The sequence below is a fragment of the Sander vitreus genome, chromosome 20 (genome assembly GCF_031162955.1).
Source record: "Sander vitreus isolate 19-12246 chromosome 20, sanVit1, whole genome shotgun sequence".
Classification (NCBI taxonomy): Eukaryota; Metazoa; Chordata; class Actinopteri; order Perciformes; family Percidae; genus Sander; species Sander vitreus.
Window position 1 is genome coordinate 14,848,640 of NC_135874.1, and position 106,755 is coordinate 14,955,394.

Sequence of the window (106,755 nt, forward strand, 5' to 3'; positions counted from 1 at the left end):
CCAGAGCGCTACTCCAGAGCTCAGGGCTCCTTCATTCCTAAAGCAAGTGCTGCCATTAACCATGAACTATAGACCACCTTTTATTGTTGCACTTGTACATTTGACTTCTCCTCTTTTTTTTTTTACTCATGCACTTTGCAATCTGGTGGAGGTTGCTGAGGTAGTTAAACAACTCCACAGTGGCAAAGCCCCAGGAATTGATGAGATCCGTCCAGAAATGCTTAAAGCTCTGGGTGTGGAGGGGTTGTCTTGGTTGACACGCCTCTTCAACATTGCGTGGAAGTCTGGGACGGTGCCTAAGGAGTGGCAGACCGGGGTGGTGGTTCCCCTTTTTAAAAAGGGGGACCAGAGGGTGTGTGCCAATTACAGGGGTATCACACTTCTCAGCCTCCCCGGTAAAGTCTACTCCAAGGTGCTGGAAAGGAGGGTTCGGTCGATAGTCGAATCTCAGGTTGAAGAGGAACAATGCGGATTCCGTCCTGGTCGTGGAACAACGGACCAGATCTTTACTCTCGCAAGGATCCTGGAGGGAGCCTGGGAGTATGCCCAACCAGTCTACATGTGTTTTGTGGATCTGGAGAAGGCGTATGACCGGGTGCCCCGGGAGATACTGTGGGAGGTGCTGCGGGAGTACAGGGTGAGGGGGTCCCTTCTCAGGGCCATCCAATCTCTGTACGACCAAAGCGAGAGCTGTGTCCGGGTTCTCGGCAGTAAGTCGGACTCGTTTCAGGTGAGAGTTGGCCTCCGCCAGAGCTGCAGCTTGTCACCAATCCTGTTTGTAGTATTTATGGACAGGATATCGAGGCGTAGTCGGGGTGGAGAGGGGTCGCAGTTCGGTGGGCTGGGGATCTCATCGCTGCTTTTTGCAGATGATGTGGTCCTGATTGGCATCATCGGCCTGTGACCTTCAGCACTCACTGGATCGGTTCGCAGCCGAGTGTGAAGCGGCTGGGATGAGGATCAGCACCTCTAAATCGGAGGCCATGGTTCTCAGCAGGAAACCGATGGAGTGCCTTCTCCAGGTAGGGAATGAGTCCTTACCCCAAGTGAAGGAGTTCAAGTACCTTGGGTCTTGTTCGCGAGTGAGGGGACAATGGAGCGGGAGATTGGTCGGAGAATCGGCACAGCAGGTGCGGTATTACATTCAATTTATCGCACCGTTGTGACGAAAAGAGAGCTGAGCCAGAAGGCAAAGCTCTCAATCTACCGGTCAGTTTTTGTTCCTACCCTCACCTATGGTCATGAAGGCTGGGTCATGACCGAAAGAACAAGATCCAGGGTACAAGCGGCCGAAATGGGTTTCCTCAGGAGGGTAGCTGGCGTCTCCCTTAGAAATAGGGTGAGAAGCTCAGTTATCCGTGAGGAGCTCGGAGTAGAGCCGCTGCTCCTTTGCGTCGAAAGGAGCCAGTTGAGGTGGTTCGGGCATCTGGTAAGGATGCCCCCTGGGCGCCTCCCTAGGGAGGTGTTCCAGGCACGTCCAGCTGGGAGGAGGCCTCGGGGGAGACCCAGGACTAGGTGGAGGGATTATATCTCTAACCTGGCCTGGGAACGCCTCGGGATCCCCCAGTCGGAGCTGGTTAATGTGGCCCGGGAAAGGGAAGTTTGGGGTCCCCTGCTGGAGCTGCTACCCCCGCGACCCGACCCCGGATAAGCGGATGAAGATGGATGGATGGACTTTGCAATCTTGATGTTAGTTTTTTCTTTGTTGTTTATAGTGTTTTTGTTGTTGACGTGAGTATAGGATGCTTCTCCCATGTTTTTCTTGTTTTGCTTTTTATACTGCACACGAATCTCCCTCCGGGGACAATACAGATTTATTAAATTGAAGAAACGGAAAACTACTCATGATGAAGTTTGGGTGACTCGAGCTAATGCTCTGTTAGATAGTGAAATTAAAAGAACGAAGTAGCACACAAGCAGCATGCTGACACCAGGATTTGTTTTAGGTCATTTCTGATCAAAGGAAGCTTATTTAAGTGAAAAATGAAAGTGGCTTCCAATGGCGTAACGATTTAATAATATGCCTCGTATTTCCTTCCTTTATCCCCAGAGGGATTCTTGTGGCTGTTTGCCATATAAGCCATCTCAAAACTTTTTTTCATCCTGTTCATCAACCACAACCCCCCCCCCCCCTTCCCACCAAACACAGACAGACGCACAATCACTTAAAATGTACAAAGGGCATATCTGTTTGGCTGTCAAGCAGATTTGGGATTTTAATTAAATTTAGAGGAAATTTGGGCCATGAGCCAAGGAAGTGATTACTCCGGGGTGGAGGTTATGATCCAGGTACAGGTGTGACTTTGCTGTTTTTTTATGAACTACAGTGACTAATATAATAAAAGGCATCACTACGTGTATTTTGATGCAGTACATCCAGACAATGTAAACATTTTTTGTTATTCAAATGGGACAATTAGAGGTTTTTGTAGTCTTGGTAAATGGTGTATTTATTTTTTTAAGATTTCATATGGTTCAAAGTTTTGTTTATTAGTTGGTTTTGAAAATGTAATAGTCTGTTATATAATCATGTTTTTGTGTGTAACAATGGGAATATTTGGTCCAAATACTATTTCAAATTTGTCAAAATATGAAAAAAAGGAATAGACAAGTAGAATATACAGAAAGCATTTTTAGCAGCTTTAGATTACACTTTTCATCCTTTCTTCCCTCTTCAAACATTTGTTATGTGTGTAAAACTTTGAAAAGAAGACAAAATCCGACTTTTATGAACCATTAACCACTGTGATTTTCTTCAAAACTTTTTGTACAGTAGTGTTTAGTAAACCCCCCACATCTTTGAATATTTACCTAAACAAATACAAAGTTACAAGCTACACTACCGTCTTTCTGTCTTTCAGTTACCTCCTGTGATTTTGAGTCACTGTGCCACTGGACTTTATCAAATCACAGTGACCAAAGGGACTGGTCAGTGGTGTCACCACAGCAACCAGAAAGCGCTCAGGCAGCGATGATGCCCGTGGCTGATCACTCAGTGGGAAGCTCTGATGGTAAGAGTGCAGAGACTCTCTGGGAAGAAACTAAATTGGTGCTTCAGGATACTGCTCATGTCTTTTTCTTCTGTGAAACATATTCAGAGGATCTTCGAACTTACTTAAGCTCTTTTGAATCAGTGCATCTCTCTGACATTTATTTTGATTTTGTACTTGATACTGTATATCCTTATGGCTCGTCTGAGATTTGTACTAATGTCAAAGCATTTGTTAAATGATTTACAGGAGTGACAGTATTATGAGGCTGGTATAAAACTGTCATGGATGGAATTTCAATTTCTACTCTGTTTTATCACTCTAGGGCACTTCCTTCTCCTAAGCTTCTTCCCTGCCGCTGAGGCCTCTGGGAGATGCGAGTACCACCTAACCAGCCCAGTCTTACCAGGAAATGAGAGGCACTGCATCTTGCAGGTGGCTCTGTTTGAGTCTGGTCCAGCGGTGGGGAACCTCACGCTCCTTATCAAGCCAGTCCACTCAAGTTCAGCTGTTCACTCTGAGGTTCTCAACCACAGGAGACGTGATGACCGCAGGTACTCATACACCCTCGGAACAGGCTCTCCATGCCTCCGCGAGTGCCGTATGTGCAGAATAGATATTTATTATTTAGCATACCATGTCAATTTAATTAGTGTCACAAAGCAAAACCATCCATCTTTATTGATTGAAGTGCTTGTCAAGTTGAGGTCCAGCCTATGAAATAAAGAAAAGGAGCTTAGATTCACTCCAATGAATGGTGAAACAGGCATTCAGACAGGGCAAGGGCACAGAAACTAATATAGTTTACCCCTGTAGTTCTAAAGGTAAATCAAGAAAATGTTTTTTAGCTGTCATGTGGGACAAACTGTAGAATTGTGGCCATGTGGGCACAGCAGTCCCCTGTGTATTGTTTGGAAATGGGGACAGGTATTTCCTATTGATCTAATGCTGAAGTATAGCTCTCTTTAGAGCAGCTAAAAGCATTCATGTGTCCAGATGCAGACCCTGGAAATGAATTTATATATAATTGGTTAGGACAGAAGAGGGATGGATGGGCATATGCAATAAGTTTGTACATTGGCTTTGTTACTGTCTGTGCAGTAATGGACCAAGCAATTCCATTATGAGACACACACACACACACACACACACACACACGCACACACACACACACACACAGTGGTTTCATTTATTTCATTTAGTCAGCCCACTATTCATCACATGACACTCATCTAACCTGTAGATGTAACTTCTAGACACACTCCATTTAAAGCACAGTTCCCAGTGCCATGTTTAACCTGTACTGACTGTTTTCAGAAATAAGCAACTGTCCAAATTGAACCTTTTACCTGCAAAACAGAGGCTTACTGGCCTTTGAAATGGCCCCTAGATTGTACTCATTATCCTCATTTTATTGTATGTTCACAACAGTGAACCATTACTACTCAACTAAATTTACAGTTTCTTTAAAGCTGGGACGGCATGGGCGTATCTTTAGAAATGGACTCTGAGACTAGGATTTGTAATGTGTGAAGTAAAGCTCTATTGAATGGTGGCAATATTGTGCTGTAAAAAGTAATAGTGTTTTATGAGAAAGGAAATATATTGAACAAGTTTGCTAGGCCTTCATAGTGAAAAATAAGAGTTCTTTAAACAAAGTGCTTGTTTACAATAAAATGCCACACAAACAAACTTTGGCCTGAAAGGTGTGTTTTTGTAATTTGTTTCAAAGGATGTAAAGGAAACGCCATGGCAATGCTTAGTTGTCCAAACTTCTAGAAGCAGATGTTAAATGTTCTCCTTTTTAAGATCTAAACATTGACAATTATTTCAATATTGGTTGTTTCTGCTAAGGCATGCTTCACCAAAATATCATGATGTAACATAATTATTGTGATAAACATCATGTTTGGAAAGCTGCAACTGATCTTCGTAACCTGTTTTTTTTTAATGCAATATCTTGAAATGTGTCCATACAAGCCAATAACACATAACGGAAGTAGTGAATTCCTACAGCTGATTTTAAAAGACATTTCTCTGTCATTGGTTGATGCAGGGGTGAGTGGGAGGTTCTGGAGACTGTGATTGGTCAGGTGGACGAGCCCTTTCAGGTGATCCTGCTCTACACTTCCTGTTTGGGAGAAGATGGAGCCACGGTGGCTCTGGACTCTCTGGAGCTCATAGACTGTGCATCAGGTGAGTTCATCATGTTCTATAGAGCTGTGACTTATTGATTGCTCAAACCAAACACTATAGCAGTTGTTTCCTCTGATAAGCACCTTTGACTAAACGGAGAAAGCAGAGGGAGCCAGCTGTACAGTTTGTTTAAACTGGAAACCTGTTGACGTTTCACAGTGACACCAACTATTTTTATTTTTTTTCCACGACGGCTGAAAAGAGAGATACTGAAAAGGGTTCTCTTTGCAGATTAGTTAATTATTAAGATTTCAGTACACAAGATTTTTAATACCTAAATTGAAACAAAGAATTACAGTGACATATAATAGACATTGTGTTTTCCTTTCCTTTTTATAATTACTAGGGCTGTCAATCGATTAAAAAATGTAATCTAATTAATTACATACTCTGTGATTAATTAATCGGAATTAATCGCATACATAATTAACGGTGCCTGAACCGATACTTTTTAAGAAAGTAAAAAAAGAAAAGAAAAAAAGGGTACTAAACAACAGTTGGTGACATTAAAGAACGGCTTGTTTATTGCTAAGGCCATATGGTCAAAATTAAATGATTTAATAATAATGTATAATAATAACAATAACTTATTTAACTAGTAAATTGCTGTTGAACGACAAAAACAACCACCAGATGGGAAAAGGACCTTTACAATAACTTCAAATGCACCACGAGGCTGTAGTTTACCAGTTTCATTGAACGCACCGTCTGTGTTGTTTCTTCGATGGCAGCTGCAGATTGTTACATACCGGAGTTGAATCCTCTACAGTAAAACACAGTCAAACTTTACACCGTTTAGCGTTAGCTGTCAGCATTTTAACCGTGTTTAATCCAAGTGGGTACGCTTCTCCTCGGACCTCGAACCTCCTATGGCGCGATTTTGATGCTAATAAGCCATCACCTCCCGTTAGCATTCCATTGACTGCCATTCATTTTGGCGCCACTTTGACAGCGAATAACTTTACATCTGAAGTGTTTAAAGACTTTATTTGTCCATTGTTTATTTCTAAAGAAACACAACAACGTATAAAAGGCTCCATTACCTTGTACCTCACGTTATGGCTCCGTAGCATGCGTTTTTGTACAAATAGGCTAACGATTGTGTCATAACCACGCGACTTACTGTCGCATAGTAGAGGAATTACCGTATAGTACAGGAGAAGCGCACAGGCAGTTTTGTCTCACATTAGCTGTTTAAGTTGAATTACTAATGTTAACTAGCATTTTAGTTAGCAATAATTAGCCTGTGTCCATGTTATCTCCTTACATATACCTATGCTCTCCGTCTCTGCAAGATTGGGAATGATTGAGATTTCTCTTGGCACAGCTACCAGAAGACTTCCAACTTTCAGACAGGTTGCTCACGTCACATTTACGTCATCTCTCTCAGTTGGAGGCAGCGCAGTAATGCTCGGCGCTCACCGGAAAAGTGCTTCTAATATACTTCACTGGTCTCACGTTGCTCACGGCACATTTACGTCATCTCTCTCAGTTGGAGGCTGCGCGGTAACGCTCAGCCATCATCAGATTTCGGTAGCCAGGGTTGGCAGGAAGAAGATTTTATGTAAATGTTCCAATTAATGATCCAGGCAGCACATTCTCGTCTTCCTCCTTCATTTTACAGTCGGTGGCTAGAACGGCTCTGGGTCAAACGTCAATATGGAATGGATTAATCTGCCTTATTTTTTTTAACGCGTTATTTTTTCTCAGATTAATTAATCGAAATTAATGCGTTATTTTGACAGCCCTAATAATTACAAATAATTCAATGAAAACCTCACATTAAATGACAATTATTTATGCATTTCAATGTTTCATACTCCAAGTCCTGCGATTAGGCAGCTATAGAAGTAGGCTTATTCGACTTCTAGCAGAGTCAAATGTGGTGGACTATTTCTTGGCTGAGAGCGATTGCCAGGCAAGCAGCAGGGACTCCAGGAACCTCTTGTTCCCGGGCCAAGAGAGAGTCAAGCACATAACCCCCTGTAAAACAAATTGTCATTTTTTTACACCGTGTTAATTATTGAGCTGAAGAGGTAATCAGATTTTATTACCTTTGGACAGAGCCAGGCTAGCTGTCTAGTCTTTGTGCTAAGCTAAGATAAGCTAACTGGCTGCTGGCTGTAGCTCATATTTAATGGACAGATATGTACTATATCTACTGTAACACTCGACAAAAAAGTGAACTAAGTGTATTTAACAAGACTGTTACATTCGCAACTTCAGGGTTAAATGACTTCTAAATGTTGCATTATATTAGACTTAGTTCTCCATGATGTAGAGGATGTGTAGTCTTGGTATAATATTTGTGTGGTTGCTGTGATGCAGAACACTAGGTCATCGGGCTGGATGCGGCTTGTGGGGAATCTTTTCACTGTGAAAACTCAGGAGGCTGTATTGACCAGAGCCAAGTGTGCAACTTCCACATCGACTTCTCAGTTGTAACTGAGATGGGTCTGGGAAAGGTTCATTCACAGTTCATTTCCAAAGGGGTGTCACCAACAGATGCCGCTCAAATGCCTCTGGGCGCAATTGGATAGTCCTTCAACGACGACGTAGCATCAACAGCGGCATCAACAGGTTGCTGCGCTTCGGTGGCCGTCATGTTGAATGTAAACAAAAAGCTGCTTGCCGTCGCTGCGCTATCGTCATCGTGTAAAGCCCGCCTCAACGGTTGTGATTGGTGCCTCGATTTGGAAAAATTGGAAAATTGGCTTGAATGGGCTCTTGGCCAGACTGACTTGCATAGCAAATCTCAAATTTGCCGGACGTTCGTCAGGGTTTTCCCAGGCTAGGTTTCCCCTTGTATGATGATGAATCTGCACTGGAGCTGGGTCATATGGAGAAAATCAAATATCACAATATTTTCGACCAAATACCTTGTATCGATATTGTGGCAATATTACTAAGTGACTAAGTGGGTTAAAGTTATAGTGCATAGTTTGTCTCCCCCATGAGGAATTCTAAGTAATGACAACAACACTGTTGGCGCATCTACATGATACAGCCTTCCGCCCCCACCCTTCCTCCACGCAGTTGCTAGTATGCAAGGAGGACACGGAGGATTAAAAAAACATGATGGACTCTTTAGAAGAGGTAATTATCTTCACTCGAGCTTCTGCACGGGAAAGTTACTGGACGACACAATATTCAGAACATAGCCATACTGAGAAATGCAAAGAGTTGTGTGGAGCTTATAGTCTTAGTTAGCTTTGTAGCAACTCATTTGGCATGAATGTGACGGACGTTCATTAATATCAAAAAGTTATGCACTAAAGCTTTAAGGAAAATAATAGAACAGCTAGAACAGTTTGGTGAATACAGGAAATCACTTTACAGTAATGTAGCCTTTAAAACCAGGAAAAGACAACACTTCATATCGTAATATCATAATAATGATACTAAGATATCTAAAAACTTAAGACGATATCTAGCCTCATATATCAATATAATATCGATATATTGCCCAGCCCTAATCTGCACCATTTGACTGATTCTGAGAGTGGGAGTGTGAAAAAATGAAAAGCAACAGATGTGCCTGTGTGAGTGCCTTAGTTTTTGTGATTGTGGGTGGAGAGTTAAAGGGATACTTCACCGATTTAGCATTAAGCTTTGTCTCAGTAGAAACACGGTAGTATTTTTGAATGCCTGTGCTTCCCTCCCTCATGTCCCTCTGAGACCAGAGATCAAAAAAATCTTCCAATGACGTAAAACGACGATTTTTGTGTCATCGGAAGATTTTTGCCCAGAAGCAAAGGACTACAGCCAGTACTAGGAGCTACTTCCGCATAGCCCATAGGGGGTTGGACTCCGGCATTCTCCGAAATTTCATGAACCAAAACGACTGTCAGCCATCTTGAATCCTCGCGTAGCTTAGTGGCTTCTCAGCATCAAAACTTTATATAGATAGATTCATTCCAACTACCGCACACGTGTACCACCAGGATACATTGGTACAGATCAGAGAATATGCAGGACACTTTATTACAGATGGAATACTCGACACAGCTTCGCCCACCTGCTATGGAGACCAGCGGTGCTGCTCGAAGCCTCTGGCCGGTGAAGGGACATCATCAGCGGGGAACGTTGAACGAGTTTGCCTGTGGAAAACTAACGCTAGTCGGCCACCTGTTCCATCAATCCTGCTTGCAAGTGTCCGCTCATTAGACAACAAACTGGACTACATTCAACTTCAATGAAACGCCCAACGCGAGTTCAGAGACTGCTGTGTTTTTTGTTGTTGTGGAAACATCCAGCTACCAGGCCGGCTGCTCTACGCCGGGTAAGACTAGCTAGTGGAGGTGGGCTGTGTTAACACGGACTGCCTGGTGCAGAAATTGGGGTGCTTGTATCCAACTAACTGCTAACTGCTGGTGGAGTTTGTGACTGTTAAATGCCGACCATTCTACATCCCACGCAAATTTTTATACTCTGTGATACAGCACACCAAGCGCTAATGCTAGTAGCTGAACTTTACGGAGCATATCATGTGTGTGCACTAAATGTAGCCTGTTTCGTATGTCGTTTTTATATAATGTCGTTTTCATATATTTTAATTGTGTAACCAGTTGAGCCACGGTGAAAACGTTTCGTGTATATGGTTGAAATGACAATAAAACACACTAAAGTTGAGTTGACTGTCTCACTGTCTGTCTGTAAACGGTAGGCGTGGCTTGGGAGTAGACGCTAAAGCAGCAAAGCAAGTGCATTGTGGGATTTGGTGTCTTTCATCCACATGAGCCAAAAAAACACATTTTCTGGCTTTTTCTCGGCCTAGAAGGCACTAATTTCTAAAAAAACTTTCACATTTCTACTACATAAGTGACCCAATTTAAAGATATATTTATCTTTCCAACGGTGAAATATCCCTTTAAGTGAGGACAGCATACAGATCAGTGTCCTAAAGCAGAATATGAGTCTACTGGCAGGCTATAATGTATTTGCATTATCTGTATTAAACTTTAAATCCATAATAAATTGTTAATTCTTTGACCGGAGGTACTAGATTATTTCTAACATTATATTGAAAATGCAGGGAGTAACTATTATAAGGACATTTGAAGTGCAAAGCCTGAGTGCAGCTCCTGTCCTCAGAAAACTTACAATATGGTTTTATTACCTGGAAATTCTATTGATATGTTTAGCTTTTTTAAGTTATCATCTTGAAATCATGCCTTAAAAATGTCTGAACATAAAATATTATGAAATGTTAATATAATACACCCATTGTGAATGTATTAGTGTTTTGAAATCCCATATTTGAAAAATGTGCTGCAGAAGTGTTTTCAGAGAGTAAATTAATACCTTTAATTTCCTCCGACTTCACAGTCTGAAACATAACAAACTTCCTTTATATCTTTGAAAACATCAGTCATTCCGCACAAAGAAACACTTTACCACACTGAGAATCAAAAGGCCTCACTTTAGTCACTAATTAAATCTGTCTTCTATACAGTGTCGGGCAAGTTACTTAAAAAAAATTTATTACATTATAGATTACTAGTTACTGTCAACTGAAAGTAATTAGTTATATTACAATATTATTGTCTCTGAATTGTAATGCCTTACACTACTTTTGCATTACTTTTGAGTTACTTTTACCAAAATAACCGCGGAAGTATGACTTGGCATTCTAAAATGTTAAAATTGAGTTTACTGCAGCTCATTATATATCCAGTCGAGAACAATATGGTATAGCATAATGACTGTGTAAGCCCCTAAGGCTACTAACAACTTAATATAATAGACACAGTGAAGGCTCATGGCACAATACAAAAAGTAGCAATCACTGTCAGAATTACAAAAGCAGGCAAAGAATCAAAAGCCTAGGCCTATGCATATGAATCACAATAGAGCTAGAGCCCACTATTATGTAACCTATAGTCTAATGATGATAAGATAAACAATCTCTTATTCTTTTTCTTTTTTTATTATTTTATTCTCTTTTAATTCAAGTTCACGGCATAAAGCTGGCACGCATTGGATGACATAGCTTATGCTTTATAAAGAATCAAAAAGTGCTCTTGGAGATTAGGCTTCCTGGAAATATGACTCCGTAATTTCAGTCCAACTTCACAAAAAATTAACATGTAGGTTAAACAAAGCCTATAATTTATTTAAAAAATAAATAAAACACAGGCTAAACAGAGGAATCCTGCTATTTGCCAAACATTAGCTAAAACATAGGCTACCAAATAGAGGCTGGTAAAATTCAGATCACTTATAACTAGACATGTAGCTTATGGCTCTGTAGGGCTGGCCATATTTTTTCAAGAATAAAGTATAAACAGGAAACCTGTTACTCCAGACAGAGGTAGCTGCAGCCAAACTAGGCTGGTAAAATGAATAGAACTATGAAGACACTTATGGCCTAGACCTATATGGCCTACTTATGGTTGTGTGTTTGGGGGCTAGCCTATTCGACTATACCCAGTTGACCGGGAAAAATCTGTTGAAGCACATCAGGAGAAGGCTCTAAAAGCGTCCATCACCAAGACGGTTGCATTTTGGGCTGAGCACAAGACTCCCGAGACTGAAAAGTCTTTCTACTGGTGCACTGGATGGTGTTGGGGCGGGGGTTTTTTTATTGTTGGAAACTAGTGCAGACTTTCCATCACAGGGGCAGAGCTTAAATAAGACATTACCTCTGTTTCCACTGACATGGGCGCATCAGCCATGGCATTGGGCAGTGCATCAAAGGGAAAAAAAGTCCTCCTCGCTGGAGGCAACAGCAGCAGGTTGAGGGACAGCAGGTTGTTAGGGAGGGGCACTCCCTCGTGAGGAGGAACTTGATGTGGTCTCTTCTGGCTTCTTCTTTTGCCCAGCATAGCTTGAACTTGGGTAGTGAGGCGGCAGCCAGTAGTGCATCGTTGGAGTCAATTGTTGCTGCAAATCGAGTTTTAATTGCTCCCATATATATATGCACACTAACCTCTATCTGCATCAATCCAGTGCACAGTCAGCCCCATGAAAATTTTGTTATTTGCACTCCACATGTCTGCTGTTTTTGATACATACTGCTGAGCTTCGATAACTTTCTTCAGCTCCTTTTCCATGAGATCATATGCCTTGTTCAACTCTTTGACGAATGTCTTTCTGTCGCACAGTACATGCTGGAAAATTAAGAAGATAGCTAGATATTAAATTAATGCTGTGCTTAATGGGTTAAATAATATTTGAATACAGGTAAATACATTAACAAGCTTTCTGAGAGCCGGCAATTCTACTGTTGATAGAGGCAGCATGTCTTCAACAATATACTCTGCCACGAGTCTCTTCACCTCTCGGGGTTCAAGCAGCATGGCAGGGCGAGAGAAATTTAATTTCTGTTGCTTTTTCTTCCCAGCTCTCATCCTTGGCATTCTTTCTCTTCTCTATGCCTGCAGCTCTCTGTTAGCTTAGAGTTAGTGTGGCACCGGTCCAGGTGTTTCTTCAAGTTACTTGTGCTAATTCTCGACGAAGAGAGTTCCCTCGGTGTCGCACATAGATTGCACTTGACTATAATGTTCTCTGAAAATAATGGGAGAATGTCCATCTTGCAAATGTAGAATCTTAAGGTTACGACCGTAACCCTGGTTCTCTGATAGCTTGAGTGAGGTATCTCACATATGGGTACGCCTCCCCACGTATCCCTCAGAAGCACTTTCTCACTACGCCAGCCATGATTGGCTGGCCACATCTGACGCGAGACGCGGGGGTGGTCCTCTATATAATCCACAGCCCGTGTGTCTTACCGTCATTCAAGGTAGCAACCTCTTCTCGCTCCACGCAAGAAGGGTGGTCCGGTGAGATACCTCACTCATGCTATAGGTCAGTCCCAACACACACCTCGTCCCATAGCGTACGGTCCATGGTGCCGAACATCTCATCCTGGAGCTCAGCCTGGTACGCCATCAACATGGATGACGCGTTAAGGGCTTGCACTCCGAGGGCCACAGACTTGTATGCCTTGTCGGTCATGGACGACTGGAACCCATCTGTCTTCGACGGGAAGCTAGGAGCAGACGGTGCCATGAGAGCTTTCTGGCTGGGGTGGAGGTAGTGAGCAACCAATGGCTCCACAGGCGGCAGCTTGGATAGCCCCGACTCATCCATGGCTACGCAGTCCAGCGTAGCTCCCCCTGAACCGGGCTCTTTGACGAAAAGGGCTTCGGCCAGGTGCGGGTAGCTTCCTCTAGGCACTCGGGGAAAAGGGGGAGCAGTTGCCTCTCCGCACTCTTCACCTTGGGCAGGCGCTTGCCTTTGTACCGGCAACCGGTCTTCTCAGGCGGAGCTCTGTGCCATGCAATTCCCAGGTTTTCGGCAGCACGTTTGCACACCTCGTGAAGACTCGTGCCAATAGCCGGGGAACCCCCATCGCCGCCTCTCGCATCATCGGTGCTTAGGCTATATGGGGTCTCGGACATCGCTGCCCCGGAGGCCGGTAGGAACGGATCATCTTCGGCGTCGTACGAGAGGATGTTGTCCGACCCATCGAGGGAATCCAGCTCGGCGTCGAGAGTGTCCGCGCACAGCTGTACTCGAGCAGCGGAGCCACTTCATCCATCTGCTCAGCCCAGTCAGCACTCGTGGTAGCCGGGGCTTCTTGGTTTTGACCGTCTGGTGTGGTGAGCTCTGCCAGCATGGGGTCCTCGTCAGTCAAACTAGCAAGGCGAGCAAGCCAACGACGTAGACTTTTCGTGGGCAGGCGAGTGCAGTGAGCACAAGAGCCCGTCAGGGCCAGCGCTTCTTGGGCATGTTTCAGCCCCAGACAGTCGTTGCAGCAGGGGTGAGTGTCCCTCGCGGAGATATTATTCCCACACGAGCACACCCGCGCTAGCTTGGCTTCCTTCGTGGTGGGAGAGGAAGCCATTTATTCTAGCTTAACACCAAATGCAGTTTGGAAACTGGCCAATATCATGTTGCTCTATTATAGCTTTTCAGCTAGGTAATATAGCTTTGCAGCTAGGTGTGTTAGCTTTGCAGCCAGGGATGTGCTATGGCTAATGTTTGGGTAAACTAGCCAATAGCGTAGAAGCTAGTTCAGCGAGCTCTAGTTTGGGGACTAGCAAGCTTGGCTGAGGGTAACCACTGTTTGGGGACAGGCCGGTTATGACAGTTGTTTGGAGACAAGCCTATCTGTCGAATACCACTGAATAGGGACCAGCGCCCGGGGAGCGAGTTGTGTGCTCGGCTCTATGGACAGTTAGCATAGACCCTGGCAGCATCAACGATGTTCGCTCCTGAGCGAGAAGAGGTAATAAATGACGGTGAGACGCACGGGCTGTGGATTATATAGAGGACCGCCCCTTGTGCATCTCGCGTCAGATGTGGCCAGCCAATCATGGTTGGCGTAGTGAGAAAGTGCTTCTGAGGGATACGCGGGGAGGCGTACCCATATGTGAGTTACCGAACGAATGCTTGAAAGAGAACCGTCTGTGATATCTGTCATTTCAACTATAGAAGTAAGTCCAGCAACAGGAAAAACCACACTCGTTTCTCGGAGTTGGTGAATTCTTAAAAAACAACACTTTATTTTGGGTTAAAATGTGTTGTAATGCGCGTTACTGAGATTGTAACGAGTATAATATTACCAAAAATGTATTAGTAATGCATTATATTACTGCGTTACAGCAAAAAGGAATACATTACTGTAATTGCGTTACTTTTGTAACGCGTTACTCCCAACACTGCTTATATACATGTACATTGTGTGATTTAAGGAATAGTTCATTTTGGGAAATGTGCTAATTCACTTTCTTTATGAGAATGAGCAAAGAAAATCCGTCTGTGTGTTAAGAACAGAGCTTGAGTCAGCTAAGCTAGCTTAGCATAAAACAGCTAGCAGCGGGAAATAGATTGGTACTTAATACAAAATAATGCTTAGAACACCTTAGAAAAAACTCACTATTTATCGTGTTACATTTTGTACACAAACAGAAATGCAAATACTACAACTTTTGTTTTACAAATGGAGTTTTGTTTAATTTTACTTTGATGGTGGCTAATTTATTTCCCAGCTTTTTTTCTGCTGGATGCAAAGAGATGGAATAGTTATTGTCTCTCAGTATATCATCTCATGTAACTCTAAGACGCCAAACAAGCCTATTTTCTAGCCTGGGAGAGGTCAGGACACTCTAACCTGCAGATACAGGATAACATCATAGAGTACAGATAGACAGACTAATGCACATGAAAATATGGCACCTCTTGAAGTATATTATTTGTGCTTTGCTGATTTCTCCAAAATGAAATTCTTGCTTTGGGAAAAGAAGAATCAGGGGGAAAGTATGGACTTTTTAGAAGCTGTGATCTCTTTTTTTTTTTTTTTCTGTAATATAATAATCTTACTTCTCCCCAGATGCTCTTCCATTTGGCTCTCACTGTTCGTTTGAGCAGGATGCATGTGGGTGGTCCGTGTCCAACCAGCACTTGGCCTGGAGAAGAGTCGCTGGAGACAAACTTCTGGAGAAAGAAGACATACAGGGTGTCACTCTGCAGAGTACACCAGGTATGTGTGTGTGTGCGTGTGTGCGTGCGTGCGTGCGTGCGTGCGTGAGCGAGCGAGCGAAATGGGCATATTAACAACACATGCTGATTTTATTTCTATCCGTCTAGTGAATCTTGTCCTATTCTGATGATTTGCTAAGGTGTGGAGAGTTGGAAGCTAAAAACTAAAAAATGGCTTGTCACTACATGTTACTTTGCTTAGTGTCAAAACTCATTGTTTTGTTTCAAACAGGCTTTTAATTAGGGGTGGGGGGAAATAATCGATACAGCATAGTATCACGATATTTTCCGTGGCCAAGTACTGATCTCTTATTGTGTGTGTGTTGGTCAGTTTGTCTGCTTGACAATCCCATTTTGCAGCAATACAATTGAAGTGAGATGAACAAACAGAGACATGTATCTTTTTAGAAAAAACAGATGTTGACAAAGTTTCCTTTTGGGGACATAATTTGGAACAATTTGAAGTTGGAAAAAAGGTAATAAATAATGCAATATTGCAATATGTTTAAAATCGTTTTTTACTATTATATTGTGACATAAGTGTTGTGATGATATCGTATCGTGAGGCCCACCCCTACTTTTAATGTATTGTTCTTTCTACAGTAGACCCATATAGGAATGCCTTGTTAGATTACTACCATATGAAGTTAAATGACCATGAAGAGTTCATACAGTATGGATTGTTTAAATCCAGCTGTAGAATATATCCATGCTAACAGGGCTCAAATAGCTTTATATTTAACTCAGTGTTACAACAATCTTTTGAGTTTTTATTTTATAGGCTGCTGGTTTGCGATTAGCAATAAACATGTTTAAAATGTATGACATGATATGATACAACAAAAACTTTTTAAACTATTACTGTATTAGCAGTTATTTATTATGTATTATTAACAGTTAGTTTCATGAGCTGGTTAGCGTTCTGCTGTGTGACATTAATTGTGCACCCCCAGGGCACTTTCTGTTCCTGCAGGTCAGAGAGAGTAATTCCCTTCGAGAGGCGTCCATTCAGAGCTCCTCTTTCCCTCCCCCCGTCTCTACTGCTGTCTGCCAGGTCAGTTATTTAGACAGATACAATAGTTTAATAATTTTTTGATATATTTTTGTTCCCTTCTCCTTGTGAGGCTGTTATTAGGCAACAAAAGATTTTGTCAACATGCTAACTCCTTGCTGAAATTGTCTCTGTTTTTCTGTAAAGATGCGTTTCTCTTTGTACCTGTATGGGGACTTTAATGGTTCATTGCTGGTGGCTATAGAGGAGAATGGGTCCGCTACCACACCACTGGTCTGGGAGAGAAATGATCAGTGGACAGATGACTGGGAAGATGTTGCCCTGCAGCTGACTGGCCTTAATCATGGGTGCGTAAAATGAAAATGAAAGGGTTGAGGAGCAGAAGATTATGTAACACTGACATGCTACAAAAAAAGAACAGTCATGGTCTCTTGTGTAGCATAACATAGGTTACTTCTATCATTCAACTATACCAGCCTCTTTTTCCTCACCTCTTCTTCCTTGTCATTGAAAACCCATATTTCACATCATGTTTTGTTATATTTAGATTAACTTTATTTTTGATCTCAAAACAAAATGAGTACTTTAGATTGACTATAAGTGAGGAACATTGCTGCTGTCATCGCAAGAATTTGTAATCATTTTGAAGATTTGACTTATTCTTCACTAGAAGCTGTTGTGCATGGGTTGGGATTTCATTTCTGTTGCCTTTAACATAAAGACAAAAACTGTAATTTTCAAAATAAACAAATGACATGTGCTTGCTCCAGGTTCCACATTAAGGTGACAGCTGTGTGGGGAAAAGGCTCCAATGCTGATGTTGCTCTCGATGACATTGCAATTGGAGCAGCCTGCTTTGACACAGGTAAGCTGTTGCTAACATGCCATTCAAAAATGCTACGGACCATAATAAAAACGGCACCATGTAATTATGGTTCAGCATATTTGTGGCAATAATTATGTAAAACCAAGTTATAGTAGTACATATAGTAAGTTATGTTTAGTTTAAGTCACAAGTCTCCTTCACCAGGGGGAGTAAACATATAAGTTACTGGTCACACTAGTTTCTCTTTCACAAAGGGAGTCTATGTAACATTTAAATAAAGAAATGTTCCTGTATTTCCCTTGCTGCACAAATGGAAGATTGAATTCATTAAACAAAATGTAGATTTGGCTGCTAAAGATATACTTGGTGTATATATTTGACCAGTGGTTACTGTTATTTAAAGTTGGTTGTTTTAGTTTGGTTGGTTTGTTTTCTAGATATTTCTGTTGATTAGCCCTGTGTCACTGTCTTATTCTAGATGTAGTTTTTGTTAGACTCATGCCAATAAAGCATATTAAATTGAATGTAGATGTAAAACATAACTTTGTTTGGCTTATGGCTATAAGGCTAACAATGCCCAATAAGGCTATATGTCTTATAAATGTTACCCTATGTCTCTCTTTATTATTAGAAACTTTATGAAATCAAACTGTTACTGTCCTCAGTTATTAGTTTGATGCCTTGTTTCAATGATTGTTTTTGACATGAGGGTAGCCAACATGTAATGCTTTGCTGCAAATGCAGCACTGCAATATGGCAAGAAAACACAGATGTATGCATTGGGTTAAAGGGATACACTTTTGGAGAACTACATTAAGTGAAACCATGGAAATAGACAAAATGCACAGTGTCTGTATGCTACATAGTGGATGAAGAGGACTGAGAAAGTGAAAAATATATTCATGATGTTTTCCTGCTCAGGAATGAGTCTCAGGAAATGTGTCCATGTTCTTCCAATATACCCGTCCCTGAATTTTTTTTATTTCCCTTGATCCGTATTGCTTTGTGTCTGAATATAATTTATGCTTCAGTGATATGCGGATGTTTAACTGTGACTCATTGTCTCTCTCCCCACCTTTCACTAATTTGGCTTCCTTCCTCTCCCCAGATCTGAACTCTCTCCTGCCAATGGCGGACTTAGAGGATTTCTTAAGCCCCCTTCCAGAGCCTTCATTCTCGGGTACCGTTATACCATGGGAATTTTCAAAGCCTACCTCTTCTACTATGTCATTTTTAATCCATTCTGCATGCAGAGTTTACATACCAGGTGGTAGATTGTACACACGCAATTTCTCTTGTTGCGTAAAGCTTTAGTATACCATATAAGCTGACCAGAAACTTTTACTGCGTTCAGCGCTTATGTACCAGATGGTGAATGCAATTTCCAGGGACTCTTTTAGATGTGCTGTATGTGTGTTTCTCTTCTCCAATGTCCAACTGTTTATCTTAGTCTTACATATTTCTTTGCATTTTTTCTCGTGTTTTTGTTATTATATATTTTTCCATTTACTGACTGACTGACCCACCAACCCATGTCAGTGTTTTTCTCTTTTTTGTCTCCCATTTTTCTAGAGGTTTCTTTGATGACATGGTGGTTTAACTCATGCGGTGCCAGTGGCCCCCGCGGCCCGACCCAGGCCCAGTGTGACAGTACCTACAGGAACAAAAATGTCAGCGTCACTGTGGGGAGGGAAGACCCCTTGAAAGGAGTCCAAATGTGGAGGGTACCTGCTACAAACAGATATCTGTAAGTGATGGAAGGGGATGTCTTTAATGCTCATCTCAGCTTTAAGGTGGAAATCAACAGGCTGGTCCTTTATTTGTTCAACTGAATGTCTGGTGATATTCTATATTTTTCTTATTGTCAAATCCCATGAGAAGACAAAAACTCACAGTGAATCCTACTAACAAATACTGTATTGCCTCTGTAGTCAAAGCCTGATATAGCTTATTACTCTGCCATTGACCTTTATTTTTTTCCAAAAACTATTAAAAACACACAAATGAGCCACAAAGCTGCACTGGGTGACATGTTCTTTTATTACGGTGAAGTCGATCCACATATGCTGGCCTGATGACGTAAATACTCACTAATGCAGCTGAAAAGTCCTCAGGAAATGCACTGTGTACTTCTGTCAGAGTAACCTTTTGCTAAAAACTGCAGTGTCCAGGTGGCATAGGACGGTGTTTGTGACTGGTTAAAAAAAAAAGATTTATCCATTAACAACTAATGAGCTTGAATGTGTGAGCCACAGACAGGGCAGGGAAGTCAGAAAATATTTTATATAGGTGTGTGTGTGTGTGTGTGTTATAATGGACTAATGCATTGCCAGTTTTGGTCTTTTCATAGCGTTTTTTGAAAATAACAAAAATATAGCCAGTCTTATCCTGTAAGAGCAGTGATTCCCATGATGCACAATGTCCAAGTTCCACTGTTTTTACATTTTTCTGAATGTCATCCATACTTCATTTCTATGAGCTTAGTCATAGAAAAGACAGGCTGGGCTTGGCGACCATTTAGTGGTGTGTCTGCGTGCTTGGGATTTAAATTGTTCTGGCCATGCTCAGTGTAACTGATTGTTGTCCTGCTAGATCATACTTCAGGCAATTTGATTGTCTTTGCATAGACAGTCATGGGAACTCATTATCACGCTTGCAACATGAAATGAGGCAACAGAAAAGTGGCAGGATTAATCGTACAGGATATACAAGGTGTTGAATTACTTTGGCTAGATTAAACACATCTGTACTTTATGCCAATATCAACACAGAGTGTCTGTTTGTAATAGGACATCTTTATAAAACAGCAGGTGACTGTGTCTCCTTATGTGTGTGTTATAACAGACATCTATTGCTGGATTGCAACCTATCCATCTACTGTGTAATATACTGTGGAGACTGAGCCAGAAAGCAATTTCCTTCAGTCACAGTATTTAAACCCCTTGTGGTGCAATGATCTCCCTCAGGATCTCTGCTTATGGGGCTGCAGGAGGGAAAGGAGCCAAAAACCACAACAAACGCAACCACGGGGTCTTCATATCTGCCATATTTCCTCTGGAGAAAGGAGATTTACTTTACATCTTGGTGGGCCACCAGGGAGAGGATGCTTGCCCGGGGGTGAGTAGGACGATTCGAGGACCAGCTGGAAGGATTCGTTGAAGTGTGTGCTGTTTCACTGGGATATCTTTTGCCAGGGAGAGGAGAGACAAGAAAGTGACCTAGATCAAAAGAAACTTGCCTGCTGGATTGTGAAGACTGCTTCTTTCTCTAAAACTCAAATCTCTCTCTTCCCCTGCGGTGTAGAGAAATCCCCACACCCAGAGGATCTGCCTGGGAGAGTCGTCGGTGATTGAAGACAACCTCAGAGGAGAGGCTGGTGCGGAGTGGGCTGGGGGAGGAGGCGGAGGAGGGGGAGCCACCTACGTCTTTAAGGTGGCAGAAGATGCTTGTGTTGTTTCAGTAGTGTGTGTCCTTTATGTGGGTTTGTTTGATACCTTGTGCGGCTTAAGACATCGACTTGACATTGAGACATTGTACATGCTGATAGGCATACAAAATGTCTGTAAGCATATTGAAACAATTCACTATAGTCCCACACTCTAATCCACAGGTTTAAATATAGATCGGACCTGCACTTAAAGTTTGAAAGCTATTGTATTATAGAATTGGCACTAGAAAAATGTTCACTTGTCCCTTCTATTATGATCTTCCATCCGTAATAAACTGGGAGTTTCCCATGTTCAATTTGCTTTCCTGCTGAGACTGATGCTTTGTCAAAACCCCCTTTAGATTTGCAGTGAAATGTTGAGATGTCGAGCATGTACATAGTTGAAATTGCTTCAAATTTACGTTGAATCTGTCTTGACAGATGGAGGGAGGTGAGCTGGTTCCCTTGTTGATTGCGGCTGGCGGAGGAGGAAATGCGTACCTGGAGGACCCAGAGTCCAGTTTGGACCAGATACCACTGGAGCAGTATGAAAACAGCACCATAGCTGCCAGTACTAATGGTCAAACTGGTGCTGCAGGTATTATATTATAGGTCATACTATTACAAGTGCGGATCTACTGTTTATCTGTAGTGGTAGGCAGTCACTTTCAGTTCTATTATCAGGTTTTGAGATATCTGACTTGAGATTAGTCCCTCCACCAAAATACATCACAGCATTGAAAAAAAAAAATCTCTTTCCAGAATCATAATGATCCACAGTCCTCATTCCTTGAATCAATGCAGTTTCAGTGAAAAACTTTGACAGTAAAGGCTGTAAGTAATTTAGAGTAACGAGAACACAGGGCTTTTGTAGAGAAAAAGGTGTATTACAAAGGTGACGAGAAATTTGTCTATTCAGAATATTTTTTTTTTTTTTCATTTGTAAACTCCCCGAAATCATTGCAACTTGATCAAAGTTCCCAGGTTGAGCGCAGCAGTTTTATGTAAAAGCTGGAGATGAAAGTAGAATGACAGAATGGTTGAAAATTATTATAGTTACAAAACGAGAACACTTCTCAACTGGTTCAACTTTTTTTACTGACACATTATGGTATATGGACAACACAAAAGAAAGAACACAATTAAACATTACACAGTATATGCAGTATCAGTTACATATAAAATATCATTCCTGATGACACTAAGGTTTGGCTGCAGACTCGGGTATATATATACTTTATGATCACAAGAGAGGTTAAGTGTCCTAGTTAAGAATGTGCTCCTGTTTTTCTCATGTTCTAAAGTGCTATGAGCCAACATGTTCATTTCTCTAAAAGGTAGCGTTAAAACCTGTTTTTCGAGATGTGTTGGTTGAAGGCCACGAGAGGATTTGTTTTGTTCTGTATACACACACACTTGAAGCAGCACACGTTGGCATGCATGCATGCTCTCACGCTGCAGGGTGTGTTTGGCCTGTGGATAATGGGGATCTGTCTGGATCGCCTTTTTTAGTTTCCTGACATGCTGAATGAATACATTTATGACAGGGAGGTCTCTCTTTGCTCCTGGAAATGCCTGCTGGAACGTTGTCAGTAAATCCCTTCTGACCAACAGAGTCTCAACATAAACCATCTATCAGCTCAGAAACCTCTGTAGGTTTGTTTAGATAAAGATCTGAGTGTCAGGGGAAATATGTAGCTCTTAGTAGTGTGTCGTGTGTGAGCTGTGTGGTGAACTGTTTCTGGCAACCTTGAAACAAAATGTGATATGGCTGAGGAACTGCTGCTGGACGTGATTTTCTGCTCATCAGCGTAGATTAGAGGCCATGATCAGCTGTTGGTTGGACCTGTCGACTCGTTACATTATTATTTATTGCTGAAGGGTCTCTGTCTCCATCACTGCACTGTGGCAAAAGTTAAATTCCCACTATAAGGGGCCGTTCGGTATTTATGGAATGGACCACCGGAGGAAAATAGGGGAGGGTCATGTCTTTTTATTCTTTGTTGAGGGGAGGGTCATCCAATTTTTTTTTAGTCTACGGGGAAGGGTCACTCAACTTTTGTATTCATGAGTAGAGCAAAATTTCAAAGTGGCTTGTTTGGTGCATATTTATCCATGTAGCTCCATGTAGCTCTCTCAGTCTCGGCCCCTATCGCTAGCAGATGGATCCCTTCCTATTTAGTCAGCCAGACCTGTAGCTTTATATACCGTGGGATTACCCAAACTGAATAAATCCCACGCGCACATATAAACACAAAACTGCTTTGCTAGCCCAATCATGTTGTAACTAAGACATCTGCTGAAAAAATAATTGTATTCATTAGCATGATTGCCATACTGCTTAGTTCAAAAACATCCAAAACACCGTACGAAAACATAGCTGACCAGATGCAAGCTTTTATTTTGAAAAGTCAAAACTTGGGCGCAGACAGCACCAGCCGGCAGCCGGGAGGGCATGAGACGGGAGGTATATCCTTTCGGTCCCGGTGATTATTTGTAAGTTATTTGTGAAAATCTGCAAACGACAGCCTTTTCAAGGCATTTGAGAAGGAAGAAGTGGTAACATGCAAGCTCCCAAATTGACGCTCATCTGAGAAATGGAGTTTTGGATAATGTTCAGCTTCAGCAAGCTTACCTATGCTAAAATATACAATGACTGAGGAAGCCTAGTGATGAGTCCATAGCAACCAGTGTTGAATTACCCAGTGTGCTTTGTTGAATGGTTTCAATGTTTTATTGTTTTATTTCATGTGAATATTAGTTCACTAGATGAGTAACTTAGTATTTGAAGTAATGCAGTAATGCATGAAGTGCATTTAGTTTCCATGCTTATTGTGTTTCCACAACAATGTTAGTGAGTAAATCTACTGAAATGGCCACCACACCATAACAGAGGATTGTGATGCGTCAGATGAGAATGCAGAGGTTTAGTCACATATGTCATGGCTGTAGAAAAACAATGGGAAACTGTACATCTTTGCTAAGTGCAAACCAGTACAATAAGTTGTTGGGGAGGGTCATCCCTTTTCTCCCAATCATTTTGGAGGGTCATCCAAAATTTAATGCTGGGGAAGGGAGGATCAGGTCTATTTTGACTAAAGGTCCCAAAACTCCTCCGGTGGCCCCTTCATTAAATAATGAACAGTCCCTAAATAAATATAAAAAAGTGTGGCTGTCAGTGACATCCGTGTGGATGGCTGTAAAATGATAAACAAAAGGCAAAAGTAACAAAGACCTGTGTTCTAGTGTATATTTGGGAGACTGAATGACTCACCTCACTATTGATCCTCTCATGTCTGCCCACCAGCTGCCTGTGAACAAAAACAAAGAAACACAACAACACTAAAAAAATTGGTGGACATAACAAGCTCTGTGCTGACTGTCTCCTCTTGTTTCTATGCTGTTTATCTCTAATGCTTCACTGAAATCCCCAGCGGGTCTTCCCACAAACTTAGTCTCAAAGACTGAGCTCATTCCTTGGAAAATCTTCCCTTCTTAAGGCTTATAGTCCCTAACTCACAGAGCAGACTCAAATAACAGGGGAATTCAATGAGATAGAGTAGTCTGACTTGGGGGTCCAGCTAGCTCTCTCTCATTGAATTTCCCTGCTGTTATTTGCTCAGTCAGATCAAGGACCGCCAGTAACAGCTGACTAGAGCCAACGCAGCCTGCCATGTTACAGAAGAGGCTGGCGAGGGTGAACCACTGTGGCTGGTCCACGGGAGGAGCACAAGTCTATAAAAAAAAAAACAGGTATCTTGGCTTGTGTTGGCAAATTTATAGGAGTGTGCTAGCTCTACTTTACCAGCCAGCTAGTTGCTCAAGTAAAAGTCAAGAATAAGAATGTGTAAAAAAACAAACAAAAAAAAACAGCCTATATACAGTATACTCTACAAGAAGGAAGGATATGGTTTATGAACGGAGTCAAATCATTTGGCGACCTCTATGAAAAGAACATACTTAAATCTTGCGAACAGCTAAAAAGTGCCTTTAACTTCCCTGGAACACACTTTTTTAAATACCTGCAGATCAGACACTTTATTAGTTCACAGAAGAATGAGCACTTAACGTCTTCTGCCTCTCACCCAATTGACATCATCTTAAAAGACATCCAAAACCTAAGGGGCTTTGTGTCCCTAACCTACGGTAGAATGTTGGATCTTTTTGGCAAATAATGTGTTAAAATCCCGGGTCACATGGGAACAGGATCTGGATCACACCTTTAGGGGGTAGTGACTGAGAGGCAATATGTGCAGAAGCCCAAAACTTCTCCTACAACAACCGCCATAAGCTCTTACAGCTTAATCTTATCCATCGTATTTATTACACACCAGAAAGACTTCATAGAATGAACAGTGCTATCTCAGAAACCTGCCCTAGGTGCAAGACAGACACAGGCAACCTGATGCACATGTTTTGGAGCTGTACAAAACTAACACACTATTGGGGCTCCATTTTGGATATACTTAAAAAGGTCATAGGAGTCGAAATTCCTCATTCGCCAAGACTTGTTTTGTGGAGGAAAAATATACGCTTCATCAAACTAGCCTTGATTGCTGGAAACAAGTGCATTGCTATCATGTGGAAAAGCGAACCTCCCCCTGCTGTCTCCTTATGGTTGAATGGCCTCAGAAAAAAATATGTTTAATCTCAAAAAGAAACCTCATCTATTTATAAATTGCTGGAAGGACTTTAGGCAGTACCTTAATAATGCGCTCCAGCCTGCTGGGCAGCCTATTCCATTGGTGTTACAATAGGCAAGGAAGTAACTCACTTCACTCTGCTACTTTTGGTGCCTTAGCTCCCTGACTTTGCTGTGCTCGACTGGAATTCCTAGGGTTTTTCTTTTTTTTTTTTTTCTCTTGCCTGGTATCAGCATTATCATTGTTACTAGTAATACTACTGTCATTATTTATAATTATTACTATTTGTTTGGGTGTTGAGTTATAACTGCAATTACCATTACTGCTCTCTTTATTTCCTTTCCTGAGCAATGCAGGGTTGGGTTTTGGGGGTTAAAATATGTTAAAATGACATGGTCTTTTGTTACACCCTTGTGTATAAAAATGTCAAAGAAATTGTAAAAAAAAATTAAATAAATAACTTTATGACAGATCTGCATTACAAACTAGCATGGAGTTTGAAAGACTACCAGGAAGGGTCTAACAAAAGACACTATCCATTTGTTTAATGGGAAGCGTATTTGGTGCTTGACCCACACTAGACACTAAAAGTTGGCATATTTTGGCCTCTGCTGCATCGGTTTTGACCTTTTTTAAAAAAAAATTTCTGTTTGACAGTCCCTCAACTGTATGAAAATGCAATGCAATGCCTTACTCTGTCTAACATTGCAACATTTTTTATCCTTTCTCTTTAGCTGTAATCATAGTAACCCCCCCCCCCCTCCCCTCTTTCAAAATATGTATGATATAGTAGTATGGTATAAAAAATGTATGATATGTAATATGGATGATAAAATACTGTTTAATGTGCTTGTTTCGTGTTTGTGTCCCTGAAGGTGGAGGTGGAGGCTGGAACGAAAGTCCCAGTCTTCACGTGAGGGCGGGAAAGTCTCTGGTGGAGGGTGGTGAAGGGGGGTCCTCGTGTCCCCTGGCCCTGTCCAAGCTCAGCTGGTCCACCTTTGGGGGATTTGGAGGTGGAGGTGGGGCCTGCACAGCTGGAGGTGGCGGAGGAGGTTACAGAGGTAAGAGTATTGTTTTAGCTACCATGGAACGACATTGCTTTACCATTTGTAACCCCTGCACTAAAAATCCAAATTACTGTCATGTTCATTCATCTGTCTTGCTCCCTCTTGTCATTTCATCCCAGACATGCTATTAAACTCTTTAAAGGCGAATATTTATCATTTGTGTGGCATAACTGTAAAAAAGAGACAAACGAGACGGTTGATTTGTGCTTCAGTCTGAAGCATAATTTATGCCTGTCTAGTTGCTCTCGACAGTGGACTCCAACGGTATCACTGTCACATTCATGTACAATTTTGAAATGTTGTGAGTAATATCGAGGACCACCACGCAGTGCGATTTGATAATGTGTTGCCATGGTAACATACATAGTAGTCTATATCCACAACGTTCCACTTCAGGGATTGCTCCGTTGCCGCTGGAAATTCCGCTGGATATCTCTCTTTTTGTCCGGATTTCCATTACCTTCCGCTTTCTTTGTGATGGAATTTTAAACTCTGGTGGATTTGTGAGGACTATGGTTAACTGCTCCTCAGATCTCTGCAGGGTAAATCCAGACAGCTAGACTATCTGTCCAATCTGAGTTTTCTGTTGCACGACTAAAACAACTTTTGAACGTACACGTTCCACCAGAACAAGTTCCTTCCCGAGGTTATTTTGCAGAGGCACTGTGGCTCCACTCAGCACTTAGCACCGCCCAAAGCGATTGTGATTGGGTTAAAGAAATACCAATAAACTTGAGCACCTTTTTCTCCCATCACGGAATGCTGTTTGGACTAGCCAGACCCTCCCCTGCACCGCTGTGGAGGAAGGTCTGGCAAATCGAGACTACATACATAATAACTATACATTTTCTGTTTGTTAATTTTTATGCTTTTGTCCTTAAGTGACAGAACAGCTTGTGTGAACCAACAGAATGAAGAAGGTTATATGGTAATATCTAAATAATCTCCCAATCTTTTGGCTTTCTGTCACCGAGGTAAAATTGAAGGTTCCTGTGCATCATGGTATTTTATTTTGTCATGAGAAAAATGACAAGCATAAATTAATTTGGTCAAAATGGTTTGACATTATTTTTAAATACTGACTGATAGGTGAGTACACAAATTACCTTTTGTGACAGGAGGTGACGCTGCGCCGACAGATGAGATCACAGCCGACGGTCACAATGGAATCTCATTCATTCATCCGATGGGAGAGATTTTCCTTCAGCCTCTGGCAGGTATGACTGACATCATATGATAATGTTATGAAGAATGTGACGCTGATAAATCTGATAATGACTCTGTCAGATTAGAGTAGTGAAAAAAGAGGTGGCATAAAGAGAGTAAAGGAGAGAAAAGAGAGTTAATGCCATTCCCTGATGAAGACTGTGAGCTGCTGTCAAAAGCTCTGGAAAAGGTGAGTAAGTGTACATTGAGTGACTATATTATTTTGTCAAACTAGATATAAATAATGAAGGATGGAGTAATTGTAGAGTAAAATAGAGCAGAGAGCACAAATGCCATCCGCTGAAAAAGGCTGTGACATGCAGTTGAACTAGAATAGAGTGGAGTAAACAGTAATAGAATGGAAAAACCATCTACAGATTAAGATTGGTGAAATCTCTGGAAAAAAGCTAGTAAGTGTACATTGAGTTAAGAGTGTTTTGTCAACATTGAGTAGAATAGAATATACTGTAGTAGAAGAGAACAGAGAGCTAACGTGTGTGTGTGTGTGTGTGTGTGTGTGTGTGTGCGTGCGCGCGCGTGCGTGCGTGCGTGCGTGCGTGAGAGAGTCGGCACTCAGGCCGACAGACTCGCACATGTGCCTGGATATACTGTATGTTGTGGTGTTTTTTTGTGAGACTACCATCTGATTCTCATTATTTAGCGGGAGGAAGAGGAAGGCAGTTGACTAATTTACAGCCTCATGCAGCTTGTTGCCTTCGGCCCCGACACACAGCCCTCAATTCTCATGTGAAAGATGCTGTTGTTTCTGCTACTTGTGCTACTAGTGATGCTTTCAAACAAAGTGGCAGCCTCTGAAGTGTTCAAACATGAAACGCATCCAAAGCAAGATCTTAACAAAGAGATTCCCTTCAATGGTTATTATTGCATTTCTTCAGTGTTCCTGTAATTTAGTTATATTGTCTTATCTTTAAAGGGACAGTTCACCTCAAAATCAAAAATACATCTTTTTCCTCTTACCTGTAGTGTTATTTATCAATCTAGATTGTTTTGGTGTGAATTGCCCAGTGTTGGAATTCGGTAGAAAGATAATAGTTCCTACATGAAACTGCTCACAAAGTAACTGAGTCATGATTTCTCAAAAGAGTCATTGCTGTTGAGTTTCTCAAATGTATTTGAGAAGCCGAGTGCCATCTAGTTCCATTATATTGGAGAGAAGGCAGACATTACTACGGGTGATATCTCCAACACTGGGCAACTTAATCTAGATTGGTAAATAGCACTACAGGTAAGAGGGAAAATATGTATTTTTGATTTTGTGGTAAACAGTTAAGTGAAGGATGAGTTTAATATGACACATTTTCCTTATATTAATAATTTGAAACAAGAAACCATAGAGCACTGTTTAGGTCACAGATTAGAGTTTTTTAATAATGATAAATAAAGATATTGTTTTTTTTACTATCAACATTATATTATAACACTGAAGTCCATCTCTTCTTAATTTTTTGACTTCCACACCCTGTCTGTGGCTCTCAGCCCCAATCCCATTTGATTCTGCTGAAAACGTGTATATATAAAATACTTCAATTTTTTATAAAAGGCTAACTAATATTCTTAAACGCCTGGGCACTGTAGTTTTTAGTGAACGTTGCCCAAAACAGCAGTATTTTCAGCCACGGATTCGGTGCTCTAGAAAGTTTTTACGGCAATGGGATGATGTTTTTGTAATTGACTCAAAATAAACTACAGCGCCCATGTTCACTGTGATGATGTAACATGTCACCCAGTGCAGCTGTGTTGCTCATTGGTGTGTTTTTAAATTTTCAATTAAGCTCTGTGACACCGAGGAATAAGCTATAAAGCATCTGGTTTTGGCTGCACCGACAATACTTTCAATTCATTGCTGGGTTTGATATTTTCATGAGATTTGCTGAAAAAAGAAACGTATAGCATATCACCTGATCTTGTTGTTGGAGTATCCTGCAAACGTAATGATTTCCTTCTCTCACAAATTGTTTGTGTCTGGTGTTTGTGTTTCCTTGCATCCATGTGTTTATGTGCGTGTACATTGTTCCTTGTAGCCATGGAGAGTCACGGCGAGTGTGAGATCAAGGTGCAGCTGAACTGCAGCCACTGTCAAACGCAGAGCTGCAAACGAGATGAAGATACTCCCCTCATCCTCTGTCTCTGCGACGACGATGAAGTCCTAGCCAGCGACAACGTCACATGTGTCGGCACCATAGGTACGTAATTACCCCCAACAAACACTACCTGTCCTCTTGGATAATAGCCACAATGTGTTAACAGCTGCTTTTAATGTCAAACAATAAAGCCCTCAAAATTCTTTCCAATCTGAACACATAAAGCATCTAAACAAAATCACTTTTTGAAGTTTGTTAACCAAGCCTCTTCTCCCCTCTCTCCCAGCAGCTCTTCAAGGCCCGGCTCTGCACAGCCAGATGTCAACATCTTTGATCCTGGCAGTCGTGGTCTCCACCATCGCGAGCGGTATCGCACTGATCTGCACTGGCGTCATCCTCAGTAAGAGACTCCTCCAGTTCTGTGTGCAATCTGTGCCATCCGCCTTTCACCGGCTGTGAGCACAGCTGGATATAAAGATGTATTCAGGTGTTGCTGACAGAAACAGGAACACCTTTTGAAAATAGTTGGTTTAAATGCCCTCCTCTGGCTGTGCACCAGATGATTAAAAGAGCTGTGGGAAAGATAGGCCTCTGAATTAAATGTTGCTGACACAATATGAAGTGAGCACATATGGACACTTTTATTACAAGCACTTATTTCAGGTGACTCTCCTTTTGCTTTCTGTGTGTAAATATGACTTTTTTTGTGTGCCAAAGAGTGTGAAACAAGATTATACTGCAGATGAGAAGTGAGATAATGCAAGTGATATGTTGTATTTATTGCTTACAGTACGATTGCTTTCAAGGAAGCCGGAAAGAGTAGAGATGTACTGTAGCATCTGTATAACTTTATTTTGAAAATACATCATTAGCTATAAAAAGGACAAGCAGAACGGTTTGACATTTAAATAGGAAGTTCTCCTCAGCTGGAGATGTGTACTGATGAGTGAGATCAGACAGCAGTAAATGTCAGGCGTTAAGCGTCAGTGGCTGAAAAAAACAACTGAAGAAACAATAATGATTATAAGACATGAAGATTACATAACAATATGGGACAATAGAGAATTGTGATAGAAGATAAGCTGTTATCTTATCCCTGGGGCATTAGGATATAGCAAAAAGACTAGAGCTGTGATTACAAAGATCACTGATGAAGAGTATTTGGTTTTGAATGAAGAGATGACAAGATTTGTTTGATTTTTGATTTGTTTGGTTTTTGTAATCTGGGACAATCTGACAGTCAGACATAATGTAAAATGCTTTACTGTTGATTCTTGCACAAATCAACTGCTTAAAATAGGAATAATTAGGGAATTAACAATTAACCAGTTTTCACTTTACTACTCAGTGGCAATAACACTCTAGGAAAGAGAAAGAAAGACAACTGAGGAATTAAAAGATGACCACAGTCTAATATGTAAGATGAATTATGATTATAACATCACCTAATGCTACTAATATTGCATTAGTATTTATCTTGGTCTCAAAAGCTGCTATGCAATGTATACTGTTTAATGTTGACTTGTATACTAAATCTAGCTTGATTAACCGACAGACACTTTATATATATATATATATATATATATATATATATATATATATATATATATATATATATATATGTATATATATATATATATACACAGTTTGTATGCAGTTGTAACAACAACATATGCAGTCATTCTGCAATAATATAGGACAGTGAGGGATTATACAGCTTTTACACTTTTTTTGGCACCTTTGTCACCTTTTTGACAACCATCTGCTGCAGATAATTAGGAAGGGAATCCTGACATTTCAGTCGACCCACTAATCCTCCACCAAGGGCTGTTTAAGATGTTTGAATACAGCAGATTCTCCCTCTCTCTCGTCCTCTCGATAACCTCACTGAAAGTGCTGAATATTAAGTAAAGCTCAACAGTGGAAGAGTCTTTCTTTTCCACATTCAGTTTTGGTGTTAGGGCCTCTGGAGAACTCAGCACAGCACTGACTTCCTTTAAAATATCAATCACATTTTCTGTTCTCTGGGCTTGTACGTGGGCTGACGAGACAACTAGGCATGGCAAAAGCAGTTTGGGGTTTTGACTGAACTAATACATGCAATAAACCTCCTGTAAGAAAAGTGATGAATAAAAATAAATCTGATGAATTACAGGAGCAATATGGAGATTTTTTTCCCCACTGACAGTGAGACCTGAGCAAGGTAATTTCAGTTTTTCAACCCAAAACAAACCAACCCAAAAGCAAAAGTTCTTGACAACTTTGGGGCAACGACAGGACAGACATTTTGTATTAATATAGAGGAAGATTAGTAATGATTCGAGTGAGAGCCGTTCTGGTGAACTGAATTCTAACACCACTGTAGGAGCATAATTTCCCCTGTACACAGGAAATCCTGATTTTCTTAATCTTATTGACTCTTTTAATCTCAAGCAGTCTGTCACTAGCCCAACACATGAAAAAGGACATACTTTGGACCTTGTGCTGTCATATGGTTTAGGTGTTGCCATTAGTGAAATATGCGACACATTATTTCAGATCATCTGCCCGTCTTATTTACTGTGGTTGTCCCCAGCTTGGACGTTTCTACTGTTGCTCCCGCACGCTGTGTGTGTGCAATTAACCCTTTAACTGCCTCACAGTTTTCTGCTGCTTTTAAAGGCTCAGTGTTGTACAATCTCGAAGATTGTAATCTTAATGTTGAGGAACTCACCAACCTCTTTGACTGTACTTGTACTGAGATATTGGACTCTGTTGCTCCACTGAGGAAGAAACACAGTAAAGCACTTTCAGAACCGTGGCTGAATGATACTATACGCTCTCTCAGACGTGCCTGCAGAAAAGCTGAGAGAAAGTGGAAAAAGGATAAACTCCAAGTGTCATTTGAAATTTGACAGGACACATTACATAAATACCAGGGAGCAGTTAAATCTGCTAAAACACATTTTTTATCTCACCTGGTTGGCTAGTAACACCCAGAGGCCTCAAGTTCTTTTTAAAGTGTTTAACTCTATTATCAACCATTGTGAAACTGACTGTGCTGTGCCATCCACATTGTTGTGTGAAAACTTCCTGAAACACTTCATTGATAGAATTTCTGGTCTGAGTTTTTCATCCACTGCTTTTACCAGTGACCCCTCTGTTCCTCCTTTATGCCCAGCTGTCTTCCAGCAGTTTCAGCCAGTTTCATTCCACCTTCTCTCTGACATAGTTAAGCAGCTTCGTCTTGCAAACTGCCTGCTGGACAGTATCCCTGCACGCTCAAAGATGTTTTTAACACTGTTGGGTTGATTATTTTATCCTTGGTTAATACATCTCTCAGCTCAGGATGTGTTCCAGCTGTTTTTAAACATGCTGTTGTGCAACCACTTTAAAAAAAGAAGAATCTGGATCCTTCAGTTTTCTCTAATTTTAGACCTATTTCCAAACCTTTGTGAGTTGGGTTGTTTTTAATCAACTTCAATCATTTTTAGGTGATTTTAGTATTTATGAAAAGTTCCCGTCTGGTTTTAAGCCCCGCCACAGTCCTGAAACTGCCCTTCTAAGAGTTTTTAACAACCTTCTCTTAGCGGTTGACTCAGGAAACTCTGCTGTTTTAGTGTTTTTAGATTTGACTGCTGCCTTTGACACTGTCAACCACTCTATCCTTTTATCCCGACTCAAACAAAGTGTTGGCATTACGGGCATAGCCCTCAAATGGTTTGAATCTTACTTGACAGATAGGAGTTTAGCTGTCCAACTTGGTAATTGCTCTTTATCTGCTGCCCCTATTTCTTGTGGGGTCCCCCAAGGTTCCATTTTGGGACCCATGCTCTTTTCTCTGTACATGCTGCCCTTGGGGTCCATTTAAAAAAAAACAGTGATAAGGACACACTTCAGCCTTTGCTTAACTGCTTGAGAGATCTCAAAATATGGTTGGATCAGAATTTTCTCTGTCTCAATGACAATAAGACTGAAATTGTTGTGTTTGATCGTGCTGAACATTTTAGTGCCTGTGTAGTTGCTCTTGGTACTTTAGGTTCCCATATTCGTCCTTTTTCCAAGAATCTGGGTGTGATTTTTGACAGTGCTTTTAAATTTGACAAACGGATTAGTTCTGTTATTAAAACCAGTTTCTTCCAGCTGAGACTTTTGGCTAAGGTCAAGTCCTACCTGCTACGCAAAGACTTCGAAAGAGTCATACATGCATTTATAACTGATAGGTTGAATATTAAGTCTGCATGCTTTCAAAGAAATCTTATACAATAAATTACATAGGGTTATTATGTGTGTGAACCTCACGTGCCAACTGATGACTGACTGTTGATGTGAGGGCCCCGTGTGGTGATATTTATGGGAAACATCTGGGTATGACACCATGACAGGATCGGAGGCCATGAGAACTAATATTCTCCAGGTGTAATTATTATGTTTCGTGTGAAGGAGAGCTGAATAACAACATATGTCATCATCACCTGTGACCGTTGGAGGGGGCCTACACGACAGTTGTTATGATTATGTGATTGACAACTGGTTCTCCAGATGTGAGGCCAAACAGTATAAAGGAGTATGTTCACTTAGTGTTCAGTGAGAAACTGATCTGTGCATGCATCCCACTCGAGTGTGTATGTTTGAATAAAGCTGAATCTAATCTGAAGACATCTAAATCGGTCATCTGTGAAGTCTCCTCACTCCATTTCCAGATATCAATTACGTCTCGATTAGTCTACTGTAACTCTTTGTATGTTGGATTGGATCAGTCATCCCTTCGTCGGTTACAGTTAGTCCAGAATGCAGCAGCTCGAATTTTAACCGGGACTAAAAAGCGTGACCACATTACACCAGTTTTGGTTACGCTCCACTGGCTTCCTGTTTGTTTCAGGATTGATTTTAAAATTGTATTGCTTGTTTTTAAGATTTTAAATGGGTTGTCGCCTTCTTATTTATTGGAGCTTTTACATGTCCACACACCTGTCAAAGCACTGAGGTCTTCCAATCAGATGCTCCTCGATGTGCCCAGATCCAGGTTAAAAAATAAAGGTGACCGAGCCTTTGCAGTGGCTGCTACAAACCTCTGGAATAGTTTACCTATTCATATAAGAACAGCTCGGACCGTTGAAACATTCACGTCCTTGCTTAAGACCCAGTACTATTCGTTGGCTTTCAATTCAAGTTGAGCTTTGACACCTTGTCCTTTTTTTCTACTGTTGGTTATTTTGTATTGTGTATTGTTTGTGTATATTATCATTTTGGGTTTTTTGAGTTTGTTAAGCACTTTGGTCAACTATGGTTGTTTTTAAACATGCTATATAAATACAGTTGAACTTAACTGAACTGCAATCTGACACAGGTTATAATGTATCCCTGTCCAAAATTCCTTGACCTTATCACAAGACCATAGGACATGAAGTAATTGGCCGTCCTCTGTTTGTTGTGTCTTTCAAACCAAGTCAAAACAATCTGGAGTGCTTCCTACAGAAGTGATGCATAATCTCTAACTGAATGAGGTGCACCCTTACATCACGTGACATAGTTTTAATATTCCTACAAATTCTGTCCCACTCCTTATCATACAGTGTAATAATCAGATCCCTTTCCCATGTCTTCTTGAGGGCTGACCAGGCTCCATCCCCCAGGTTCTGATGATCATCTTTAATCATCAGTATGTTCTTTGCTCTAGCTAACACTTTTGTATTGTGTAGCAAAATTAAATCTGCAGCCTCTAGAAAGAGATTGAACAACTTTTTTGAAATTGGGTAGATTAGCTCCACATCACTTGATAAAAATTATTTCTAGTGGCAGACCCTCAGATGATATGTACTAGTATTATATGCTAATGTAAATGTGTGAAATTCACATTGGAAGCAATGTTGAGAATATGTGATAAATTGGTTCTTCCTGCTGATGTAGACAAGTTAAAACATTAATAGGGGAGCACCATCCTTTCAGGATATTTAAGGAAATGGGCATCAATGTTTATATGGCACACAAAATGGGAAATACATTAAAGTGGACGTAGGGTTACGATCAAAGTTTATTTATAGAGCACTATTCCGACACAAGGCAATTCAAACTGCCTGCCACCAAATATTATCAGATAAATGGCATTTTCAAAAAAATTTAAATAAATTCACAACGTTCTGAACAGAAAATACAGAAAACAAATGAAAATAGTATGTGAATATGAGTATTAGTATGTGAAACAAAAATACAACAAAGTTTGGGTTAGCTGTAGTTCTACATATAGTAAATGCACTCAGTGTAATCAGATGGATATTAATTGCAGATAAGATGGTTGTTTTGCTAATTACTATCTGTCATGAACAAACAGCTCTCTAGTGTAACACCATGATATCGTACTTCTAAATTTAGCAGACAGAGTGCAAACTGAGCTGACCTCTTTGCACAGAAACCTTTTTATGAAAAATTTTGCAATTTAGTCTGACTTCCTCACTAACTGCACTGTATGTAATTGTGTGAGTCTGCAAGTGACTAAGTCAAATACTAAAACAAAAGCATGACATTTGTGCACTTACTTGTTGCTTTCCGTTGCAAAAAGCACACCAACACACACCCTTTAGGTTAACAGTGTCTCTTCACCTGAGCTCTCCCCCATGCAGGGAGGTAGTCTGTTCCCTGGGCGCCCCATCTGCTCCTCCTCCTTCTCCCCATTCTCCTCCTCAACCCACCCCTCATCACAACCCCCCTGAGTCCCTAGCATCTGCACCGGGCGATGGCTCGACGGCACCTCTTACCTGCACGCAACGCCCCCTCCCTGGCAGACTACCAATCTGCATCAGGGATGTGGGCTGCCTCCACCGCGGGTGAGTCCAAACTCACTGGCACAGACAGTCTAGGAGCAGTGACCAAGGAGAGGACATCCTGCAAAACATTGTGTTTTTGTGTGGAAGGATTCATCTTCTTAAAGGGGAACATCGATTTCCCCACATCAAAGTGGCTGTCTGTGAACCAACTTTTTTCCCACTGGCCCTAAGAATGTTGTTATTACATTGATAAGTATCGACTACTGAGATGCGGCTTGACCCCTCCTTGTGTTACTGCTCCTACATTTAGCAGACAGTCAGGAAGTTGCTACTACAACTTAGGTGCAAGTGTGGGGTCCAGTTAGGGTTGTGATTTTTTTTTTTTTTTTTTTTAACTCTTAGACTTTTAGAAGTAAAAGACGCTTCTCTTGTCTCTGTCTTTAGTGTGGTACCGCAGGAAGAACGACCTGTACGCAGTGAGGGGGCGTCTGCAGAGTCCAGAGTACAAGCTGAGCAAGATCCGCTCCTCCACCATCATGACTGACTACAACCCCAACTACTGCTTTGCAGGGAAGGCCGCCTCACTCAACGAACTGAAGGAAGTACCACGCAAGAACATAACACTTCTCAGGTACAGCACACCTAGACACAATGTCAAAATGTCAGTTTGAGGTTCTGCCCATACTTACAGTACACAGATTGTCTTTTTACTGATGCTTTCATGTCAGTTGTTGTATTTTCCACCTGTTTTTTTTCAGGGCTCTTGGCCATGGTGCATTTGGTGAAGTCTATGAAGGACAAGTTCTGGGGATTAGCAGTGATAACGGGCCCATGCAGGTGGCCATAAAGGTCAGACACAAGTTTCACCTAAATGTCAGAAGATAACGCCACACGAGGAGTTATGCTCATTACATTTAATCAATTTAACAACATCCCACCGGGGTGCTCCTACCTCTTTGATCTAAAGGTCATATGTGCATGAAGAATTTGAAAAGACAAGTTTTATGTAATGTGTTTATTTAGAAATTTAAGAATTATTTTGCTTTACTGACTCCATAATATGATATATGATATGGTTTGTTGTGTAAAAAATCTGTACAATGACTAGAAAAGAATAGATGTTTATGCCATTTGCACAAGTACAACACATGTACAAGTACATTGGAATTGAGCATTTAATGCAAAAATGAAATCACATACTGCTAAATCGTCATGACTGCACAGAATGATTGTTGACTGTAAAAAAGAAGTCAGTCAATGCCCTCAGATCACTTGGCTTAAAAACTACACAATGTTAAAAAATGACAAAAGCTGAGTGAGCTCGACATGGGTTTTCTTTTTAATAGTCTGCTGATTAGGTCTGATATCTTTCCTCTTGACAATGGCGCACACACTCAAACTGTTTCTCCGATTCTTTCTGCTCTACAGACTCTTCCAGAAATCTGCTCCGAACAGGATGAAATGGATTTCCTGATGGAGGCCCTGATTATGAGGTGCACTATACTGCGGTTCAGACATTGATTCACCCAATGCATCTTTTAGCACACACGTGTGAAGCAGCAGTGTGCTCACATCATCAGACAGCTACTGGCTTCTGAGTTAGAGGAGATAACAGCTGGAGCCAGATATGAAACTCTTCTCACTAGCAATCAAACCGCTACTATAATGTAGCACAGATGTTGACCTCTTTTTTAATTAGCTGGTTGTTTCAGCTTAATTATGTGAGAGGCCGTTTAGTCAAGGTCAAGGACAGTCGTGTCTGTGTGTCTATTTTTAAAATTTTAGTAAAATAACTATAATACTGCTAACTTATTAGTTTATAACCTGTGTGCTGTTAATTAGTAAGTATCAGTAATTAATCTCCTTCCCAAACATCTGTTGTGCATTTTTGCTTTATTATTGGTCCAAAAGTTTAGATTGTGGAAAAAGATAGCACCCTGACAGCTGAGATACTGATGAAACCTGTCAGCAAAAAATCCCTTCATCAAAAAGTCCCTTTTTGAGCTATTGGAGAGAATATTTCAAACTTAGCATGTACCAAATCAGGATTTTCAATTTTTTTACTCAAAACTTGATCTATCTATCTGACAAGTCTGTGCCTGTGCATTCTAACATTTTCACTTATGTACTTGTTAAAGCATGAATTGGTTTTGGAGTTGCTTAAGAGTTGTGTCATTAATAAAACCCCATACATTTTAAGGAGTTTAGGGTCGCATTTGACAATAGTGTCTCTTAAGTAGGTGCCGAAGATTTGTTACTTTTATTGTTTATTTATTGTAACATTTTAGAGGATCCCCAGACATTTAGACTACATTAACTACATTCAGCGTAGCATTTTGAAACATACAAAAACAGAAGAAATAAGCAGAACACTATTAAAAATGTTCAATATCCAGTTATGCCCCAGCTAATGACACAACAGTTTCCAGGTGTGCAGCAGTCAGAAATAAGTAAGAATAAGAGTTTTTTTTGCTGCAATTAGAGTTTTTAAAAAGTGCCTTTAGCACAGTCTTGAAATGTACTGTACTAAGGAATGCAATTGTAATTGCAATTGCATGTTGTTCTATGGTTATTGCAGGACAAAACTCTCAAACATCTTTTGATCAAACATCTTCTCCCATCTACATTGTCATGTATTTTTCTTTCTCCTGCTCAGTTGTATCAAGCATGCCTATACATAAACACGCAGCACATTTAATACGATTAACACACACATGCAGGCCTGCTGTGCTAACCCAAGTTTTGTTCATGGTTTGTCCTTGCAGCAAATTCAGCCACGACAACATTGTGCGCTGCATCGGTGTTAGTCTGAACATCCTGCCACGTTTCATCCTGCTAGAGCTGATGACCGGAGGAGACATGAAGAGCTTCCTGAGACAGAACAGGCCACGAGCTGTAAGTCTGCACTGCACTTTTGTGTGTGGGTGTGTGGGTGTGGTACATTAAACTGAATTGTGCTGTATCCAGGGCCAGACCTCTTCTCTCACCATGCGAGAGCTGCTGCAGATGGCCCGAGACATCGCCTTCGGCTGTCACTACCTGGAGGAGAACCACTTCATACACAGGTTCAGATCCACACCCAGTTATTACTGCTAAGAGCTCCGTTTAAAAAAACACCAAAATTAGATGTTTTAGGCTGTAACAATGCCCCTTCTACTGCCAGTGTTGGGAAGGATACTTTCAAAACGTATTCCGTTACAGAATATAGAATACATGCCCAAAAATGTAATTTGTAACGTGTTCCGTTACGTTACTCAATCTGAGTAACGTATTCTGAATACTTGGATTACTTCCACATTGAATTGCATTTTATAATAATATTTTATTTATCACATACAGCTTACTAAACAGGCCTGTTCTGGTATGTTCTTCTCTTTCAACTAGCTGAAAGTGTATCTGAACAAGCAGATAGATTTTTGTATTTGTAGTCCTGAACTGCATACTACAAAAATCTAACCGCAGTCTAAGCTACCACAAGCTAATTTTGGCTAACGTTAGCTAGCATGTTAAACAGAGCTAGTCAGTCTTTCAACAGCTCTGGGGATAGTAAATTACCACGTAGGAGAATGTAAAGTCGCACGTCAACTATAAAATAGCAAGGTGACCAGTAAAAGTACAGCAAACAACTAACCTTGGCTAATTAAAAAAAAAAAAAACATACTTTAAGATGCTTCTTCAGGTTGGAGGTGGAGTAATTTGGACGCTGAAAGGAGGTTGGTTGCTGGCAAGCAGAGGTTGCACTGCACTGTTATATTTTGTTCTCCCTGTTCTTTCTTTAATGTGAAATGCTGTTTGAATTTCCAAGATAGAAACGCATTCCTGCCCTGGCTCTGCCCTGTTGTGCCAGTTCCGACTCCATTGTGACTGATCAGGCAAATAGCTCATTTTTTCGTTTTCATATTGGGGCTTCTGGGAAATGCATGGAGTTGCCTTAATTTATTCAGAGAGTGAATAAACTCGTGAAACAGAGAAATATCGTCATGTAATCCATTGATTTCAACAATGTAACTGTATTCTAAATACCAACTATTTAAATTGTAACTGTAACGGAATACAGTTACTCATAATTTGTATTCTGAATATACGTAACGCCAGTACATGTATTCCGTTACTCCCCAACACTGTCTACTGCAACAAAAACACTTGAATGAGTATAATGGCATTAGCCCTAACTATTTTTCTTAAAGCTTTAGCGCGTAACTTAATAATAATGAACATCCATCACATTCAAGCCATTGCCAAATGAATTGCTACAAAGCTTATTAAGACTTTTCAACTCTCTCTGTATTTCTCAGCATGGCTAAGTTCAGAAGATTGTGGCGTCCGGTGACTTTCCCGTGCAGAAGCTCGAGTGAAGATAATTTACCTCTTCTGAAGAGTCCATCATGTTTTTTTTGTTGTTTTTTTTAAGTTGCAAATAGTCCTCCGTGTCTATTTGCAACTTTGTGGAGGAGGGGTTGTGGCGCGTGCGCGATCACGGAAGGATGTATCATGTGGACACGCCGACACTGTTGTTGTCATTACTTAGAATTCCTCATGCGGGAGACAGAAACTACGTACTAAAGCTTTAAATCCAGGAATTTATTGTTAAGAGGATTACAAATCAAGACAAAAATGGTGATGGTAATATCCTCATGTATACACAATTACTTACAGACTGTTGCATTATCAGCCACACATTTGATAGATTTTCTGAGCTCTTCATGTTACAAGTGAACCTTGTTAACATTCTCTTGCAGCAGGAAACGCAGCACCTTTTAGGTGAATCAAGGTCAAAATTAGTTGTACCCATCTTTATATCAATTCCCTTTAACAAAAAAAAAAATGTTTTCAATAATTTAGTTTATCATACAGTAAATGAATATGACAGGTTAGGGAGTTAAGTGCCATTATGAAGCTTTATTTAGTAACAGAGCCTGTGTTTTTCAGAGACATTGCTGCTCGAAATTGCCTGCTTACCTGCCCTGGACCAGGCCGAGTGGCCAAAATTGGAGACTTTGGCATGGCACGAGACATATACAGGTCTGTATGCTGAATTTTCACACACTTCATGGCAGTCCACGAAGCAAAGCCCACAGGATGACTTACGATAATGTCTCATGATAGCAGGAGTCTGGGCAGCACAGGGTTGATGTGGTAAATGGGGAACCATTTGAAAAGCTATCTGATTATCCTCCGTGGGGCCAGATTCAAAATTCACTCACAGAGTTTATGGCCTTGTGGTGTTTACCTTCCCTTCTAAACTGATGATAAATGGACATTCCTAAATCCGATTTATTTTTTCTTCCTCAGAGCAAGTTATTACAGGAAAGGTGGTCGTGCTATGCTGCCAGTCAAATGGATGCCACCGGAGGCCTTCATGGAGGGAATCTTCACCTGCAAGACTGATACATGGTATGAATACTAAACACATAATATAAACAGCAGCAAGTTTCAGGAACTTGCACAGACATTTTGGGGGGCAGCTGCTCAAGCAAAAAAGGGCACTTTTTAAAACATTTTTAATATCACATTGAATGCAATTTAATACGTATTTTACGTCAGTCAAAGAATGACAAAATATATCTTGAATATATTAAATGAAATTATTATATATTTTGAATCTTCTATTCTCTTAAAATGACCCCCTTCGCAATTAGACAGCTGTAATTAATAAGTGCAACATTTTAGCCAGAAGGTTCATACCAGGCATTAATTTCTTGTCTATTATTCTTTTCACACAATTGGATCTCTTGTTTTCCTCTCTAGCTTTGGCAGCACAAACAGCCTTACCTTTACCTGTTTCCAAGTGCATTTCTTATCAATAATGGTTTATTCAACCTTAGACCAAATGAGCTAATCCTCTGTAGTAATGGTTGGTTGCAGTGAGCTTCAGGAAAAGAAAGAAGGATCTGTGATAAGACAGACACACCGCCAGATCACACAATCACAGCCGTTCTAGCTGAAAAGAACCTCTGTGACTAACAATTGCTTACAACATCAAGCTTTTACTTGCTTTTTGAAGAATGACCATGACCATGTTCAACATTCTGCTAAATGACTGACAGAAGACAGAGATTGTAAATTCATTCGATGCTAGATTGTTAGGATAAGCTTAATGGTGAGCTAGTTACTGTAGGCTATAGTTTTATTAGTGGTTTAATTTCACAACAGTGACAAACAATGCCAAGGACAAGCTGTTTTCAATCAGTTTCCTTTTACAGTAGATTCGCATTGCCAGACCTTCCTCCACAGCGCTGCGGAGGAGGGTCTGGCTACTCCACACAGCATTCCGGGATGAAAAACTTGCTCTGGTTTATTGGCATTTCTTTAAACCAATCACAATCGTCTTGGGCAGCGCTAAGCGCCGGACGGAGCAACAGTGCCGCTGCAAAATAACCTCGGGAAGGAACTTGTTTTGGTAGAACGTGTACGTTCAAAGGTTGTTTTAGTCGTGCAACAGAAAACTCAGATTGGACAGATAGTCTAGCTAGCTGTCTGGATTTACCCTGCAGAGATCTGAGGAGCAGTTAACCATAGTCCTCATAAATCCACAGAAGTTTAAAATACCAACACAAAGAAAGCGGAAGGTGACGGACATCCGGCCGAAATGAGGAACATACGGCGGAATTTCCGGCAACATCGGAGCAATCCTGGAAATGAAACGTCGTTGATATAGACTAGTTTCCTTTTTACTTGGTTTGAGACCTCTTATTGAAGAGTATATGACACAAATGTGTAGGTCTTTGATACATGTTGAATATCATGTGTTCATGCCAAATGTTGTGCTAGACATTTGCCTTGAAATTACTCTGACAAGTATCCCAGCACCTAATTGCAGCAAGACAGCACAGCATCTGTATTCGGGAGACAGAGCAGTCTCAACAAACGCTGTGAGCAGCAGTGTCCAAACCGCTTTTCCAATGACAAAGTAAGTCAGATAGTTAGCATGGAATTGGGCAGTACAATTTCACTTTGAAGGCTAGAAGAAATGTTAGTTTACAGATAGTTTTTTAAAAGTCTTTGTATAGATGCAACCAGGATTTGTATGTGGAGACGGCGGATTTAATCAGCTGTCCATGAAACTCATTTTACGATTAAAGTATAGTTGTTAGGAAAAGGAGTCATTTTCCAGCAGAACAAATTAAAAACAAGAGTGCTGGCTTGTGTAGCTTTCCATTTCAGAACTCAAAGCCAAGTGTTGGAAAATGCGGAAAGAAAACATTCAAAATTAGTTTTTTCTTGATTCTTAACTTTAGCAAAAACTAAAGATGTATACCTATCTGTCCACGTATCTAATTTGGTTTCTATAAATGTTTAAACAGAAACTTCTTTCAGAATGATTCTGGTATCCTCAGTCTGAGGAACATGAGCAGGGTTCAGCCAAGGCAAGGTTCAACTCAGTTGTTGATCTGTCTCTCCCCCTGCAGGTCATTTGGAGTGCTGCTGTGGGAGATCATCTCTCTGGGTTACATGCCGTATCCCTGTAAAACCAACCAAGAGGTGCTGGAGTTTGTCACCAGTGGAGGCAGGATGGATCCTCCCAAGAGCTGTCCGGGGCCTGTGTGAGTACTGACAGTAAATGCATCAAAAGAGATGAGCCTGGCCGTAAAGTTGAAGCAGTGCACAGCTAGGATGATTTTAGGGATGACTTTATGGCACAGATTCTGCCTGGTCTACCGCCTTTGACGTGGAATTAATTGAACTTTCTGGAAGTTTTTTTTCCGTTTCTTTTCTCTTAAAAATAATGTATAAACTGTCGGGATTGTTATGTTATCATAATACCATTTGTCTAATAGTATTAAATTTACTTATTTCATAAGATGATTCATTTAACACATAGCTTAAACAATATATCTGTAATTTGTGTCTGTTCCTATGTATGTAGCTATCGGATCATGACCCAGTGCTGGCAGCACTGTCCCGAGCACCGGCCTAACTTCTCTACTATCTTGGAGAGAATTAACTACTGCTCTCAGGTATGCTCTATATCACAACTGACTTTATACATAGAATGCGTTAAATAAATATAATAATTTATTTACTCTTCCTTAATTCTGTTTTTTTTCATTACTCTATCAGGACCCAGATGTGATCAACACACCCCTACCATTTGAATATACCCCCACCACAGAGGACGATGGTGGCACAATAAACCGTGCCTCTGACCACACCTCCACCAGCCTCACTCCACTCCTGGTGTCCCATCCTGTTTCCCAGGCTTCCTCCCCACAGCTGGGTCACTCCTCTCTGGGCCTGGGTCCAACCCCTCTTTCCCCACAGCCTACCAAACCCTGTCTACTCCTCCAGAGGACCCAACTTGTCCACAATGAAGTGACATCATGCCATGAGGCTCTGGAGCCGTCCTGGGCTGAGCCTGTTCCTGCCCCTGGTTTTTCAGCTGGAGGCCACTGGCTCCATCCTGAGACTCCTCATCACCGACCTTGCTCCAGAAACAGCTCCTCCTCAGGGAGCCAGAGGCTGAAGAACAAGACAAAGAACCTGTGGAACCCCACATACGGTTCCTGGGTTTTGGAAAGTTTCCGGGGGAAAAAAACACTTGCCCACACTCAGTCCGTGCCACTCTCAAGCTCCGCTTCCTCCACCTCCAACACGCAGGCTCCTCAGACCTGCAACACAGCCTTAGAGAGCAACGAGGCTTGGTGCGACAGCACCAACAGCATCCACCTTAGCCCTTCCTCAACTCCATCTCCGTCCTGCCAGGCTCAAGCTGCCTCAAGCACGTCCTCCCATAAGACCCCAACAGGTGGCACCACAAAAGCTGGTGTGGACCTGGCTAAGCTCCAGAGTTTTCCCTGTGGCAACGTCAACTATGCCTACGATGAGCAAAGCTACGAGTCAGAGAGCCTGCCCCTGGTTAAGCCCAAAGCCCCAGAAGCCATCACAAACACCAGCTCTGCCCCCAGTGTCTCCTCAGGGACAAGCTTGGGACAGGCATTAGGCCTCCATAACAACTCATCTTGTATGCCGAAGCTGCTGCTGAAGCGCCACGCCAGCTACGGACACGAGGACGTGAGGAGACACACCAAAGCTGAGAAACCCACACGTGACCGAGACTCAGGCTTTTCTCTGTCTGAAGACCTCAGCGTTACCCCTATCTAAGATACGGCGTACTGTAACAGGGATTTTGATTGATATAAAATTGAAATGTCACCTGCAACCCCTTTCCTCACAACCTTAGACTGGAGTTCTGGATTTCCAGAAGAAAAAGCATGAGGGCTCTGTCACAGTCTGAGAGCCACAAAATCAAATTGTTAGAGTTTAATGCTGGAAAACACAAACACTTCTCTGCACTGTAATACAGAGAGCCACCGCTGGACTCCAAGCACTTTCTTGGGCCTCTGGTACACTGGTAGCTGAAATACTGAAGCTGAAACACTGGACGACACACAGCCCTGCGCTTTTTCAATGTCCACATACTACTGTATTGCTGTAGTTGGACTCCTTTTCTACCTATTTGTTTTTGTTTTTATCATGAAAGCTTTGGCAGTAGTATATGTTTCATTATAGTAAACAATTTGTTAGAATTTGTAGTAATAAGTGTACAGTGTGCCATAACAAGCCAAATATATTGAGCCATTGGGAAGAGAATCTCCAAGCATGTGTTTTTGTTTTAGAATTATTCATTTCAAAAGTTTGATATTCAGAAAAGGCTGTAGAGTTACTAAAACAATTTTATTAAGTGTATGCATACTTTAGGAACTTACGGTACACTTCTGTGATTTTGATTTGCGTTCAACCTAAATAATGTGAAAACACATACAGCTAATATACTGCGATGTTTTCTCTTAACACGTGGTCTACTTACTTGGTGTTTCCAACGCTTCCCCAGCAGATGGAGTTTGCTCAGTTGTCATGGAAATGGATCAGTTAAGTATGGAATTTCGGTCATGTGATAAACAAGCGGCGGTACACACGAGGAGATCATAAACCCTGTTTTATTCCAGGATGGTCTTAGGTGTCGAATGTGAATCTTTCTCCGGCCGTCGACTGACTCCTGGTCAGTGACTTTGACCTCTTCCCAGTTGATGCTGCTGGTTTGGTCAGATGTTCACAGACAGCCAGGGACAGAGTCACCACTGGTTTCCTGGAAACCTCACATTGAAGGCAAGACTCCAGAAAGTCGCTGCTCCTGTACGTTTCGGTTTTTGTGGTGAGCTAAGCTAACCGGCTGCTGGCTGTAGCTTCCTGTACAGACATTAGCGTTATCGATTTCCTCATCTAACTCTCTGCAAAAAAACTATTCCCTTAAGGAGTTAAATAGTTTTTGGTGTGCGCTGACTCCTCATCACTCAAAATCACTTTCTGTATGTTCCGTAAGTAAGTGGAGCTTGTGCTGAGACTTTTTTTTGCCAAATTACATAGATCTTGATTTGGCTTTGCATATTTTTGACAATTCTCTTTCCCTTTGTCCCGATATTTACTTGGATTTCAGGAGGTCTCATAAGTGTGTAGAATTTGATGACCATGCAGCTGTGAAAATATTTGCTATTTTTGTACTCTCGTCTCTGTACACTGGACTAACCCATTGCATTTGTAGCTGTTTTATCTTTTATTTGTATTTTGTTATGCTAGTGATGGATCTGTATTTGTAGTTGATCACTGCCATTCAATACCTCTGCACTGCATCTACTGTACTGGTGTAGTGCTGGTAATACCTATGTTTACTCAGCAGGGTGAGGTATTCAGCCTTGATATACCAAACATGCTGCTGCAGGTATCTCAGTTCATACAATTAATCAATGTTTCAATTATTAAAATCTCTATTCAGTATTTATGTTTTTAGATTATTCATATTTAATCAATTTGGTAGGTTTATCCAACGTGTCTTTATTTTGAGCCTGTAGTATCGATAGTTTATTTTTTAGTATGTTGAATGAATGGTTACATTTATATAAGGGTTCTATATATGTTTTTATGCTCTGGCCGGCTGATATTAGTGAATTCTAGCTTGGTTGCTCAACAGTCCACTTGAAAATAATTTCTTTTAGAAAAGGCGATTTAAATTGTTTTCTAAAGACTCATTTTAAGCAAGAGAATTGTGCCATTTAGAAAAATTGTGTTTTCATGGCCTGGTGCATTTTATTTCACACTCATTGAGAAGTTTTTGTTTTTGTATTCGTTATGTAGCTGAGGGTGTTATGCCTCAACCCAAAAATGCAAAGACATTCTATGCAATATACTGTCTTTCATCCTTTCCTCTAACCTAACTGTGCCCCTAATAAATCAACATATATTGATCTTATTTGTGTGAGTTTGATCAGAAACACAGAGTGAACTAACATTAAAATACCACAATAGTGTTTTACTATTGAAAACAAAAAAATAACAGTATTTGCCTTTTTTTTAATTCCATATACATTTTCAATTATCTCTTACCAACACCAAAGAAAAAGTCTTATAACAAAGAAATGAAAATAATTACAAGTTTGATTACAGGAATAAAATCAGTGAAAGAAATATAATTGATATACAATAAATGCATTTGTCAGAACAGTGATGGATAATGCACACTAACCATTATGCTGCAGAACTATATTGACAATGTGTTATGTGTTGTAGTCATGTGACTGTGAGGTCTGTGAGTTTCATACTGCACAGAATTTCTCCTTTAATATTACACTTACAGGTGTAACTGAGGGTTAGATGTTAATAAGGAGGTCTGCCGACTTGAGATTGCTCACCTTTAATTTCATGAGCATTTCCTTTACATGTAACACCTCGTCCCTGAAACTGAAATGCAGAATCCCTACACTTTCACTTCTATTCCTTTTCTAGGAAGTTGAATTAGTGTCAGTTCATTTGCTCAATCGTTCAGTAACTAGTGACAAATTCTCTGCTCCTCTCTGTTCAGTGTCTATCGTTTCTTTTCTGTCAGTGGCTTTATAAAGCTCCTTGTTTTCCTATTTATTTTATTTCCTCCTCTTATAAAGTGTTCTTTCTTGTATTATTTCTGCACTCTTTTTAACATTTATCCCCAAGCACCCAAAGCAAATCAACATATATGAAACTATGTCTCTCTGTGGTGTCCATGATAATAGTTTGACCTCCTCTCACGCATCTACAAGTCTAAGTCACTGACCATCTGTTTCTGTAGTTTGGCTATTTTCTTTGGTAACTTCGCCCATCCCTTCACTGCTTACAGACTCCAGAGTGTGGATGAGGTTTTCCAGCCCCCACAGGTAGCCATCCTCCCGGTTGCCTTCCTGCCAGGGAATGTCATGGTTTAACGTCTGGCCCTCTTGTAACGGTGTGGTCTTGCCAAAGTCAATGATCCAGACCTGTGCCTTTCTCGTGTGGTCATGGATAAAGAGGAGCGAGCTGCCAATGACCTATGAAAAACATAAAGGGTTACATATTAGCTTTAGCTTTTCCTCCTTCTGCTTCTATTCATTCATCCCTGCATACATACAGATGGGTGACAAAACAGTCCATACATTGAGTCAAACTAAAACAGTGTGGCTAAAAGTGAAGGATAAACAGTTGAAATAGTTAGCAGAAGTTATTTTGACCATGTTAGACAGCACTGTCCACCACATCGTTAAAATCCAAGTACATCTTTTGGAGAAATGGTGTTTCAGATGAAGCGCCTGCTGCAGCACTTTAAGCACTTAGTTTTTTTCTTCCTGTAATATGTCACTTGTGTTTGGATCAGTCATCACCTCGTGTTGCTTGAAGAACTCTGACTTCTTCAGGGCCTGCTGGATCTCCGTCAGTCTGCTCAGGTAAGACTTCTGTTTCAAGAAAAAAACGGGCGGATCGTAAAATAAACGGTAAAAGGTAACTAACGTTACCTGAATCCCATGATTTAATTTCAAATCTATTCTAATCTGAATCCATTAACTAGAAGCTATAATTGTAACATATAAGGGCGTTGAGACGGTGTATATTTGTGAACCTCCCACCATAATAGAAAACTCAAACAGTATTATTTGCAGTGAATATTTGCTATGTGCAGTTCAAACACTTGGAGGCTGTTTTCATTCATCACCAGACTGTCCACAACAGTTTCCCAATGTGAAGACCGAGTATACAAATTATTTATATTTCTCCAAACACTGAACACAGATGAGAGCTTACTCAAGCTGTGTGTTTGTAGTCGGTGTCGTCTTTCAGGTAATGCATGCCTCGTGTACACACTAAAGTATGTTTTGTGTGCGTCCATACATGCATAAATATACAGCCTTCATTAGCCTCTCACAGACTCATTCACTGGTACTAATTTATTTATAAGTCCATCCTTGGTCTGCTCCCCTCCTATTGTTGTGGGTCTATCTTACAAAAACCTAGTAAGTATGGTTTGCCCTCAAATTAAATCCTCTTACCGTCCGTCCCTAGGGTTCGCACTGAAATGGGAAAACAGGCGTTTAAGTTCTCTACCCCCACAGCTGGTTTTACAGCTTGAAAGGCTGAACCCAATTAGAGCATTTACATTAAGTTATTTATTTTGTGAAGGGTTTGGAGGCTAATTTAGTTGGAGGTTGTAATTGCTTCCCTAGCTAGATCCTGATACTGTGCGTCTTGTTGTATGTGTTTTTAATGTTTGCATGTATGTTTTCCAGGGCTACCTTGGAAAAGATATTTTGTAATCTCAATGGGACCTGGTTACATAAAGGTTTAATAATAATAATAATAAAACAGCATATATGTGCGCAGAATCGAACTGATTGAAACGTACTATGATGTCGACGTTCCCTCCGACAAAGTCCTTGAACACCTGGATGACATCCTGCTTCGATCTGGTTTTCTTGAAGTTAGTCCGACACGTACCGTCACATTTCTAAAAGAGAGGAAATATTACACAATAAAATTATCTGCCATAATCTAGTTTAGTTAAATTATTGTTGGCCGCTTCAGGACAAGCTGTAAACAAAACCGCAGCGGATGAAGATGATATGGCGAACGTGTTAGCCGTTTTACACATCCAGCAGACAAGAAGCAACATTAGCATTTATTTCAAGTTTGTTTCTGGCCACCTGATCAATGTAAGTCCAATATTTACTATCTATCTATTTAGCTCTGTTTAGTCCCTACCAAGTCTTCATATTGCACATAGTCATTTGTCCCATGGTTAACGTAAAGATATCAGGTAGAGCAGCTTTAATTCATCCCTGTAATTGTTTGCTAAATGCTTCTGCTCCTGTGCTTCTTTTCACATAATTAAACGCATGGATGCTGGTCATGTTTGCCATTCTACTTTTTAGTGTCTTGTTAACTGTATAAATGTATTTGTATTAATATATATATATATATCATATCTAAATTAATGACATGTTAATAGTGTCCATATCACTTTGTCTACCTTTATCCCTTCTATCCTGAAGCCCAGGGTGTTGGTGGAGCTCATGGTCTCCCTCCACTGCATGTAGCGAGGCTTGGTGACGCCTCGTTGGGAATGCTCCTGGGGAGTCGGCCCTTCGCTGTCCACCTCCACCATTTTTTTGTACAGGTCTTCCCGCGGCTTGGGCCGTTCCCGCGCCCGAACAAGCTCCTCCTCCAAGTACGTCCTGAAACAGCAGGAGGAAAAACGCCTTCAGGTGCAGGAGCTGCATGTTTACGGACTACTGGCAAAAGTGTTCTCTGCATGTAAGTAAATAGTAAAGTTTGTTTTCAGGGTTTGTCTTGCATTCACACCCTTCATTATTAAGATGCAAGATACATAGCTAACTTAAAAAGGACTTATTGTTTGGTTTGCTGCACTAAAAGTTTCTAATGGTGTTGACTCATGCAGAAAAGGTGACCAGCATCATACTGTATAAGTATTAAATTCTGCTGGTGAACAGTACTTTAGCACATTCACACTTGTCGTATTTATACCAGACAGTTATGTGCAAACAGATGTGGATTTCAGTTTCAGTTTGTGAGCTACACTTCCTCTGTGCTGAAGAGGGAAGCTGAGAGGAGACTCCAGCATGCAGCGTTCAACTGTGTGAAAGTCTGAGTGTTAGTGCAAGTTAGCGGTTTTGCAACTTTGTGGTTGTGTGTTTTTGACGAAGGGGAGTCTCCAGGGACACCCTGAGTGAGTGAGTGAGTGAGTGAGTGAGTGTGTGTGTGTGTGTGTGTGTGTGTGTGTGTGTGTGTGTGTGTGTGTGTGCATAACCTCAGAAATTCAGACACGCACACTTAGTAGACAATAAAACGATTTGTTCAAGTATGTAATGTCACGCGTGTGTTTGTAACTTTAGTGCACAAATGTATGTTGAAGCTTGAAGTTTTCAGAGACCTGCACTCCTGTGCATGTATACATTCATGTGTGCATTCATGCATGTTTGTGTATATCGGTTTGTGCTTGTGCTCATAATACAGTGAGACACTCCGCTCGCTGTGGCAGGAAGCCAAGCATATAGCCTGCAGTTATAACAGGTGTTCCCTTGTAGAGCAAAAACGCTTTAGGCGGCACATACTGTTAGCAGTCTGAATGTGTCTCAATCCATTTCAACAGAACATGACCATTAAATATTAGCATACACATAAATTACATAAATAAACAAGGAAATTATCTGACATTATCATTTCACATTAGTGTAGCAGAAATAAACTACAAAGACTGTTTGACAGTTACATGTATGAAAAAATGGGGTTATAATGATAAAGAAATGGCTAAATATCTATTATTAGTAATTAAATGAATACCTTACTTCCTTACCTCACTCCCATCTTGCAGTCCATGACATTGGGAAGGTCAAAGTTCACCAGCAGGTCAGTCATATGAAGGAAAGACTCTCCATCTTTTTCCACAGTGCCGTGGTATCCAGGCACAAACGGGAGCAGCGCGTCATCCCTCAGCTTCTCAAAACACTGCATCTCGTTTTCCGAAAACTTCTTCAGGATGTTGCCCTCATCTGCAGCTTTGAAGTTACCTGAGATGAGATGAAGACCGATGCTTTGGATTTCAGGCATTCACAAACGGGACGGGTGAAAAACGGTCTAGACATTAAACGATACATGCCCTGATTTTGTTAGCCTGTCCAGAAATGTGGTTGTATGCTGGAAATGACATGTAGCACGGCCAAGTTAATACTTTTAATCTCAATGTTTGTGTCTTTTGCAGGGAGATAGTGTTTAATGAAACTAGCAGATCTAACATCAATCATCCATGACAGTAGTGTTTTTAATCCCTGTCAGTGTGGTGACGGTGCCTGACCTCTTCTTCTCCCTTTTTTTTAATCCATAAAGCTGCCAGAAAAGTTCAACAACAACTCAACGATGATCTGAACAGGTCATACCTTTATGTCCGGCTAGCTGAACCCAGTTCAGTTTTCTCCTCTGTGTAACACTGAAGGGCCAGTTGACGATTGTCTTCAACTTCCACCACGGCTTGCTCTAAAGAAGATGTGCAAGAAGACACACAGAAGTGAGTATAATAGAACAGAACAGAGTCCGTTTTTGGGTATATCTGTGTGTTCAGGACAGTGCTGACCTTGGTCCACCCTAAACTGTCTAAATAGAAATCTGATGCCAGATTTACACTGCATGAAACCTCCAATCTAGGTCAGTTAAATGCCATTTCTGTGGAAACTCATATCTGCACTCAACATCTCTATTCAGCACCTCCAGCTTGGTGGTGTGATGGTCTTCGTTTCACAGAGAAAATATATACTCTCTAACATCAGTTTACAGCTAAAGACATTTTCTGGTTATTTTGCTTTTATATTCAAGTAAGATTTAGAATGTCACACTGAGTAAAGTATGGATGATTTGACATCTTTGGTCATATTGCCATATCTTATTGCTAAATCTGAAGGTTTAACACCAAATAATCAAGGGTGACACTGCCCTTGCTGCTGGCCTCTCATCTCCCATTCGCTTGTTAGCAATGTCTGAATTTTTTGGTGTCATATGAGTGTTTGTAACAAAGTATCAACTGAAGTCCCACAAAGAAATACGACTGATGGGTGATTATCTTTTTTTGGCAGAAATGTTTAGTATTTCATGGTTGTTTGTTTGAGGACACTTCTCATACCACCCTTGCTTTTTTCTCTTTCTCTGTCTCTCACTACACACACACACACACACACACACACACACACACACACACACACACACACACACACACACACACACACACACACACACACACACACAGAACACACAGTGACGGCATGCGTATTTCACAGAGACACAGTAGTGCTTCACACTTGTGGGGAACTTCCTGTTTTATTCCCTCCCCAGAAAACTGACCATATCTCAAATAAGACTGACAGGATCATACAGTATTTCTATATAATACTTTCAAATAAACAAACTCCCAGGCATTGGAATGGAAATGTAGTACATGTTCATAGATTCTATCTTTAGGCTTTGGAGAGGTCATTTTATTTCTGTGTGATCTGATTGAAACAGGATATGAAACAGGGATAGTAAAACACAAAGCTCTGCAGCAGCCAGCCAAGTCTCTCTTAAATGTCAGATGATGTGCTTCACTTATTGTGGTGCTGCTTGTTTACTGATAACATCGCATTGTGAAGGTGTTAGACTTCCACCAACGAGCATTTGTTTTATTGCTGCAAGTCTCTAACTGTATTGGCTTGTCAATTAACGCAGGTAGATAATAACGAGTTACTTACTCGCGAATATTTTTAGCATTTTAGCGGTTGATTACATTGTGATTGAAATAAAGTGGAGTCAAATCAAATCATGTTTATTTGTCACATACACAATCAGACACAGTGCAACATGCAGTGAAAATCTTTTGTGCCTATGTATATTATACAAAAAGACTAAATAGAACAGAATACTATAGAAATCAGGAGTCTAATGTCTCATCCACAGTTTGAGAGGGAATGGAAACTTAGATCTGAACTCTGAGTTTGGATGTAAACATAACGACCCTGCAGTTCTACGGCCAATATTAATATTTTACGTATAGTCTGACTCACTTATAACTCATGTTATTCACACACGTCTGTCCCAGCCAGTTTGTACTGATAACACTGGGAATAACAATGAGAATACTACCAGAGGTGGAAGAAGTATTCAGATACTTTACTTGGTCAAATATTGTATAATTTTACCTCTTTGGGCCTTGAACTGCTAAACAACTTATAGCTGAAAGTTGACAATGGGCCCCAACTACACACTATTTATTTTATGAGGCATCACAAGCCAAAAAAAGGTTGTGAAACAGGTTTAATCCTTAAAATATATGAGCTTATTATGTTTTCGTAATGTAAAATCTTAATTGTGATACTAACTGGTAACCATAGCTGTCAGGGAATAAAAAGTACAATATTTTCCTTAAATGCAGTGAAGCAGAAGTAAGAAATGGCAGAAAATAGAAATATTCAAATAAAGTACAAGTACCTGAACATTGAGTAAATGTACATAGTTACTTTTTTCCACCACTACTTAATACAAAGATATTAACAGAGTTTAATTCACTCTCAGATATTAAAAGGAACCTATTTCTATTCTATTCTATCAGCCTAATGTTTGCTTTCTGTTGTATGTATGACAAACTTACACAACACCATGCCCATGTGAACAGTCAGAGTAGTCATTAGCAACACTGCAAGCACAAACTATTGAAAGCAAACTTCTACAGTTTCCAACAATGCATTTTACTGAGGAGAACAACAGTGAGCGATGTGACTCACTGAGTGAACCATTATAACTCATGCCTTCCATGTTACGCTGTATTGTCATCTTCAGGTGCTAATGTGTTGTAAACCGCTGCATGATGATCAAATTTTTCCTGTTTCAATGATGAGCCTGTTTGTCCACCTTTCTGTCTGTTCTCTCGTCTGCTGCATTTCCATTAAAAAGCACTTTGCTGTGCACTACTAGGAATTTATCTATACGGTACGTGCATTAAAGTGTGAACTAGTAAAAACTACTAGTAAAATTACTGATACACAAATGTTTTTGACTTCCTGAAGTGGTTCTCTGTTAAATGTCAAAGGCCAAGGCTTAAGCTTGCTAGTGACCACAGAAAAACATGATTTCACAATGTAATGCAATGTGCTGTACTGTGTCTCTGTGTGTGCGGAGGCTGATGTGTGGGCTGAAGGGGCAGAAGCTATTTTCAGAGGTGACATAGCCAACATCTTTCCATTTTGAAGTATTGATGTCTTAAAGAGCAAATAGAGCTAGAATGGACTTTTACTGGGGAAAGCCTTCATACTGAGTCTCCCTTGACTGGACGTTACTTTACTCCCTTTTACACACATGCACACGAACACACAGGCTTAACAGGCAATGTGTATTCAGTCTGTTTAAAATAAAGTGACAGCTACAGACCTTGTATGGAGAGGGCAAAGTGATGTGGTGGCAACATAAAACACACACACATACACCCAATGAAGGTATGAACCTTAGACTAATGTGGTGCCAGGGTAGACAAAAGGCAGATTTTGTTATTAATGCAGAAACCAAGAGGTGACTCACTACGATCACACTTCCCAACAAATCCCATGAAGAGTTGACGATCAAGTAAAACCTGCAAACGCAAGCATGTTCAGTAAGACTGAGACTTGTCGGCCACAAGTAAAAGCCTTATCAGCCAAGAATGTCAAACAAATGTCCACCCTCAGCATCTACTTAACTAAAGGCCGATCCTTCAACACTAGTCTGTGTGCTGAAGGAGGGTCACACAGTGATAAAGGTCAGGGCTTACGGTTACAAAACATGATCTGAAATTTACCATGCAACACATGTATTTGCATTTTATTCATGTGCATAACATGTGCATGAGTTATCCACTTAATAGCATGTGCAAAACATTGCTTATTGATATAAAAGATTTCACTAAGAATACTAAGAAAAAAACGGTTTGGGTTTTTGAAATATTGAATCATGAAGCCAATCATCACCAATTTGTGGCCTTTAAGATCATTTGCAGTAAACACAATGAGCTTCTTCATGTTGGTTTGGGTTCATACAGCTCCTGGGATCATTAAGGTGATGTGAAAGGCTTTGATGAGCCATTAAACATATGGAGGGCTAATGGAGGGCTAATGTGATTCAACGGGGGACAATCAAATTTTCTCAAAGATTATCTTGGGCTCTCTGACAGGGATCTCCAGGTTGTTTAATCATACGTTTCACATGCTCTTTAACAACAACAAGAGGAAATTAGCGTTTGACCGGTTTGACCGGTGCATCTGACAACTGACATTTCCCAAAAATCTCAAAACAACATACATTAGAGCAGGACAGATACAAAAACAATTTCTGAAATGCAAAAGGGACTAATTTCCCATAAAAAAAGTCTGTTGCTGCAGAATTCACAAGACATGTTTATGGGACTTTAAAACAACTAACTAACTCTGCATAAATACTACCACTGTAATTGGTGGTCCTCTGTGAGGAAGTAGTTTACTGACTGCTGTGTATGTGCTGCTGCGCTTCACTGTTTCTTGTTTTCAAAACATCAGCTCTTTACTGTAACTGGGTAATTATAGTGATGCAGATTTGAAAAGATATTTACTAAATTACTGCACAACCTGTTTACATTACACGTTATTCATTATTCATTATTGTGCAGCTGTCTACCACATATATTATTTTATTTTAAATACATTATATTGTAGTCCCATATTTCAACTTCTGCACTCATTTATGTATTGTATTCCTCTATTTTATGTTTGTTGTCTTATTTCTATTTACTTTTGGTAGTCTGACCTTTCTTTTACAATATGTGCACATAGAACAATAAAACAACAAATAAAACAATAAATCAATGTCTTAGATTCTCTTTTTAATCGTGTGATTTTCTTGTCTATACATATTTGTAAGAGCATTGTTGGAAGGAGTTTGAGAATTGTTGTGCACTAAAGAACTTGAAATTGTCCCAGGATGCTCCACCTAGGAAGATATTTGCTGTAGTTGATTTAGTCATGCATTATAGCCTATAACAGTAATGTATACAGGGAGGCGACATTTTGTTCTGAATTATTTTATACACTGAAACGGGACATAACATAAACTACAGTGACATGATTTGCTGGTAAACTTGCCAGTGACCCACTTTAATGGCTTTCTTCAAGTCATGACTAGATCTGTATCTCTTTGCCGTTTACTCACCTCTCCAGTGTCCACCAGATGTTCTAAAGTGACGATGCCTTTGCTTTTGCTTTCGTTGTCGCTGAGTAAATCATCCTCGGACTCCACAGCAGAGGACCCTGTGGAGGAGATCGAGGAGTTGGACAGTTTCCTGCGTAGGGTACCGTCCACAGCATCATCCCAGTCCTCCTGCTGCATTTCCCGCGAGGAGCCGCCTCCCTCCGGGGTGATGGTGACCTGCGGTAGCCGGCGCGCATCCATCACAGTCGGTGCTCCGGTTGCGGACGACGGGGCGATTTGAGCTGCATTCTGAATGAGATCATCACAAATGTGGGATGTCTTCCCGGCTGTTCTTCGCTCCAATCGCGGCCCCTCGTTTATTCCAGTCCCAGAAAGCACGGACTCCTTGGAGCTCTTTCTCCTGCACTCTTTGGGCATTGGAGACCTAAATCCGTCGTGAGAGCGCACAAGGAGAGGCGCAAAGCCGATTCACTTAACTTTCAAATCTGGTCATTTCACTTTGAGAAAGTTCAGTTTGTGTATTTAGTCGATCCTCGATCTGCGGTACTTCCTCGTTGTTTGTTGATCAAGTTTTCACACGTTGAAAAGCCTCTGTCAGCCTCCCTCTGAGCGTACTGTTGGAAAGGGGAACCCCTCTCTGGCGGTGGCTTGGCTCGCGCTTCTACACGCACGCGCCGGCGCACGCACTTACACAACTGTACAAGGCTTATTATCTTCCGCATTGCCTTTCTAGCTTCCTGACTGAAAAAATAAACCAGCTGACATGTTCAGTTTTGTAGGTACAGCCTTAATTTACTCTCTACTGATATACGACACCAACCTGCCCCTAAACTGTACGGGAACTATAGCCTACCTTTAAATCAAAATGGCAATCGGCCACACATGTAGCCTCTGCAAAAAGAGATAACAATGTTTTAGTTGCTGCATCGAAATATTTCTTCTAAAAGACACGCACACCTGCATAACCCTCCCTTTAAAGCTTCAACGTTCAAAACGTCAAACTGTGGTTTATTACACAAAACTTGTCATGGGGGGGGGGCTTTATTATTTCTAATAAATAATCTGGCGACATCAGATGACGACGACGCTCCTGCGGTTTTACTGCGGACAGCTCTTGATTTCTTGACAAGAAACAGTCAGCGCTGAAAGAAAATATGGTGTGTGAAACTATGATGAATACACAGTTACAGCCATTGTGGTGACTCCTTATTTTGTATAAATAGCCTATAAGAATTTACTTTAAAGTGAGGAAGAGGACGGACGACTTGACTGGAGTGTTTTTTGCAAAGGCAAGGAAGGAGTAAAGGGATGGTCACAATAGGCTAATGATTAATATAGGTATACATGATTTTAGTTTTTAATCTTATACAAATCTACTATGAAATCAGTCAAGTAAAGACATAACGTTTTGACAATGTTTCATATCCTTGGTGGTCCAAGCATGTCCTATACATGTCCATGTTACTATACAATAAAAAAGTTTGCTCCCTTATGTTTCAACTCTCATTTCGTTTTGTTTCTGTAACTTCCAAATGTACTCAATGTAGAAATCACCAGGAGATTATAACCTGTTTCTATTAGTTCTTTCACTTTTCAGTTCTCAAATAAAACAAAATACAAACAGGAACAATCTGCACTCACACAAAAAGACTTAATAGCCCAAAATCAAAAACAGAATCACAAAAAATACCAGCAGCTCACAATTAACAATTAACAGCCATACAAAATGTCATTTATATAATTTCTAATTTGAGAAAGTAAATAACTTTCAGTAAAGGAAAAGTTCCACATTCTAAATATATATGGCATACATACAAATGTTTTCTGTCATCAACATGATACGTAGAGAAATTTGGTCTTTCTTTCATTGACTGACCAAAATGTGATCTCCTCCTCAAGTCTCAGATGAAAGTTTTCCCTCCTCTGTTCATTCGTGTTCTGGCATTCACCACCCTCCATCCTATCCTTTTCACATTCAACTCACTTGCATGCACACACACACAGGCCCACATAAATACACACAATGCATGAGCATTTTTATCTCTTCTCTATCTCCATCTGAGCCCTGTCTTTGTTGTAGTTCCCCTTCCCTTTCCTTGTCTCTCTGGCCTCTTCCTTCGCTCTGTGGTATAGGCTAAGGTTACCACTTCCTAACAAACTTTCTCCAGAGAATCTATGCTGTCTCAGGACAGATGACTATACAAATACACAGATTTAAGGATTGATGGATCAGTAAGGATAGCCGAATGCATCTGACAAATATTGTGTGTGTTTTAACCTTAATATAAGCAAATAAATCAAAGAGAGATTCCTATTCCCAATGACAGACAGATTAAAGGTAGAAGAATAAAAACACTGATAGGCTACACCAGCCTGTAAAAGCGGATATGCTTTGTAACACATGAGGTAAAATAAGGAGTTGTGTCAATTAATAATGAATGCCGCATTGTGAAAATAAAGTAATCTTCCGTTTGTGTCATAAAGCTAATTTTTCACAGCACTAAGCGAGGCTGGATCACCAACAGGCAATGCAGCCCTCTGGCCTCAAAACTCCAGGGGCTCCCAATGCTCGGGCCTACTCTGTGAACAGGTGTGTGCTAATTTAATTATAAATCATTTTGTAAAAATGTAAAAACAAAAAACAAAAACCCTAGTTTTAAGGCCTTAGTTATTTAGGTTTTGTACTTGCATATTCCAAAATCTATTTGAACAAATTGGCACACAATAAATCTGGGGCCAGGTAGTATTAAATCATAGAAACAAAACTGCACACATTGCAGTGGGAAGAACGAAGGTCCAGCAGGTCATTGAGGTTATTCATGCCATGCACTAAGAGACACAAAATACAGTATATCCTTATTTAATCAACTTTTGAAGAGAAACTGGTGTGTTTTTTGTATTTTAACTGCCAGTTGCCTGATCTAATAATATACATCCCAGCCCAGTAGGTGGCGATAATGCGCCAATAAACTGCTTTGCCAAGCGCCAACAAGCAGAAAGAAAAAGAGTTCATGTCCATGTGGATGGATGCCGTTTGTGGTAATCCCTCCCACCAAAAACCAAAGAAGTGACATTTAAAATATTAAATGATATTTATCCATCGAATCACTTCCTACATGTAAAATTTTATTGGGAAAGTAACTCTTGTGTTTTCTGTGAGAGCGATATTGAGACGGTTGAACATATATTTTTTTTCAGTGTGAACCGATTAATGACTTGTGGCTGTCTTTTCAATGCTGGCTTCAATCTAAAGGTATACTGTTACACCCATTAAACGAAATGTCAATTAAAGCTGGAATAACTTGATTGAGCATTGTAAACATTTTATTCATGTTTTTATTCAAATATTTAAAGGTCAAACCCCACATTAACGGTTGGAAGAATGAGCTTAAGCTTTTTGCTACATCTCTACAATATATGACAAAGGAAAACACCAAGAGACTCTCTTATTTGTTGGACTTACATTCCCTACTGAACTTAAAAGACCCCTAGTATCTTATTTTCTGGGGGGTTGTATATATTGTCTCTACCTCAAAGCTGTAAACACGTTTTTGACAAATGTACAAACACACATTGTGCCTTAATTGTTTGTATACTAAAAATAAAAATAAAAAAAGTTTGTGGTAATCCCAAAACAGACATATGGGCTACTTTATAAAATATATTAATCACTATTCAAATTACATCATGTACAGACAGCAGTCAGGTTTATGTAGATCCCAGCTCACAGGGGAATCGAGGGGTATTAAATGGCGGATTCTCTATAGCTAAATAAGCTCTGAGACAGGACAGAATGTAGGTATGCTAGCTTTCAATAAAGGTTTAGCTAAAAACTGTAATAAGGAGAAATATCATCACTGTTTAGCAAAAGCTTTTGGGATTAAGGAAACAAAGGACGTCACCTATACAAAAAAAAAGCAAAAAGTGGGAGGCTGAGATCAATAGGGTAACATTCCAGAGAACAAAGTATCATATGAAGATTGAAATTAGGGCACACGTGGTGAAATAAAATAATGCACTCAATGGGGAAACATCCTACAGGGTTATGTGAAAAGAAGAAACCAAAGAAGGAACTGAAGAAGTGCGGGGTTGGAGTATTCAATATTGAGATTTTATTTAGCATTGAAGAAGGAAAATATAAAGCCTTGTTTTTGTTTTGTTTTAAAAAAGCTGGATTCATTAAGAGTTTTATTAATTAAGTTCTAGTTTAAAAAATATTTGGGAAATAGGGAACTCTGGTCCACCCTCTGGGTGGCGGTAATGCTCCAAGCTAGTTGCCACCCGCCATTTAAACAAAACGAAGAAGACGTTTGTGGTACTGGAAAATAGTGACAGAGTGAGACCTCTCAAACTTGTCTCTGCTGAGGGGCAGCTATCTCAAGGTGAGAGCGTGTCGTCTTTTGGTTCATTTCTTTACTTTAACCTGTCGGTCTGCAAGCAAGACCATGTTGGCCGTCAGAAACGCTCTACGCCTCGGCTCCAGATTGTCCATCCCCGCGGTGGCAAGGAGAGGATGTGCCGGAGCTTCCATCCCGGTGGACGATGTGGTGAACGGACTCACCGACGACCAGATACAGGTTAGCTAAAGAGCAGGATAATGTTCACTTATCTGCGCAGACAACAGCTGGCTGTAAAAACAAACAGTCTTATTAAACAAAGCTAAAGTACAGTATGGTTTAATACATTTTACGGAAAAAATAAGACGTTATTTAGGGCGCTGTGCACATGTTGTGATGACATAACGAGACCTTGATATTAGCCAACCCAGCTAAGCTAACCATCTAGCAAACAGTTGTTTCGCACTTGACAGCCAAAGTTACCTAGTGTCAGTCTAGATTAATTTAGTTTGCTCTTATTTAATTACTAAACAAGTGGCACTAATAGCTTCACAATGAGGCAGCTTTTTAAGCGTAACCAGCTTGATTTACCACAATTAGCCCTGCTAGCTACAACGCTGCCAGCTAACTTCAAGTCATCATAATGGAAAGTTAGGTAAGGGGTGAAAGGCTCATTCAACATTGACATGATTTCTACTCAAAAATGTATCAACTAAACGCAAGGTGACAGCTGGTCAATTACTTTGGACCAAGTGAGAGAGCCTGGACACTGGGAGGAGGACAGGGGTGGGGTTTATATAAAGGATTTGATTGGGTGAAAGTGTCTGTCCTCTAATTCTGGGTATTATGAAATTGAATATACCTGTAAAGTCAAGTTAGCAGATTTCTGCATTATTATGAAATATATTAGCACATTCACCTGTAACTCAAACAGCACACTTCTATATCTATATCTCAGTCTGCCATGCAATCAAATGAATCAATCTGCTCATTTTTCAGTGCTTTTAATAAAATAATGACATATATGAGTGGGTTATTTTAAAGTATGTTGTTTGTGTCATGTCTTTTGCACAGCTCAGGCAGACAGTTCGTAAATTCTGTGCAGAAAAGCTTGCACCTCAAGCTGATGAGATCGACAAGACAAATGAATTTCCAGGAATGCGGGTGAGTTGAAAAGTTCCATTGTGCACCATACCCGTAGTTCCCTGATTGAGTTAAATAGTTCAGAAAGTGGTAGCATTGTCGTGAATATGATCCACACCCCTGCTGTGCTGTGTCTCATATGGGAGTTGTGTATTTCCGCATGTAAATTTGCCATCAAAACTAGAGCAAGATTTCTGTTGTGGTTACATTTTGCGTCGTCTCTCCATCAGGATTTTTGGAAAGACATGGGGGAGATGGGACTCCTTGGGATCACTGCTCCAGGTAAGACAGCTGGAGAAAAAATTCTATATTTAGAAGTAGTTGCATTACAGCTACTTATAGGAAACTGGTCTTCTCGTTTTTATTTACTCGCTACATCTCTTTTCAGTGGAGTATGGGGGCACGGGATTGGGCTACCTCGATCATGTCATTGTGATGGAGGAAATGTCACGAGTGTCAGCAGCCATTGCTCTCAGTTACGGTGCCCACTCTAACCTCTGTGTCAACCAGATGGTACGCCACGGCAACGAGAAACAGAAGGAGAAGTACTTGCCAAAGGTCAGGACCAAAGTACTTTACACAACTGCTTAAAAGACACACAAAACTACAAACTAAGATGGATTAAATTCTTCATCACGGTCTTTCCTGTTGCCAGTTAATGACAGGAGAGCATGTAGGAGCTCTGGCCATGAGTGAGCCCAATGCCGGCTCTGATGTTGTAGCTATGAAACTCAAAGCCAAGAAGCAAGGTAGGACACCCGTGCATTAGTGTTACTTTAAGTCATTCTATATTGTGCTTTTTCTATACTTCTCTTGTATTGTCTTCACAATCTTTTATTCATATTTGTAGTTTATATACTTCTAGTTATTTTTCTAGTTTATTTCTTTTTTTCGCACTTATTTCTGGCCTTGTGCTTCTGCAGCACCTGACATCTTATCTTTTAGTTCATATATTTCTACTCATGCATGTTTACAGTATAGGCCTGCCATCTGAATATTGCTAGATATGCTGTGGTTGCTCTGCTGCTGATCATTAATTTAACCCTTTTCACATTAAATATTGCATTTGCCAAGGTACTCTTACTCAGCAAGGTGGCATATGTGTGCGGGATGGCCAGATTTTAGTCAAGATGGCAGCAAGGTGAAAAGTTAAAACCTGTTTACAGACTTATCCTCTGACAGACAGTGTATCCTATGTATACGTTAACGCCATGTCATCTCACATCACCTCTCTGACAAGCTAAATAGCCTGATAAGAGTAAACTATTTAGGCTGTTTTTTGGAGCTTTATTCCCTCAGCTAATAAACTATCATAAAGTGTAGTGTCTGCATGCTGCGATGAAGAGCAGCGTTCAGCCGCTTCCCTAAACTTTATCGCAATTAGAGGCCAGAGTCATAAACGAGGCTCTGTGTCCGTCGGTCTGAATGAGATACTAATATACCATATCAGCAGAGAAATAACATATTGCACAGCAGCATAACAATTAACTAACCACAATCGCAGTTCTGCACTCACACCATCTCTCTCTTAACCTTTGAATACCATTTTAAGATTTGACCATGGATCCAGAGAAATGGTTTTAAAATCTTATTTCTGCAGTTTGACTCTGTTTTAGTTCCACTTCATCTCTATTTTGACTTTGTATTTTTCTGCAGGTGACTACTATGTTCTGAATGGCAACAAGTTTTGGATCACAAATGGGCCAGATGCTGATGTCCTTATTGTTTATGCAAAGACAGATCCCGAGGCCCATCAAAGAGGCATCACATCTTTCGTTGTTGAAAAGGTAAATCCAGTCGAATAGAGACCTATTCTTCTCGGTCTCAGGATTTACTTATGGCTTCGGGACGTGGTGTGTTTACATGTTTCGGTCTGTTCTGGGTATTGCATTTGAATTAATTAGATAGAGAGGGATTTTTATTGATCCCAAAACATGGGAAATAACAGTGTATTACCATAATACCAAATTATGCAAAACTAGCATGAATCATAGTAACTAAAATGAGTTTTTGCACACGTGTGTGTTTTGTAGGGAATGCCTGGATTCTCCACGGCGCAGAAGCTAGACAAACTGGGCATGAGGGGCTCCAATACCTGCGAGCTTATCTTTGAAGACTGCAAAATACCAGGTGTGTGCATTAGAGAGTGACACGGGAATCAATTGTCGCTCCCATCCCATCCCGAGCCCACAAAAATACTCCCGTCATATCCCGATCACGTGACTGCTCCCCCCACCAAAAAATAAATAAATCCATGCAAAATCCAGAGAGAGAGATTCCCAAATCCCATCCCGCTCCCGTTTCGTTCCCTATGTTGTCTAAAGTTATCAGACTCTGTTGCCCCCCTGTAGCATGTTTGGTTAATCGCGGTCAAATGAGGTTGCCTCGGAAATTTAGGCTATACTATATATGCATTACCTGCAGGCCTAGGCAATTTCATCATGTAATTCCTAACGGAGATCTTCTCACAGCTCCTGAAAATAGATTGAGGGGTCCTTCGATGACACTTGCAACAGCTTCTTTCCAGAATCCATTTTGCCGACTCTCGGTGTAGTCGCTGATGATTGATTGGCTTGTGAACAGGGCAGCTGCTTTGTCTTGCTCTGATAAGCTACTCTGCGGGAGGCAGTAGCTAGCTAGTTTGTTGAGCAGTAAGTGGTTCTCTTTTCTAAACAAAATGCCTCGCAATCTTTGGGCGCACTCACCACATTGCCAGCGTCATTTTTTAATTTAATCTCCGGCTTCGTCCCGCTCCCGTTGATTTCTATGCTCGATTCTGTCCCTATTACGTTACCAACAGTGAAATTGACTTGCGTACCGCAGGAAAACCGTGACCCACGGGAGCCCATAAAAATTGTCACCCACTAATGTGCATTTACGTGCACTTGTGTAAAGCAGGACACTCCATAGATCATTTGTTCTTGGCTCATTTCTTTGAGCCAAATCTGATTATCTGATTGAGATTTTCTTTTTTTGTAGAGGAGAACGTCCTTGGTCCGTTGAACAAAGGTGTTTATGTGATGATGAGCGGCTTAGATCTGGAGAGGCTGGTGCTTTCATCAGGCCCTATTGGGTAAGTTCATATCAGAAATAAGCTTGAATTAAACTGTTTTGCATGGTGCTCAGTGCTGTAGTGCACTTATTCACTCATATTTATTACCCTAAATAATTGCTTATTAATCTGACCTTTGGTTTTGAATATAAGATAAGCCTTTATTGATCCCCAGAGGGGAAATGTGGTGGTGGTTTTGTTGTAGCAGCACAAGGACAGAAATAAATACAGATGAATGAATAAAGAAAATAAAAGGTATATAAAACTAAAATAAGAATAGATACTCTAAAAGATCAAAGACAAACATTACAAGTGACAGTGACAGACTCAGCAAGTCCAGTATATGTAAACGGACTAATGTATAATATGATGAAGTAATGAATGATACAAAGTCTTTGTCTGTATTAATCAATAATTATAATAGAAATATAAACTGTATAAGACATTAATATAATATAGTACAGTATAATATAGTATGGCATCTAAGATGTAGTACAAGGTGAAATGTGATATAGTAGTAGACATAGTAATACAGCAATATAACATAGAATATCACATATCGTATCAGTTTTTACATATTAGTATAGGAGTATAGTGTAACATTTAATACATATTAAATATAGGATAATATATAGCAAAGTACAGTATATAAATCAGCATTGCAGCAAATATATTGTATCTCATAACTCTGCTTTGGGTTTTTTGAGGTCTCTTGGCCAGACTTTGTGGCTTGCTTGCATCCAAAACAAAAACTAGTGACCCATTTAGTTTGCATATGTAAGTTTACATTTATCTACAATGGTAAAAACAGTGTTAACATTGTCACCTATTATTTCTGGAATGCTTAGAAATGTTTATAAAGTGAGAAATAAAACATTATTGCTTTGTTCCAAGTGCTTATCAAATACAATGTTTCATATTGGCAACAGAAAAGATGTTCCTTTTATGTAAAATGTAGATTTTAAAGATGTTCACATAAACTTGATCAACAGCATGATTGCTGGACAAACTCACACCGCTGACATTCAAATAATGATCAACTTAGAAGACTAAATCCAAGGAAACTACATGACGGACATCAAAATGAATGTTCACTTTTTTTTTTTAGGGTTTCCACTGGGTCTTAAAAAGTCTAACATTTCAAAATCAAAATTTTAGGCTTTTAAAAAGTCTTACATTTGCGGAAGTATTGTGTTTTAGGTCTTACATCATTTTAAACGGGTCTTAATTTTCCTATGTCCATGTAACACTACCTCTAATGCTCATTGAATAATGAAAATGGTCTTCAAAAGTCTTAAATTTGACTTGGTGAAACCTGCAGAAACCCTGTTTTCTTGTTTTTGGCATCCTGCAATTTCCATTATGTGAGCCTTAAATATAAATATCCTATTATATGAGACTTGTTTAAAATGTTCAGCAGTCTTAAACATTAGCATTACTTTTCAGCATCATGCAGGCTGTTTTGGACTATGCTGTTCCCTACCTGCACATCAGAGAAGCTTTTGGACAAAAGATTGGACACTTTCAGGTTTGACCTTCAGTCTTCACTTTATACAAGTAGTGTTTGAAAAGTCACTGTATACACTCACCTAAAGGTTTATTAGGAACACCTGTTAAATTTCACGTTAATGAAATTATCTAATCAACCAATCACATGGCAGCTGCTTCAATACATTTAGGGGTGTGGTCCAGGTCTAGACAATCTCCTGAATGCCAAACTGAATGTCAGAAAAGGTGAAGAAAGGACCTTTGAGCAACTTTGTTGTTGGTGCCAGACGGGCTGGTCTGAGTATTTCACAATCTGCTCAGTTACTGGGATTTTCACACACAACCTTTTCTAGGGATTACAAAGAATGGTCTGAAAAAGGAAAAACGTGCAGGATGCAGCAGTCCTGTGGGCGAAAATGCCTTGTTGATGCTAGAGGTCAGAGGAGAATGGGCCGAGTGATTCAAGCTGATAGAAGATCAACTTTGACTCAAATAACCACTCGTGCAACCGAGGTATGCTGCAAAGCATTTGTGAAGCCACAACACGCACAACCTTGAGGCGGATGGGCTACACCAGCAGAAGGCCCCACCGGGTACCACTCATCTCCACTAAAAATAGGAAAATGAGGCTACAATTTGCATGAGCTCACCAAAATTGGACAGTTGAAGACTGGAAAAATGTTGCCTGGTCTGATGAGTCTCGTTGAGACATTCAGATGGTAGAGTCAGAATTTGGTGTAAACAGAATGAGAACATGGATCCGTCATGCCTTGTTACCACTGTGCAGGCTGGTGGTGGTGGAATGGTGTGGTGGATCCCTTTAGCCTTCAGAACTGCCTTAATTCTTTGTGTCATTGATTCAACAAGGTGCTGGAAGCATTCTTTAGAAATGTTGGCCCATATTGATAGGATAGGGTCAAACACAGTATTAGTATGGTGTTCCTAATAATCCTTTGGGTGAGTGTATATGCTTTGTAAAATGAAATGCCTTTTGGTGTGAAGCTGGCAGCTATAGAACTTAAAACTGTAAGTTGACTTGAGTGAAATTACCATAATGCTTTATGTTAATCTGTTTGCAGCTAATGCAAGGCAAGATGGCTGACATGTACACCAGGCTGAGCTCCTGTCGGCAGTATGTGTACAACGTCGCCCGGGCTTGTGACAAAGGACACTTCAGTTCAATGGTGAGAGCATTTTTTTTTATTTATTTTTTTTTATATCTACTCCTGTTGCACCCTGTTTAGAAAACGATTATTTAAAGTTTGCTTCAAAGGTTTTACTATTTTTATTTTTTTTTATTTTAAGTGCATTTGGACCATATATCAATGCATGTGTGTGAATTTTTCTTTCTACAACTTACAACAATGTTTTTGGGTTGTCCATCCTACTCTTGTGAAGGGAATTTCTTCAGATTTGGCCCAAACGTGCACTTGGACTCAAGGATAAACGGGTCAGAATTTGGTGGTCAAGGTCACTGTGACCTCCATAAAACACGCTTTGGCCATAACTCAAGAATTATTATGCTAATTATTTCAAAATACACCTTTTACCTACCTTTGCATACCTTTTTTATTAAATTCCTTCAAAGCCTTCACTACATACAGTATATTATATGAGTGTGGACAGTCATGGATGTAAACTGCAAATTGACTGGTTGGCGGAGGCATAAAACGGCAAGCCAGTAATTCTAGGTATTTTTAATATTGCGTTGCAATGTTGCATTGCATTAATGCATTGATTTAAAAGCAATTTTTAATTATCTAAATTGATCTCCTTAAACGGTGTTAAATACATCTTTGAAATGGTGTGTTTAACGGGTTTAATGCCAACTTACTGCATACCATTTGCAAAATTTTGAGCTGGCTTTTCCGAGCTGTCAAAACTTCCAAAACTGTTTGTAATTTCAGAAAATGATTTGAAGAGTTTTGGGAAAAGAAATCTTGTCAGTGACCTATAAAATGTCATAGTGCTAGATGGTAGTTATGTGTTTGACTTTTCATATTGTGGTTAAGTATTGTTAAATTGATTCTATTTTGCATAAAAACGTAAAACAAATGCCTCAGACTTAACATGATGGAACCCTATGAAGAATGAAATATGTTTAATTATGTTTAGGGCTGCAGCTGAGTATTCTACCGATTATTCCATCGATGAATTGAGTAATCGGATAAGAAATACTTTTGTTTTATTGAAGAGCAATAATAAACAATAGTTTGGTTACATTTTTGGAAAAAGCAACATTTGTTTTGCCTTCATTGCTTACAATATCATCTCTCCAAAAACTAAACATATGAAGTGCATTTAAGTGCCATATTACATTTTCTGAAATGACATCAACCTCACACTAAGGCATACATTAAACATACATAAATATGACCTTAAGTTGTGCAACTTAACTTTCAGAACTACAAGTTTCATCCTGAGACTGATCTGTATATAGTCCTATATGTAAATATTAGTTATACTAAACCTATTTGTATTTATATATTTAATTACAATGTCACACAGCTCTGTTACACTTATGCTAGTAGATCGTTGATCAGCTGTTTCTCCGTGAAGAGAGAGAGAGTGAGAACAAATGGTGCGCAACAATCAGCTGTTTCTCCGAAGGGATAGTCAACAAGTCGGCTCTTTAGAGCAAATTGTGGTCACTGCTACGTATTTTCTTGTCTTTGTTTTTGGTAGTTGTTGTGTTTGGTGTAGTTTCATCGTCCATACAACTCCGTGATTTACTTTTGTCAGGTCCGCTTCGTGGAATGGATGAGAAATGTTTTCTGTTGATGCTGAAGCATTAACGTCGTGCTATTATTGTGGTAAGCTAGTTCGGTTTTTCAGTAGACACACTGTCCAGAGTTCTCGTTTTAATTACGTTTGAACCGATTCCAAACTTTGGACACTTTCTGTCATTTTCTCCAGCCTGTCTCTTCTCCTTAGCCCCGCACTATTTACACTCTGGCATGTGTCGCCAGCAGACTGAGCAGCGTCTGGTGTGCGACAATAATAATGATCCGTGTGGAAACACCGTCAACAATACAACGTTGGTAACATTGATTTAACGAAGCTTTGAGGCAAATCATTTTGCATCGAGGATTTTTTGTAATCGAGTTATTCGAGGAATCGTTTCAGCCCTAATTCTGTTGTCACTCCCCAAGCCAGCGTCCTATTTTACTCTTTTTTTAAATTGCTGTTAAATTGTAATTTTTTTCCCCCACCGCTGCACACAGTGGCGTTGACTTGTGTTGTCATTGCAGGACTGTGCTGGAGTGATCCTGTATGCTGCAGAGAATGCCACTCAGGTTGCTTTGGATGGCATTCAGTGTTTGGGTAAGTGCCAAGAAACTGAGTGGCTCAAATGAAAACCTTAAAATAAAATCTATACAGTACTGTCAAGTAGGAATTAAGTTATTTCAGTCAGGAGGAGAATCTATTTTATGGACAAAAAAATGTTTCTGATGTAACATAGAAATTAGATTCTGATCATTATGATGAGTTTATTAACCTCCTAAGGATGGGGTCTAGTTGTTGGTGTGAAGGTGGTTTGATGTTGGAAATCATTGAGGAGGTGCAGCTCAATGGCAAGCTGACCAGTGAACGGCTGCAGTGATGATAAGAGAGAGGAGGCTTACTCGACTGCATAGTGTGAATATGGAGGAAGTTACCTCTTTGATTTTAAACTTATATATATATATATTTCATAAAAATATAAAATATTTCTATATTTAAGAATATTTAGAAAAACACACTGCCACAACAATTTTTTTTTAATGAAAAGTCAGACCCTGGATAAAACACAAACGTATGCTTTCAACAGGAAGTTCGGATATTTCACCGTAGCCTACGTAAGTGGTCTGATGTTTCTACTTTTGCGCTGGTCGTTGAGCCGCGTGTGTGTGTGTGTGTGTGTGTGTGTGTGTGTGGGGAGTGTGTGTTAGAGTGAGAGAGTGACGGTGATTAGCGGTAGCTTCAGAGCGAGTAGCGACTCTAGAGTCATAATGAGAGAAACAAATCGTCTCCCCTGTGTTTTCTGACCACGCTGGGAAATCTGCAGCAGGAGAACTTAACCCTCTCCTTGATTTTACGTTGTTTATGGAGAAGGAGAACCAGGAAATGAGTCGGGGGGAAATGCAACGCTACCAAGCCGCGGCCGAACGAGAGTTACATTTTGAAATGCGTGAAAAAGCCTCGGAATCTGAATTGAAAACGTTTACAAGCAAACACATTTACAAAAAAGACAATGCCCATAACAGGTTTGAATATTAAGGGCTGCCTAATATTCGTTTGAATATCGGTATTTTTTTTTAAATATTCGAATAGCGAAGTTCGGAGTCAAAGCCCAAATAAATAAAATATATATATTGTGTGATATATATATATATATATATATATATATATATATATATATATATATATATATATATATATATATATATATATATATATAGTATATAGTATATATATATATATATATATATATATATATATAGTATATAGTATATATATATATGTGTATATGTAATAATATATATATATATATATATATATATATATATATATATATATAGTATATATATATATGTGATATATATATATATATATATATATATATATATATATATATATATATATATATAGTATATATATATATGTGTATATGTATATGTATATATATATATGTGTATATATTGTATATGTATATATATATGTGTATATATTGTATATGTATATATATATATATGTGTATATATTGTATATGTATGTATATATATATATGTGTATATGTATATATGTATATATTATATATGTATATATGTATATATTATATATGTATATATATATATTATGTGTATGTATATATGTGTGTGTGTGTGATATATATATATATATATATATATATATATATATATATATATATATATATATATATATATGTGTGTGTGTGTATAGATAGATGGATGGATAAAAGCCAAGAGGTGTGGCTGAACGGAAGTGATGAATTGAGGTATAGAGGAGAAAGAATGGAGCGGTCTTCCTGATTGAACTCCTTTTCATAAGCTTCATTTTTAATGAGAATGTTTAACAGTCATGAGGTGCTTTCTAGAATTTACCTCTTTGTGTTCATGTGATATTGCCTGTTGCCATTTTCAGCTCACACCAAGCTTTGATGAAACGGAGTGCACATGAAATATTATCGCCTTGTTTTTCCCACTAAAGGCTTTGATTGTGTAGTATTTTGTACACAGAATGGCGTCATTATGCAAACAAATGACCATGTCAAGTTAATCAAGTGTGAATGTTTTTTTTTCCTCATATTTTATACTACATCATATACTACATACTACAACTATACTTCAGGTGCATAGTACACATTGCTTGAGTTATCAGCATGAAATGCAAGTTTTATCAGTAGCTACTGACAAAGATGTTAAGAGCTCAGGGACTCATTTAGTGCACATTTTATTTCTGCAGTATGTGCTTTAACTCTTAAAGCAACCCGCTGCGTTACTGCACACCAACTTGAATCTATGTGCCACTTGTCAACAGGTGGGAATGGCTACATCAACGACTACCCCATGGGGCGATTCTTGCGTGATGCAAAGCTGTATGAAATCGGCGCAGGCACAAGTGAAATTCGGCGGCTGATTATTGGACGATCCTTCAACTCCTTGTACAAATAATCCACACTGAGAAATGGCAATCGCTAAAGACTGTACAAAGTGGTTTGCTGTGGATGAACACAATTACTCCCACCCAGGGCCTTACACTGTTGGAATTGTTGATGCTGTTAGGATGTTGGATTACCACACGTTTCAGAATCATTGTCACACTGTATTTAAATTCATTTACAAAGCATAATATGGGCTGATTCATGATTTCAATGCAAACTGATTACTGTTTCTGATCAATAAGGGGAAAAAAACAGCTAATGTCAGAGTATTCTGTTGTAGAGAATTAGCATTAGAAAAAAAATTGTCCATTTTTGGGAGCCAACATTCCAGTGTCCACTGTCTGTACAGTCCGACTGGAGAAACCCTCCTAAAGATTTTCTCCAAAGGACAAATTGTAGATGTACAGTGTGAAAAGATTAATGTAGTTTTGTTTGCCATGAATAAAAGAAATGTTTTATTTCTGGACTTGAGTTTGTGTCAATTTTACTGAAGCATTGCATTTAGAAAAACAGAAAACTAAGAAAACCTACATGTGTCTGTAATTCGTGTGCAGCCGCTGAACAGAGCTCCTTGTTTCTAGAAAAACCAACGGGGAGACAGTAGTTCAGACAATGATGAACCATCCCAGTGCTTTTGAATAATACATGTTTCAGGGTGGATTTTCCCTTTTACAGGAAACAAGACATTACTATCTCTAACACAGTGGTGACGGGAATGAGATGTTAGTAAGAAACTAGATTAAAATATATTTTATAAGAATATATCCTAAAAATCAGTGATTCATAAATGTAGAAAATAACCCAGCCTTTAACATGTGGTGTTATCACAGACACTTTCTGGAATTGATTGAGAAAGTGACTTTAATATTTTTTGGAATCTTTCAGCTGTGGAAGATTAATTCAAAACATATTTACTTAAGTAAAAGTTATTATACTGCACTATATAATTAAAAGTACAAGCAGCACAATGTGCTGCAGTAACAACAGTGAAAGTGGTAATTATGCTGAGTGTTTTTATCATTATTGATGCATTACATTTAGGAAGTACTTTGATGTTGGTTGCCAGGATGTAGATAACTAACTACTCTTAGGTAGTTTAATCTGTAAAAATCCATTATGTTTTTAACCTGATCACATTTTGTATGTAAAATTGTAATATGCAAAGCAAGTAACTAGTAAACAAGTAACTATAGCTATCAGGAGATAATATTGAAATTAAAAGAAAATATTTCCCTGTGGCATACGCAAAGGTTCACATGGTTCAAAGTAGTATAAACTAGCAAAAAAGTGAAAATATAAATTGAGTACAGGTACCTCAAAATTATTTTACTGTAAGAGCAGTTTTTAGGTAAATGGCTGCACATTAACCTAAAATAGTGATTGTACAATCTGAAGAGAACAAGCAAGTACACAGTTAATGCAAGAGACCACATATGAACTGACTAATGTCATTTTAAAACAGTTAGTTCTGATGAGGGGGCTGCAAAGCTATAAAAGAAATCCATGTGTGTAAACTGAATTTCCTCCTTTTTACTTCCTCTCTTTGAAATGGACTTCAAGTGAAATACCATGTAACTGTTAACCCTTCTGAAGACCTGTGATGTTCTCAAAGACAATCAATCAAACTATCTCCACCAGTTGCCTGTCCTGAAAGTGGCAGGTGGCCCATTCTCCTTTCAAAAGCACAATGACAAGATGAAGGATGATGGTTTACATCAGAGATGATGGAGCATCTGTGGCACACAGCAGTCAGTTTGTACACAACTGGTTTCTTAAGTCTCTTATCAGATTGTATATCCAGTAAATGGCTTTGCTGATATAATTGTACTGTTTCTTTTAAACAGGCCTGGTTTGTTATCAGATTAGGTCTCTATCCTTATAATGAAGCATGCTGGGGGTGGCAGTAGCTCAGTCCGTAGGGACTTGGCTTGGGAAACAGAGGGTCGTCGGGTTCAAGTCCCCATGCGGCCCATGTACCTGATGTACAGAGTGTAGACTGGTGCCTTGCTCAAGGGCCAACTGCTCAGGATCCTGTCGATGGGCAACCCCGGCATCTCTACATTAGTGCATGTATAGGTCCTGGGCACGTGTGTGTATTTCAGGCCTGTGTGTAATGTGTGTAACTAACAAAGAGTGAAGAAATGTAAAGTATGTCTTCTTCTTAATAAAGAGTTTATAAGTTGTTACTTTCTAAAGGGTTAATCAATAATTTTGCTTTGCAGATCAGTAATAAATGATTCCAATGCAAACTTCTGGGCTTCCAGGCTGTGAGCCCAGATGTTTGTGAAGGAAGCTACTGTGGAACTTCTGTCAGTGGAGTGTGCTTTGTCCTTTTAGCTGTATGGCTCTTTATGAAGCAGGAAGGACTCCTCCCTTCAGGGGAGACAAACTAATTGCCTTATTGTCAAGCGAAGGTTTTCCTCTTTACAATAAGCATGGAGTCGGGAGCTAATGTAAGTGAGTCATTGATTTGTTGGATGCTATTTACCTTTATAAAGGGTTTGTACATTTGAACTACAATAGATGTATAAGTGGTTAATAAACAATTTGCTAAAGCTTTAGCTCAGTTGTAAGCCAATATTAAGAATAACTTGGTTTGCTCAATTAAAAAAAAAATCCCTTTGAGTTGTTGGACTGTTTGACCACTTCCTCGGATCAATATCCATTTATTAACAACTAATTTAACATTTTACTACTTATAAATGCAGACTTGATGGCTTGTTATAAAGTGAGAAACTCATATTAATGGACTATCAACATACATGTATTACCAAATGTTAAAGATAAACACAGGACAAAAGGATTTTCCACAACCTGGCAACCCCGAAGTTGTTCCTATATTAATGGATCATAACTGATCTATAAATCATTATTAAATTGTTTGTAAACATTAATAAAACAATTAGTTTTAACTAATAAACCCCTTTTCCAGATGTGAATTATTAGAAAGTGACACCAGGATAATTAATATCCGTTTAAAGTAGGCATTAAAGTAGGCCTATGCATAAGCCATTAGCAGTAAGTAGCTAGGAGAAGGGTACTTGGAACTTGCAGTAGTTTGCAGACGTAATTAATGTAGGCCTATGCAAACATGTGGTATATTAGCACCTGTCTGACTTTAGTGTGGGTTTCAATCATGTAACGTACCAGTCAGATTATTTACGGTATGTTGCAGTGGTCTACAGTATGACATATATTTGCTACTTTTTTATTTCACTTTATTTTAGTTTGTTGAACTAAACTGCGGAGCAATGTAGAGACATCAGGAGAAGACAATTTGATCTTAATAACCATTATTTGTGCGTGCGCGCGCGCACACACACACACACACACACACACACACACACACACACACACACACACACACACACACACAGTCTTCACTACTGTACAAAACTAGCCCATAATGTCAAAATCCCAAGTTCCACTAGCCTACATAAAATGAAATTATATGAAAATAAAACAGAAAGTCACATGAGAGACAATAAACTGCTCCGCATCAGTGCCCCAGGAGGCACCATGCACTCACATGTCAGAGCAGGTTTTGGTCATGAGCCAGAGCTGAGCACCACAGATCCTTCATTCAGAGCCCAGCTCCCCCACTCACTTCTGCTGCCAGGGTTAATACAAGTGTAAAAAGAACAGGGCTTAAAGACATTAACTAGGTGAAAGCCATCTGTCAGCCACAGCGGGGCTGCTGCCAGGGACGGTGACATGTGGACGGCGCGTCAGTGGCCCTTTAAGAAACTCCATGTTTTCGCTACATGATGCGTCAACATAAAAAAGCGGATGATGCTGTTATGTAAAAACACGCTGAAGTGAGCCGTAGTTTGCAGGGAGCTTGCTGAATGCTTAGCACGCATCACTTCGTCTTCTAAACCAGGATTGTGGTTTAAAGTGTTCCGACTGCTGATTTCAACGCGTAGCGCACGGGGCAGTGCAGTTTGGAGTGAAGAGGGGGGAAAAAGGCTTCAGCCGATCAACTCAACGTGATCCTCCACTCTGTTTTCCTCCTTCACTTGCGGGAAGCGTACACCTGACGCATCACTCTCGCCCTGTGGAAGTGATCTTCCTTCTTAAAATCTGCTTATTTTCTATTCTTCAAAGCGGTAAAACACAACAGACTTCAACTCTTATCGCTTCTCGGGCAAAACTGAAAGTGGACAGGACGAGCTCGAGCTCCGTGTTGGAGTAATGTGTCAGCACAGCAGATAAACAGATCTTTCCTTTCTGGTGGTGATCTAGAAACCCGAGAGGCAACTTTTGGAGCTCTCTGTTACTTCTCCCTTCACTTCAGTCGTCTTTTATCGCCTAAACGGTGAGTAGAGACTCTTCCAGCTCGTGATCGCAGAAAATTTCACTCGAGCAGCTTCTGTTGGAGTCAAGTTTGAGGCTCGACTCTGCTGCGGAGTCTGTGTTTGTGGATTTGCTATCACTTTTAAGGTTGTTTGGTGAATATGGAAGATGTTTTAAGCCTGCTAATATCCTGGAAAACATGCTAGAGGCTTTCAAATGTCCTGGTGGCATTTTCTTTTAGATTTAGAGCTGAATGATGAGCCGATTAACCAATTAGTTAACTGAATCGTCACAAATACCCCAAAATTCACTGGTTCCAGGTTCTCAAATGTGGATATTTGCTGCTTTTCTATCATAATAAACTGAATATCTTTGGCTTTGGGAGTGTAAGTACATTTACTCAAAACTTCACTCAAGTACAACTTTAAAACTATTTGTTCTTTACTGTAGTGTATCCATTTATGCTACTTAATACTACTACTCCACTACTTCTCAGAGGGAAATATTGTCCACTAAATGTATTTAACATATAGTACATTTAACAACCTAAAAGTAGGCTAGATGGTAGATTAAATGGGCTCCTTATCAACCAGATACAAAATTAAAATGCTCATTATATGTTAATGCTTCAGTAATACTAATCATGTATAATAATATAGGACTGTCATGGACCATTCTGCTTGCACAATGAGCAGTTTTAATATTCTAAGTACCTTTTGCAGAAAATACTTGTATACTTCCAAGGAGAGAAAAAGGGACAGGAGCACACAGATTGATGTACACCATTAATAGTGCACACCGACTGGTTCTGACACTACTGTGTCTCCATTAGAGTGAAAATTGACAAAGACATAAGGCAAAAGCATAAATAGTTGACCTAGAACAGGTGTGCAATTACCATTTAGATAACTTGTTGGATAATGGATCCAAATGCCACACCCCACACACTATAAGTACACCGGGAACAAAACAAAACAGATATATCTGCCATTTACAAAGATAAAAGTATAAAAAGTACAAGCACTGCATACATCAAGTGTAATCATTTTTGAAAGTCAATTTAGCATGTAGACGTGTGCTGCTTCAGTTTATGGTGTCTTTTTTTTAACCAGTTTGTGGATGTGTAAAGTATTTGGCGTCTGACATGTTAGATGCACAGCAAGAAAAGAAACCTGTCTGTTGATTAGACAACCAGGAGAATGTTAGATCATTTTGTGGTGACCGTCTGTCTCTCAGATTGCGACTATGTAATCAAGGGAGGCTCTGAGCCGATAGCATTTAGAGAAGGATCCCTTTTGAGGACCTTATGATGATTAAGGCTAATGTTTTTGACCCTGCCTGCCAGAGGAGAATGTGGTCCATGAGGAATAATTGAAAGCTCCTGTTTTCTTGACAGGAATTCCATATCTGTATATAGATCCCTCTGATAGGCCGAAGAGATAGATGCTGTGGGGTAACCCCTATGCTGGAAACGATCTTTCATTTCAACAGCTTGGCTGATTACTATCAGCTTTCAGAAGTGTGTTTGTGATAGGTTGTAGTTTCAACAGTGCTATTGTTTCCTTTGTAAAGTGTTAAGTCTAGAAAGTGAATAAAGGTTTCATGATGTTCCAGAGTGTCCTAACAGAGTTTATATATTTCAGAAAAGCAGTCAGCTCTGCTCTATTACCTCTCCAGATACCTAATGGCAATTGTACACCTGTTCTAGGTCGACTATACTATATGAGTTTGTCTTATGTCTTTGTCCAGTTTGACTCTAAAGAAGACAGTACTGTTAAAATGTTAGTCTGTAAATCAATCAGTGTGCTCGGGTGCAATTCTTTCTCTTTCCCTGGAACTGAGAAGCACCTGATTCAGCTGCTGGCAGATGCACAGAAAACCAGCTGTTTCAACAGTAATTCTGTACTTTTACTTGTAGAGGAGTATTTTCACACTGTATTGGTACTTTTGATTAAGTAAGGGATCTGAATACTTCTTTCACCACTGGATTGATAAAACAAAATTTTGAAGCTTGGGCTCTGAGAACTTGTTATGGACATGTTTCTCTCTTTCTGACATTTTATAGATTAGGTGTTCAGATCAAGGAAATATTTAGCGGATTAATGACTAATGACAAAAGTTGTGTGAGTTGCAGCCTGTTGCAACCCTGTCTGGATTAAAAACCATCTAATACGTGGAAAGCCGATCACCTCCTGCTGTAAAAGGCCTTTGAAAAGTACATGTTCTGACATGACATCAGGGTTATAACTCATGACATACAAGTTGCCTAGTGAGTTCTTCAGTACAATGGTGTTTGAAAAGCCTCTTGTGCACAGAAAAGCATGACAATAGAGCTTCAGTTCTGGAGGTCGTGGTAGATTTGTGTCTAGTCAGTTCTCTGCAGCCTTCTTTGACAGGCCTGTCATAACAGCATGTTGGATAGAAGTGCAGTGCCCACACCTGAGCCATAAAGCTGGATATCAATCCTGGACATAATCCCATTATTTCTGAAGAAGTGTCCTGTTGTGGCCACAGAGAGGAGGAGGAGGAGGAGGAGCGGAACATGCCTCCTGTCACCCAAACACACTGTCCTCCCTGCTGTCCCAAAGGAGACAAATACTTCCTGCTCAGATACACAGGCCACATGTGGTCAGAAGAAAGGACAGCAAAGAAGATCATTTAATAGAATACTGTCGGTGTTAGCACATATTCCGATTGAAAAGCATATTATTATTGTTCATATTGTTGTGTGGTTCATCTTGCAAATCTAATGCAAAAATATATGTAATAAATATAATATTTTAGCAAGTGAAAACAATACCCAATATGAATGCCTTTTATTGTTCATGAAGTTGCATTGGAAAAGTACACTGACACATCCCTTTTTTCCAAAACAATTGTCATGGTCACACTGTTGTTAAATATTATCTAACAGGAACTCAGATCATTGGGCCTGATTCTTTTTGGATGCTATTCAGTTCATGCTACCTTGCACTGAATGGCATAACTTTTTAACCTATTGCTGTCAGTTACTGATACTTTACTTCCTCCATTTTCCAGCAGCTTCAGTTGCAAGTTAGTCTACAGGAAATCTCTTGGACCCAGAGATGTTGTTTCCTCTGAACTTTTATGATTGAAATTTCATCTGTAGGCCTAGTGAATAAAATGTAACTTGGTTGCTGAGAGTTGCATGTTGGACAATTAGTGTAATAAGCATAATTAGCTAATTATCAGGTAAAAAATATTTTTTTTTTACTCTAATATGTCAACAAATGAAACGAGAGTGTTGAACCTGGCTTTAACCAGTGTTCAGATTTCTCTTCTGGAAATGTATGCAAATGTGTGCACGTATAATAAGAGAATGCCTCATTTCCATATTTAAACATAAGATTAAAAAAAAACTTGTACTACAAAAAGTAATTGTCTTAATCAATGTAAGTAATCAACTGGGGAAGTTTGATGTTGATATCTATTAGTTAATTTGTTTTACCCTATTCACCCTATAGTGTTTACCCTTAAGCTAATATGCTAATTAATCAAATTGCCCTACATGCAACCTTTAGCAACCAAGCTTAATTTTATCCACTAGGCCTATAGCTTACATTTTAATCATAAGAGTTCATAAGAAACAACATTTCTGGGTTTCATATGGGCCGTATAGGGGTTTTCAGTAGACTAAGTCAGTCATAGTTTATTACATCATTTGGGTAAGATTTGCATGGCCATGTGACTGCTGGGCCGTAAATCATTGGCACTGACACCCAATCGAATCTCAAATATCCAAGCTAATGGTATTAACCTTAGTAAAAATAACTTATATGATGAAAATATGTAGTTGTAGATTGTGCCTAATTGGTCAGGTATATTTCTTAATCAAAGTTTAAAGGCTAATTCAGGTTTATTACATCTTGGGTCTTACTTTTCTAAATATTGCCGTAATTCCTGTTGGTTATAATAACATTGCACTCACCAAGCTGTTTGCTGAGATCATAGCCAGATTAACCTGCTTGGGGGCCTGGAGGCAAAAATTACCTTCTGGGATAATTTCTAATAAACCGACATTCATGTAGGAATATGCAACATAGAAGCACTAAAGAAGAAGAAGAATGTCTTAGGCTATATACAGGGGGTTTAAGCAGCCTAAAAAGGAGACCGACAGGCACTACCCGGGGCTAAAAAAAAGCTCTTCACCTTTTAATCTATGTGTTTTTATTTACAGTTAATGTTCTCTAACATGTACATATTTATTAGTAGTGTTCCCCTCACTTCTGAGACCAAAGCTACGCCCTTAAATGTCGTAAAACTAGATTCACACATAGTGAAGACCTTTTATGATCAGGTAATGAAGCAGGGCCCAATCATATCATTTATTGTGTTTTAATAATACACCTTTTCTATACAAATGTTCATTAAAATTGGCCCAAACCAGTTGAACCCTAGGACTCTAACCCCTAACCCCGAAGAGTTCTGAAACCGCAGGACAGATGTTTTCTGTTGGTAATCTGGCTTTGTGTGAAATCTGGGAATAGCAACATTGTTTAAAAGAAGTCCAGCAGGGACAGAAACACCAACGGTCAAACAATACAACCGCCCAGATTAGTCAATCTTAATTGGAAGAGAAAACTGATGACCCAAGATTTCCGTTAAAAACATGCATCAGAGTTTACAGACAACAGTTACAGTTCAACTTTGACCCACTGTACTTACTTAGTTGTGCGTGCACAAAATATTTCCTGCAATTTGGGATTATTACACTAATTTCAGGTTTTACCTCCAAATAACAGGTTTAGATAATCTTACTAAACTGTTGACCTAATTACCACCTGTCTGATTGTTTGGCTTTGTTGTAGCGAAGTGTTCCCAGATTTTAGCAGTTACTTTGCAATAGTACAATGTTATCCTAACCAATAGATATGATGGGGAAAACTGTGAAAATAAGACAAAGTTGTAAAGCTGAATTATGCTTTGTGGCTATCATATAATGTACAGAAAATTGTATTCAACGTTTTATAATGCTAATGAGTTTCACAGTTGGATCTTAATCTAGTTCGGAATATTTCTCTGGCTTGACTCTTGAGTGTCTCAGGATTAGTAAAGCTGTGCTGGAGCCTGCAATCCTCTAAAAGCCATTAGCCAGCCCCTCTCTCTCCCTCTCTCCCAGTCTTTCTTTTCCTGACTCACCCTGGCACAATGCCCGAGACACAGCTGTGAAAATTACAGGTCTGTTTCATGGAAACATAGAAGAAGAGGGGCAGGGTTGGTGGGGAGGGAAGCAGAAACAGAGCAGAGACCCACAGCCGCGGCGTCAGCTGTTGGCCAGCCCACAGCTGCAGTGGATGTGGAGCTTTCAGAGCCGGGGTCTTGCTCACTACTCACACACACTGGGATTGTTTACATTGTGTGTGTGTGTGTGTGTGTGTGTGTGTGTGTGTGTGTGTGTGTGTGTGTGTGTGTGTGAAGGGGGGATATTAAACCCTGTTTGGCTGTGGCCTAACAGAACAGAAGCCCTCACTGTGACTGACAAACGTCAAGCTCCTTCAGTGAAAGCAACATGGCACCAAGCGTCCTTCAGTTTGGCAGATGCTAAAAGCATGACTGAGGCCCTGGCAGGTGGGCAGGCGAACGACCGCCCCCTCCTTGCTCCTTCCTCCGCTGGGTTGAAAATCCAGCGACCGACCTCCTCTATCAGAGAGTCATTGTTCATGATGATGATGACAATCCCTCTCTGTCTCCATTCTCTGTGCTATCTCAATCCATCACTCTCTTGTCTTTTGCCTCCCCTCCCTCCCCCCTCCCGTCGCTGTCTCTCACACATTCTCTTAATTTTTCTTCTCCCTTGTTCTCTCCTGCTCTCCCAGAAAGTCTATGTCCAACTATGTATCTCTGAGGAGCTGTCAGGCAAAGAAAAGCAGAGTGAATGTGAAAAATTGCCCCTCTGATTTCTACTAAGTTTGACTTTTCTCCTGCTTGATGAGATGTGAGGTGTGTGATTCGCTCTCCACTTTCCCCACTCCTCTCCGGTGCTTTGCTTCCATCTTTTTGAATTCAGTCTTCATCACTATCTCTCCATCTATCTAGCTCTTTTTTTTCTCTTCTCCCTGTTTGCCAGTCAGGCTGGCTGGCATCTTGCCCTGTCTCTTTGAAGAGGAACAGTAGAAGCAGATAATTATACTTCCTGTCCTGTATGTGCTCTGTAGTGCTGAACTGCCATCTCTACATCTGTAGGCTACATGCTGAAGCAGAGAAATAACAGCTTACTACTTTTTGTTGTATAACAACGTAAGGTTTCCAAGAGTAGTTGTATGCTAAGTCTAAAAAATTCAGCGATCATCTTCAGAATAGACTCTCAATTACTTTTGCACCATCAATGTCTCAGCTGTCTCAGGTATAATCTACGCCTCCTCATTATGTTCTATCATTTTTTGCACATGTAGTTTATCATCTTTATCTATTTTTGTTTTGGTGCTAAATTCCTACGGAGTAGATGTTCCTGTATTGTCCTATTTCTAAGAAAAGATCAGTTTCAGTCTTATCTTTTAATATTCTCTCTTGAAAAAATGTCTAAACCTACACAAACAATATCTTGCATGAATAAGTTGTAATCACACAAACAAACCAGTCGTGTACCACATTTTTGCTTCCAGCCATGCATGACACAAATACCTCTCTTTCACACACAGTCTTTAGAAAACCTTGGTTAACATACACAGTATTCAGCCAGTTGTATGACAATGACAGGTTGCTGCATTGGTTAGAAGGGATGAGGCCTCCTGGATGACTTCACTTGATTGCGTGTATAGTGAATGAATCATCACACTGAAAACATGTTCCACTTTAATGTCCGATCGCTGTACACCTCACTACCTCTCCTGCTGTATAGTGAAATTGACAGTGAACATTTTGCCTCACATTCATCAGCACTGCCAGGACATTTTCAACAGGTGTTGCTGCCCAGCTGCTCTTCTTCACATGACTAAATAAACCACATCCACAGGTGGTTTAAGGAGTGGATGTTTATTACATCTTAGGTGCATTAACACATCATTGCTGTGTGTAACTACAGTCACATCACCCAGGATGGGTATTATCCTCTTCAACTCCGTCTCTCAAAACTAAGACAAATATTGCAGGGCTCAACGCTTACTTTTTAAAGTGGTTGCCTGCTTGGCAACCAGGCATTAGCTTTTCGTTGCCGAAATTGACAATACAGTTGCCATGTTTTAAACTGCCTATATTTGGAGCAATTAATTTCTTATCTAACTATACCGCATATTTTAATAATGAAACAATGAGATAATGGCTTGCAATATAATTTCCCATCCCTCTCAAATAAGGGTGCAACGTATCACAAATCTCACGGTATGGATCACGGTTTTGAGTCACGGATCGGATGAATTTTCGGATCAGCACAAAAAAGGGGAAAATGTAATAACAATAACTTTGAACAATGTATTACTTCTTTCACCAGTAAATTGCTGTTAAAAGACAAAAACAGATGAGATAACTTTGCACCACGAGTTTTACCAGTTTTAAGTAAACGCAACCTTTATTCTCATGTGTTGTTTTTCTGACAACAGCAGTGACCAGTTAGCCTAGAAATCTAGACGCACCCTAGCGGCAGCAAATGTAATTTGCAGCCAGGGTCAGTCTAGCAACTCTCCATTGAATTGCGAACTGGAAAAACCAAATTCTGGTCAGGCCAATCACATCGTGTATAGAATCGGTGGGCAGGTTTAACATAAGGACGGCAGAGTTGCGACAGTTCCCTGCTACTTGAAAACAAAGAAGATGGCTGTTGCTGCTGGTGAACAGCGGTCTTTCGAATCGGTTTTGGCCACGACTCTGGAAAATTTGGAGTTAAGCACTGAAGTCATTCTTAAAAAAGGAAGATGTGTTCAGAGTTTTGCCGACCGGATACGGCAAAAGTTTAATCTATCAACTAGCGTTGCGCTGGTTGGCTATTGCGTGAAGAGGGAATTTGAAAGACAACCGTTTATCCCGCCCCTCGGATTGAGCCCTGCCAATGGTGAATTCTCAGACCCAACATCTTGATGTGGGTCTGGCTCAAGGGGGTAAACTTCTCTCTACAATGCGGACCTCCTATGGCGCCATTTTGATGCTAACAAGCACTCACCCGCCGTTAGCATTCCATTGACTGCCATTCATTTTGACGTCACTTTGACAGCGAATAACTTTACATCTGAAGCGTTTAAAGACTTTATTTGTCCATTGTTTATTTCTAAAGAAACCCGACAATATAGGCTCAATTACCTTGTATCTCACGTTATGGCTCCGTAGCAGACGTTTTTGTAAAAATAGGCTAACGATTGTGTCATAACCACGCGACTTACTGTCGCATAGTAGAGGAATTACCGTATAGTACAGGAGAAGCTCGCAGGCAGTTTCGACTTACATTAGCTGTTTAAGTTTAATTACTAATGTTAACTAGCATTTTAGAACCCTCTATTGTTCACAAGGGACAGAGAGACAGATTGACAAACTACTTTTGGCTACCATGATAGCACCTTGGCCACTAAAAGGTTATATGAGGTGGAGGACTCCACGCAGACACATACAAGTTTTAAGCAGCAAAAAAGCAGTTTGGTCACACCAGCAAGAAGGGATTTTTTTTGGGCACTTGGGGCAGCAGAAACAAGTTGTGAACACAACATTGACACATTATCATAATTTAAAGCTGGAGTGCGGAGCTTTTGTCTCCCTCCTCTGGCAATGAGAGTAATTACACTTGTGTGCCCTGCCACACAAAACCATTTTTACTTGTATTTTTTTAAATATGTTGTCCATATGTGTTTGTGTTAAGTCGTGAATGTGAAAATGAACTGCTACCTCCTCTGTCAGCTCTAGCCACTGAAAAGAAATAAGCGGAGAAATCAGGCCAATTACAAAAGCTGGTCAGTCTGACGTGGTGTTGCCTGAGCTCATTACTATTCATGAGCTTGCCCAGTTTTACTGGGTAAAGGATGCTGATAGCCAGGCTCTCATTGGCTAGCTGTTAGCCAATCAGAGTCAAGCAGCTTAACTCGTTGAATATTAATGAGAACTGGCACAAATCAAGCTGAGTCTTCCTGCAGGCTTTCTATACCAGCTAGAATGGCTTGAAACAAGGTAACCAAGGCATTTTTTCCACAAAAATGTTAGAGTCCATGGTAGAACTTCAGACAGAAGTAATAAAATACGTGTGACAGGGCACCTTTAAGAAAAGCAGTTGGATTCATAATGCCCAATCACTGTGGGCTCTCCCCCCTTCCTGCCTGTAAAGGTATTGGGATGTACAGGAAAACTTTATAACACTGTGTAACCAATCAAAGAGCCAGAATAAGCAGCGGACACATTAAGAACCATGAGTGAGCAAGGTTGGTTGACAGCACTCTGTGTTCTGCTCATGTAACAACGTTGTGGAGTTATTGGATTACTTGTTCTGAGTACAGTAAGCTGTATCGGCATACTTCCGGTGCACTAGCGCGGGTATGTCACCATAGACACCACAACTCTGGTATACTGAGAGCTTTCCCTGGTGGTTATAGGCTGAATCAGCATTATGTGAACTCGTTTGGCAAGGGCTTGAATGTAACACACGTTTACATGTAAAAGTTCCACACTCTATGATATGATGAACTTGTTGAACAGTTGCTGATTAAACATCCAACATTAGCATTCATTTGGAGTCATGTTTCTGGCCACCAATATTCACTCTCTATTAGCTCTGTTCTCTACCAACTCCTAAGGGAAATATCTGGCTCTTTAGCATCTAAATGCTCCACTGTGTGGCTGGCTGCTAATTGGTGCTGAGCAAGTAGTGTACAGTGGGGTTATAAAGCTTTATTCAAATGAAAACAGCTGCCTGCTGCTGAAAAGAAACAGCTACAGTACTGCACAAGAGTGGTGAGAGTAAACCAAAACAGTAAAGTTAAACTATGACCTGAAAGCTCATTTGATACGTTATGCTTTTGTTTCAATATAGATTAAAGTGATAGTTTACGCTAGCTAACATTAGCCACTATATGCTGCTGGTCATATGATATCCCAGAAAATCCTCAAGGGAATTTCTTCAGATTTGGCTCAAACGTCCACTTGGACTCAAGGATGACCTGATTAGATTTTGGTGATCAAAGGTCAAAACAAAGATCATACATATCAATATAGTGATAACTTCCAATTCGCCAAAAAATATACTTAATACCTTTTTATTAAATCCCTTTAAAGCCTTCACTACATATATGAATGTGGACAGACATGGATGTAAACTGCAACTTGACTGGTTGGCAGAGGCATACAATCATGAGGCGGTAATACTAGTTTCTTATGAATTTAACTTCTCATAGTCTTGCTTTAAAGGCTTAAATGGAAATCCAGAAATATGCTCAATACATCTTATATAATAGATTTCACATTGCAGCTATCAATATTTTTTTACATGTGAAAGGAAGATTTTGCAAACTTGTTTCTTATATATAAATAATCTTTCAGTCCAAGAACACACTGTATATATATTTTTGAAAAAAGAGATTCAAAGACTTTTCATTATCCTGAACTATAGGAACCAGTCGGTTCCTTGGCCTGATTCTAAGAGCCCCTCTTTGCTTGCTTGTGAAGGAGACGTCATACTCAAATATATACCTGTGATCTGCCTATGAGAGCTCCAGTAACTGTTCTAAGAAAATGTTTTTTATTTTATTGATTAATTCCCACACATTTATTTTTCATGGTTATTGATATTTCTTTACACCTGTCTTAATTAGTAATTGCGAGTTTTAAATCTTTTTTGAAATGAGCCCAGAACACAGTAAAATACCCAGTTTGACTTGCTTCATATTAATTGGCATGTCGAAGTTCTGATTTTCAGGCATTTACACTGAATGCTTGGATATACTCACTGTCAGTGGGAAATGATCAAAACTCCTACAATGTACACCAAAGGGAAATGTGCCTTTAAACTATATTTTATAGTAACAATGGATCAAATGAGGAGTCGCTCCGAGCAATGAACCTACAGATAATTATCACCCTTCAACTCTTTGGAACTTCAAAGCATCTTTCAGCTCCTTGTTTTGGTTTTCCGGCCCAGTTTAAGATAAGATAAGATTCTGTATTTGCTTATAGATGTCATTTACTTTTTGGAGATTTTAACCATTATGTGCTTTTAAGCAATAATTTAGATGTCAGTTTATGTCAGTATCATCACCACCAGTAGTAAGTGAGTGCTTCCTGTATGTAGGAAGCATTTACTCGTCCAAGTCGGTGTTGTGCATCTCTCTGCAGTTACGGTGTGTTTATTGCTGTACAGGTCAGCTCTCAGCAGTCTATACTCCCTCAGCTTCCCCCGGTGCTCACGCCTCATTAACTCAACACACTCAGCTTGTTTACAGCTGTTAATTACACACTGCAAAGCTGATATTGATGAGGACAATCAGCATTTATCCCAATTAAGCTTGATTCTGACTACATGCTAACTTGATAACATGGCTTTCCAATTAGTTTGTTGTTAAGAGACTGAACCTGCTGTTTGGTGCAGGTATTGAAGTTTCCTGTAATTGAACATCCACTGAGTGAGCTGAGTCATAATCATTGACAGTGTGTGTGTTGTGCGTATCGCACTGTAATTGGCCGATTCTATGTGTGTTAAGTATAACTGATGAGCGGCGACGGATCACTCATCATTATCAGATTCCACGTATCGTTAAGAGCAGAGGATACAGTAAATGAGACTAATTAAGAGGGATACATGCTTCTATTTTTTGCTGTCATTAATCTGAATATAAAATCACTGGAATACTCCTTTGGGGATTTATATTATGAATGCAAACTCAGTGAGTTTACCGTTTATGTTACTATAGCTACAGGGACACTGTTTTATACACAGTGAGTTTATAGTTGTGTGATAGTGTTTAATATGGTTTTTGTAAACAGTACATTCAATAGTGAGTTTAAAGTGATAGTTTTACCTTAATGTAGGCTGTATGACTATATTTCTATTGGACCTATAGTTTTCTTGCATGACAGTTATACTCCGGTATCTGTGTATTATTAGTATATATTATATATAGCCTATTATAGTTTACTGATTGTTTTCCTGTTCTTATGTGCCTTAAGAAATAAGCCTAATTAAGAAAAAAGAAATCACTGGAATACTTTGAATGTAGTGCTCATTAGTGAGTTGATCTTAATGATGTTTATGGTATAGGAATTTGACACAAGTTTATAGTAGGCCTAATAGTTTATAGGTTTAGGTTTTTATATATAATCATAATTTACAGTCTATAGTTCTATATTAGTAGGCCTCCTATTAGTATCTATTGACTTGACTAAAGATCCCCAGTCATAATTGCGGACACAGTTTAGTCCCTGCATGAATATGAGCGTAATAGAGGGATGTCCCGGTGCAACGGCGAATGTGAATGCAGGCAGCGCATGAATATTATCTCCAGCATGCCACTTCGGAAGTAGGTCACCGCTCACCGATTTGTTCACCATGTCTCCAGCTACTGTGGGCTGTTTGGTCCGCGGATCGCTCCCCAGGTTGACAGCCCGACTGGGTAGAAACTGACCATCAGAAACAGGACGGACGGGGTTTTTTTTTTTTTGGACGGGGGGGGATTTTCATTTCCCGACGGGACACGCAAGGTAAGGATGAATCGCGGCTGTAATTCCCGTCACAGTTGGAGATGATAGGATCGGTGGGTAGCCTGCTTCTAACAACTCGGCTGAAACACGAGCTCCTAATGATGTTGATATTAACTAGCAGCGCTTCAAACCTCAGATTGGTCGAGGATGTTCGGATGTTTTAGACTCGTTTCCCCGCTAAGGATCTTTTTTCACTTCTCATATCACAGCCTGCACTCCTGCTACGGCATGCTGTCAGATTAACACCGTCCACCACCATGGCCAACTACGAGCTCCAGTAGGCGAGTCTGCGATTTCGCACAGCCTGATTACAATACAAGCAATAACGTTTCCCTTAATTTCTGTTTAATGTAATCCAGATCCGTGAGTAGATGTGGGTGTGTTTGTAACTGCTGGTGTCCGAACCTGCACGGAGGGTTAGGGAGGTGGTGGTGGTGGAAGATGGTTAGTGTTGGTGGAGGATTGTTGAACTGCTGATGTGCTCCAGGAAAGTAGACTTGTGGTGATATGCACTATCTGAAGAGGCACACACAGCACAGTTTCCTGAGAGCTCCTGCCTCAGGCTTTTTCTCTCATGATGACAGCTCTACACCATGTCCGTCCTCTGAATGAGTCTGGCAGGCAGCACAGCCACCTCCTCCTCTATCTTCAGATACTATACAATCAGTTCACATGGCATCAGTAGGAGAGATCATTCTTTTTAAGTGGGCTTTATAGTGTGTCAACTATGCTCGATTTACTTTAAATTGCATAATGTTTAAGGACAGATCCTTTAATATCTGTAATTTTCAGAAATCTGTCTTTCTATTTGATCTTCTAAATTAGCTTCCCAATTAGCTTCCCAAAAGGGGGTCCCAAATTAAGGGTCACAAGATAATTAAAAGGGATAAGAATGAAAAATGTATATCTCTTACACAATTTTCTTTTTAAATGTTTCACCAATTTTGGCCTGATGTTCTTGTAAAATACCGGAAGAGATGAATCTGAGCAGCCACGAGATTATAGAAGACCATCAAAAACATGTACACAAAGTCATGTTAAAATGATATTTTTATGAAATACTGGATTCTGTATTATGGATATTCAGGCCTTTGTAAATCCTCATGTCCACACTGAGGTCATAACCTGCAATGAGGGGATCACAAATTGACATTGACAAGCCAAAAAGGTTGGGAAACACTGATTATTCGTTCACAACCTTTTTAGCTTGTGTCGCCTGAAACGGTGAAACTGTCCAAGTATTTCACGAGAAATTATTTGAGAAAAGTCGGAAAAATAAACATAAATGTATGCAGAAAAAATAGCCTATGTTTCTGATTCTCTCTTTTCCTGTTAATTATCTCCTGACTTCTCAGATTCATATCTTAAACCCTTGACCCATCTAAATAACAAAACCAACCTTCAGAGATGTCACTTTCTTTAAAAACTAGTTTAGTAGTAATGGGTAAATAATGGGAAAAAGGACGTCTCCAACCAATAACTATTTGCTTTATTATAAATTAATCTGTATATATATTTAAACTTGTATGTATGTAACGTGGATTGGATAGTCCTTAAAAATACAAGAGATGGTTATAAATGGAGGAACTGTAAAAATGTGTGTGTGTGTGTGTTTGTGTGTGTGTGTGTGTGCGCACGCACAGTTATCAGTTGTTGATTTTCATAACAGCATGAAAAAGCAAGTAAATATCAGACCACAGTACTCATTTTAACCTATTGTTTTATATTTGTTGTGGTCAGTGTGGTGAAGTTCCAATAATAATGCTCTTCAATGAGCTTCTGTTCTTTTATTGTGCATGCTTGTCTTATTCCAATGAAGCAAATTGATTTGATCTCCGCAGACAGAAACTCAATGCGAGACTCCTTCTGTTCTCTTGTTATCTGGAAATTAAATTTCTCTCTCATGGATTGCATTTCACGGTTCACAGAGTCATTCAGCAATAATGGCACACAGAGCCTTGAGATGGTTTTGAAAATGTCCAGCCGGAGAGTTGCGTCCACTCCAGAGTCAAAGTGGGTTTGCATTTGTGGTACGACTTAACTGGGTACTGTATCTCAATCATGTTAAGATGACATAAAATGATGCAACAGATCACAGCTTACTAAAGTCACAAGGTATGTTAAAGTTAGTGTAGAAGAACAAAAGCCAGAGTATCACACTGTCTGATCTTTGTAGTGAACCACACTTGGTTTTGGTTTACTCAATCCTTCATTAGGTCTTACATGATAGCAGGTTGTAAAGGAATAGCAGATTTGATGCACACATGGTGATGAGATGAAGTTGTGTTAAATACTTGAGTGCATAAATAAGCAGCTGGTTATTATGCAGTGCAGAAACCATTTTTAGCAGAATTTGCATGGACTTTGGAGTCAAATCCCGTCTTCATTCTATTTTTGACGCATGCTACTTGACTGCAATGTGGTTGGCAGTGGTTGAAGAATACATTTTTTATGACATATAGATAGAACAGGAAATGGCATTTTGGCAAACGGGTGTGTGGAAAAGCAACAGCAGAAGAAATCAGCTGTGTTGTATTGTATATGTACAAAGACAACTTGTGCTAAAGTGTAAGAAGATTTTAGGCACACACACACTTCTCCAGTGTTAGTCATTTCTATATTTTCTCTGTTTAATAGCACTTTAAACTGAATATCTTTAGACCGTTAGTTGGACAAAACAAGACGTTTCAATATGTCAACTTGGGCTCTAAGAAACTGTAAGTTTATAGACCAAGAAAAAAGGCAGCATGTGGATCATTTTATAGATTGACTTCAAAGCAGAACAAAACAACTTGCAGGTGTAGAGAGAGTGGACAAATATATGATGTGAGCTTGACAGCCAATCACATGCCAGACAACAAATGACAAATGTGCCATCATAAGTAGCAGCTTGTTAAATAACTTAATTGTTCGTATATGTGTCAGGTATGTCGAGTATGTCTGGAAGCTGAGATTCAGACTTAATTATTTCTGAAAGACCCTGAATAGGATAAGCGTTACAGATAATAGATGTGTGATCGTGAAAGTGAATGGTTTTCTGGCTGAAGAGTCACTTAATATAAAAAAGGCCCATGCTGACTTAGTTCTTGGAGGTCAATTGGCATAATTGTGTTTCAGGGCTGAAGGATGATCCATCTCTTTATGCTGCACGCAGGAGTGTCATTGCATAAAGGTCACTGGCAGTTGAATCATCAGGAACTTTAAAAGGTTTTCTCCTATGTGAGGTGTGTTTTTTGTGTTGAGAGAGCACAGAGACTTGTGTGAATTGCATAGGATCATAAAGCTTATTATGTGTCTTCTACTATAAAGTTGCTGGAGGTGCTTTGATGTACTCTGTACCAGCCTGTTGACATGGAAACTGAAGAGGCTATTGTGCAACGAGTGTTTCCGCTGCCAGTTTTGGTAAAATAAGGATCGATTCATGAGTCATTTGATCATACAGTTTGTTTTTGTGTCCTCCTCCTTTCTGTACCTCACAGTAATTTAAAAGGGTTTGCTGCCCTTTTTACCTTGTAGAAATTGAAATATACACTCCCTACAGGCTGTGCATATGGCTAAAATTAAATCGGTGCGGCATTGCGAATTACGGCTCCAGATCACTTCTAAAAGCATCCATCATATCAAACATTAAATACATCACCTTAACGTCTCATCTGTTTCTGCGCTGTTTTAGCACCGAGTGGATGACTCATTGTAATATTGAGCTCCTGGTGGATTGGTTGAGTAATTCATGTGCTTCAACATTGGTTCAAGGGGCTGAAAAGGGTCTTAATTGATACAAAGATGAAAAGGCAAATAGAAAAAGCATACTTTATATATTATGATCTAAATGTAAAAATGGCAAATTGTAAACTAGGACAGAGCTCACCAATGGGAATGAGTTTGGAGTACATATGGTCTCAGGCCTAACATAACATAATGAGTTTATTTGCATGTAAAAGGGAAAGGTTGTCTAAGTGGTCATATTCCCTGCAGACCTAGATATTGACAGCAAACTAAGTAAAACTGGTTGTTAAATAATGCATCAAAAGATCCTGTCTGTTACATTAAGTCACTCTTAGATTCTCTATGTGTGGGGTACGCTTTACAGTTAAATGTCTGATCCATGTCTCCCCAGTGAGTGTATGGACCCAGGTGAAGATCCACGATGATGCTCGCTCAAGGGTATCTCTGAGCTGAAACCCACCATCGTAGGACCCACGTGGATGAAGAGGAGGTGGAGGCTGTGCCCCCGGACGCTAAGACCATGGTGAAAGCTAAGCGTAGCCAGACTGTGAAATGCGGGAAGCCCTGGAAGGAGAAGGGAAGCAAGGAGAAAGGAGGTGGTGTGAAAAAAGGGAAAGACAGAAAGAATGAGTTGAGAGGAAGAAAAAAGAAGGACAAGACAGAGCCACATCGACATAGAAAAAAGGCAGTGAGAGATGGAGATGCGCTGGACTGTTGCGTCCTGCTCACCCGTCTGGAGCAGAAAGGAGTTGTGGGTAAAGAAAAGGACGCACCAAAAGCTGGAAAACAAAATAGAGGTAAAGTCAAGAAGAAGCTGCACTCCAGCTCCAGTCAAAGAAGGACCAAATCTGGACTTAAGAAAACTTCCACAGCCAATCGGCAAGCACTGGAACCAAAAATCAACCAATCTGACGCCTTTCTCGTGTTTCCAGCACCCGTCTTTGAGCCCCGCAGGCGGAGAATGGCCTCTCTCAACGCTGAGGCTGTCAACAGCTTGCTGCTCTTCAGAGACCATTCTCTTGCCTCAAATCTCACAAAGAAACGGCAGCCTTCTAATGAAGATAAAGCTAAAGATAGTCTCACTAAAGATGAACAAAGTGGTCGTAAAACCAAAAAAGTACCTCCGGGAGGGAAAGTAGACCCAAAAGAAAGACCTAAAAAACAGAGGCGGTCGGCAGCAGAGACTCAGAACATCGATTGGTTGGCTTTGTTTGCACCAACGCCTCGGCGTCAGGCAGGCCTCACTGCCGCAACGCTGCTCAAACTCACCAGTGCCCAGTATGGAACCAAACGGCAAAAGAAGACAGAGTCCAAGCCGGGGAGTGGAAGTGAAGCGGCAGCTACGACTCAGGATGAGATGAGTGGTAAACCAGTGTGTGGAGAAACAACGCTGACCAAAAGAACAACACATCCCAAACATGAGGACCAACTAAAGCACATAAAACAGGGTACAGAGGATCTGGTTTATTCCCAGCTGGACTCTACCAACCAGGGTTGCTGTAGTTTGTGTAAAAGCAAGGCTTTGGATCCAGAGTGGAAGGGCACCACAGGAGGACAGGAGTGTCTCAAACATGAGCTCCATCGTGGCTCTTCGCTGGGATTCTCCTTGAAAACAATCAAAGAGGAGCAGGAAGAGACCGAGGTGTCTTCCTGCTACTGCCGCTCCCAGGAGAGGTGTGTTGAGTACTGTCACAGACTAGCCCTCTTCCTGGAGGACAAGACCTTCAAGGAACCAGAGGATGGCTCGCTGTCCGAGGTGTTCCACCACCACCATCACCACCACCATCATCATCACCACCATCTTCAGTCCCCTCACTCTGTAACCCACCCAGCAGCCATAACCATCAGCCCGCACACGTACACCTGTTTTCCCAGCTACTACGTCCACTTCAGTCACCCGGACACCTCCCCGTCTCCCATATCACCCCTCGCTTTGTGCCCAAAGAGCAGCAAGAGACCCAAGCTGCTCCCCAGCACCGGTCCACAGCCCTCAGGGATTACCCATCCAGTGTACTGCTGCACCTCAGTGGAGGCGTGCTACGGAGAGCCCTGCAGGATCAACAGCTACTCCTCCTACACCAGTGTGATTCCAGCCATCCCCAGAGGAGGGTGCTCCTTCAGCCCCACAGACTGCACCAAATGTAACCGCGGCATCAAAAGAGGTGAGCAGACAGAAGACAGATGTTACTAGGTTTACTTTTTGTCAACCTCTGGCAGTGTGTCAGAATGGTTTTTGATGTTAATGCACTGGTATCTGTCTAAATGGCACTTATGTAACAACACTGACAACTTCTTCATATAGTGCCTCAGGTAGAGATAGGGCAGAAGGACAGTCGTGTCCATTATCTGTTATTTATTTTTAAATCCTCATATAGTAGGATATGTATATTTATTTCTGCTGCAGATTAAAGTGTGGTAGTGATGCAGTGAAGATGAACTTACCTTAAATCTTTTTTTTTTGTAATTCAAGTTTTTTAATTAAGTTTTATAATAGATAAACCAAAAGAAAACAAAATGTTACAGTAAATCAATGAAGAACAGGTGACAAAGCGGAACCCAACAAAACAAATCTGGGCACATATAGTATGTCTAGTATCTCTCTTAGTATAATCTGAGTAAATTAAGCCACACCAAAAGGAAAGAAAAATAAGGGACACAAAGTATAAATAAAATACCACATTAGTACAACATAACATTTAGATTTAATCTTGATCTTGAAGGTTAATTTCAGATCTTGGAAATAGCAGTTTGACAAAATTAATCGTCCACTTTCAGTCGGTGTCCAAACAGTTCACGGAGGCCCGTTTTAAAAGGTTACTCCAATGATTTAGTGTTGCACTTCCATGAGTTGGGAGGCTTACATTAGACCAATTTAAAAAGGAAGGTAGAAATAAAAGCAATAGAGGCAGAGATATATTGTTTTTAGTCGGTAAAGTTCCCAAAACACGGGATTCTACATTTCCCATTCAATACTTCCCCATCTGGTAAATGCTTGGGTCTTTCAAACTCTTTCCCCCCACTCAGTTTGTAAATGAGACTTTCGCTTATAAATTTGGAGTTTGTAGTATTTTCTCAGACTTTCGAGAGCTCCCTGCAGAGCCACTAAAGAAATTAAACAACTTTTATTCACAGGCTGAGCTCCCCATGACAAGGGAACTGAACGTTATGTGTATTATCACTGAGCCCTTTAAGTAAGACAATAGAATTTCCTAATACGTTTAAGTACTAAACGTTCATGAGCACACTGGTTATTAGGTTATTTTGTATGCAATGCATACCCCCCCCCCACAATCCGGCTGCCAAAGCAGTACAATGTGCTGAGAATAGCTATTATGTCAGGCATTTTTAATCTCCCATTTTGGAATGTCACTTGAATGGGAGGTAACAAAAAATATAAGATAAAGGGCAAGACCTCTTTTGTCTACATCTGAATACAAGCAGCCGGACAGTGAATACAAGGCCTGTGCAGCTGAAACCTAATGAGCTGATTATATGAGCTTGACTGTCAGCAGTTAGTAACTGAGTTTGAGTCAGAGATGTGAACCAGAACAGGAAAACTCTTTGTGATGTCTGTGGTATAACACACACACACACACACACACACACACACACACACACACACACACACACACACACACACACACACACACCCCTTGTGTCTGCCTGAATGTGTGAACATGTGGTTTAAAACACCTGAATGTGACCTCAAAACAACACTAATTACACGTGAACACACGTCAGTGTACTGCTGTGCCTCAGCTGCACTTTCTCTTCCTCTTCTTTTGGTATCCAGCAGCCAAAAGCAGGTCAGGCTGTGAGGGTTGAGACTGTTGTCGACAAGAGCACCAAAATCTTTAGGTTTTTACAAATAGATTTCATAGAAGACATTTTGATGTGTCACAGTAAGAAAAGCACAGGTGTAAAAATTAGAATTAGTGATGGCTGAAGTATTGTGCATGTTGGCTTTCAGTCACATGTCACATGTCATGACTTACTGGGACACTGTAAAAGAACAGAGCCATCGCTAATGTTATTACTATTAGTAACACCTGTGGTTTTCCTGCCACGACAAGTCAAAGACCCAATCCCTCAATGTCATGCCCAGATTTCCTATACCCATACTACCATAATATTTAGTATGCCAGAAAAAGATTTAGTATGTCCCAATACATAGTATGTCATATGCCAAAAATACCAGGATGTCCTACTGCATCCGGTTGGATTTTGCAGTATGCAAGCCAGCAAGCTTTTCTGGCTATTCTGACCCACAATCCTTTGCGCTGCATATACAAACAAGAGGGTCGGAGTTCAAGGCGCAATGTTATGAAGTAATGTGTCCCAGTTAAATGCATACCACATGCAACAGTACGTGCTTTGTAAGGGCAGCTGCAGTACATACTAAAAGTAAAAAGAAAAAGTATTGCAATTTTGCAAACTTTGAGGCGCGTTTCCGTCTGTGAGGGCTTAGGGCTGTATCACTGTCAAATCGTCAAGTGCTTGAGGGCTCTCTCGCAAACATTTTGCACGGGAAAGTCACCGGACGCCACAATCTTCTGAACATACGTAGACATACTGACTAATACAGAGAGTGTTTTGTGGAGCTGATAGTCTTAATTAGCTTCGTAGCAACTCATTTGGCAATGGCCTGAATGTAACGGACGTTTATTAACATCAAAACGTTACGCACCTAAGCTTTAATGTCATCACCACAACTGTCATGGGAGTGTGCACAACCTGTTAGTTTTTTCCGTACAGTTAGTGTTGTTGTCTTTCACTAGAGGTGTGTGTGTGTGTGTGTGTGTGTGTGTGTGTGTGTGTGTGTGTGTGTGTGTGTGTGTGTGTGTGTGTGTGTGTGTGAGGGGCTGCTCTGTTAAAGGCTGTAATTGACCTTAATTGAGGCTCTGTGTGTTATTTCTGCTGCTTCAGCGGAACTAATAACAACTGAGTGTCGTTCATGTCTCTATTGTGTAACCTTGTTAAAGGCTGTTGATCTAGTAGCTGCTCCTTTACTGCTCCTTTGCCTCGTCACTCTACTTCATTATGCCTTTTTCTGTTCCTTCCTCAGACGACTACCCATCAACTGTCAATGACCATCACAGTCCCTCCTCCATCCCCATCTGTCCCGGTCCCAGAACCCTCACTGGCTGCCCCATTCCCACTGTGCCTCCAGCCGGCCAATCAGTGCCCCACATTCAGACTCCGCTATCCGACCCCAGCCAACCACAGCCTCCCCTGCAGGTGGCGGAGTGTCCACAGAGTGCCAAGTCGGCCAGCGGGTCGAGGTCTGGCGCACGCGGCACCGGCAACATCAGCTCGACTGTCTGCCCTCTCAACAGGGACAAGAAGAAGCAGCTCAGCTCTGCCAGCGTCGGAGGGCAAACGGTTGCCAAGCAGCCAAAGAACTGCCGCCAAAAATCCACAAACGGCTGGCAGCCAGTTGGCCTGCCCTTTCAGAAGGAGGTTTTTTCTGTGGTACGTAGAGGAAGTCATGCTGGTGCTTTTTGACGCAGCCATGACGGTGCCACTTGTTATTAAATGTACGTTTGTAACTTGCCTGTCCTAAGAGAGTTTAGGAGGATTGATCACACCTGCATCATTGTCACGTTAGAGCTTATTCACTGAGTTTCGTACAAACACCTGACTGTTCACATTTCTGTTGAGACATAGGAGTCATTCAATACAAATCACATCCTGGAGCTTTTTACTCCACAGCCTCTCACATCTTATCAGTGTCTGGCTGTTTGAGGACTCAGTATTTCCTGCTGCCTGTGTTCCCAGGGAGACGAGGCTCCGGTGCTGAGGAAGTGTTTCGAGGGAGTCCAGAGAGACGGGGAGCTGATTCGGGTCAGAGACACTGTTCTGCTGAAATCTGGACCTAGAAAAAAGTCTCTGCCTTACGTGGCCAAGATCTCAGCTCTGTGGGAAGAGCCAGAGTCAGGTAGAATACATACTGTATACAGTACTGTTTACTTCCAGCACAAGAGAAGCTGAGTTTAATGCTGTAATAACTGCTCGAGCAGTGAAGTAAACTGTGTGTGTTTTCTTTTCTTTTCTTCAGGAGAGCTGATGATGAGTTTGTTTTGGTATTACCGTCCAGAACACACGCAGGGGGGGCGCAACCCCAGTATACATTGTGAGGTGAGTTTCTGAGTGGTCAGCAGGCGTTTGATAAAATCATATACCAGGACACCTATATTAAACTGCATGATCAAGAATATTTATGCTTCATGCCATGTTAGCTTTTAAGTATTAGGTGGAAATAACATAACCATCACTTACACTTAATTTAAATGATAAGGCTGATGATATTCTGTATTTCTCTTTTTGTTAGCAAACCAAAAATGAATTGATCCCACTCACAAGTTGTGTCTGTGTATTCAAAGCCTGCTTATTCCTTTGTGTCATTGACCTGACCATTGACTGAAGAAAAGCTATTAAAAGCACAACAATGAGCCACATGTCCCTTCATTATCATAAACATTGCCCCTGTAGTTTATTTTGAGTCATTCCCACACACGCAGTAGTCCCTACCCTACGTATTAACCCACGGCAGAAAATAGTCCCCAACAAGTGCCTATTACTATTTATTTTATTGAAAACTGAAGTTCCCAGCTTCCTAAATTACTTCTCTTTTTGGGGCTGAGAGGACCAGACAGGGGAGAGACGTACTGAGAAACGGATTAAGGCATTGTTAATTTTGGGAGATTTGTTGAAAAGAAAAAAATATACAATGACACAAACATTATCTTTTAAACAGTGCCCATGGTATTTTTGCTTAATTATAAGAATTAGTTTATAGCAATTACTCTTGAGCCTCTTCCTATTAATTTCTTCCTATTTGTACACTATGAGTTTGCCTCAAAATCAAAATATTACCATTCAGGAGAAGACTTCTGAGATTTTGGCTTAACTCAGAAACTGAAAATATGTTTAAAAGAGATGAGAGTGTACGAACAAACAAACACACATATGCTGGCATACAGACACGTTGAAGAGCAGCTTCTGTTGTGCTTGCTTCGTGTTGTCAGTAATCTCCCAGAGGAACGAGTTGCACTTTAATGAATCTCTAGAAACAATAAACCACATGAAGTCTGTCACTTCTCGGCTGCACTAACAAACAACAAACACATCAGAGCAGCAGTGTGAGAACAGTAGCAGGGCTTTGGCTCGGAGGAAGAAACATCTTTCTCCTGTGAGTCTGTCTTTTGTCTGGAAGTGAAGGTGAGGCAGAAGTGCCCGTGGACAATAAAGTTGTCTTTTAAAGCCCTTGTGTACATGTGCAGACTGTGACGGCTTCAAGGGTCAATTGTTGAGTCTTGGTGGATGATTGGTTGTTGTTGTTTTTGGGAGCTAACACATGACTGAAACTTTCTTTCCCTAGAATGAGATCTTTGCGTCTCGTCACCAGGATGTGAACAGTGTGGCCTGTATTGAAGAAAAATGCTATGTCCTAACATTGACACAGTATTGTCGGTAAGAAAGAAAACATTCTACTTTTATACTTTTTGTGGTTGCTTTGGCGTATTTCTCTGAAGTATATTTCTTGCATTGCACATGTTGCTTTTGAAAGATTACCTGCTGAGAAAATCCTACAGTGCTGGTTTTTGAAGCTCAAAAGAATGCACAATGTTTTGACCAATGTCAAAACATTGTGCAATGTACACAATGGTTTTTCACAGTTCTCAAACAGTTTGAAGCTACAAAGACACATTTTTATTGTTTTTCTGAATGTCTTTTTGAAGGGGATTGAGTTTGATGTCCTGTATTTGTGCTTTGTCCAGATTCTGTGCCTTGGTAAAACGCCGTAGGGAGGGCGTGCGTGACTGTGTCGCCTCCCTCGTGGTGCCACCTGTTGTCGGCAATGCCATGCCCACCCACCACTGTGTGCCCGATGACGTCGACCCAGAGCTGGTGTTTTTCTGTCGACACGTCTATGACTTCCGCTACGGACGCCTCCTCAAGAACCTGCAGTAGCATCTGACAGGGCATGACACATAACGCTATGGGACGTGAGATAATCTTATACATCCTCCACGTTGATTAGCTACAAACGTACCTGCTGCCTGTGTGAAAGGAACTGGAACTTTAGGATGAAGGATTGAGAGCTTCTTTTGTTTTGAAATCTCATCTTCATACTTACATTTATTTAGTAAGAGTAATGGCTTGACATATTGTATAAGAGTAAATGTGGCTGTGTAATGGTCTTTATCATACATGGCTCTGTGGTGTCGTAGCAGCTGTGTGAAGAACCTGGAACATATTCTGCTGTAGAAAATGCTACTGTAGCTCTTAGAAATGTGACATTTGATAGATATGAAGAGAGGTTTGATGTTAAATGTAAATTATGTTACTGTCTGCCTAACAGATATCAGACACTCAATGTGTCTCAATGATACGCCATAGATAAAGAAAATTTGAGACATGTCTTGCCGCATTGGGCCTTGAGAAGAAACAAAGCGATCTCTTGAGTGGCTGAAGATTTCATATTTGTCATTAGATTTCTCTGCAAATCGCTGCATACAGACGTATGACAGAAAAGCTCCAGAGTGAACATATGTGTTCAAGGTGTTTGTAAGGAATAGTTTTTTGGAAAATGTGCTTTCTTCGCTTTCTTGCTGAAAGTTAGATGAGATGATCGATGCCACTGTTATGTCTGTATGGTGCATATTGACCTACTGCAAGCGGTGCACTGCAGCAGTTAGCTTAGCATAAAGACTTGAAACAGGGGTAAACAGCTAGCCTGTCTATGGACAGGGCCTGGCTAGCTGTTTCTTGTCTTTTGTGCTAAGCTAAGCTAACTGGCTGTTGGCTGCAGCTGCATCTTTACCAGACACACATGAGATTAGGGTAAATATTCTCGTCTAACTTTCATCAAGAAAGCAAATTAGCTTTCCAAATGTTTTAAACGGTTCTGTTATTTACATCTCCATTTTCATGTCATTGTGATTGACCTGTAGGTCTATGTAGTAAACTCTGAGGGAAATTCTTGATCAGAAGGTTTGGTTAAATCCAGTTCAACTTTATTACCACTGATTAAGTATACATTCAGAACAAATAATATAATGTGGAAGTTTTTTGGCTCCTACCTTTTGTGATTTTCTGAGAGAATTTTAGGTCTTATTATATATCATCATATCTGTAACTCTGAAATTCACCTGAGTGGTGATTTTCACAATGGAGTAACAGACCTGCACTCTACAAAGAAAGCACACTTCAGTTAGTTTGATTTCGCAGTGTGAAGACATCCAATGAGCCGAGCATTGAGAGGATTTTTGTTATGCCAATGCTGAGGAATATTTTACTTTCTCAAAGCTGTTTGCCAGAGGTGTGATATGACTCCTGTGTCAGCTAACTGTATATTTGCATTTATATATCTGGATTAGTGTCTGTTCGTGGCAGATGGCATCAGTTAGTCACCTATATTCTTGTTTCTTCACCGATGAGATGGTGAGTAATGTATTCAGTGTAGCATTTAGATCTGTGATGATGATCCGATCCATTCCTATGTTTGAGAGAAGATATGTATTTATTTCTGTACTGAGAAAAAAAAAAAATATTTTCAAAAGATAATTTTAAAGAATAGAGGTTTAGATGAGTGACTTTCATTCCTGATTAGAAAGGAGGTCTCTCCTTCTTAGCTGCCTGTCTAAGATGAAAAGTGTGTGAGTCATTTGCAATAGGATTTATGTGACTGATTGAGCTTGCTTGCCCACTACGAGCCTATTAAATGTTGTGTTGAGATGTTGAAGTCCTCCTGGCAGATTTGAGGACACATTTAGAAGGATCTCAGAGACAGTTTGAATGACACCTGCTAACATGTGACCAGAGATGCTTAACCTGCAGGACCAAAACGTACCTTGGCCTCTCCCAGCTTCCTGTCATTCTCCTGTCACTTCTCCGCAGATGCTAAAGCTTTGCCTCTTCACCTTTAAATGCTAAAAGCTACAATGATTTCAACCTACATGCCATTAGCCTGTGCCCTTGATCTTGCTGCCTTATATAACATTCCCAGCCTTTCATTTAGAAATGTGTATCGATATCAGCCTGGGATGATGAAGCTTTTTAGTGTGCTGATCTTGATTCCTAGATGCTTTTCAAAAACTGATCCTTGACCAACCCTTTTATTTTGACAAAAGTCTGCCCAAGTTTTGATTCAAATTCAAATTGATCTGTTTAAGATCTTTGGCTGTTAAAAGAAATAGTTCAACATTTGGGGAAATACACTTATTTACTTTCTTGTCGAGAGTTAAATCAGAAGACTGATACCAGTCTCATACCTGTACTCAGTAAATACTGTATGAAGCTACAGCCAGCACCTGATTAGCCTAGCTTAGCATCAAGACTGCAGGAGGAAACAGCTAGGCTGGCTCTGTCGGAAAAGGCAACACAATCCACCTACCAGTACCTCTAAAGCTAACTAATGAACATGTCTCTAAGAATTGAGTCTTAATGCTAAACTAAGCTAACTTTTGGCGGTAGCTTTATATTTACCATACAGGCATGAGTGTGGTATTGATTTTCTCATCTAACGAAGCGCTACGTGTATTTCCCGAACTATTGAGTTTGTAGTTTTGCAGTCAGCTTGAATCCGATCAGTTGTGATGAATTTCAGTCATTACAAGTTTCTATGATGAGTTTTCCAAAAAAAGTACAAAATGTCCACAGAAACTATTCTAATCCACTTCTTCATCATAATCCACCCCTCAGCTGTCCATCTGTATGCTCATTATGTTCCAAACAAAAGACACAACAACTTCCTGGCAGAGCTTCAGGCAGTGAGGAAATGGATTATGCTGCAGCAGTGTTGGAGACGTTTTAAGTCTTTTACTCTGCTTTGAAACCACCAGTTGAATGAAGAGCTGTTCTACATGAATTGCAAACTATTTACAGCCACCATAAGAGCACAAGGGGTATTTGATAGCAAAAAGATTTTTTGGGTGGAGTATCCCTTGAAAATGCCCACATCCTGCCTACTTCTGCTTTACTCTCTGTACACTGGGTGGAGTGATTACTTTTGTGTGTTAATTTACAAAAATATAATTCACTATAATGAATTAATGGTTTAATATTTTATTTTCAAACAAGCCTCCTCGGATTAATATGTTCATATTGGTTAATTCAATTCATTAGGCTGAAATGGAAAGAATAGAGCCTGCCATTTCAATCAAACCAAAGGTGATCGGACTGTATCAAAACTATAACAAACTTTTTTTCCCCGCCTGAAATATGTTATTGAATATAGATGCATGGTGGATGTACAGCAGTAAAGCCCACACAGGCAGCACACTCCAACAAAACAGATTTATTTGGTTTGATTCGGTTCTGCAATTTAAAATCCTGCAATTCTGCAATGATTTGGTTCTGCAATTTAAAATCCCCCTGGGTGTTCTGGATCAGAGTTAGAAACCACACACAGTTCATTGTATGGCCCTAGGAATCACTCAGCAAACTAATTATGTTTAATCAAGATGTGTGATACTTATGTCTTAATTGGTCCTCTGTGCCTGTTCCCATTAACCCGTATATACTCCGAGCGTTTTCCACAATGAGAAGGACGAGCTGTTCTCTTTACCCACCTTCCAAATGCCTTTCATTTTTGTCCGATGACGCTGGTCTGATCTTGAATCACCACAAAGAAATGTTTGCACCAAAAAGAGAAAGAGGGGAAGGTATCGAAACATGAATTTAATTTAATTCCCAGGTGTACAAAAAAAAACTGAACTTTGGTTCTTCTGATGTGAATTTATGTTCATATTCTTTGCATGGCGTTTTTTGGAAATATCTTGGAAATATTAATCACAGCACAGATTATTTGTATGGTTTCAAATGGACCTCTGTAATATAAGAAAATATTTAATTGTAATAAATAATATATGAGTTTGAACATATGTGTGGGAGATTTTTCATGGCATATATTTATATATTTAGTTTTGTGGCAAATAAATAGCCAAGTCGAGAGCTGTAGTAATAGTTGTTGCCCACATGGGGGCTCACTTAACCAATATTTATATTAGACTGGTTATCAAATACAGTCATCACAGTGATCACAGCAGAGATTTTAATGGGTTCCAAAGGATAATATTAATATTTATGTGCCAAATATTGTATGCAACACAGTAATGCCCTACTGAAAAGGTTCATGCAGGACCAGAAAGACATTTGAGGTAGAAAGCTGTATTCACATTACAAACATATTTGTCAACTGTATGATCATTTCTCACATCTAGCTCTCAACCACCATGCAACCACCTGTTTATTGTCTGTTTGTTTCTTACAAACATTACACTGTTTACATTACATTAGAAATGTATGTAGATGTCTGTACTAACTCCTTTCGTTGCCTCTGTTTTAGAAAGTTTAACAGTTTCAGCTATGAAAGGAGACCCAAACTTACCTTTCTGCTACTTGCAGACAATCAGAATTTAAGGAATGTCGTTTGTCTTTATTTGCATTTAAATGTAAAGAAAAAAGCGCAAAGAATTTTTTTTTCATCTATATAAATCGAAATCACCGTTTTCTTTTCATTGCTTTTAGCCTTTTCCCTTTGTTTCTACTTTTTTAATTCATTCATCTCCTTCCCAACAGTCTTACGCTGCGTAGATTATGACAGGAAAAACAAGAGCGTGAGCATCTTGAAAGCAGACGCGAGGAGATGTAAATCATCTAGCTTCAACAATCTGCCTCTGATGAATATGTATGAGAC

At 40.1% G+C, this 106,755-nt stretch overlaps 4 protein-coding genes across 4 annotated transcripts; 3 read left to right on the plus strand and 1 right to left on the minus strand.

Annotated features, from left to right (window-relative positions):
- The first annotated feature begins 2,885 nt into the window (after positions 1 to 2,885).
- ltk (leukocyte receptor tyrosine kinase) lies at positions 2,886 to 48,955 on the plus strand. Its single transcript, XM_078278125.1, has 26 exons — positions 2,886 to 3,011; positions 3,316 to 3,544; positions 5,047 to 5,186; positions 15,526 to 15,675; positions 16,628 to 16,728; positions 16,873 to 17,033; positions 17,457 to 17,551; positions 18,621 to 18,692; positions 19,085 to 19,259; positions 20,479 to 20,629; positions 20,816 to 20,944; positions 21,381 to 21,537; positions 26,458 to 26,643; positions 27,768 to 27,866; positions 29,898 to 30,059; positions 30,247 to 30,414; positions 37,145 to 37,331; positions 37,459 to 37,549; positions 38,129 to 38,193; positions 39,466 to 39,595; positions 39,668 to 39,765; positions 41,630 to 41,722; positions 41,993 to 42,094; positions 44,110 to 44,244; positions 44,568 to 44,658; positions 44,762 to 48,955. The coding sequence occupies exons 1-26, from the start codon at positions 2,972 to 2,974 to the stop codon at positions 45,800 to 45,802; spliced, it is 4,248 nt and encodes a 1,415-aa protein (XP_078134251.1). The 5' UTR covers positions 2,886 to 2,971; the 3' UTR covers positions 45,803 to 48,955.
- Positions 48,027 to 58,521, minus strand: itpka (inositol-trisphosphate 3-kinase A). The gene is made up of 7 exons (XM_078277153.1): positions 57,725 to 58,521; positions 52,927 to 53,023; positions 52,347 to 52,560; positions 51,003 to 51,207; positions 50,379 to 50,480; positions 49,363 to 49,434; positions 48,027 to 49,032 (listed from the first exon to the last, which is right to left on the minus strand). The coding sequence occupies exons 1-7, from the start codon at positions 58,139 to 58,141 to the stop codon at positions 48,775 to 48,777; spliced, it is 1,365 nt and encodes a 454-aa protein (XP_078133279.1). The 5' UTR covers positions 58,142 to 58,521; the 3' UTR covers positions 48,027 to 48,774.
- A 3,508-nt stretch (positions 58,522 to 62,029) lies between these two features.
- Positions 62,030 to 73,875, plus strand: ivd (isovaleryl-CoA dehydrogenase). Its single transcript, XM_078277811.1, has 12 exons — positions 62,030 to 62,301; positions 63,136 to 63,225; positions 63,435 to 63,486; positions 63,593 to 63,762; positions 63,860 to 63,953; positions 64,861 to 64,991; positions 65,238 to 65,334; positions 66,184 to 66,277; positions 67,703 to 67,784; positions 68,824 to 68,928; positions 70,996 to 71,068; positions 73,286 to 73,875. The coding sequence occupies exons 1-12, from the start codon at positions 62,170 to 62,172 to the stop codon at positions 73,417 to 73,419; spliced, it is 1,254 nt and encodes a 417-aa protein (XP_078133937.1). The 5' UTR covers positions 62,030 to 62,169; the 3' UTR covers positions 73,420 to 73,875.
- A 3,175-nt stretch (positions 73,876 to 77,050) lies between these two features.
- Positions 77,051 to 103,170, plus strand: bahd1 (bromo adjacent homology domain containing 1). The gene is made up of 7 exons (XM_078277050.1): positions 77,051 to 77,727; positions 94,444 to 96,214; positions 99,118 to 99,524; positions 99,831 to 99,990; positions 100,111 to 100,190; positions 101,434 to 101,525; positions 101,834 to 103,170. Exons 2-7 carry the CDS (start codon positions 94,573 to 94,575, stop codon positions 102,024 to 102,026), a joined length of 2,574 nt encoding a protein of 857 aa, XP_078133176.1. The 5' UTR covers positions 77,051 to 77,727; positions 94,444 to 94,572; the 3' UTR covers positions 102,027 to 103,170.
- Positions 103,171 to 106,755: the final 3,585 nt, after the last annotated feature.

Excerpts from the sequence above, each read along its gene's own strand:
- ltk (XM_078278125.1), top strand. The coding sequence starts at position 2,972 with ATGATGCCCGTGGCTGATCACTCAGTGGGAAGCTCTGATG. Across the intron at positions 30,415-37,144 it reads ATCCGCCTTTCACCGGCTGT|TGTGGTACCGCAGGAAGAAC; the intron begins GAGCACAGCTGG and ends CTCTGTCTTTAG. Across the intron at positions 38,194-39,465 it reads ATGGAGGCCCTGATTATGAG|CAAATTCAGCCACGACAACA; the intron begins GTGCACTATACT and ends TTGTCCTTGCAG.
- itpka (XM_078277153.1), bottom strand. The coding sequence starts at position 58,141 with ATGCCCAAAGAGTGCAGGAGAAAGAGCTCCAAGGAGTCCGTGCTTTCT. Across the intron at positions 51,208-52,346 it reads GACTGCAAGATGGGAGTGAG|GACGTACTTGGAGGAGGAGC; the intron begins GTAAGGAAGTAA and ends CTGCTGTTTCAG. Across the intron at positions 49,033-49,362 it reads AGTTCTTCAAGCAACACGAG|GTCATTGGCAGCTCGCTCCT; the intron begins GTGATGACTGAT and ends TGTTTTTCATAG.
- ivd (XM_078277811.1), top strand. The coding sequence starts at position 62,170 with ATGTTGGCCGTCAGAAACGCTCTACGCCTCGGCTCCAGATTGTCCATC. Across the intron at positions 63,226-63,434 it reads ATGAATTTCCAGGAATGCGG|GATTTTTGGAAAGACATGGG; the intron begins GTGAGTTGAAAA and ends TCTCTCCATCAG. Across the intron at positions 63,763-63,859 it reads AGGAGAAGTACTTGCCAAAG|TTAATGACAGGAGAGCATGT; the intron begins GTCAGGACCAAA and ends TCCTGTTGCCAG.
- bahd1 (XM_078277050.1), top strand. The coding sequence starts at position 94,573 with ATGGTGAAAGCTAAGCGTAGCCAGACTGTGAAATGCGGGAAGCCCTGG. Across the intron at positions 100,191-101,433 it reads ACCCCAGTATACATTGTGAG|AATGAGATCTTTGCGTCTCG; the intron begins GTGAGTTTCTGA and ends TTCTTTCCCTAG. Across the intron at positions 101,526-101,833 it reads ACATTGACACAGTATTGTCG|ATTCTGTGCCTTGGTAAAAC; the intron begins GTAAGAAAGAAA and ends TGCTTTGTCCAG.